Source organism: Salvelinus namaycush, chromosome 12, assembly GCF_016432855.1.
Source record: "Salvelinus namaycush isolate Seneca chromosome 12, SaNama_1.0, whole genome shotgun sequence".
Taxonomy (NCBI): domain Eukaryota; kingdom Metazoa; phylum Chordata; class Actinopteri; order Salmoniformes; family Salmonidae; genus Salvelinus; species Salvelinus namaycush.
In genome coordinates, this window is record NC_052318.1 from 4,496,395 (window position 1) to 4,640,573 (window position 144,179).

The 144,179-nt window shown below is 44.2% G+C and overlaps 5 protein-coding genes and 1 pseudogene across 6 annotated transcripts in view; 3 read left to right on the forward strand and 3 right to left on the reverse strand.

Annotated features, from left to right (window-relative positions):
- Positions 1 to 18,956: 18,956 nt before the first annotated feature.
- On the reverse strand, positions 18,957 to 67,280 carry LOC120056832 (P2X purinoceptor 1-like). 2 transcript variants are annotated; one of them, XM_039005063.1, is made up of 13 exons: positions 66,955 to 67,280; positions 53,900 to 54,044; positions 40,351 to 40,422; positions 36,200 to 36,254; positions 31,512 to 31,602; positions 31,185 to 31,265; positions 27,316 to 27,457; positions 26,851 to 26,996; positions 25,949 to 26,039; positions 25,760 to 25,825; positions 21,440 to 21,535; positions 19,883 to 19,942; positions 18,957 to 19,263 (listed from the first exon to the last, which is right to left on the reverse strand). In XM_039005063.1, the coding sequence occupies exons 1-13, from the start codon at positions 67,140 to 67,142 to the stop codon at positions 19,258 to 19,260; spliced, it is 1,239 nt and encodes a 412-aa protein (XP_038860991.1). In that variant the 5' UTR covers positions 67,143 to 67,280; the 3' UTR covers positions 18,957 to 19,257. The 2 variants fall into 2 exon arrangements, with proteins under 2 accessions (XP_038860991.1, XP_038860990.1); XM_039005062.1 differs by having other exon boundaries at positions 36,188 to 36,254; positions 66,955 to 67,279.
- On the reverse strand, positions 57,654 to 65,097 carry LOC120056397 (annotated as a pseudogene).
- A 21,304-nt stretch (positions 67,281 to 88,584) lies between the features above and the next one.
- dhx33 (DEAH (Asp-Glu-Ala-His) box polypeptide 33) lies at positions 88,585 to 104,258 on the forward strand. The gene is made up of 12 exons (XM_039005064.1): positions 88,585 to 88,918; positions 95,136 to 95,296; positions 95,559 to 95,786; positions 96,112 to 96,282; positions 99,363 to 99,548; positions 99,881 to 99,992; positions 100,512 to 100,671; positions 101,014 to 101,102; positions 101,312 to 101,439; positions 101,585 to 101,788; positions 102,543 to 102,629; positions 102,879 to 104,258. The coding sequence occupies exons 1-12, from the start codon at positions 88,711 to 88,713 to the stop codon at positions 103,185 to 103,187; spliced, it is 2,043 nt and encodes a 680-aa protein (XP_038860992.1). The 5' UTR covers positions 88,585 to 88,710; the 3' UTR covers positions 103,188 to 104,258.
- Positions 104,259 to 106,479: 2,221 nt separating this feature from the next.
- On the forward strand, positions 106,480 to 114,416 carry LOC120056835 (complement component 1 Q subcomponent-binding protein, mitochondrial-like). Its single transcript, XM_039005065.1, has 6 exons — positions 106,480 to 106,872; positions 107,436 to 107,586; positions 108,078 to 108,171; positions 113,450 to 113,545; positions 113,709 to 113,834; positions 114,078 to 114,416. The coding sequence occupies exons 1-6, from the start codon at positions 106,620 to 106,622 to the stop codon at positions 114,225 to 114,227; spliced, it is 870 nt and encodes a 289-aa protein (XP_038860993.1). The 5' UTR covers positions 106,480 to 106,619; the 3' UTR covers positions 114,228 to 114,416.
- A 32-nt stretch (positions 114,417 to 114,448) lies between these two features.
- Positions 114,449 to 116,934, reverse strand: rpain (RPA interacting protein). Its single transcript, XM_039005066.1, has 7 exons — positions 116,724 to 116,934; positions 116,297 to 116,485; positions 116,040 to 116,112; positions 115,777 to 115,891; positions 115,610 to 115,673; positions 115,329 to 115,469; positions 114,449 to 114,925 (listed from the first exon to the last, which is right to left on the reverse strand). Exons 1-7 carry the CDS (start codon positions 116,793 to 116,795, stop codon positions 114,896 to 114,898), a joined length of 684 nt encoding a protein of 227 aa, XP_038860994.1. The 5' UTR covers positions 116,796 to 116,934; the 3' UTR covers positions 114,449 to 114,895.
- A 3,880-nt stretch (positions 116,935 to 120,814) lies between these two features.
- LOC120056746 (mucin-1-like) overlaps positions 120,815 to 144,179 on the forward strand; it is a 36,245-nt gene continuing 12,880 nt past the window's right edge. Inside the window, exons 1-7 of the mRNA XM_039004953.1 lie at positions 120,815 to 121,083; positions 122,410 to 122,490; positions 130,251 to 130,405; positions 130,651 to 130,705; positions 130,772 to 130,947; positions 131,058 to 131,328; positions 131,428 to 131,861. Of these exons, the coding sequence (XP_038860881.1) occupies positions 120,882 to 121,083; positions 122,410 to 122,490; positions 130,251 to 130,405; positions 130,651 to 130,705; positions 130,772 to 130,947; positions 131,058 to 131,328; positions 131,428 to 131,861 (1,374 nt within the window). The 5' untranslated portion in view covers positions 120,815 to 120,881. The remainder of the gene's footprint in view (positions 121,084 to 122,409; positions 122,491 to 130,250; positions 130,406 to 130,650; positions 130,706 to 130,771; positions 130,948 to 131,057; positions 131,329 to 131,427; positions 131,862 to 144,179) is intronic.

The following is a 144,179-nucleotide window of genomic DNA, read 5'->3' on the forward strand; positions in this document are numbered from 1 at the left end:
AATACCTTATTATTATCTATCCTGATGTCTAGTCACATTATCCTGCCTTCATGTACATATCTACCTCAAATACCTTATTATTATCTATCCTGATGCCTAGTCACTTTACCCTGCCTTCATGTACATATCTACCTCAAATACCTTATTATTATCTATCCTGATGCCTAGTCACTTTACCCTGCCGTCATGTACATATCTACCTCAAATACCTTATTATTATCTAACCTGATGCCTAGTCACTTTACCCTGCCTTCATGTACATATCTACCTCAAATACCTTATTATTATCTATCCTGATGCCTAGTCACTTTACCCTGCCTTCATGTACATATCTACCTCAAATACCTTATTATTATCTATCCTGATGCCTAGTCACTTTACCCTGCCTTCATGTACATATCTACCTCAAATACCTTATTATTATCTATCCTGATGTCTAGTCACTTTACCCTGCCTTCATGTACATATCTACCTCAAATACCTTATTATCTATCCTGATGCCTAGTCACTTTACCCTGCCGTCATGTACATATCTACCTCAAATACCTTATTATTATCTATCCTGATGCCTAGTCACATGACCCTGCCTTCATGTACTGTACAGCTGTTAGTTACTATGTTGGGGATTTATTTTTTACTCTGCATCGTTGGGCAAGGTTTGTAAGAACGCATTTCACTGTGATGTCTACACCAGTCTACACCACCATGTGATGAATATAATTTGATTTGGCTACTTTGTAACATTTGACCAACGCGATGACATCACAGAGCGCAGTCAGCTTTGCTGTGGAACTCGGGTGCACTAATCACGGCAGAACAGATGTCATGACAACTCATTTGTGTATTAGCTAGATTATATGTGTATATGTTATATTTCTATACCTACTGATTCTATCACCACAAAACACCTTAGCTAGATTTGGAATTAGGTAGTGAATCAAATCAAATCAAATCAAGTTTATTTTATATAGCCCTTCGTACATCAGCTGATATCTCGAAGTGCTGTACAGAAACCCAGCCTAAAACCCCCAAACAGCAAGCAATGCAGGTGTAGAAGCACGGTGGCTAGGAAAAACTCCCTAGAAAGGCCAAAACCTAGGAAGAAACCTAGAGAGGAACCAGGCTACGAGGGGTGGCCAGTCCTCTTCTGGCTGTGCCGGGTGGAGATTATAACAGAAGAAGACTTGCTCATGAAAACGTCAATATTAACTCTCGGTTTATCGTTTTTTTGTTGGTCAGATTAACTCTTTTGAGGATGAAAGGGGTGTTCAGGGGACGATGTCACCTTGGTAACATTTTCGAATGTTAGGACAGCATATTGTAGCCAAACTTCTTTTTAGCTATCCCATGAGTGTTTGCGAGTTATCAGACAGATCAGTGCAGACGGACGTCTGACGTGAGACAATGGCTATTTAAGGTGAAACGTTTGAATTAAATATACAGTTGAAGTCGGAAGTTTACATACACTTAGTTTGGAGTCATTAAAACTCGTTTTTCAACCACTCCACAAATGTCTTGTTAAAACAAACTATAGTTTTGGCAAGTTGGTTAGGATATCTACATCTTCCTAGCTTCCTGCCTTCTAGGGAGTTTTTCCCAGCCACTGTGCATCTGCCTGTGCATTACGTGCTCTTTGGGGGGGGGGGGGGGGGCTCCCGAGTGGCGCACTGGTCTAAGACACATCTCAGTGCAAGAGGCAGTACTGCAGCACCTGGCTCGAATCCAGGCTGCATCACATTGACCGTGATTGGGAATCCCATAGGGCAATTGGCCCAGCGTCGTCCGGGTTTGGATGGGGTAGGCCGTCATTGTAAATAAGAATTTGTTCATAACTGACTTGCCTAGTTAAATAAAGTTTAAATACATTTTGGGGGCTTTAGGCTGGGTATCTTTAAAGCACCTTGTGACAACTGCTGATGTAAAAAGGTCTTTATAAACTACATTTAACTGATTTATTGACTGACACTGATAACAAATGGACTCTTTCAGGCACAGATCTAGGATCAGCAGCTTGCCCTTCACAATGCCTCACCGTTAGGGAAAAACAATGAAGCTGACCTGACCAGTGTCCAGGGCCAACTGACTCTGGGATGAGTGGAGTGAGGCTCAATGGCTGCTCCATCACCCTCTGACCTCCTGACTTCAGTCTCCGACCTCTGACCCTTTGTCCATTTTCTCCCCCGCTCTATCTGCTGCAGGGATGTGTGGCCGTTCCGCCACTCTTTAAAACTCCACCCCTCTCTAAGGTAAATTTGTGTGGTCACTGGTCCGGCGACGTTGTCTGTCAAAACTCGGAACCACCCCTCACCCATTGGGGTTCCTTCATTGGACAAATGTTTTTCCCCCAACTGTCACTCAATGGTCTCCAACTCTCATCTCCCTAAGTTACACATCACATGTTGTTGTCACCATTGCTGTATGTTTGTGGTGTTTCTTCGCTTCCTCATTGTGATGACATTAGGTGGCTCCCGTTTCTCTCCACTTGTATGATAAGAGACTGAATGTAGACTTTGACTAATTTCTCTCTCTCTCTCTCTCTCTCTCTCTCTCTCTCTCTCTCTCTCTCTCTCTCTCTCTCTCTCTCTCTCTCTCTCTCTCTCTCTCTCCGTCTCTCTCTCTCTCTCTCTCTCTCTCTCTCTCAGGAAGGGCAGCAGTGGCGAGGGCAGTAGGGAGGGAGAGCTAGAAGACCTGGATGAAGATGAACCCTCTTCTCCAATCAGCACAGCCCAGCTTAGCTCCACACAGGCCTCTGAGCCACCTCCTCCCCTTTAAGAACTATATTCCCTTCCCCTTTAAACCCCCATCTGTGCATTGCCTCTCTCCTTTTAAATCTATAATGCACTCCACTCTTATATTCGTGTCCCTTCCCCTTCATCCTTCCCTGATCTCACCTCACTCCGTCATCGTGTGTAATTACCCAAAGAAACACAGAGAACTCTGCCAGCACAGGAGACAATACACTGGACCACCGCCCTCATAGGTTGTTCACTGGTAAACTCAAGACTACTGGAATCTCTACTGTCTGTCTGTCTGTCGCCATGATGTCACTGTGAAGAAGAGGACTTGCGTTTTGTTTTGTTATGTTTCGATGTCACAATGCATGATGAACGTCATCACCGTTCAGAGACTCTATTGAGGCATCCTTCACAGTCATGGACAATAGGTTCCCTAACAGCTTATTGAGGCATCCTTCACAGTCATGGACAATAGGTTCCCTAACAGCTTATTGAGGCATCCTTCACAGTCATGGACAATAGGTTCCCTAACAGCCTCTTGAGGCATCCTTCACAGTCATGGACAATAGGTTCCCTAACAGCCTCCTGAGGCATCCTTCACAGTCATGGACAATAGGTTCCCTAACAGCCTCTTGAGGCATCCTTCACAGTCATGGACAATAGGTTCCCTAACAGCCTCCTGAGGCATCCTTCACAGTCATGGACAATAGGTTCCCTAACAGCTTCTTGAGGCATCCTTCACAGTCATGGACAATAGGTTCCCTAACAGCCTCTTGAGGCATCCTTCACAGTCATGGACAATAGGTTCCCTAACAGCTTCTTGAGGCATCCTTCACAGTCATGGAGCTGTCAACATAAAGCTTCCACACACAGTGCCGTCAGAAGCCTTGTTGAACTGGTTGATTGGTTGTGACACATACACATTCACGCACGCACACACACACACACACACACACACACACACACACACACACACACACACACACACACACACACACACACACACACACACACACACACACACACACACACACACCCCTGGTGCTCCCCACAGGGTGTTGAGGCTTTGATTGGTTCCACAGATCAGCTACTTTGGTAATATTTACCCTGATAATTAACAGGAAATCAGCTTCCAGGAACCATTATTAGCATAACTCAAACGCACACACACACACACAGACGCATACACACACACAGACATACGCATACACACAGACGCATACACACACATAAACAGACACATACACACACCTCCGTTTGTCCTCCAGTCGACAGGCCATGTTACAGGCTGTCATCTTGTCTTCATCTCTGTTGCTCTCGTCGTCTCCTCTAAAGCATCCTACACTCTTCTCCCATTAACACTTTCTCCTTCTTCCATCACTGCTATATCTTACTCAGAAACCGTGTGTGTGATTGATCATCTCCCGTCGGGCTGTGCCGTAATCAGAGGCAGAGCAGCTTTCAGAACTTTAGTAGCTGTCATGGTGTGTTTCATTGTTTGGTCGTGAGTCGCACCAACAGCTGAAGAGAGGAGACTGTTAGTCACTCCGTCTGTCTCTGTCTGTGTCTCTCTCTCTGTCTCTCTCTCTGTCTCTCTCTCTGTCTCTCTCTGTCTGTCTGTCTGTCTGTCTGTCTGTCTGTCTGTCTGTCTGTCTGTCTGTCTGTCTGTCTGTCTGTCTGTCTGTCTGTCTGTCTGTCTGTCTGTCTGTCTGTCTGTCTGTCTGTCTGTCTGTCTCTGTGTCTGTCTGTCTGTCTGTCTGTCTGTCTGTCTGTCTGTCTGTCTGTCTGTCTGTCTCGCTCTCGCTCTCGCTCTCGCTCTCGCTCTCGCTCGCTCTGGAAGTGTGTTGTCACTTTCCCAGCTCTGCCAGGGACCATTACAATATGGTGACTAGGAACACCACAAACAACAGCGTCTCTGTATTCACAACAACACAATCCCCACATCTCTTCAGATTTGATGCAATTCTATTGTGCAAAACACTCCGTTGAGGACTGATAGGAGATGGCGGCGTATAAATGAAGGGTCAATAGCACTTCTGAATTGAGCCTCTCAGGCCGGGATTCAATCCGATCGCCTCTTTTAGATTATGCACCCTTGATAAAGGCAATGTTCCCATGTTCGCGGTGACCACATTCATGTTAACCGCTGCATATGTCGGCTCAATCAGAAACTACCTTTAAATGTCGAGCTAACTAATAAAGCAGATCTTGCCACTGATTGGATAGAATGCCAGGGCTCAATTTTTGTCTGTGCACACAATCATAGAAAAGATGGACACAATTTATTTACCTTTTAAAACATGTTCCCTATCATTTTAGTCATGCAACTTTGATATGCAGTATGGAACAGCTGATGATTTCAGGAGATCTGTGATTAATGCGGCTTTTAAAGGTTCACGTTTGTAATGTCACATGCTCAAGTACAGTGAAATGCCTTTCTTGCAACCTCTAAACCAATCAATGTAGTAATCAATAACAAAGTGTGTGTGTGCGTGTGTGCGTGTGCGTGTGCGTGTGTGTGTGTGTGTGTGTGTGTGTGTGTGTGCAGGGCCCTGTCAGTGTGCATAGAGACAGTGAAAAAATAAAATCCAAGTGTCAACTCAGATAGTCCGTGTTATTTAGCAGTCGTATGTCTTGGGGATAGAAGCTGTTCAGGAGCCTGTTGGTGTCAGATTGCATGCACCGGTACCGTGCGGAAGCAGAGAGAACAGTCTATGGGTTGGGTGGCTGGAGTCTTTGACGATTTTCCGGGCCTTCATTTCACACCACCTGATATAGAGGTCCTGGATGGCAGGGAGCTCGGCCCCAGTGATGTGCTGGGCTAGCTGCACCACCCTCTGTAGCGCCATGCGATCAAGGGCGGTGCTATTGCCATACCCGGCGGTGATGCAGCCAGTCAAGACGACCTCAGTGGTACAGCTGTATAAATTCTTGAGGATTTGAGGGCCCATGCCAAATCTTTTCAACCTCCTGAGGGGGAAGAGGCGCTGTTGCTCCTTCTTCATGACTGTGCGTGTGTGTAGACCATGTTAATTCCTTAGTGATTTGGACAACGAGGAACTTGAAGCTCTCGATCCGCTCCACTGCAGCCCCGTCGATGTGGATGGGGCGTGCTCACCCTCCAACGCCCCCCCCCCGTTTCCTGTAGTCCACGATTAGCTCCTTGGTTTTACATGTATGGATTACAGACTAGGACAAGGAGAGGTTGAAATGATTGTGAATATGCCTGCTAGCTGTTCTGCTCATGCTCTGAGAACGCCCCCTGGAATACCGTCAGGCCCCATGGCCTTGCGGGGGTTGACCCGATTTAAAGACCTTACTCACGTTGGCCTCGGAGAGCGAGATCACCAAATCCTCAGGGTTGGTGGCAACCCTCACACCCGGCACAATGCTGTTATTGTTGAAGCGTTCATAAAATGCACTGAGTTGGTCTTGTAGAGAGGCATCGCTGGGCAGATCACGGCTGGGTCTTCCTTTGTCAACCGTAATGGACTGTAGCCCCTACAACATACGGCGTGCGTCAGAGCCTGTGTAGTATGATTCCACCTTGTTACTATATTGTCCTTTTGCTCATTTGATGACTGCAGAGGTCATAGCGGGACTTCTTCTACTTGTTCCTGTCCTCAGCCGTAGCCTCCGGGTTGTCTGAGATAAGTCATGTTCCTGTCCTCAGCCGTAGCCTCTGGGTTGTCTGGGATAAGTAATGTTCCTGTCCTCAGCCGTAGCCTCCGGGTTGTCTGGGATAAGTAATGTTCCTGTCCTCAGCCGTAGCCTCTGGGTTGTCTGGGATAAGTAATGTTCCTGTCCTCAGCCGTAGCCTCTGGGTTGTCTGGGATAAGTAATGTTCCTGTCCTCAGCCGTAGCCTCTGGGTTGTCTGGGATAAGTAATGTTCCTGTCCTCAGCCGTAGCCTCCGGGTTGTCTGGGATAAGTAATGTTCCTGTCCTCAGCCGTAGCCTCCGGGTTGTCTGGGATAAGTCATGTTCCTGTCCTCAGCCGTAGCCTCCGGGTTGTCTGGGATAAGTCATGTTCCTGTCCTCAGCCGTAGCCTCCGGGTTGTCTGGGATAAGTCATGTTCCTGTCCTCAGCGGTAGCCTCCGGGTTGTCTGGGATAAGTGATGTTCCTGTCCTCAGCCGTAGCCTCCGGGTTGTCTGGAATAAGTGATGTTCCTGTCCTCAGCCGTAGCCTCCGGGTTGTCTGGGATAAGTAATGTTCCTGTCCTCAGCCGTAGCCTCCGGGTTGTCTGGGATAAGTAATGTTCCTGTCCTCAGCCGTAGCCTCTGGGTTGTCTGGGATAAGTCATGTTCCTGTCCTCAGCCGTAGCCTCCGGGTTGTCTGGAATAAGTGATGTTCCTGTCCTCAGCCGTAGCCTCCGGGTTGTCTGGAATAAGTAATGTTCCTGTCCTCAGTTGTAGCCTCCGGGTTGTCTGGGATAAGTAATGTTCCTGTCCTCAGCGGTAGCCTCCGGGTTGTCTGGGATAAGTCATGTTCCTGTCCTCAGCCGTAGCCTCCGGGTTGTCTGGGATAAGTCATGTTCCTGTCCTCAGCCGTAGCCTCCGGGTTGTCTGGGATAAGTAATGTTCTTGTCCTCAGCCGTAGCCTCCGGGTTGTCTGGAATAAGTAATGTTCCTGTCCTCAGTTGTAGCCTCCGGGTTGTCTGGGATAAGTCATGTTCCCGCAGAGGTCATAGCGGGACTTCTTGTAATGTTCCCCCGATTGCAGAGATTGTATTCACACTACAGATATCGGCTCAATCATAAATTATCTTTAAATGCTGCATTGTCGACAGCCATCGGAAGAAATCCCAGCCCAAGGCTGCGTCCCTATGGGCCAAGGTCAAAAGTAGGGCACTAAATAGGGAATAGGGTGCTATAGTAGTGCACTATATATGGAATAGGGTGCCATTAGGGATGTACAGTACAGTATATTAACCCCCTGGTGGACGTATCAGTGCTGTTAGGTGCTACAGTGAGAGGATGGATAGAGGGATGGTAGTGGAAGAACAAGCTTTATTATACATTCCCTGTTGGCCAGGCCACATGGTGTTTTCTCTTTCACTCACACCATCTTAACACCCTCTCTTTATCCCGCTGGGTTTTTTCTTCATCGCCCTCCAGTTGCTTCAGTTTCACGTATTTACGGCAGCCATCTTTAATTATACTTCTTTCTTTGTGATTTCTATAGCATGCTATTCCAAGTGAAGGGTTTCAATCAATCTGAAGAGCTTGCTTTGTTTTCGGTAATGGCTTCTTGTTTTTCTACTTTTACTTTTCGTCCTGCTGCCTGCGGGCTGAACTCTATATTCATGTTACGCTGGAAGTGGTTGTTATTCGATGGAGCTTTTAAGGGGTTGTCTTTGTCACCTGTCAGTCTGTGGGTTAACTGTCAGTCTGTCTGTGGGTTAACTAACAGTCAGTCTGTGGGTTAACTGTCAGTCTGTGGGTTAACTAACAGTCTGTGGGTTAACTGTCAGTCTCTAGGTTAACTAACAGTCTGTAGGTTAACTAACAGTCTTTGGGTTAACTGTCAGTCTGTGGGTTAACTGTTAGTCTGTGGGTTAACTAACAGTCTGTGGGTTAACTGTCAGTCTGTGGGTTAACAGTCAGTCTGTGGGTTAACTGTCAGTCTGTGGGTTAACTAACAGTCTGTGGGTTAACTGTCAGTCTGTGGGTTAACTGTCAGTCTGTGGGTTAACTGTCAGTCTGTGGGTTAACTGTCAGTCTGTGGGTTATCTAACAGTCTGTGGGTTAACTAACAGTCTGTGGGTTAACTGTCAGTCTGTGGGTTAACTGTCAGTCTGTGGGTTAACTGTCAGTCTGTGGGTTAACTGTCAGTCTTTGGGTTAACTGTCAGTCTGTGTGGTTAACTGTCAGTCTGTGTAGTTAACTGTCAGTCTGTGTAGTTAACTAACAGTCAGTCTGTGGGTTAACTAACAGTCAGTCTGTGGGTTAACTGTCAGTCTGTGGGTTAACTGTCAGTCTTTGGGTTAAATGTCAGTCTGTGTGGTTAACTGTCAGTCTGTGGGTTAACTAACAGTCTGTGGGTTAACTAACAGTCTGTGGGTTAACTGTCAGTCTGTGGGTTAACTAACAGTCTGTGGGTTAACTGTCAGTCTTTGGGTTAACTGTCAGTCTGTGTGGTTAACTGTCAGTCTGTGGGTTAACTAACAGTCTGTGGGTTAAGTGTCAGTCTCTAGGTTAACTAACAGTCTATGGGTTAACTAACAGTCTGTGGGTTAACTGTCAGTCTGTGGGTTAACTGTCAGTCTGTGGGTTAACTAACAGTCTGTGGGTTAACTAACAGTCTTTGGGTTAACTGTCAGTCTGTGGGTTAACTGTCAGTCTGTGGGTTAACTGTCAGTCTGTGGGTTAACTAACAGTCTGTGGGTTAACTGTCAGTCTTTGGGTTAACTGTCAGTCTGTGTGGTTAACTGTCAGTCTGTGGGTTAACTAACAGTCAGTCTGTGGGTTAACTAACAGTCAGTCTGTGGGTTAACTAACAGTCAGTCTGTGGGTTAACAGTCAGTCTGTGGGTTAACTGTCAGTCTTTGGGTTAAATGTCAGTATGTGTGGTTAACTGTCAGTCTGTGGGTTAACTAACAGTCTGTGGGTTAACTAACAGTCTGTGGGTTAACTGTCAGTCTGTGGGTGAACTAACAGTCTGTGTGTTAACTGTCAGTCTGTGGGTTAACTGTCAGTCTGTGGGTTAACTGTCAGTCTGTGGGTTAACTGTCAGTCTGTGGGTTAACTGTCAGTCTGTGGGTTAAGTGTCAGTCTCTAGGTTAACTAACAGTCTATGGGTTAACTAACAGTCTGTGGGTTAACTGTCAGTCTGTGGGTTAACTGTCAGTCTGTGGGTTAACAGTCAGTCTGTGGGTTAACAGTCAGTCTGTGGGTTAACTGTCAGTCTGTGGGTTAACTAACAGTCTGTGGGTTAACTGTCAGTCTGTGGGTTAACTAACAGTCTGTGGGTTAACTGTCAGTCTGTGGGTTAACTGTCAGTCTTTGGGTTAACTGTCAGTCTGTGGGTTAACTGTCAGTCTGTGGGTTAACAGTCAGTCTGTGGGTTAACTGTCAGTCTGTGGGTTAACTAACAGTCTGTGGGTTAACTGTCAGTCTGTGGGTTAACTGTCAGTCTGTGGGTTAACTAACAGTCTGTGGGTTAACTGTCAGTCTGTGGGTTAACTAACAGTCTGTGGGTTAACTGTCAGTCTGTGTGGTTAACTGTCAGTCTGTGGGTTAACTGTCATTCTGTGGGTTAACTAACAGTATGTGGGTTAACTAACAGGCTGTGGGTTAATTAACAGTCTGTGGGTTAACTGTCAGTCTGTGGGTTAACTAACAGTCTGTGGGTTAACTGTCAGTCTGTGGGTTAACTGTCAGTCTTTGGGTTAACTGTCAGTCTTTGGGTTAACTGTCAGTCTGTGGGTTAACTAACAGTCTGTGGGTTAACTAACAGTCTGTGGGTTAACTGTCAGTCTTTGGGTTAACTGTCAGTCTGTGGGTTAACTGTCAGTCTGTGGGTTAACTGTCAGTCTTTGGGTTAACTGTCAGTCTGTGGGTTAACTGTCAGTCTGTGGGTTAACTGTCAGTCTTTGGGTTAACTGTCAGTCTGTGGGTTAACTGTCAGTCTGTGGGTTAACTGTCAGTCTGCGGGTTAACTTGTAACTGAAGGGCTGTTGGGATCAGAACAAAGACAGCACCTGGCTGTGAGTTAACTGTCAGTCTCTAGGTTAACTAACAGTCTATGGGTTGCGATCAGAACAAAGACAGCACCTGGCTGTGAGCCAGCTGTCTGCCACCAGGATGAGAAGTCACTATTTGATATTTCATCGAAAAGAACGATGACGCACACTGTACTGTATGTATGTACTGTATGTACAGGTATGTATGAATGATGCACAAGCTAAAGTGAAACATGTATGTATGTATGTACTGTATGTATGTATGTATGTATGTACCGTATGTATGTACCGTATGTATGTATGTACTGTATGTATTCACCTGTATGTATGTACTGTATGTATGTATGTATGTATGTACTGTATGTATGTACTGTATGTATGTACTGTATGTATGTATGTACTGTATGTATGTACTGTATGTATGTATTCACCTGTATGTATGTACTGTATGTATGTATGTACTGTATGTATTCACCTGTATGTATGTACTGTATGTATGTATGTACTGTATGTACTGTATGTATGTACTGTATGTATGTACAGGTATGTATGTACTGTATGTATGTACTGTATGTATGTACAGGTATGTATGTACTGTATGTATGTACAGGTATGTATGTACTGTATGTATGTACAGGTATGTATGTACAGGTATGTATGTACAGGTATGTATGTACAGGTATGTATGTACTGTATGTATGTACTGTATGTATGTACTGTATGTATGTACAGGTATGTATGTACAGGTATGTATGTACAGGTATGTATGTACAGGTATGTATGTACTGTATGTATGTACTGTATGTATGTACAGGTATGTATGTACTGTATGTATGTACAGGTATGTATGTACTGTATGTATGTACAGGTATGTGTGTCAGAAGTGCAATATTCTTGCCATTCCCTCTTTAGTGTTGTGTCCTGATTCTAAATGCACTCAGCTGTTCTTTCCTTCTGTCTATCATGTACATTGTCTTGGGAGTTGAGCTTGGTGATATTAACACGGTCTATATGCTAATTAATATGAACGTTTTGCACGTTTCCCCTTTAGCCGGCCCTCTATACTGCTGCCTGTCACTCCAGCTACACCTGTTAACATGCCCATGTCATTATGACACATTCACACCTCTATACTGCTGCCTGTCACTCCAGCTACACCTGTTAACATGCCCATGTCATTATGACACATTCACACCTCTATACTGCTGCCTGTCACTCCAGCTACACCTGTTAACATGCCCATGTCATTATGACACATTCACACCTCTATACTGCTGCCTGTCACTCCAGCTACACCTGTTAACATGCCCATGTCATTATGACACATTCCCACCACTATACTGCTGCCTGTCACTCCAGCTACACCTGTTAACATGCCCATGTCATTATGACACATTCACACCTCTATACTGCTGCCTGTCACTCCAGCTACACCTGTTAACATGCCCATGTCATTATGACACATTCCCACCACTATACTGCTGCCTGTCACTCCAGCTACACCTGTTAACATGCCCATGTCATTATGACACATTCACACCTCTATACTGCTGCCTGTCACTCCAGCTACACCTGTTAACATGCCCATGTCATTATGACACATTCACACCTCTATACTGCTGCCTGTCACTCCAGCTACACCTGTTAACATGCCCATGTCATTATGACACATTCACACCACTATACTGCTGCCTGTCACTCCAGCTACACCTGTTAACATGCCCATGTCATTATGACACATTCACACCTCTATACTGCTGCCTGTCACTCCAGCTACACCTGTTAACATGCCCATGTCATTATGACACATTCACACCTCTATACTGTTGCCTGTCACTCCAGCTACACCTGTTAACATGCCCATGTCATTATGACACATTCACACCACTATACTGCTGCCTGTCACTCCAGCTACACCTGTTAACATGCCCATGTCATTATGACAAATTCCCACCACTATACTGCTGCCTGTCACTCCAGCTACACCTGTTAACATGCCCATGTCATTATGACACATTCACACCTCTATACTGCTGCCTGTCACTCCAGCTACACCTGTTAACATGCCCATGTCATTATGACACATTCACACCTCTATACTGCTGCCTGTCACTCCAGCTACACCTGTTAACATGCCCATGTCATTATGACACATTCACACCACTATACTGCTGCCTGTCACTCCAGCTACACCTGTTAACATGCCCATGTCATTATGACACATTCCCACCACTATACTGCTGCCTGTCACTCCAGCTACACCTGTTAACATGCCCATGTCATTATGACACATTCACACCACTATACTGCTGCCTGTCACTCCAGCTACACCTGTTAACATGCCCATGTCATTATGACACATTCACACCTCTATACTGCTGCCTGTCACTCCAGCTACACCTGTTAACATGCCCATGTCATTATGACACATTCACACCTCTATACTGCTGCCTGTCACTCCAGCTACACCTGTTAACATGCCCATGTCATTATGACACATTCACACCTCTATACTGCTGCCTGTCACTCCAGCTACACCTGTTAACATGCCCATGTCATTATGACACATTCACCCCTCTATACTGCTGCCTGTCACTCCAGCTACACCTGTTAACATGCCCATGTCATTATGACACATTCACACCACTATACTGCTGCCTGTCACTCCAGCTACACCTGTTAACATGCCCATGTCATTATGACACATTCACACCTCTATACTGCTGCCTGTCACTCCAGCTACACCTGTTAACATGCCCATGTCATTATGACACATTCACACCTCTATACTGCTGCCTGTCACTCCAGCTACACCTGTTAACATGCCCATGTCATTATGACACATTCACACCTCTATACTGCTGCCTGTCACTCCAGCTACACCTGTTAACATGCCCATGTCATTATGACACATTCACACCTCTATACTGCTGCCTGTCACTCCAGCTACACCTGTTAACATGCCCATGTCATTATGACACATTCACACCTCTATACTGCTGCCTGTCACTCCAGCTACACCTGTTAACATGCCCATGTCATTATGACACATTCACACCTCTATACTGCTGCCTGTCACTCCAGCTACACCTGTTAACATGCCCATGTCATTATGACACATTCCCACCTCTATACTGCTGCCTGTCACTCCAGCTACACCTGTTAACATGCCCATGTCATTATGACACATTCACACCACTATACTGCTGCCTGTCACTCCAGCTACACCTGTTAACATGCCCATGTCATTATGACACATTCACACCTCTATACTGCTGCCTGTCACTCCAGCTACACCTGTTAACATGCCCATGTCATTATGACACATTCACACCTCTATACTGCTGCCTGTCACTCCAGCTACACCTGTTAACATGCCCATGTCATTATGACACATTCACACCACTATACTGCTGCCTGTCACTCCAGCTACACCTGTTAACATGCCCATGTCATTATGACACATTCACACCTCTATACTGCTGCCTGTCACTCCAGCTACACCTGTTAACATGCCCATGTCATTATGACACATTCACACCACTATACTGCTGCCTGTCACTCCAGCTACACCTGTTAACATGCCCATGTCATTATGACACATTCCCACCACTATACTGCTGCCTGTCACTCCAGCTACACCTGTTAACATGCCCATGTCATTATGACACATTCACACCTCTATACTGCTGCCTGTCACTCCAGCTACACCTGTTAACATGCCCATGTCATTATGACACATTCACACCTCTATACTGCTGCCTGTCACTCCAGCTACACCTGTTAACATGCCCATGTCATTATGACACATTCACACCTCTATACTGCTGCCTGTCACTCCAGCTACACCTGTTAACATGCCCATGTCATTATGACACATTCACACCTCTATACTGCTGCCTGTCACTCCAGCTACACCTGTTAACATGCCCATGTCATTATGACACATTCACACCTCTATACTGCTGCCTGTCACTCCAGCTACACCTGTTAACATGCCCATGTCATTATGACACATTCACACCTCTATACTGCTGCCTGTCACTCCAGCTACACCTGTTAACATGCCCATGTCATTATGACACATTCACACCTCTATACTGCTGCCTGTCACTCCAGCTACACCTGTTAACATGCCCATGTCATTATGACACATTCACACCTCTATACTGCTGCCTGTCACTCCAGCTACACCTGTTAACATGAGTTGAGATGAAGTGAATCTAATCGAGGGCTGTGAGTCTACATAGTGTTAAGATGAGGACAGTTTTTTGCATCGCTGTCATTTATCATATGTGATTGTCCTGGTCTCTGTGTTGAAGGTGTCATGTATCATATGTGATTGTCCTGGTCTCTGTGTTGAAGGTGTCATTTATCATATGTGATTGTCCTGGTCTCTGTGTTGAAGGTGTCATGTATCATATGTGATTGTCCTGGTCTCTGTGTTGAAGGTGTCATTTATCATATGTGATTGTCCTGGTCTCTGTGTTGAAGGTACCATGTATCATATGTGATTGTCCTGGTCTCTGTGTTGAAGGTGTCATTTATCATATGTGATTGTCCTGGTCTCTGTGTTGAAGGTGTCATGTATCATATGTGATTGTCCTGGTCTCTGTGTTGAAGGTACCATGTATCATATGTGATTGTCCTGGCCTCTGTGTTGAAGGTGTCATGTATCATATGTGATTGTCCTGGTCTCTGTGTTGAAGGTGTCATTTATCATATGTGATTGTCCTGGTCTCTGTGTTGAAGGTGTCATTTATCATATGTGATTGTCCTGGTCTCTGTGTTGAAGGTGTCATTTATCATATGTGATTGTCCTGGTCTCTGTGTTGAAGGTGTCATGTATCATATGTGATTGTCCTGGCCTCTGTTTTGAAGGTGTCATTTATCATATGTGATTGTCCTGGTCTCTGTGTTGAAGGTGTCATGTATCATATGTGATTGTCCTGGTCTCTGTGTTGAAGGTGTCATGTATCATATGTGATTGTCCTGGTCTCTGTGTTGAAGGTGTCATGTATCATATGTGATTGTCCTGGTCTCTGTGTTGAAGATGTCATTTATCATATGTGATTGTCCTGGTCTCTGTGTTGAAGGTGTCATTTATCATATGTGATTGTCCTGGTCTCTGTGTTGAAGGTGTAATTTATCATATGTGATTGTCCTGGTCTCTGTGTTGAAGGTACCATGTATCATATGTGATTGTCCTGGTCTCTGTGTTGAAGGTGTCATGTATCATATGTGATTGTCCTGGTCTCTGTGTTGAAGGTGACATTTATCATATGTGATTGTCCTGGTCTCTGTGTTGAAGGTACCATGTATCATATGTGATTGTCCTGGTCTCTGTGTTGAAGGTGTCATGTATCATATGTGATTGTCCTGGCCTCTGTTTTGAAGGTGTCATTTATCATATGTGATTGTTCTGGTCTCTGTTTTGAAGGTGTCATTTATCATATGTGATTGTCCTGGTCTCTGTGTTGAAGGTGTCTTTTGTTCAATGGGTTTATTCGATGTCTGTACTGTTCTGCATATTCCTGAAGCCTCTTTCATACCCGGTGCTAACGTGCCAGTTGTCCTGATGTTGTCCACATTCTGATTGTGCCCACATTTTTAGACGTTTGTAGAAAATATGCATTGTGATCTGATTGGGATCAGATCTTACAAGTGTAAACAGGACAAGTTTAGGATGCATGTTACAACCAGGTGTAAATGGGAAAAAGCATGGCAAACCTGTACTGAATGCAACTGTTACCATGTAAATATGTACCAATATATAAATATGCTATTTTTTTGCATGCTTTTTGTACACTAAGACATAATCAAATAATTAAAAATATCAGAATCATTTAATAATGTCTTTTTTGTAAGTAATCTGTCAAAAATATATGCAAGAGTACAACCTTCAACTCTGAAAGTTTTATTGAATTTGCGTATCAATCACAAAATTGTCAATGAGAAATATTTAAATATCAAAAGTATGTAATTATTACAGTATTTCAAAGTGGAATACCCCGCGCCATCTATTCTTCTGCTTCTTGAAGACAACCTGGTGTGTGCTGTGCTGATGGAAGAGGTTGGACACCGGCTTTCAACTCCGTCCGGCGTTCAACTTCCTCTTGAAAGTTGTTATAGTAGAATGCACAAGGTGCAACTTCTATATTGGGTAGTGCATCATCAGTTCCTCTTGTGATGTCAGTCATTACAGACCTTAGAGAGCTATTTATTACCTGTTAGAAACGGTCCAGATCAACTAGCCCATGTCAGTCATTACAGACCTTAGAGAGCTATTTATTACCTGTTAGAAACGGTCCAGATCAACTAGCCCATGTCAGTCATTACAGACCTTAGAGAGCTATGTATTACTGGTCAGTAATGTCCAGATCAACTAGCCCATGTCAGACATTACAGACCTTAGAGAGCTATGTATTACTGGTCAGTAATGTCCAGATCAACTAGCCCATGTCAGACATTACAGACCTTAGAGAGCTATGTATTACCTGTTAGAAACGGTCCAGATCAACTAGCCCATTTAAGCCCATAGATTTTGTAGTAATGTTTGAGTCACTCAAATATCACAGGAATACACATTAGACATGGCAAAATGTATACAATTCCAAGAAAATTACCTTTAAAACGGCAACATTTTCCCTGCACCCCATGACAAAATGTGTAGAAATGTGTCCCCATAGAAAATAGAGGATGTGTCACGATGATTCTGAGTGAACCACGGCTTTAAGGTAACGAATGTGTTATAAACAGATGTTATAAATGTGTTAATAAAACAGGGTACTTTAAGGTAACAAATGTGTTATAAAACGCATGACTCTTTGAGTTAATGAACGAACCCTAAACTAACACATAGTACTAATTATGACACATTGAGAGAGCAGCGCTTCAACAGTTGGTTTGGTTTTAGCAAACAGCCTGCACGACAGCAAACAGGCTACCCGACAGCAAACAGGCCACCCGACAGCAAACAGGCCACCCGACAGCAAACAGGCCACCCGACAGCAAACAGGCCACCCGACGGCAAACAGGCCACCCGACGGCAAACAGGCCACCCGACGGCAAACAGGCCACCCGACAGCAAACAGCTTACCCGACGGCAAACAGGCCACCCGACGGCAAACAGGCCACCCGACGGCAAACAGCTTACCCGACGGCAAACAGGCCACCCGACGGCAAACAGGCCACCCGACAGCAAACAGGCCACCCGACGGCAAACAGGCCACCCGACAGCAAACAGCTTACCCGACAGCAAACAGCCTACCCGACAGCAAACAGCCTACCCGACAGCAAACAGGCCACCCGACAGCAAACAGGCTACCCGACAGCAAACAGGCCACCCGACAGCAAACAGGCCACCCGACAGCAAACAGCCTACCCGACAGCAAACAGCCTACCCGACAGCAAACAGGCTACCCGACAGCAAACAGGCCACCCGACAGCAAACAGGCCACCCGACAGCAAACAGGCTACCCGACAGCAAACAGCCTACCCGACAGCAAACAGGCTACCCGACAGCAAACAGCCTACCCGACAGCAAACAGGCCACCCGACAGCAAACAGGCCACCCGACAGCAAACAGGCCACCCGACAGCAAACAGGCCACCCGACAGCAAACAGGCCACCCGACAGCAAACAGGCCACCCGACAGCAAACAGGCTACCCGGCAGCAAACAGGCCACCCGGCAGCAAACAGGCTACCCGACAGCAAACAGGCTACCCGACAGCAAACAGGCTACCCGACAGCAAACAGGCTACCCGACAGCAAACAGGCTACCCGACAGCAAACAGGCCACCCGACAGCAAACAGGCCACCCGACAGCAAACAGGCTACCCGACAGCAAACAGCCTACCCGGCGGCAAACAGGCCACCCGACAGCAAACAGGCCACCCGACAGCAAACAGCCTACCCGGCAGCAAACAGGCTACCCGACAGCAAACAGCCTACCCGACAGCAAACAGCCTACCCGACAGCAAACAGCCTACCCGACAGCAAACAGCCTACCCGACAGCAAACAGCCTACCCGACAGCAAACAGCCTACCCGACCGCTCGGAGGCGTCCGCATGGTCCTAAAGCACATCGACGCCATGTTTTGTATCACATTCCAATGATAAAACTGGGGGGGACATAAATGCAATTTCAGAATGTGGGGGGGGCCTGTCCTCCCTGTCCCCCTGATGATTATTATTAGACAAACAAAGGAGGGTGGCTGTCTGAAAGAATGTTCCGTAATTATCTATCGGCAGGTAGCCTAGTGGTTAGAGCGTTGGGCCAGTAACCGAAAGGCTGCTAGATTGAATCCCTGAGCTGACAAGGTAAAAATCTGTTCTGCCCCTGAACAAGGCAGTTAACCCACTGTTCCTAGGCCGTCATTGTAAATAAGAATTTGTTCTGACTTGCCTAGTTAAATAAAGGTAAAATAAAATTTAAAAAATCTCTTAAACTGAGAGCATTGTTTCAGGTCTGTTGACATGATTTGAAGGCAATAAATATCAGTTGAATCATAGAGCAGGAAAGTGGACACAGGCAGAAAACCATCACACTTGTTTAATATTTTAAGAATGTACATTTCTCAGTGCAGTCTGGAGTCAGTGTGTTGGAGTCGCAGACACCTGTTACTGCAGACTGGAGTCAGTGTGTTGGAGTCGCAGACACCTGTTACTGCAGTCTGGAGTCAGTGTGTTGGAGTCGCAGACACCTGTTACTGCAGACTGGAGTCAGTTTGTTGGAGTCGCAGACACCTGTTACTGCAGACTGGAGTCAGTGTGTTGGAGTCGCAGACACCGGTTACTGCAGACTGGAGCCCAGGAGTCAGGACCCCTCTGCAGAATCACTCCTGTAGGAGAGGAACACAAACCCGGCCCATGTTCAAATGGGACTCCTTAAAAAACACGCAATATTGCCCGTTTGGTTCAATAGGCCTACGGGGGGGGTTGATTACAGTGTGCACATCAGGCAATAACTGTCAGATGCAAAATGTATTGAACTCCTCTTAATCGATCCCCCACCAATAGTTCAACATGCTTATGTGGTTCACCAATGTGTTTCTTCTGGGCCATGTTTGAATACATTCATCCTTCCTTCGTCCCTTCTATTGGGCCGAACACAGTCTGATAGCTGTCCACTGATCAAGTCATGTCAGATCAGACTGTAGTTCAGGAAGGGAGGGAAAGAGGATGTTTTTTTGTAAGTATTCCAACACAAACCAGAGGACCCACACCAGTCAACACAAACCTTAAGACTGATCTGATCCCGGCAGCTGCTGTAGGACTAAGTCTCTGACAGCGGTGCCTCGTGATGCACTAGAACCTCTTCTGAATGCTTCTGTGTGGCCAAGAAGACATCAATGACATGCTACACCACAATGTGTTGGCCTGTCACCCACGGTAACCACAAACAATAACAGTTTAAAGGTGATAACTGGTGTATGACACAAACACACACTATGTGCTTACCTTGGATACTTCTTTTTCAGACTTGAACTTTTCAGACTTGACTTGAAAATCTAAAGGTTCCTGAAAGACAGACTCAGATTTATATCGATCCATTTTGTATCTGACCATCTTCTGTTTCATTTGTTTGAAACCAGTATTACACTCTCAACTAATGTATTTTAAACATATTTACTTTGTAAGATTTGAGTTTGAGTGTATTAAATAAAGATGAAGGGAAATAATATTCCAAACTATTGTTTCATCCTTTATTTAACCAGACGAAAAACATTGAGATTCACATCTCTTGTTCAAGTGATCTGAAGGGATATCTTCTTTACACTTTAACAACAGAGTGTCAGTTGGAGTTTGAATTTGCCCAAAGGCGTGCTCTCACTAAAGACTGGGATGAAAATAAACACTGCTTTGGATAACATGTTATTTGGATAGTCTCCAATAGATGGTTTATAGATGTTAAATTGTCCTACTAACTAACCCCTAACTTCAACCCCAGATTCATGTCCCATATCCCAGCTCATTCCTAACCCTCAACCCAGAACTCCACCTTCATGTCCTCATCCTGATTCAACCCTAGCCTCAGCCACAACCCTAAACCTAGCATCCATGTCCATATTCATATCCTGATTCAACCCTAGCCTCAACCACTATCCTAACCCTAGCTTCATGTCCACATCCTGATTCAATCCTAGCCTCAACTACCATCCTAACCCTAGCTTCATGTCCATATTCACATCCTGATTCAACCCTAGCCTCAACTACCATCCTAACCCTAGCTTCATGTCCACATCCTGATTCAACCCTAGCCTCAACTACCATCCTAACCCTAGCTTCATGTCCACATCCTGATTCAACCCTAGCCTCACCACCATCCTAACCCTAGCTTCATGTCCACATCCTGATTCAACCCTAGCCTCACCACCATCCTAACCCTAGCTTCATGTTAAACAGCCATCACTAGTAATGTTTGAACCATGTTTTGTGCTGCTACCATGATGTTGTCATGTTGTGTTGCTACCATGCTGTGTTGTCATGTGTTGCTGCCTTGCTATGTTGTGGTCTTAGTTCTCTCTTTATGAGGTGTTGTGTTGTCTCTCTTGTTGTGATGTGTTTTTGTCCTATATTTATATTTTATAAAACATTTTATTTTTAATCCCAGCCCCCATCCACACAGGAGGCCTTTTGGTATTCATTGTAAAATAAGAATTTGTTCTTAACTGACTTGCCTAGTTAAATAAAGGTTATATATAAAATAAATACAAATCTACGTGGCTTAAATGAGGACCAGCCAACCTTTTAATACAGGATGCAGTGATGCGTATAAAAACTGATGCGTATTAAAAATAAAGTGGGACACAGTAGCCTTCCCCAAAGGAGGAGCAAATTATTATTATTACGTATTTCTTAGAGAGACAACACATGAACTGTTGGGTAAATAATCGTGTGTACTGTTGAGGATCTGTCTTGCCAGTTATCTTCACAACTACTTTATTTAAAAAATGCCTCTTTGCTGCCACCTGGTGTTTAAACTGGATGTTACGCAACAGTTAGATGTAAACTCACCTTCTCCATCGTTTCAGTGACCTTGAATTTCATGTTGTTGTAGAATTCCCTCTTGGGTAGTAGATACAGGAGAATCAGATCACATACTACAGTCGCCTTTGGAAACAGCACAATTAGAGCAGAATTAGAGCCGTAGAAATATGATATGAATGTAATTCTGTGATCACAACTACCTCCATCACATTGTTTAATAGATAAACATATTTGTTTAGTCTATTTCTATACAAGCTGTTTAAGAGATATACAATAGGCTACTGGAGATTATGTATGTTTAGTCTATTTCTATACAAGCTGTTTAAGAGATATACAGTAGGCTACTGGAGATTCTGTATGTTTTGTCTATTTCTATACAAGCTGTTTAAGAGATATACAGTAGGCTACTGGAGATTCTGTATGTTTTGTCTATTTCTATACAAGCTGTTTAAGAGATATACAGTAGGCTACTGGAGATTCTGTATGTTTTGCAGTATCAGATAGGATATATATTATCAGATAGGATGTGTAATATTAGATGGGATGTGTAGTATCAGGTGGGATGTGTAGTATCATATATAATGTGTATTATCAGACAGTATGTGTAGTATCAGATGGGATGTGTATTATCAGACGGGATGTGTAGTATTAGATAGGATGTGTAGTATCAGATGGGATGTGTAGTATTAGACGGGATGTGTAGTATTAGATAGGATGTGTAGTATCAGATGGGATGTGTATTATCAGACGGGATGTGTAGTATTAGATAGGATGTGTAGTATCAGATGGGATGTGTATTATCAGACGGGATGTGTAGTATTAGATAGGATGTGTAGTATCATATGGGATGTGTAGTATCAGACAGGATGTGTAGTATCAGATGGGATGTGTAGTATTAGACGGGATGTGTAGTATCAGATGGGATGTGTAGTATTAGACGGGATGTGTAGTATCAGGTGGGATGTGTAGTATCAGGTGGGATGTGTAGTATCAGGTGGGATGTGTAGTATCAGACGGGATGTGTAGTATCAGGTGGGATGTGTAGTATCAGACGGGATGTGTAGTATCAGATGGGATGTGTAGTATCAGGTGGGATGTGTAGTATCAGACGGGATGTGTAGTATCAGACGGGATGTGTAGTATCAGACGGGATGTGTAGTATCAGACGGGATGTGTAGTATCAGGTGGGATGTGTAGTATCAGACGGGATGTGTAGTATCAGATGGGATGTGTAGTATCAGGTGGGATGTGTAGTATCAGACGGGATGTGTAGTATCAGATGGGATGTGTAGTATCAGATGGGATGTGTAGTATCAGACGGGATGTGTAGTATCAGACGGGATGTGTAGTATCAGACGGGATGTGTAGTATCAGACGGGATGTGTAGTATCAGACGGGATGTGTAGTATCAGACGGGATGTGTAGTATCAGACGGGATGTGTAGTATCAGACGGGATGTGTAGTATCAGGTGGGATGTGTAGTATCAGGTGGGATGTGTATTATCAGATGGGATGTGTATTATCAGACAGGGTGTGTAGTATTAGATAGGATGTGTAGTATCAGACAGGATGTGTAGTATCAGATTGGATGTGTAGTATCAGATGGGATGTGTAGTATCAGACGGGATGTGTAGTATCAGACGGGATGTGTAGTATCAGACGGGATGTGTAGTATTAGATGGGATGTGTAGTATCAGATTGGATGTGTAGTATCAGATTGGATGTGTAGTATCAGACGGGATGTGTAGTATCAGACGGGATGTGTAGTATCAGATGGGATGTGTAGTATCAGATGGGATGTGTAGTATCAGATGGGATGTGTAGTATCAGATGGGATGTGTAGTATCAGATGGGATGTGTAGTATCAGATGGGATGTGTAGTATTAGACAGGATGTGTAGTATCAGATGGGATGTGTAGTATCAGATGGGATGTGTATTATCAGACAGGATGTGTAGTATTAGACAGGATGTGTAGTATTAGACAGGATGTGTAGTATCAGACAGGATGTGTAGTATCAGACAGGATGTGTAGTATCAGATGGGATGTGTATTATCAGACAGGATGTGTAGTATTAGACAGGATGTGTAGTATCAGACGGGATGTGTAGTATTAGACAGGATGTGTAGTATCAGATGGGATGTGTAGTATCAGATGGGATGTGTAGTATCAGACGGGATGTGTAGTATCAGACGGGATGTGTAGTATCAGACGGGATGTGTAGTATTAGATAGGATGTGTAGTATCAGATGGGATGTGTAGTATCAGACGGGATGTGTAGTATTAGATAGGATGTGTAGTATCAGACGGGATGTGTAGTATCAGACGGGATGTGTAGTATTAGATGGGATGTGTAGTATCAGATGGGATGTGTAGTATTAGATGGGATGTGTAGTATCAGATGGGATGTGTAGTATTAGACAGGATGTGTAGTATCAGATGGGATGTGTAGTATCAGATGGGATGTGTAGTATCAGATGGGATGTGTATTATCAGACAGGATGTGTAGTATTAGACAGGATGTGTAGTATTAGACAGGATGTGTAGTATCAGATGGGATGTGTAGTATCAGATGGGATGTGTATTATCAGACAGGATGTGTAGTATTAGACAGGATGTGTAGTATCAGACAGGATGTGTAGTATCAGATTGGATGTGTAGTATCAGATGGGATGTGTAGTATTAGACAGGATGTGTAGTATCAGATGGGATGTGTAGTATCAGATGGGATGTGTATTATCAGACAGGATGTGTAGTATTAGACAGGATGTGTAGTATTAGACAGGATGTGTAGTATCAGATGGGATGTGTAGTATCAGATGGGATGTGTATTATCAGACAGGATGTGTAGTATCAGATGGGATGTGTATTATCAGACAGGATGTGTAGTATTAGACAGGATGTGTAGTATCAGATGGGATGTGTAGTATTAGACAGGATGTGTAGTATCAGATGGGATGTGTAGTATCAGATGGGATGTGTAGTATTAGACAGGATGTGTAGTATCAGACAGGATGTGTAGTATCAGATTGGATGTGTAGTATCAGATGGGATGTGTAGTATTAGACAGGATGTGTAGTATTAGATAGGATGTGTAGTATCAGACGGGATGTGTAGTATCAGACGGGATGTGTAGTATCAGACGGGATGTGTAGTATCAGACGGGATGTGTAGTATCAGACGGGATGTGTAGTATCAGATGGGATGTGTAGTATCAGATGGGATGTGTAGTATTAGACAGGATGTGTAGTATCAGATGGGATGTGTAGTATCAGATGGGATGTGTATTATCAGACAGGATGTGTAGTATTAGACAGGATGTGTAGTATTAGACAGGATGTGTAGTATCAGACGGGATGTGTAGTATCAGATGGGATGTGTATTATCAGACAGGATGTGTATTATCAGACAGGATGTGTAGTATTAGACAGGATGTGTAGTATTAGACAGGATGTGTAGTATCAGATGGGATGTGTAGTATTAGACAGGATGTGTAGTATCAGATGGGATGTGTAGTATCAGATGGGATGTGTAGTATTAGACAGGATGTGTAGTATCAGACAGGATGTGTAGTATCAGATTGGATGTGTAGTATCAGATGGGATGTGTAGTATTAGACAGGATGTGTAGTATCAGACAGGATGTGTATTATCAGACGGGATGTGTAGTATCAGATAGTATGCGTATTATCAGATAGTATGTGTATTATCAGACAGGATGTGTATTATCAGACAGGATGTGTAGTATCAGACGGGATGTGTAGTATCAGATGGGATGTGTAGTATTAGACAGGATGTGTAGTATCAGACAGGATGTGTGGTATCAGATTGGATGTGTAGTATCAGATGGGATGTGTAGTATCAGATGGGATGTGTAGTATCAGACAGGATGTGTAATATCAGACAGGATGTGTAATATCAGACAGGATGTGTAATATCAGACAGGATGTGTATTATCAGACAGGATGTGTATTATCAGACAGGATGTGTATTATCAGACAGGATGTGTAGTATCAGACAGGATGTGTATTATCAGACAGGATGTGTAATATCAGACAGGATGTGTAGTATCAGATGGGATGTGTAGTATCAGATGGGATGTGTAGTATTAGACAGGATGTGTAGTATCAGATGGGATGTGTAGTATCAGATGGGATGTGTAATATCAGACGGGATGTGTAGTATCAGATAGTATGTGTAGTATCAGACAGGATGTGTAGTATCAGACAGGATGTGTAGTATCAGACAGGATGTGTAGTATTAGACAGGATGTGTATTATCAGACAGAATGTGTATTATCAGACAGGATGTGTAGTATCAGACGGGATGTGTAGTATTGAAAGACTCACCACTCCAAAAATGCCAACACCAGATCCTATAGCTGTTAGTGTTGGAATGATATCAAATTTTCTGGCCTGGAAAATAACAATAACATCAACAATCTTTTAGACTTTTTAAATCTACAGTCGTAAGGGAGGAATTCAAAAACACTGTCTGGAACATTACAAGGATCGCAACCGTGAACTTCATGAACTTACCACTGAACGAACAATGATGTCAAATCGAATCCCAAACACTTTCAGAAGCGTTCTTTTCTCCTGCTTGTCCTCCATATAATGCTTTGCATACCTAAAGCACAAAATTTAGATACACTTTTCATCCTCTAGGCTAGTGTTCAGATCTGTATCTCATCTGCCTTTCACATGACCCTAGCCATGCAACTAAGAAGAGTAAGCTGTATAGTGAATGAATAGTGTAATTTCCTTAGTCGCATGGCTAACACGACCCCCATGGCTAACACGACCCCCATGGCTAACACGACCCCCATGGCTAACACGACCCCCATGGCTAACACGACCCCCATGGCTAACACGACCCCCATGGCTAACACGACCCCCATGGCTTACACGACCCCCATGGCTTACACGACCCCCATGGCTAACACGACCCCCATGGCTAACACGACCCCCATGGCTAACACGACCCCCATGGCTTACACGACCCCCATGGCTTACACGACCCCCATGGCTTACACGACCCCCATGGCTAACACGACCCCCATGGCTAACACGACCCCCATGGCTAACACGACCCCCATGGCTTACACGACCCCCATGGCTTACACGACCCCCATGGCTAACACGACCCCCATGGCTAACACGACCCCCATGGCTAACACGACCCCCATGGCTTACACGACCCCCATGGCTAACACGACCCCCATGGCTAACACGACCCCCATGGCTAACACGACCCCCATGGCTAACACGACCCTCATGGCTAACACGACCCCTTTCTAAGTGTTTTTCTTTGATTTATTTAAAATCTTAACTCGAGATAGGACAGGAAATGTAGAAGAGATTGTGAGTCAGAAGGGCAGTAAGTTGGATTTCAAACCCATGCTGACTCTGGTACACATTTGTGCCAGGGTCTGCAGCACCTGAAGTTGTATCCCACAGATGCTCTGGCCTTGTCTGTCTCGTTGGGGTTTCCATAGAGACCGTGGAAGGAGTAGATCGGTTTACAGTCTGACTGGGCATGGTCCAGGTTACAGGTCCAATCAATGATGATACCAATCGCCCCACCCTGTCAGATCAATCAATACATCCAGTCAATGATGATTACCAATAACATAATCATTATACCTCATTACCAATAACACCATCAGTATGCCTCGTTACCAATAACACCATCATTATACCTCGTTACCAATTACACCGCCACCATACCTCGTTACCAATAACACCATCATTATACCTCGTTACCAATTACACCACCATCATACCTCGTTACCAATAACACAACCATCATACCTCGTTACACCAAAAGAAAACCACAGCCATACACGGACTGACAGGTACTTGCAAACCCCCTTTACTCATAAATATAATAGCATATTGCTCACCACTTTGGCTATGGTGGAGAAGTTGAAGCCAGACAGCTGTACCAAGTCGCCCAGTCTGAAAATTGGACACAGTGGGGACGTCTTTGGGTCATACAGGCAACTTGTGACGTATTGATTGTCGATACCTTCTACGAGGTTACACCTGGAGTGAGAACAGGAAGAGATCATTGGTAAAAAGATGGCAAGTTTATATCATACTGTACTGGTTATGTAGCAAATAGATATTTGAATCAACATCACATTTGGGACATCCTCTATATTCAGTGCATAGCTACATACACAATATGTGTGTGATGTAATGCATGTAACAAACATAGCAACCATTGCCTGAGGCTCCTTAATGGTTACTAGGCTGAAGAGGCAAAACAGGTGGTCTCTGGTCGCTTCACTCATAGAAAGAAAAGTGCCATCTAGAACCCTGTTCCTGGAGTGTGCAGGTACTGTAGGATGTTGTTCCAACGAGGCATCACACCTGACCAACTGATAGAATTGATCACTTCAGTAATTAGCCTACATTCACCACACCTGACCAACTGATATAATTGATCAGTTCAGTAATTAGCCTACATTCAACACACCTGGTCTTCCAGGTCGGTTTAATCAAAATCATGAAGTGCCTGCGGCACTCCAGGACCACGGTTGTCTATCCCTGATCTAGAACCTTAAAGCGTTCTTCGGCTGTCCCCATGGTAGAACCCTTAGAAGAACCCTTTTTGGTTCCAGGTAAAACCCTTTGGAACCCCCTTTTCTAAGAGCACAGGCTGGTGGATGTTATTTATTCTCCTGTCGACCTACTCTATACAAAAAAATATATATTTCACCTTTATTTAACTTGTAAAGTCAGTTAAGAATAAATTCTTATTTACAATGACGGCCTACCCCAGATGACACTGGGCCAATTGTGCGCCGCCCTATGGAACCCAATCACAACGGATGTGATACGGCCTGGATTTGAACCAGGGACTGCAGTGAACCCTCTTGCACTAAGATACAGTGCCTTAGACCGCTGCACCACTCGGGAGCCTAATATATGGTCTGAGGCCTCAAGGTTCTGCTCCCCCACAGAAGAGCAGAGAGGGGGTAGTATTATTAACAATGATGTATATAAACCCTGGATTGCTGATGCTATGCATCGGCCATTGAGAGGCTTTGAAGCCAACGGTCGGCCATATTGGTACTACCCGGTAGAAGAAGTCCTCCATAGGAATGAATGGAATTCTACACTATTTAAATTAAATGTTTCAAGGACAAAATTACATATATTTAAGTATTTTTGGTTCTTGTAGTGGGGACAGTAACATCAGTAATCTAAAACATTATACTTGAAGGAAAATGTTTTTATATACAGTACCAGTCAAAAGTTTGGACACACCTACTCATTCAAGGGTTTTTCTTAATTTGTACTATTTTCTACATTGTAGAATAATAGTGAAGACATCGGAACTATGAAATAACACATATGGAATCATGTAGTAACCAAAAAAGTGTTAAACAAATCTAAATATATTTTATATTTGAGATTCTTAAAAGTAGCCACCCTTTGCCTTGATGACAGCTTTGCACACTCTTGGCATTCTCTCAACCAACTTCATGAAGAATCTCAAATATAAAATTGGAATGGCCATCACAAAGCCCTGTCCCCAATCCTATAGAAAATTTGTGGGCAGAACTGAAAAAGTGTGTGCGAGCAAGGAGCCCTACAAACCTGACTCAGTTACACCAGCTCTGTCAGGAGGAATGGGCCAAAATTCACCCAGCTTATTGTAGGAAGCTTGTGGAAGGCTACCCAAAACGTTTGACCCAAGTTAAACAATTTAAAGGCAATGCTACCAAATACTAATTGAGGGTATGTAAACTTCTGACCCACTGGGAATGTGATGAAAGAAATAAAAGCTGAAATAAATAATTCTCTCTATTATTCTGACATTTCACATTCTTAAAATAAAGTGGTGATCCTAACTGACCTAAGACAGGGAATTTCTACTAGGAATAAATGTCAGGAATTGTGATAAACTGAGTTTAAATGTATTTGGCTAAGGTGTATGTAAACTTCCGACTGCAACTGTATATATACTGTCTATATATATATATATATATATATAGATGAGTTCCACGACCTACAAGACAGATCGGTTGAGGGGTGAGTGTCGGGTAGGAGTGACGCCATCTGACATGAGGCAATACTTAAATGGAAAAATAATCTATATCACGATTTACTTTATTTATTTATATTTATATTATTATAATCATTTATGTTTAGCTCACATAATATAATTTCAAAGTATTCAATAAGGTGTCTGTAATAGAATAAATGTGGCAAAAAATGTATGTAGACATTAATACATGCATTTCTGTCTCTTCCTAAATGCTGTAATTTACAATTTACAACACCATTTACAATGGTGAGGGAGTGCCAAGATGGAGGCACGATGGCTTCAAAACAGCGCCCCCTGTCAGTCATCTAGTGTATATATACATAATGAATTATGAATCTGTGGTTGTGTTAAATGTGTATTCACCAAGCCGTTACTGTCATGCCACTGGACACAGACGGCAGTTCAACGTCTATTTTTTGATTTACATTTGGTTGAGTTGTCAACTAAAGTGAACAAAAAATATCACCATTGGATTTAGGTTAAAAGTTGGGTGAAAATCAGACAATTCTCTTACGTTGATGCCTTTTGCAAATCCAATCAGTTTCCACGGTGATTCAAAGTAATCTGGTACTGCCCTTTGTTCCTGTTTTGATCAAATTGAATCTTTTTGTTGAAATGATGTGGAAACAACATTGATTCAACAATTTTTCCCCCATTGGGTAGTGTATATCTCTACATGATTTTATCCTATAGAATCTGTCTCTTCTCATGTTTACCTATAGGATCTGACTCTTCTCATTTTAACCTATAGGATCTGACTCTTCTCATTTTAACCTATAGGATCTGACTCTTCTCATTTTAACCTATAGGATCTGACTCTTCTCATTTTAACCTATAGGATCTGACTCTTCTCATTTTAACCTATAGGATCTGACTCTTCTCATTTTAACCTATAGGATCTGACTCTTCTCATTTTAACCTATAGGATCTGACTCTTCTCATTTTAACCTATAGGATCTGACTCTTCTCATTTTAACCTATAGGATCTGACTCTTCTCATTTTAACCTATAGAATCTGGCCCTTCTCACGATGACTTATGTTGCCTCTCATGATCCTAGGAGAGTTACTGGATGCCCTGCCTTACCTGACCTGACCTCAGCTCACTATCAGGGAGTTACTGGATGACCTGACCTGACCTCAGCTCACTATCAGGGAGTTACTGGATGACCTGCCACTGACCTCAGCTCACTACCAGGGAGTTACTGGATGACCTGCCACTGACCTCAGCTCACTATCAGGGAGTTACTGGATGACCTGCCACTGACCTCAGCTCACTATCAGGGAGTTACTGGATGACCTGCCACTGACCTCAGCTCACTATCAGGGAGTTACTGGATGACCTGCCACTGACCTGACCTCAGCTCACTATCAGGGAGTTACTGGATGACCTGCCACTGACCTCAGCTCACTATCAGGGAAGCCGGAGGGGAGAGATGTCCTCATGTTGTTGCTTTGCTAATTGGCAATGGTGTGGTAACGGTATGGTGGTTATGCTGTATAATGTTTGGCAGGATCGTGTAGGTTCAGAGAGACAGACACCACCTGCGTCCAGCACAGGTTATCGCATGTGCAAATACTAACGATATTAGGAAGAAGAAGCAACTTTATTTGATGTTTTTATGAGTATTATAGACTGGATCCATGGTTACTCTCCTCATTTTCAATAGGCGTTGATGAAAGGATGCACGTTGTGTATCAAACAGGGGTCTTACCTCGTAACACCATATTCTGGAAAGTTGATTGTGTTTTTGATGAACAGTGTGAAGTTCTCTGCCGACATCAACAGCGCAGGACTGCACAGAAAACAGTAGAACATATGAAAACAAAGACTAACAAAGCATAAACACATCATACACACACAGACACACACAGAAAGGTCATAACAAGAAACTGGTAGAGACCGTTTTCATTTCATCAGTCTACAAATCACTCGGTAGAGTCAAAAGTTGTTCAGTACCATTCAGTACATAACACTTCTGATGAGTAATAAAACATTATACCTGTAAAGTGTTAACATCATTTTCAGTGATCTTACATACTCTGGGATATAGCTGTCATCTTCCACAGGACACCAGGCTAGCACCTCACACATCTTGGTTGTGTTCACCAAACACTTCCCCGTTATATGACCTTGGGGTGGGGGTGGGGGGGGGGGGGGGGCAGTGGGACAGAGACACGGAGAAAAGACACCAGGGATATAGCTTTTCAACATGGAGTAGCAACTATGAGCCCACAGATTAGGGTTGTCACCATATCGGTATCGCGATACTCAAGAGGTATCGTGGCAGGGAAACAAAACATGAAGCTGACTGAATTTCCTGAGGAAAACAAACAGCCTGATGTTGTCTCCCAGAATCACATGTTTCTTTTAACAAGTTATATCACACTATGTTCCATACAGCAGGGTTTTTAACGAATCAAAGAGTTTAGTCTGCTTTGCGTTTACCTTGTTGCCAGGCGGAAATCAGGTATCGTAGTATCGTGATACGATTGTCGTGACAACCCTACCACAGATGAGGTTGTCTTTTAACTCGAGGAAATGACTTCCGCTTTAAATAGAATTGCTGTTTCAATCATCCACTCAACTTCTTAAAATCTCGACTAAAATGTGTCTCGTTACAGAACACCAAAGGAAATGTGTCTCTTTACAGAACGCCAAAGGAAATGTGTCTCGTTACAGAACACCAAAGGAAATGTGTCTCTTTACAGAACGCCAAAGGAAATGTGTCTCGTTACAGAACGCCAAAGGAAATGGGTCTCGTTACAGAACGCCAAAGGAAATGTGTCTCGTTACAGAACACCAAAGGAAATGTGTCTCGTTACAGAACACCAAAGGAAATGTGTCTCGTTACAGAACGCCAAAGGAAATGTGTCTCGTTACAGAACGCCAAAGGAAATGTGTCTCGTTACAGAACACCAAAGGAAATGTGTCTCGTTACAGAACGCCAAAGGAAATGTGTCTCGTTACAGAACGCCAAAGGAAATGTGTCTCGTTACAGAACACCAAAGGAAATGTGTCTCGTTACAGAACGCCAAAGGAAATGTGTCTCGTTACAGAACGCCAAAGGAAATGTGTCTCGTTACAGAACGCCAAAGGAAATGGGTCTCGTTACAGAACGCCAAAGGAAATGTGTCTCGTTACAGAACGCCAAAGGAAATGGGTCTCGTTACAGAACGCCAAAGGAAATGTGTCTCGTTACAGAACGCCAAAGGAAATGTGTCTCGTTACAGAACGCCAAAGGAAATGTGTCTCTCGTTACAGAACGCCAAAGGAAATGTGTCTCGTTACAGAACACCAAAGGAAATGTGTCTCGTTACAGAACGCCAAAGAAAATGTGTCTCGTTACAGAACACCAAAGGAAATGTGTCTCGTTACAGAACACCAAAGGAAATGGGTCTCGTTACAGAACGCCAAAGGAAATGGGTCTCGTTACAGAACACCAAAGTAAATGTGTCTCGTTACAGAACGCCAAAGGAAATGTGTCTCGTTACAGAACGCCAAAGGAAATGTGTCTCGTTACAGAACACCAAAGGAAATGTGTCTCGTTACAGAACGCCAAAGGAAATGTGTCTCGTTACAGAACGCCAAAGGAAATGTGTCTCGTTACAGAACACCAAAGGAAATGTGTCTCGTTACAGAACACCAAAGGAAATGCGTCTCTTTCATCTCTCACTGATTTTATACTGTAAGGATCATTTCTTTCTGCATGATAAGCATGGCTATTATCTGTGTGTGGTCCTGTCTCCCTGGTCCTGCCTCCCTGGTCCTGCCTCCCTGGTCCTGTCTCCCTGGTCCTGTCTCCCTGGTCCTGCCTCCCTGGTCCTGCCTCCCGTCTCCCTGGCCCAGTCTCCTGGGCCCTGTCTCTCCCTGTCCTGTCTCTCCCTGTCCCTTCTCTCCCTATCCTGTCTCTCCCTATCCTGTCTCTCCCTATCCCGTCTCTCCCTGTCCCTTCTCTCCCTATCCCGTCTCTCCCTGTCCTGTCTCTCCCTATCCCGTCTCTCCCTGTCCCGTCTCTCCCTATCCCGTCTCTCCCTATCCCGTCTCTCCCTATCCCGTCTCTCCCTATCCCGTCTCTCCCTATCCCGTCTCTCCCTGTCCTGTCTCTCCCTATCCCGTATCTCCCTATCCTGTCTCTCCCTATCCCGTCTCTCCCTGTCCTGTCTCTCCCTATCCTGTCTCTCCCTGTCCTTTCTCTCCCTATCCTGTGTCTCCCTATCCTGTCTCTCCCTATCCTGTCTCTCCCTATCCTGTCTCTCCCTATCTTGTCTGTCCTGCCTCCCTGGTCCCATCTCCCGGGTCCCAGTCTCCCTGGCCCAGTCTCCCTGGCCCTGTCTCTCCCTATCCTGTCTCTCCCTATCCCGTCTCTCCCTATCCCGTCTCTCCCTGTCCTTTCTCTCCCTATCCTGTGTCTCCCTATCCTGTCTCTCCCTATCCTGTCTCTCCCTGTCCTTTCTCTCCCTATCCTGTGTCTCCCTATCCTGTCTCTCCCTATCCTGTCTCTCCCTATCCTGTCTCTCCCTGTCCTTTCTCTCCCTATCCTGTCTCTCCCTATCCTGTCTCTCCCTATCCTGTCTCTCCCTATCCTGTCTCTCCCTATCCTGTCTCTCCCTATCCTGTCTCTCCCTATCTTGTCTGTCCTGCCTCCCTGGTCCCATCTCCCGGGTCCCAGTCTCCCTGGCCCTGTCTCTCCCTGTCCCGTCTCTCCCTGTCCCGTCTCTCCCTGTCCCGTCTCTCCCTGTCCCGTCTCTCCCTGTCCTGTCTCTCCCTGTCCCGTCTCTCCCTGTCCCGTCTCTCCCTATCTCGTCTCTCCCTGTCCTGTCTCTCCCTATCCTGTCTCCCCCTATCTTGTCTGTCCTGTCTCTCTGGTCCTGTCTCTCTGGTCCTGTCTCTCTGGTCCTGTCTCTCTGGCCCTAGCTGGATTGGCAGAGAAGTATGAAAAAGATTTACAGACACGGTAAAGTGAGCCACCCCACAGGACATGATCATAAGACCGGTTCACCCTGAAGGCTTTAACAACAGCTTCTGTTCTGTTTGCTTGCCTCTAGTCTCAACCACAGTCTAACCATTAACCAGCACATCCTTCTCAAGGACACAAGGATATATAGATGCCCCCAAGTCAACATGGCAGTGGTGGCGTCAACAGATCTAAATCATCTGCCAACAGCTTTCTGATTGAAAGTGAAAGGGCTGATGTGGTTCTGATAGGTTAAAGAGGCTTGGGTGTAACCCAGGGTCACATGAGGACTGTTACAAAATACACAACCAACCCTTTCAATGTTATATAGGCTTAGAATTATTATTGGATCCGCTGCTACTACTCTACTATTTATCTGCCTGTCTCTGACTGTCTCTGACTGTTTGCCTGTCTCTGACTGTTTGCCTGTCTCCGACTGTCTGCCTGTCTCCGACTGTCTGCCTGTCTCCGACTGTCTGCCTGTCTCCGACTGTCTGCCTGTCTCCGACTGTGTGCCTGTCTCCGACTGTGTGCCTGTCTCCGACTGTGTGCCTGTCTCCGACTGTCTGCCCGTCTCTGACTGTCTGCCCGTCTCTGACTGTCTGCCCGTCTCTGACTGTCTGCCCGTCTCTGACTGTCTGCCCGTCTCTGACTGTTTGCCCGTCTCTGACTGTCTGCCTGTCTCTGACTGTCTGCCCGTCTCTGCCTGTCTACCCGTCTCTGACTGTGTGCTTGTGTCTCTGACTGTGTATGTTTGCATGCTTTAATAGAATGATAATCCAAGTCACTCAACCATCCTGGATCCTGGCTGCTAAGAACATGGAAAGTTGTTGATCTAAATCAAGCATACTTTTTCTTCTTGAATGTATGACTTCGGGCAGGGAAATTCCTGACTAGTCAAAATGTTTATCTTGGTGGCTTTGTTTTGTGTGACTAATGTATTGTAGATTTAGCTCATAGAAGCCCCAAAGTACAGAATACACCCAGTACACTGCTCTGACTTTCCTACAGTCCACCATTACTCTCCTGCAACAACAAAAAACTAATGGAATCAACTGTCTCTTCCTCCCATCCTCTTTTGTCACAGGATTGTGAACTGAAACTGACCAAAGAACCGCTGAGAAAGTTTACCAACGATAAACAAACTTAATCCTAAAACAATGATGAGACAACTGAACACTTAAAACACCTGAAGGTTGCCCTCTGACAAGTGAAATCATGTGCCGTTTTCATTTCTGATGAATAACCTTTCATCACAGTTATCAGTACAGAGACACTGGTGGCAAGAAATATGTATAATGAGAATCCTCTATATAGTAATAATTTAAGAAAGTAAGGGATAGACAACGAAGGGCTCATTATTTCCACAGAACTCCCAGCCCCTCATTGTTTATCCCTCATAGCGTAGTCACAGAGACGATGGCTAGTGTGAGTAGTCAGGTAGGGAGGGGGTAGTGGTAGTAATGGATGGCTGGATTTGTCAATGCGGAGGGTAGTGAGGAGGGTTAGTTAGTCGCAGTGTTTCTCAACCTTTTTCATACCAGGGGCCAACAAGCAATGTTTTTTCCTCCTTTGGGGGCAACTTACATTCAAACTAGCACTGTAGAACTGACGACATTAGTGTCCGTTAACTATCTCAGAGGACTGGCCGGCGATTTGCCATAGACTGGCGCTGGTCCACGGACCAGAGGTTGAGAAACACTGAGTTAGTAAAGGGGACTGTGCCACACTGTCACACTGCCATGCCGTCCGGACTTTACCATCTCCCGTACGTTCTGATTTTCCTTCACAGTCTGCGTCGGAGCTGCATCGACTCGAGTTTGAGAGCTGAAACACAGGAGTTGGAGTGAGTGTACAGTGTATTCGGAAAGTATTCAGACCCCTTCCCTTTTTCCACATTTTGTTACATTACAGCCTTATTCTAAAATGTATTAAATATCTACACACAATACCTTTTTTTTGTGTGCAAATGTATTAAACATTTTTTTAAACTTATTTACATAAGTATTCAGACCCTTTGCTATGAGACTCGAAATTGAGCTCAGGTGCATCCTGTTTCCATTGATCATCCTTGAGATGTTTCTACAACTTGATGGGTCCACCTGTGGTAAATTCAATCAATTGGACATGATTTGGAAAGGCATGATTTGAATGCCAAATCAAATCAAATTTTATTGATCACATACACATATTTAGCAGATGTGTAACGGGTATAGCAAAATGCTTGTGTTTCTAGCTCCAACAGTGCAGTAATATCTAACAATTCACAACATTACACAAATCTAAAAGTGAAATAATGGAATTAAGAAATATATACATTTTAAGACGAGCAATGTCGGAGTGGCATTAACTAAGAATAGAATATAGTATATATATATATGAGACCGTACCACCCTCTGGAGAGCCCTGCGGTTGTGGGCGGTATAGTTGCCGTACCAGGCGGTGATACAGCCCAACAGGATGCTCTCAATTGTGTATCTGTAAACATTTCTGAGGGTCTTAGGGGTCAAGCCAAATTTCTTCAGCCTCCTGAGGTTGAAGAGGCACTGTTGCGCCTTCTTCACCACTGTCTGCGTCGGTGGACCATTTCAGATTGTCAGTGATGTGTACGCCGAGGAACTTGAAGCTTTCCACCTTCTCCCTTGCAGTCCCATCGATATAGGGGCGTGCTCCCTCTGCTGTTTCCTGATGTCCAAAATCAGCTCCTTAGTTTTGTTGACGTTGAGGGAGAGGTTAATTTCCTGGCACCATTCCGCCATTCCGGTGTTGTTTCCTACCTTCACTACGTGGGGACGCCCTTCAGGAAGTCCAGGACCCAGTTGCACAGGACGGTGTTTAGACCCAGGGCCCCAAGCTTAATGATGAGCTTGGAGGGTACTATAGTGTTAAATGCTGAGCTGTAATCAATGAACAGCATTCTTACATAGGTATTCCTCTTGTTCAGATGGGATAGAGCAGTGTGCAGTGCGATGGCGATTGCATCATCCGTGCATCTATTGGGGCGGTAAGCAAATTGAAGTGTGTCTAGGGTGTCAGGTAAGGTAGAGGTGATATAATCCTTAACTAGCCTCTCAAAGCACTTCATGATGACAGAAGTGAGTGCTACGGGGTGATAGTTATTTAGTTCAGTTACTTTTGCTTTCTTGGGTACAGGAACAATGGTGGACGTCTTGAAGCAAGTGGGGACAGCAGACTGGGATAGGGAGAGATTGAATATGTCCGTAAACACTGCATCCAGCTGGTCTGTGTATGCTTTGAGGACGCGGCTATGGATGCCGTCAGCGAGAGTTAACACGCTTAAATGTCTTACTCACGTCGGCCACGGAGAACGAGAGCCCACAGCCACAGTCCTTGGGAGTGGGCCGCATTGGTGGCACTGTGTTATCCTCAAAGCGGGCGAAGATGGTGTTTAGCTTGTCTGGGAGCAAGAAGTTGGTGTCCGCGACGTGACTGGTTTTCCCTTTGTAAATCATGATTGTCTGTAGACCCTGCCACATAAGTCTTGTGTCTGAGCCGTTGAATTGTGCCTCCACTTTGTCTCTGTACTGACGTTTTGTCTGTTTGATTGCCTTATGGAGGTAATAACTACACTCTTTGTATTCAACCATATTCCCAGTCATCTTCGCATGGTTAAATGCAATGGATCGCGCTTTCATTTTTGCGCGAATGCCGCCATCTATCCACGGTTTCTGGTTTGGGTAGGTTTTAATAGTCAACGTGGGAACAACATCCCCTATACACTTCCTGAACTCAGTCACTGTGTCCGTGTAAGCGGCAATGTTATTCTCAACATATCCCGCATGATCAAAACAATCCTGAAGCATGGATTCCGATTGGTCAGACCAGTGTTGAATAGATCTTAGCACAGGTACTTCTTTTTTGAGTTTCTGCCTATAGGAAGGAAGGAGAAAAATTGAGTCGTGATCTAATTTGCCAAAGGGAGGGCGGGGGAGGGCCTTGTAGGCATCTTGAAAAGGCGAGTAGCAGTGATCCAGTGTTTTTCCTAAGCAAGTAGCACAGTCAATGTGTTGATAGAATTTCGGTAGCGTTTTCCTCAAATTAGCTTTGTTTACATCTTTATTCCTGTCTGCGTGATGAACTGAGAACCCAGCTGGCTGTATGGACGGGGACAGTATATCCCGAGAGAACCATGATTCAGTGAAACAGAGTATGTTACAGTCACTGATGTCTCTCTGGAAAGAGATCCTCGCCCTGAGCTCGTCTACTTTAATGTCCAGAGACAAAACATTAGTGAGTAATATACTCAGAAGCGGTGGAGGGTGTGCCCGCCTCCTGAGCTGGACTAGAAGTCCACTCCGAATACCTCGTCTCCGCCGTCGGCGACTTGGAGCAGCCTCTGGGATAAGTTAAATTGCCCTGGGGGGGTACGAACAAAGGATCCAATTCAGGAAAGTTGTATTCCTGGCCGTAATGCTGGTGAGTTACCGCCGCTCTGATAACCAAAAGTTATTTCCGGCTGTATGCAATATCACAAAAAACATTCTGGGCTGATAATGTAAGAAATAACACACAAAAAAACTAAATACTGCAAAATTGCTTAGGATCTAGAAGGAGAGCTGCCATGTCTGTTGACGCCATCTTGTGCATCACGGTGGCAGCATCATTATATGGGGATGTTTTTCAGCAGCAGGGACTGGGAGACTAGTCAGGATTGAGGGAAAGATGAACGGAGCAAAGTACAGAGAGATCCTTGATATAAACCTGCTCCAGAGCACTAAGGACCTCAGACTGGGGTGAAGGGTCAGCTTCCAACAAGACAACGACTCTAAGCACACGGCCAAGAGTGGCTTCGGAACAAGTCTCGTAATGTCCTTGAGTGGCCCAGCCAGAGCCCGGACTTGAACCCGATCGAACATCTCTGGAGAGACTTGAAAATAGCTGTGCAGCGACGCTCCCCATCCAACCTGACAGAGCTTGAGAGGATCTGCAGAGAAGAATGGGAGAAACTCCCCAAATACAGGTGTGCCAAGCTTGTAGCGTCATACCCAAGAAGACTCGAGGTTGTAATCGCTGCCAAAGGTGCTTCAACAAAGTACTGAGTAAAGGGTCTGAATACTTATGTAAATGTGAATACTTACGTTTTTTTTTTTATACATTTGCAAAAATTTCAATTTTTATTTTTTGCTTCGTCATTATGGGGTATCTTGTTTAGATTGATGAGGGGGAAAAAATATTTATTCAATTCTAGAATAAAGCTGTAACGTTACAAAATGTGGAAAAAGTCAATACTTTCCAAATGCACTGTACATGTATAGTTTCTCCCATTCCTCTCACAGGAGGTTGTGGCACCTTAATTGGGAGGAACGGGCTTGTTGTAATGACAGGAGCGAAATCAGTGGAATGGTATTAAATACATCAAACACATGGTTTCCAGGTATTTGATGCCATTCCATTTTCTCCGTTCCGGACATTATTATAAGACGCTCTCACCTCAGCAGCCTCCACTGATATAGTTATATACACACACAGACTAAGTGTACAAAACATTAGGAACACCTTCCTAATATTGAATTACAGACGCTTTTGCCTTCAGAACAGACTCAATTCGTCGGGCATAAACTACAAGGCATTGAAAGCGTTCCACAGGGATGCTGGTCCATGTTGACTCCATGTCGTCCCAGAGTTGTGTCAAGCTGGCTGGATGTCCTTTGGGTGATTGACCATTCTTGATACACACGGGAAACTGTTGAGCGTGAAAAACCCAGCAGCATTGCAGTTCATGACACACTCGAACAGGTGACATCAATAAGGGACCATAGCTTTCACCTGGATTCGCCTGGTCAGTCTATGTCACGGAAAGAGCAAGTGTTCCTAATTTTTTGTACACTCCTGAATCATGATCTCTGGGCAAATTTAGGAAAAGCAAAGAATGAAGAAAGACTTTTGATAGTAGTTGACTTACCTCAGAACATTTTTCAATTTTCTGACCTTTGGTCATAATGTAGTTGGTCATCACCACAAAAGAAGAGTCTCCCTGAGGTGTGTGAGAGTGAGAGTGAGAGAGTGAGAGAGTGAGAGAGTGAGAGAGAGAGAGAGAGAGAGAGAGAGAGAGACTTTGACTTTTTGTCTTTCTTTACTGAAACATTCTCATTTCATTTCAAACTCGCCACCCTCCCCCCCCTAAAATAAAAAAAAACAAAATATAGCCTGTACTGCATACATGTACCATACTCACCTTACCATCTACCACATGATACAAATCACCATACACAAAAAACATACCCTCTCCTACAACCGTATATCCAAAACATCTTCCCCAGCTGTACATACAGCCCCCCCAACACACCATATCTCCTCAAACATCTCCACACATTTTATCATTTTATAGAACTCAAACTCAACCCTAAGGCGCGCAGAGACCATCCCATTAAACAGTAGTAAAGGGTCTGTTATCCCCCCACCTTTGACCCTGTTTCTCCTTGTTAGCCAAATAGCTAACTTCGCCTGAGCAAACAGAAAATTCAACAAAACACATTTTTCTTTCTCCTTACTCGAATACCTGTATCCCATTATAAACATCCCAACAGCAAAAACCACCCCCAACCTCTCACACAGACATTCCAACAGAGACATTAATGGCATTAACCTGGTGCACACAGAAAACACATGAATCACAGTTTCTTTCATTTGACAGAAAGGACACCCCTGCCCAATTCCCGGATCAACCCGCGCCAACCAGCTGTTAGTGGCCAGGGCTCCATGAAGAACCCTCCACTGGAGGTCCCCTGACCTCTTTGGTACTGGGGGTTTATAGAGCGCCCTCCATCTAAAACCCACCATACTCTCCACCCCACATACCCCCTGCCACTGATGTGCCTTCACTCCTGTTAGGCTCCGAATGTTCCTAACCTTAACGCAGAGGTTGTAGAGGGCTTTACCTCCCACCCCCTCAAACTCCCCCAGGCTCGGAGTGTTAAAATCTAACAAGTCCTCCAGACCCCCTTGCCAGTCTCCAGTCTCTGCCGTCACCTGCAGTGGCGGAAACATTGGTGGCCCCTCTCCCTTCGGCCTATCAAACACCCCCCTTACCTGCTCAGACAGTGCCTCCTGGACCTCCTCCAGGAATCTCTCCAGCAGCCTAAGAGACGTTATTCCTGTTTGTTGAGCCAAGACCTCCGGGGTTTTCCACCCCTCCTCTTCCAGCATTCTCAGGTCACCTAGCCTTTGTACACCCCCTGCCATCAGTTGCCTCTGCAGGGTGGCAGACTGAACCGATCTCAAAGGGATGGCTGGGTTGTGGAAAATAGGCTCCTCCCACACCCACTGCCCAGGCTCCACACCCCCTTCTCGTGTGGGTCTTAATAGCTGCCAGGTCCTCAGCACCGCAGAGTAAAACTCTGAGAGACCTGCTGTACTCATCCTCTCCAGCTTCATGAGGAACAGCTGCCGGTCCAACCCTAATCCACCAGCTCTTCTCAGCAGTGCGCATGCTGGTTCCCTCCAGCCAACATCAGTATGGTACAGCAGTCTCTGCACCGCCTTTAGCCGGAAAGCAGCCATCCTGCTCTCCAGTTCCACCAGGCCCTGTCCTCCTTCGTGGACGGTCATGTACAACACTGCTGCCTTCAGCCAGTGATGTCCCGACCAAAAGAAGTCCACCAGCTTGCGTTGCAGGTCTGCAAGCAGACCGGCGGGGGGGTTGAGGACAGCCAGTTTATGCCACAAGGAAGATGCCACCAGGTTGTTAATTATCAGCACCCTCCCTCTATATGACACTTGCGATAGGAGCCACCTCCACCTGGCCAGTCTTGACACCACTGCCTGTGACAGCCCCTCCCAGTTCTTCCTGACCCACCTCTCCGAGCCCAGGTACACCCCCAACACTTTAAGCCCTTCACAACCCCACTGCAAACCCCCTGGAAGCAGAGGAGGAGCCCTATCCCCCCATGCCCCACATAACAGAGCTTTGCTCTTTCCCCAGTTTACCTTAGCTGATGAAGCTCCCTCGTACACCTTCAGACTGGTCTCTAGTTCCTGCATATCTTGCCCATCCCTGACCATCACAGAAACATCATCTGCATATGCTGAGACTGCTATTCCTGTCACCACCTCCATGCCTGTCCAGCACACTCCCTGCAATCTCCTGAGTAGCAGTCCTAAAAAAGGCTCAATGGCTAGTGTGTATAGCTGCCCAGATAGAGGGCATCCTTGTCTAATGCCCCGTCTCACCCAGACTGGCCTACTGAGCCCCCCTCCCACCTTAACCATACATGACGCCCCAGCATACAACAGCTTCACACAGGTCACAAAACTCTTCCCAAACCCAAACACAGACATCACATTAAACAGATACTCATGATCCACTCTATCAAAGGCCTTCTCTTGATCTAAAGAGACCAGTCCAAAGTTCACATTAGAACCTCTCGACAAGTCCAACATGTCCCTAATCAAGAACAAGTTGTCCGTGATTGAGCGTCCCGGTACACAATATGTCTGGTCCTTGTGTATTATAGAGTCCAGATGGGACTTCAGTCTGTTAGAGAGGACCTTGGCAAAAATCTTGTAGTCCGCACAGAGTAATGCCACAGGCCTCCAGTTCTTAAGTTCACACAAGTCCCCTTTTTTGGGCAGGAGAGTCAGTGCCGCCCGACGGCAGCTCATCGGCAACTCTCCTACCCCGATGCACTCACGCAAGACGCAAAAGAAGTCCTGTCCAATTATTCCCCAGAATTTTTTGTAAAACTCCACTGGAAGTCCATCGACCCCCGGTGCACGACCGGGGGACATCTGGGTTACGGCCTCTGCCAGTTCATGTGACAACAGAGGAATGTCCATTTCATCCCTCTGTGCCCGAGAGAGCTTAGGGAGTCCTGCGAACAAGACCTGAGCACACATAGGATCACACATTTCTGCCCTATACAATTCAGTATAAAACTCCACAGTCCGCTCCCGCATCTCCCCCACCACAGAGGTCACCCGCCCATCAGAGAGCCGTAAACAATGCATACCCTTGGCTTCACTGCTCTGTCTTTCCAAACCAAAGAAGAAGGAGCTGGGAGCATCCATCTCCTTGAGCATGGAGAACCTAGCTCTTACAAGTGCTCCCTTTGCTTTAACCTGGAAAAAACTGCCCAGGTCCCTACGTAATTCGGCTAAATTAGCCTGGAGGCCTACATTGCCTTGCCCCACCATCTCTACCTCCATCTCACTAATACACCGCTCTAGTTCCCCCAATACTCTCCTAGCCTCTGAGGATGAGAGAGCTGTGTACTGTTGACAGAAAAGCCGAATTTGCACTTTCCCCACATCCCACCATTGACTCAGAGACTCATACTCCTCTCTTCGCTGCCCCCACCTTTCCCAAAAAGTCTGGAAACCTGAGCAAAAAGTGGCATCTTGTAAGAGCTTTACATTGAACTTCCAATAAGATGCCTGCCGGGGCCCTGGTGAAATAGACAGCCGAGCCATGGTTATGTGGTGATCCGAAAACCCCACTGGGAGAATGGTAGCGCCCAGCAGCCTATTGCTCTGATTCCTGGACATGTAAAAACGATCAAGTCGGGCTGCACTCACCCTAGCCCCAAAGACCTTCACCCATGTATACTGTCTTGTGTTTGGGTGTTTAGTTCTCCAAACATCCACTAGGTCGAACTGGTTAATGATGTCCCCTAACACTCCCACTGACACTGAATGAGGCTCTTCCCCATTTCTGTCTTTTGTAAAATCCATTGTACAGTTCCAGTCACCTCCGATCACCAGCGTCTCCTCAGGCGCTACTTGTGAGAGTTCCTGTCTAAGACTCCCAAATAGAACCCCTCTTTCTCTCCCTGTGTTAGGCGCATACACATTTATAAAAACAAAGCCCATGCTGTTAATTTCTGCTTTAACAACAAGCAACCTGCCCTTACACACCTCCTTTGAGGAGCAAATTTTTACAGACATACCCGGTGCAAAAAGGACTGCCACCCCTGCACTAAGATTTGTCCCATGGCTCAACACACTTGCCCCTTTCCACCAGAGCCCCAATCAACTTCATTCACCACATCACTATGAGTCTCTTGCAGAAACAAGACCTGTACTTTTTTTTGTTTTACATATTCACCCAACACACTCCTCTTTCCCGCATCTCTGGCGCCATTTATATTAAGCGAGCCTACCCGAAGAGTCTCCATAAGAAGTGGGAGAAAAGCCAGCAGAGAAATAGACCAATAGAAAAGCTCAAAAAGCCCCAGTGTCAGAAAGAAATTAAACATTTAAACAGTGTCTGAAGGTAAACCTTTACGCACTGTTGTGACCCACTTCCTCAACCTAAACCGTTTCCTGGGTGAGAGGACACCATGCCCCTCATTTCTCATTGCATGTTTTACTGATCTTACAAACTTTCTAGGATCAGGAAAAAAAGCCTCAAGATTAACTTTTTTCCCCTTAGTCTCATTCAGGAACCTTGTCAGTTCTCTCAACGTGTACTTAGACCCCTCTGGTTGACTGGCTGTCAGCTCCGGGCCAATTGAAGAGGAGTCTGAAAAAAATAACTCCTCATCCTCTTCCTCAGACTCACTTTCCTCCTCTTCTCTATCTCCCACCCTGACCACCTGCTCTTTCTCTCTGGTTAGGGCCTCACCTACAGCAACAGGCAACATTTCCATTGTGCCTTTGCCCACACCCTTTTTCCTTTTCCGCTTGACACCCTCCTCCTCCCCCCCTAATCTCTTACACTTCCCCACTATACTCTCCTCATCCACTAGAATAACCTGACTAGACCCAGTATCATCTACACCACCCTCCATAGCATGACTAGGCCCAGCATCATCTACACCACCCTCCATAGCATGACTAGGGCCAGCCTCAGCTACCCCACCATCCATAGCCTGACTAGACTCAGCCTCTTCTATACCACCATCCATATCCTGCCTAGACCCAGCACCCTTTACACCACCCTCCATAGCATAACTAGGCCCAGCCTCAGCTACCCCACCATCTCTAGCCTGACTAGACTCGGCCTCTGCTTCCCCACCATCTCTAGCCTGACTAGACCCAGCCTCCACTACCCCACCATCTCTAGCCTGACTATACTCAGCTACAGCTACCCCACCATCTCTAGCCTGACTAGGCCCAACCTCATCTACACCACCATCTCTAGCCTGACTAGGCCCAGCCTCTGCTGTCTGCATCTCCTTACCCCCTGCACTTTGACCTCGATTTCCCCCACTGGCGCCTGTACCCTCACCTTGTCTACGGCCTTTGTGTGGGCACGCAAAACTCTTGTGCCCCAAATCCCCACATTCAAAACACCGTAGACTATCTGTGCTGGCAAAACCTGCATAGAGCCCCTCCCCATGTCTCACTTTAAAGTGCACATTTAGCTGTTGCTCATTGTTGTTCAGAAACATAAACACTTGCCTCCGGAACGAAACAACGTGCTTAACGGCATCTGCCTGAAAACCTGCTGATAGTACACGGAAACCGCTAGCAAACTTACCAAAACGACTCAGCTCTTTCCTAATTTGATCATCCGTAATAAACGGAGGCAAATTGGCCACTACAACTCTTGTTGAAGGGGTAGAGAGAGGTGAAATTGACACCAACACATCCCTTACAAATATTCCGCTAGCAATTAGCCTACCAACCAAATTAGCCCTTTTCATGAACACAACCACAGCTTTGTTCATTCTAGAAGCAGAATGTATAAACTCAGCTCCTACCTGTTCACCGACCGTGAGCAGAACCTCCTCCACCTTAACTCCGTTCTCAGGAACACACCTGAATCCATGCTGTATCGACAGCGTCTCCTCCGCGCTAGGCTGAGAAGCCATCGCGCACACCGCACCTTCCAAACCCCAGGAAAATTACTCTGTCCTCTTCCACCCTAACTTTGAAAAAAAAACTTTGGATACCGCTAAAACAAATACTGCATTAACCCTCCACCATAGAAAATAACATGTAAAGAAAAGAATCAAGAAAGTTAGTTAGGATAGAGCTTTCCACACCAAACACTCAAACTCCAAAAACACCCAGCATGCACTGCGAGAGAGAGAGAGAGAGAGAGAGAGAGAGAGAGAGAGAGAGAGAGGGAGAGAGAGAGGGAGAGAGAGAGAGAGAGACAGAGAGAGAGAGAGAGAAAGAGAGAGAGAGACAGAGAGAGAGAGAAAGAGAAAGAGAGAGAGAAAGAGAGAGAGAAAGAGAGAGAGAGAGGGAGAGAGAAAGAGAGCGAGAGAGGGAGAGAGAGAGAGAGAGAGCGAGAGAGGGAGAGAGAGAGAGAGCGAGAGAGAGAGAGAGAGAGAGAGAGAGAGAGAGAGAGAGAGAGAGAGAGAGAGAGAGAGAGGGAAGTATGAGACAGAATAATCTGTGAATGGACAATGTTGCAACTGTGATGGGGATCATACTCTGGACTTCCTTGAGTGCCCTGTTAGGGTGAAGGAGTTTGAGGTGTGAAGGATCAGGGCTGTACAGCGGATCTCCTATGTGGAGGCGGTGAAGAGAGTCGAAGAGGAAAGAGGCAGCAGTGTTGAAGATATGGAGGTGGACACATTGCAACCAGTTGATAGTGTTTTAAGTCAATCGGGTGATCTGGATACACTCAATGTGAAGAAGGTGTATTTTTGGGCATTTACAGTGCTTTCGGAAAGTATTCAGACCCCTTGACTTTTTTCACAATCTGTTACGTTACAGCCTTATTCGAAAATGGATTAAATCAATAAAAATCCTCAGTAATCTACACACAATACCCCATAATGACAAAGCGGAAACAGGTTTTTAGACATTTTTTAAATTCTTTAAAATAAATACAATATTTACATAAGTATTCAAACCCTTTGCTATGAGACTCAAAATTGAGCTCAGGTGCATCCTGTTTCCATTGATCATCCTTGAGATGTTTCTACAACTTGATTGGAGTCCACCTGCGGTAAATTCAATTGATTGGACATGATTTGGGAAGGCACACACACCTGTCTATATAAGGTCCCACAGTTGACAGTGCATATCAGAGCAAAAACCAAGCTATGAGGTCAAAGGAATTGTCCGTAGAGCTCCGAGACAGGATTGTGTCGAGGCACAGATCTGGGGAAGGGTACCAAAACATTTCTGCTGCATTGAAGGTCCCCAAGAACACAGTGATCTCCATCATTCTTAAATGGAAGAAGTTTGGAACCATCAAGACTCTTCCTAGCAATCGGGGGAGAAGGGCCTTGGTCAGGGAGGTGACCAAGAACCCGATGGTCACTCTGACAGAGCTCTAGAGATCCACTGTGGGGATGGGAGAACCTTCCAGAAGGACAACCATCTCTGCAGCACTCCATCAATCAGGCCTTTATGGTAGAGTGGCCAGACGGAAGCCATTCCTCAGGAAAAGGCACATGACAGCCCAATTGGAGTTTGCCAAAAGGCACCTAAAGACTCTCAGACAATGAGAAACAACATTCTCTGGTCTGATAAAACCAAGATTGAACTCTTTGGCCTGAATGCCAAGCGTCAAGTCTGGAGGAAACCTTGCACCATCCCTACGGTGAAGCATGGCGGTGGCAGCATCATGCTGTGGGGGTGTTTTTCAGTGGCAGGGACTGGGAGACTAGTCAGGATCGAGGGAAAGATGAACGGGCAAAGTACAGAGAGATCATTGATGAAAACCTGCTCCAGAGCGCTCAGGACCTCAGACTGGGACGAAGGTTCACCTTCCAACAGGACAACAACTCTAAGCATACAGCCAAGACAACGCAGGAGTGGCTTCGGGACAAGTCTCTGAATGTCCTTGAGTGGCCCAGCCAGAGCCCGGACTTGAACCCGATCGAACATCTTTGGAGAGAGATGTTCACCATACAACCTGACAGAGCTTGAGAGGATCTGCAGAGAAGAACGGGAGAAACTCCCCAAATACAGGTGTGCCAAGCTTGTAACGTCATACCCAAGAAAACTTGAGGCTGTAATTGCTGGCAAAGGTGCTTCAACAAAGTACTGAGTAAAGGGTCTGAATACTTAAGTAAATGTGATCCGTTTTTTAAATTTTTATAGATTAGCAAACATTTCTTAAAACCTGTTTTTGCTTTGACATTATGGGGTATTGTGTGTAGATTGACGAGTAAAAAAAAACATTTAATACATTTAGAATAAAGCTGTAACCTAACAAAACGTGGGAAAAAGTCAAAGGGGTCTGAATACTTTCTGAAGGCACTGTATAGCCACAGTGATTAACTGTACAGCACAATTGTCTAAGAAGTCTAAGAAGCAGAATATAATTATATCTGCAGCTGAGAAGTTTATGGGGCTCCAAGACATCCCGGCAGAAGCACAGCAAGGACTATTGTCGCTAGGAAATGTCCCGTCCTCACAGGAGGCTTCTACGCCTGTGTTGAGACCTGATTAGAATTAGTTTTTTTTAAAGAAAAGCAAGTTGATTTTGTTTAGGCAATATATTTTTTGATAGTTTGTATGATATTTTATTTATTTTAACCCAAATATTTTCCTTTTTGGGATCGTTATTATCCACCCGCCACAGTAGGTGGCGAAATGCACATCCAATTGTTGCGAACGACAAGTAGAATAAGAACTTCACCAGCCTTAAAAAGGACAGAAATATCGGCGTCGCAAAAAATAAAAACTGATCCCCTGTCACAATCGTTCGTAGAAACGGACCAAAGCGCAGCGTATGTTGAGTTCCACATAATTTAATAAAGAAGTGAAACTATAGCAAAGACAAAACAATAAACTAACAAACAACGAACCGTGACTACAACACTACCTCAAAACATAAACAATATCCCATAACCCACAGGTGGAAAAAATGCTACTTAAATATGATCCCCAATTAGAGACAACGATAGCCAGCTGCCTCTAATTGGGAATCATACCAAAAACCCCAACATAGAAAAAACAACCTAGAACCCCACATAGAAAATATAAACTAGACTAACCCCCCCAGTCACGCCCTGACCTACTCCAACATAGAAAATAAAGGCTCTCTATGGTCAGGACGTGACATCCCCCTTAAAACCGGTTTCTTTCAATTGTTCAGCAACTCCGTTTGGAAGCCTATAATCAATCAATCAATCAATCCACTGTTTGGAGAGACGCACCGGAACGGGAATGCTTTGCGCTTATTCCAGATGCCTAACAGAGATCTAAAAAAAAAAACACTTTACAGATTAAATTCTCTCGAACCTTGCGATTCTAGGTCACAAACAGATGCCGCGTTCAAAACAACTGGGAACTCGAAAAATACGACGTCAGGTCAGATATTTGACACCTCTTTTCTCCCATCAGCCCCCCGGTACTTAAAGATACAGCATTTGACAGTGCATTCAATGAAAAATAATAAACATAAGATCATAGACCAGACATACCCTTCTTGGTCAGTTGGAAAAAATACATAATCTTACCTCTCTATCTACTGGGCTGTTCCCAACTAACTTGATAGTTCACTGGCCTAAATGTGTAACATTTGTTACAACATGACAAACCTTTTGTCACTGTTGTTATGGTAACAGACCTATAGCCCTCCCCATAGAAATATAATGACTGAATTAACATGAGGGTGCAGTAAAATAGCCCTGGTCTAGGCACTTCCTCGTTCTAGTAACAATATATCTATGACCCTCGCTATCCGCTTTCCTTCTATTGGCCCTCTCCCTAGTCTTGACCATGATGTCATTCATGTCAATGTAAACTAACTCATATGTAGAGGCCATATCTAGCACAGTACATGTGGCCCTGCATTAATAAGGACTGGTACAGGACGCCTTCCTGCCTGGGTAACTGCATTAGATGTCATCAGACCTGGGTTCAGATACTATTTCAAATCATTTAGCCGAGCTTGATTAAACTTGCTTGTGAGCTTGGCCCAAGCTTTCCAAAATGCAAACCTCGGCCGTCTGACACTCAAGGCAGGCTAATGTATTTGAAAGATATGAAACAGTACATAAACCCAAGTCTGGATGACATGCTTGAGTCATTTCGGTCACTGGATCCTAAGTCACTGATTGTGACCACATCGGGAAGAAGTGGTTATTATCATGCAAAGAGACAGATGGGATAGCATAAATTCCTGTCAATGTTATAGAATGGCAGCTAATGGACAATGCAGTTGGTCAGTATAATTGAATTGTGGATGAATCTAATTAAGACATGTCTGTGTAGTTACAATAGTACAATACCATTTGAACTACTAATACTCTAAATGCTCAATGTACGACCTATTTTCATACCACTGTAAATGCTCAATGTACGACCTATTTTCATACTACTGTAAATGCTCAATGTACGACCTATTTTCACACTACTGTAAATGCTCAATGTACGACCTATTTTTATACTACTGTAAATGTTCAATGTACGACCTATTTTCATACTACTGTAAATGCTCAATGTACGACCTATTTCCATACTACTGTAAATGCTCAATGTACGACCTATTTTCATACTACTGTAAATGCTCAATGTACGACCTATTTTCACACTACTGTAAATGCTCAATGTACGACCTATTTTTATACTACTGTAAATGTTCAATGTACGACCTATTTTCACACTACTGTAAATGCTCAATGTACGACCTATTTTCATACTACTGTAAATGCTCAATGTACGACCTATTTCCATACTACTGTAAATGCTCAATGTACGACCTATTTTCATACTACTGTAAATGCTCAATGTACGACCTATTTTCATACTACTGTAAATGCTCAATGTACGACCTATTTTCATACTACTGTAAATGCTCAATGTACGACCTATTTTCATACTACTGTAAATGCTCAATGTACGACCTATTTTCATACTACTGTAAATGTTCAATGTACGACCTATTTCCATACTACTGTAAATGCTCAATGTACGACCTATTTTCATACTACTGTAAATGCTCAATGTACGACCTATTTCCATACTACTGTAAATGCTCAATGTACGACCTATTTTCATACTACTGTAAATGCTCAATGTACGACCTATTTTCATACTACTGTAAATGCTCAATGTACGACCTATTTTCATACTACTGTAAATGCTCAATGTACGACCTATTTTCATACTACTGTAAATGCTCAATGTACGACCTATTTTCATACTACTGTAAATGCTCAATGTACGACCTATTTTCATACTACTGTAAATGCTCAATGTACGACCTATTTCCATACTACTGTAAATGCTCAATGTACGACCTATTTTCATACTACTGTAAATGCTCAATGTACGACCTATTTTCATACTACTGTAAATGCTCAATGTACGACCTATTTTCATACTACTGTAAATGCTCAATGTACGACCTATTTCCATACTACTGTAAATGCTCAATGTACGACCTATTTTCATACTACTGTAAATGTTCAATGTACGACCTATTTTCATACTACTGTAAATGCTCAATGTACGACCTATTTTCATACTACTGTAAATGTTCAATGTACGACCTATTTTCATACTACTGTAAATGCTCAATGTACGACCTATTTTCATACTACTGTAAATGCTCAATGTACGACCTATTTTCATAGTCTAGAAAAGAAATGCCTTTGGGTGTAACACAACGTTGAATCACTGAATCAAATACTATAAAACCAGTATCAATGTAATTGTTTTGGAAATCACCGGGATACTCAGGTAGATACCGCGAATAGATAAACAAATACCATATATCATTATAACAGACAAGGTCATCTTCAGGTAGATACCTTGAATATTATAGGTAAATAGATACGGACATAAACTGTATAATCTTGATATGTGTTTTATCATCTTCTTACGGTTTGGCATTGATCTCCCTCCTCCTCCTCAGTCAACCAGTTCAGAATGAAATAGACCAACCGTGGCCACCCCTCTCAGAGCACACAGTAGTGTTTTCTTTATGGCTTAGACATGGGCAAACAACGGACTGTCACTTTGTTTACAGAGAGTCTCATGTTTGTCTCTGTATTTGCCTAACGTGTGAGCAGGATCAGGGTGCGTACAAAAGGAACCACTGGTGAAAGTTAGGTTAAGTTACAGTTTCTCTCTCTCACGCCTGTTTGTTGAATCAGGAGGTGAGTGTTTTAAACTCCTGTCTCAGTAATCTTTATCTTCGTCAGTCTGTCAGACGTCTTCTGACTTCCGTAGATGAATCTCTCTGTAGTACTTTATACTACACTACTATTACAATACTACACTACTACTATTACACTACTACACTACTACTATTACACTACTACTACACAACTATTACAATACGTCTACACTACTACACTACTACTAAAATAATACTACACTACTACTAAACTACTACTACACAATACTATTACTATTACAATACTATTGCCTTACTACAATACTATTCCAATACTACTACACCACTTTTGCCTTACTACACTACTACTATTACACAACTACACTACTACTATTACACTACTACTAAACTACTTCTACACTACTATTACAATACGTTTACACTACTACTACAATACCACTAAACAACTACAACACTACTACCACACTACTATCACAATACTATTACCTTGCTACATTACTATTACAATACTACTACACTATGTTCACCTTACTACAGCACATACTGTTACTACACTACTACACTACTATTACCTTACTACACTACTACACTACTATTACCTTACTACACTACCACACTACTATTACCTTACTACACTACTACACTACTATTACCTTACTACACTACCACACTACTATTACCTTACTACACTACCACACTACTATTACCTTACTACACTACCACACTACTATTACCTTACTACACTACTACACTACGTTTACCGTACTACACTACTACACTAATATTACCTTACTACACTACTACACTACTATTACACTACTATTACACCACTATTACCTTATTACACTACTACTACACTACTACACTAATATTACACTACTATTACACTACTACACTACTATTACACTACTACACTAATATTACACTACTACACTACTATTACACTACTATTACAGTATTACACTACTACACTAATATTACACTACTACTACACTACTACACTAACATTACACCAGTACTACACTACTATTACACTACTATTACAGTATTACACTACTACACTAATATTACACTACTATTACAGAACTACTACACTACCACACTAATATTACACTACTATTACAGTATTACACTACTACACTACTATTACAGAACTACTACACTACTACACTAATATTACACTACTATTACAGAACTACTACACTACTACACTAATATTACACTACTATTACAGTATTACACTACTACACTACTATTACACAACTACTACACTAATATTACACTACTATTACAGAACTATTACAGAACTATTACACTACCACACTACTACACTACTATTACACAACTACTACACTACTACACTACTATTACAGAACACTGGTAGATGTACTGTGAGGCTCAGTTCCTAAAGGTTCTAGAGATCGGTGACCTTTCATGTCATTCATTCATTCAGTAAAATGCCCTTCTTATAACAATACTACCTTAGTAGATCCACACTCAGCCAATGACCCACCTGTACAGGGAAGACATAGTCGGCCACGTCCCAGATCCTCTCCTCTCCGGTCTCATTGGTGTAACTCACCCCCTTCATCTTAGTCAAGACAGAACCCACGGCCGTGTCTGACGACTGGTAGCCTTTCTCATAGATGAACACCCACCTGGACAGGACAGAGGATACCACCAGTCAATCAAACATTTTCAGAAAGCCCCAACAGTCGTTGTTTACAGTAAGACCCTAAAAAGCAGAAGAACAGTGGTAAGGAAAAAATCCCTGGAAGGCAGAAACTTTGAGAGGAACCAGACTCATGCTAGTCGTTTCAGCGTTTGGACACCTGCTTGTTGAACATCTCATTCAAAAATCATGGACATTAATATGGAGTTGGTCCCCCCTTTGCTGCAATAACAGCCTCCACTCTTCTGGGAAGGCTTTCCACTAGATGTTGGAACATTGCTCCTGGGACTTGCTTCCATTCAGCCACAAGAGTATTAGTGAGGGGGGCACTGATGTTGGGCGATTAGGCCTGGCACGCAGTCGGCGTTCCAATTCATCCCAAAGTTGTTCGATGGGGTTGAGGTCAGGGCTCTGTGAAGACCAGTCAAGTTCTTACACACCAATCTCGATAAACCATTTCTGTAAGGACCTCGCTTTGTGCACGGGGCATTGTCATGCTGAAACAGGAAAGGGCCTTCCCCAAACTGTTTCCACAAAGCTGGAAGCACAGAATCATCTAGAATGTCGTTGTATCCTGTAGCGTTAAGATTTCCCTTCACTGGAACTAAGGGGATTAGCCCGAATCATGAAAAACAGCCCCAGACCATTATTCCTCCTCCACCAAACTTTACAGTTGGCACAATGCATTCGGGCAGGTAGCATTCTCCTGGCATCCACCAAACCCAGATTAGTCCGTCGGAATGCCAGATGGTGAAGCGTGATTCATCACTCCAGAGAACGCATTTCCACTGCTCCAGAGTCCAATGGCGTCGAGCTTAACCCTACTCCAGCCGACGCTTGGCATTGAGCATGGTGATCTTAGGCTTGTGTGCATCTGCTTGGTCATGGAAACCCATTTCATGAAACTCCCAATTCTTGTGCTGAAAGCTTCCAGAGGCAGTTTGGAACTCGGTAGTGAGTGTTGCAACTGATGACAGGCGATTCGAACCAGGGTCTGGAATCGAAACAGGGTCTGTAGTGATGCCTCTAGCACTGAGATGCACTGCCTTAGACCGCTGCACCATTTGGGAGCCCAGAATTATTAAATTAGATGATTTAAATTGCAGACAAATCCTAATTGAACTACATGTTGATCTTGAAAACCAATATGAGAATAATACTGGTAGGGAAGTTATGGCACTTCTGTTTCCTCAGTATCATGAAGTGAATTCATATCATTACAGGTCTAATACCACAGCTCACTGTCCTAGTACTGATTATTAAAACACTGAACTTCAATTAGGTGGTCATTGGGTCACTAAAACCTGACAAAACAAATGTACTCCATATTGTTCAATGCCATATCCACATGTCAATTTCACAAACTGATCCTCAATGCCAATACAAGAATGATAAAATCGAAATAATGATTGTCAAATCTTTCATACCATATCAGAGAAATGATTATGAAGGTTGGTGAAATAACAACATAAATATTCACAATCCATTGTTTAAATGTAATTACTATTCCTGCTTTACGTCACCTACTGTAGGTGAGGTCACAGCCGGTAAGCTACTACATAACCCCAATATTTAAATTGAAACACAAAGTACAAACAAAACAGGGCAAATGATAACATTTCAATTGTCTATGCTAGTCAAAGTGCATTAGAAAATGCTTATAACAAAGACATCGTTACAGACTTGAAATACGTCTGTGTTGATAACACAGTTTCCAACAGATCAAGTAACTGTGGACTCGGGAGGGCTACAAAACTGTGCCTCTATTACCTTATTACACTACTACTACACTACTATTACACCACTATTACCTTATTACACTACTACTACACTACTATTACACCACTATTACCTTATTACACTACTACTACACTACTATTACACCACTATTACCTTATTACACTACTACTACACTACTATTACACCACTATTACCTTATTACACTACTACTACACTACTATTACACCACTATTACCTTATTACACTACTACCACACTACTATTACACCACTATTACCTTATTACACTACTACTACAGTACTATTACACTACTACTACACTACTATTACACCACTATTACCTTATTACAGTACTACTACAGTACTATTACACTACTACCACACTACTATTACACCACTATTACCTTATTACACTACTACTACACTGGACTCGGGAGGGCTACTAAAACTTGGAATATCAACATCGGCATGAGCAGACAACCCTCAGATGCTAGGCAAAACACATTCCTCCTTAATAAAAGGTTCATTTACAGAAGAACAAATCTTAACATTTGAATTCTTCATATACACAATTGTCACTTCAATGTTATTAACGTTAAAGTTAAACATAGTAAACAAGAGTAGATGTTGTTGTAAACAAACAACAGGGAAGTACAACAGTCATTTTCTCTAAATGAAGAGATGGTTGTGACATTGTGTGGCAGATTGTTAAATTAGATTGCACTTCTTCAGAAAGAGGAAATAGACAATGCAATATCTTCAAAGTGTGACTAATCTGAATGTGAAAATTACAAAGCAATATTGCTAGTAATCAGTTGAGATAAACATAACCTAGATCCAGATGAACTGAACATGTCTCCTAAGTGTTAACTTAAAGAAGGGGGGGGGGGGGGACTTCACAATCATACACCATCTAAAAACACAAGGTCCCTATTCTCATCTTATTCACATTGAGGCATTGGGATTCAATATGGCACCACTACAGATAATCCCTGAAATAAAGCACCTTTTCCTGGTCTACAGAGTGGCTATTAGTAGCAGCTGTGGCTCCTCCTGTACCATTTCTTCAGTAGATATTCAGACTGGCCATTTAGTGGACTCACTATAGCCATGCAGAGAACAAGTGAGGACAAAGTGGTCAAATATGAGGACTAGTTTTTACCACTCAACTCTGTTAGATAAAAACGATAAACAAAATAACTCAAATATATTATCTCTAACAGCCCCCACTCTTCTGGGAAGGCTTTCCACTAGATGTTGGAACATTGGCCCGGGGACTTGCTTCCATTCAGCCACAAGAGTACAACAGTCATTATCTCTATATGAAGAGATGGTTGTGACATTGTGTGGCAGATTGTCGATTTAGATTGCACTGGATTCTTTGTATATTTCTTCAGAAAGAGGAAATAGACAATGCATAATCTTCAAAGTGTGACTAATCTGAATGTGAACATTAAGCCTGAGAATTGCAAAGCAATATACAGTTGAAGTCGGAAGTTTACACACACTTAGGTTGGAGTCATTAAAACTTGTTTTTCAACCACTCCACAAATTTCTTGTTAAGAAACCATAGTTTTGGCAAGTCGGTTAGGACATCTACTTTGTGCATGACACAAGTAATTTGTCCAACAATTGTTTACAGACAGATTATTTCACTTATAATTCATTGTATCACAATTCCAGTGGGTCAGAAGTTTACATACATTAAGTTGACTGTGCCTTTAAACAGCTTGGAAAATTCCAGAAAATGATGTCATGGCTTTAGAAGCTTCTGATAGGCTAATTGACATAATTTGAGTCAATTGAAGGTGTACCTGTGGATGTATTTCAAGACCTACCTTCAAACTCAGTGCCTCTTTGATTGACATCATGTGTGTATGTCCTCATCGATTCTGCTGACCAATTCTTCCAAAGCTTTCACATTGTTCTGAATCCCTGGCTGAGCAGAAAGTGTAGTTGTCCTGTATACCGTCCAGCAGCTTAGTCATGCACCAGAATCCTCAATGTTCCTCTGGGTGTCAGATCATCAAAAAATCTCCACATCGTCCTCAGCAATTTCGGAGAGGAAGACCACAATGAATGGAGTGACCAAGTTGTTGATTCTCTGGACATAGCCACTGGCTGGATGGCGGATAGCCCAGATGAAGAGGACCTGCTCAAGCACCTCTTGCACCGCAGGCTGCTGGAAAAGTGGAATTAGCCGGGTTTGTACTCTGAATATAGATGTGGATCTGTCTATATGTGTCTTAGTAAGTCTCGTCTGTCCTGGAGTGGTAAGGAAGCCGAAGTACTCATCTCTCTTCCTCTTCAGCACCAGGTCTCTGCGCTCCATGTTGGCTGGGAGGTAACCAGAGAGGAGCCTCCATGTGATGGGCCTCACTTCTCGTGGAATGCCTGACCAGTTGTGCTTCCGGAGCTCCTCGGTGTTAGGACAGGACAGAAGGTATTTGAATTTGTTCAATCGGCTCTTGTCTCGCACTGTCATGATTGGGGCCCCTGAGGAATTTCGGTCAGAGATTCTGGCGACCAATAGAATGATAGGACGAACTGGGAGAGACTGTTGCTTCTGCAGGGTGGAGCGCCCTGTATTGGTGTTAAGCAGGGCCTCACTGCTGGACTTCACCACCACTCTGCCATTGATCTGTCCACAGTCTGTGTCCTCCTGCTGAAGACAGACCTCTGCTGTTGGGGGAGCCGGCTGGTCTGCAGGCCCTGGCCCCGTGTCTGGCTCCCTGGTGGTGTCACTTTGTCGTTGTGGAGGAAGAGGAGGCACCTGGTGTGAGGAGTGCCGCCTTTTTAGATTTGAGATTGTATAACAGCACTTACAGTTGACCAGGGCAGCTCTAGCAAACTGTTAGGGACTGTTAGGGGTACTGGAGGACTGGAGTTGAACTGTTGGGGGTACTGGAGGACTGGAGTTGGGCTGTTGGGGGTATGCCAGCTGCCCATCAAAGAGCTTCTGCTATCCCGGCATCTGGCTCCAGGTGTCATCTGTCGGAGACCAGGCCATCCCTCCAATACTGTTTTAATACACCTTCATAATTGCATTCTGTCTATGTTCTTCATTCAGTTAAATGTATTCACTCGTTCTGACCCTAACAGTCCAATATGCATCAAAACAGCTAGACCCTAACAGAACTGTATATTATACATAAAGACAGCTAGACCCTAACAGAACTGTCTATTATACATAAAGACAGCTAGACCCTAACAGAACTGTATATTATACATAAAGACAGCTAGACCCTAACAGAACTGTATATTATACATAAAGACAGCTAGACCCTAACAGAACTGTCTATTATACATAAAGACAGCTAGACCCTAACAGAACTGTCTATTACACATAAAGACAGCTAGACCCTAACAGAACTGTATATTATACATAAAGACAGCTAGACCCTAACAGAACTGTATATTATACATAAAGACAGCTAGACCCTAACAGAACTGTCTATTACACATAAAGACAGCTAGACCCTAACAGAACTGTCTATTATACATAAAGACAGCTAGACCCTAACAGAACTGTCTATTACACATAAAGACAGCTAGACCCTAACAGAACTGTATATTATACATAAAGACAGCTAGACCCTAACAGAACTGTATATTATACATAAAGACAGCTAGACCCTAACAGAACTGTATATTATACATAAAGACAGCTAGACCCTAACAGAACTGTCTATTATACATAAAGACAGCTAGACCCTAACATAACTGTATATTATACATAAAGACAGCTAGACCCTAACAGAACTATCCATCATACATAAAGACAGCTAGACCCTAACAGAACTGTCCATCATACATAAAGACAGCTAGACCCTAACATAACTATCTATTATACATAAAGACAGCTAGACCCTAACAGAACTGTCTATTATACATAAAGACAGCTAGACCCTAACAGAACTGTATATTATACATAAAGACAGCTAGACCCTAACAGAACTGTATATTATACATAAAGACAGCTAGACCCTAACAGAACTGTCTATTATACATAAAGACAGCTAGACCCTAACATAACTGTATATTATACATAAAGACAGCTAGACCCTAACAGAACTATCCATCATACATAAAGACAGCTAGACCCTAACAGAACTGTCCATCATACATAAAGACAGCTAGACCCTAACATAACTATCTATTATACATAAAGACAGCTAGACCCTAACAGAACTGTCTATTATACATAAAGACAGCTAGACCCTAACATAACTATCTATTATACATAAAGACAGCTAGACCCTAACATAACTATCTATTATACATAAAGACAGCTAGACCCTAACAGAACTGTCTATTATACATAAAGACAGCTAGACCCTAACAGAACTGTCTATTATACATAAAGACAGCTAGACCCTAACAGAACTGTCTATTATACACAAAGACAGCTAGACCCTAACAGAACTGTCTATTATACATAAAGACAGCTAGACCCTAACAGAACTGTCTATTATACATAAAGACAGCTAGACCCTAACATAACTGTCCATCATACATAAAGACAGCTAGACCCTAACAGAACTGTCCATCATACATAAAGACAGCTAGACCCTAACAGAACTGTCCATCATACATAAAGACAGCTAGACCCTAACAGAACTGTCTATTATACATAAAGACAGCTAGACCCTAACAGAACTGTCCATCATACATAAAGATAGCTAGACCCTAACAGAACTGTCTATTATACATAAAGACAGCTAGACCCTAACAGAACTGTCCATCATACATAAAGACAGCTAGACCCTAACAGAACTGTCTATTATACATAAAGATAGCTAGACCCTAACAGAACTGTATATTATACATAAAGACAGCTAGACCCTAACAGAACTGTCTATTATACATAAAGACAGCTAGACCCTAACAGAACTGTCTATTATACATAAAGACAGCTAGACCCTAACATAACTGTATATTATACATAAAGACAGCTAGACCCTAACAGAACTGTATATTATACATAAAGACAGCTAGACCCTAACAGAACTGTCTATTATACATAAAGACAGCTAGACCCTAACAGAACTGTCTATTATACATAAAGACAGCTAGACCCTAACAGAACTGTCTATTATACACAAAGACAGCTAGACCCTAACAGAACTGTCTATTATACATAAAGATAGCTAGACCCTAACAGAACTGTCTATTATACATAAAGACAGCTAGACCCTAACATAACTATCTATTATACATAAAGACAGCTAGACCCTAACAGAACTGTCTATTATACATAAAGACAGCTAGACCCTAACATAACTATCTATTATACATAAAGACAGCTAGACCCTAACAGAACTGTCCATCATACATAAAGACAGCTAGACCCTAACAGAACTGTCTATTATACATAAAGACAGCTAGACCCTAACAGAACTGTCTATTATACATAAAGACAGCTAGACCCTAACAGAACTGTCTATTATACATAAAGACAGCTAGACCCTAACATAACTGTCCATCATACATAAAGACAGCTAGACCCTAACAGAACTGTCCATCATACATAAAGACAGCTAGGCCTTTGATATTGGATACTGGCAATGAAAGGTAAAGGAATGTCATCACAGACTATCCTAAGTCACAATTACCTGTTTTAACCTTTGAGAATGCTAGGACTTCAACTTATCTCTAACATCTTTAACAAACACAGGTGTTGCAAGTTCCATCAAACATTGTCGATATGTCAACCTTTCCATTTGAACAGTGATTACTGATGAGGTCTTCTGTCAACACCCACTGCTCAAGACATTTTCACATCTACCTCTGACCATCCTAGCTGTCTGTTTGTATAATGACGGAAGGGGTCAGATGACGCGGATGAATTGCAATTAATTGCAAAGTCCCTCTTTGCCATGCAAATGAACTGAATCCCCCAAAAACATTTCCACTGCATTTTAGCCCTGCCACAAAAGGACCAGATGACATCATGTCAGTGATTCTCTCGTTAACACATGTGTGAGTGTTGACGAGGACAAGGCTGGAGATCACTGTCATGCTGATTGAGTTCGAATAACAGACTGGAAGCTTCAAAAGGAGGGTGGTGCTTGGAATCATTGTTCTTCCTCTGTCAACCATGGTTACCTGCAAGGAAACACGTGCCGTCATCATTGCTTTGCACAAAAAGGGCTTCACAGACGAGGATATTTCTGCCAGTAAGATTGCACCTAAATCAACCATTTATCGGATCATAGGAAGTATATGATTCCCTTTGGGAATCTAGTGCAGAGCTAGAGTATATGATTCCCTTTGGGAATCTAGTGCAGAGCTAGAGTATATGATTCCCTTTGGGAATCTAGTGCAGAGCTAGAGTATATGATTCCCTTTGAGAATCTAGTGCAGAGCTAGAGTATATGATTCCCTTTGGGAATCTAGTGCAGAGCTAGAGTATATGATTCCCTTTGGGAATCTAGTGCAGAGCTAGAGTATATGATTCCCTTTGGGAATCTAGTGCAGAGCTAGAGTATATGATTCCCTTTGGGAATCTAGTGCAGAGCTAGAGTATATGATTCCCTTTGGGAATCTAGTGCAGAGCTAGAGTATATGATTCCCTTTGGGAATCTAGTGCAGAGCTAGAGTATATGATTCCCTTTGGGAATCTGGTGCAGAGCTAGAGTATATGAGTGAGCGGAGCGAGGAGTGCAGAGCTAGATTCCCAAAGGCAGGAGTGTAGGCCCACTACAACTTCACTCCAGTAGCTCTCCAGTAGGCTCACTTCGTGAGCTCAGGGCACTTTGTGAGCCCAGCATGTATTTGTAGTCTACTTGCGCACTGCTATAGCCCCTTGCTTTAGTTACTGTCATGGAGTTCACTAAATATTTTCATAAAGAAACTGATAAAACACACAGGTACTAAATCAAGGTGACTTACAAAGACGAGGACCAAGATCAAGAGAGGGAGTGTGGTGATGTAATGTCCACAACTAAAGAAGAGAGGGAGTGTGGTGATGTAATGTCCACAACTAAAGAATCATTTTGGAATCTGAAAAAAGCATGATGGTGTACTTACTATGTGCACATGCTAAAAGCTAGGAATGAGGTACGTAGATAACTAAGATAATTGTGTCATTGCAGCAAAGTTTTTATAAACAAAACATCTGATATCTTAAAACCTCTTAAATATAATGGCAAAATTTAGACATACCCAAAAGTAAATCCAAATCCCAAATCAAGCCTCTTGGACCTAGACTTGGAGCTCCGGTACTGCTTACCGTGCGGTAGCAGAGAGAACAGTCTATGACTGGGGTGGCTGGAGTCTTTGGCAATTTTTAGGGCCTTCCTCTGACACCGCCTGGTATAGAGGTCCTGGATGGCAGGTAGCTTGGCCCCGGTGATGTATTGGGCCGTACGAACTACCCTCTGTAGTGCCTTGCGGTCGAAGACCGAGCAGTTGCCATACAAGGCAGTGAAGCAACCCGTCAGGACGCTCTCGATGGTGCAGCTGTAAAAGGACCTGCCTAGAAGGCCAGCATCCCGGAGTCGCCTCTTCACTGTTGACGTTGAGACTGGTGTTTTGCGGGTACGATTTAATGAAGCTGCCAGTTGAGGACTTGTGAGGCGTCTGTTTCTCAAACTAGACACTCTAATGTACTTGTCCTCTTGCTCAGTTGTGCACTGGCGCCTCCCAATTGTCTTCCTATTCTGGTTAGAGCCAGTTTGCTCTGTTCTGTGAAGGGAGTAGTACACAGCGTTGTATAAGATCTTCAGTTTCTTGGCAATTTCTCGCATGGAATAGCCTTCATTTCTTATAACAAGAATATACTGATGAGTTTCAGAAGAAAGTTATTTGTTTCTGGCCATTTTGAGGCTGTAATCGAACCCACAAATGCTGATACTCCAGTTACTCAACTAGTCTAAAGAAGGCCAGTTTAATTGCTTCTTTAATCAGCACACAGTTTTCAGCTGTGCTAACATAATTGCAAACGGGTTTTCTAATGATCAAATAGCCTTTTAAAGTAATAAACTTGGATTAGCTAACACAATGTGCCATTGGAACACAGGAGTGATGGTTGCTGATAATTGGCCTCTGTACACCTATGTAGATATTCCATTTTTTTTTAAATCCGCCGTTTCCAGCTACAATAGTCATTTATAACATTAATAGTGTCTACACTGTATTTCTGATCAATTTGATGTTATTTTAATGGACAGAAAGTGTGCTTTTCTTTCAAAAACAAGGACATTTCTAAGTGACCCCAAACTTTGAACGGTAGTGTATGTTAAAGGATGAGGCTGTATATAACATTATATAACATCTCTGGTGTTATATAAAGGAGGTATAAAGCAATAAACTATTAGCATCAAGCATCAAGATGGAGGGAGGAAGGGAGAGAGGATGGAGGGGAGGGAGGAAGGGAGAGAGGATGGAGGGGAGGGAGGAAGGGAGAGAGGATGGAGGGGAGGGAGGAAGGGAGAGAGGATGGAGGGGAGGGGGGAAGGGAGAGAGGATGGAGGGGAGGGAGGAAGGAGAGAGGATAGAGGGGAGGGAGGAAGGGAGAGAGGATGGAGGGGAGGGAGGAAGGGAGAGAGGATGGAGGGGAGGGAGGAAGGGAGAGAGGATGGAGGGGAGGGAGGAAGGGAGAGAGGATGGAGGGGAGGGAGGAAGGGAGAGAGGATGGAGGGGAGGGAGGAAGGGAGAGAGGATGGAGGGGAGGGAGGAAGGGAGAGAGGATGGAGGGGAGGGAGGAAGGGAGAGAGGATGGAGGGGAGGTGGGAAGGGAGAGAGGATGGAGGGGAGGGAGGAAGGGAGAGAGGATGGAGGGGAGGGAGGAAGGGAGAGAGGATGGAGGGGAGGGAGGAAGGGAGAGAGGATGGAGGGGAGGTGGGAAACGGTTTCACGCTGACAGAATAACTGTTGTGTTCAGGGGTCACTCACTAATATCAACAGACACTGGAGATAACCACCTAACTTTCAGGGACAAACCCATTAAACTTTTACTTTATAGTCAAAGAAAACTTTTCAGCATTTTTTTGGTGGTGAAAACGTTCAACCTTGAATGTGGTTTGGAATTTCGCCCCTGATAAAAGAGGATTTAGGACCAATGATAAAGAGAAAGATGAACCCTGATTAGCATCATAACAACAATGTCCTGTCACCTTATAAAAGGTAAAGCTTGTTGTTCTAGAAACCGTTGTGTGGACTCTCTCTGAGAAACCTGTCCTGAAAATGTCCCAAGAAATGTACATCTCTGAGGTCACTTTGATGTGACACTGTAGGAAGAACAAACATCTGAGGGGCTATAATTCTGGTATGACTTAATCTGCAGAGCTGAGTGCATGTCCTGTACGTTTCTCTGATGTGTATTGTCACTTGACTTTCCGGCCTTCTCCAAAGAAGGAAAATCACGCAGCTTTGTGTGTACCCAAGTTTGATTGTTATCTGTGTGAGCCAAAGCCTGTTCACATCCTGTAGGTCCTAAAGTCTGGCTACCTGAAGATGTATACAGACAGAATACACATGCAGGCATGCACACACAGAAAGTGTTAACAAGTGTTAAGTAATTTGTTTTGTTGAGACATAACACAGTCTGTCTCCATTAAGATAGAACGTACAACAATAAATATACAAAGTACAAAATGAAAAAGCACTGTTCTTTTCCAAAGAATGAATTCGTCCTCCATGAATCATCATACTATTTGCAAACCTACATGTGGTAGCAAGTTTGCAAGCTAAGAGGTTTGGTCCAATGTGACTATCTATCTGAGCAAGTTGCCCAAAATGCAGTTATGTTGTCTTGACACGAATCTCTATGAGCTGGAAAGGGCATTACCACAGATAGAACAATGAGACAGATATTTCACCGGATGTATAAATGTGAAACATCTGCTTAATTAATGTCTCCATTCACTACCAAATATGGTAGTGAGAGGAAGCCCAGTGGCAGGCAGTGGGAGATGGATTTTGGCCAACATACTCATCAAAGAAACATATGATCTCAAAGCTGTTGTTACATCATCTATTTCTCCAGATAAATATACTTAACAACTAAAAATATAAACGCAACATGCAACAATTTCAAAGATTTTACTTAGTTACAGTTCAATATAAGGAAATCAGTCAATTGAAATAAATAAATGAGGCCCTAATCTATGGATTTTACATGAATGGACAGGAGTGCAGCCAATCAGAATGAGTTTTTCCGAACAAAAGGGCTTTATTACAGACAGAAATCCCCCCCCCCCCCCGCAGGTGAAGAAGCCAGATATGGAGGTCTTGGGTTGGCGTGGTTACACATGGTCTGTGGTTGTGAGGCCGGTTGGACGTAATGCCAAATTCTCCAAAATAGACGTTGGAGGCAGCTTATGGTAGAGAAAAATATTAAATTATCTGGCAACAGCTCTGGTGGACATTCCTGCAGTCAGCATGCCAATTGAACGCTCCCTCAAAACTTGAGACATCTGTGGCATTGTGTTTTGTGACAAAACTGCACATTTTAAAGTGGCCGTTTATTGTCCCCAGCACAAGGTGCACCTGTGTAACGATTATGCTGTTTAATCAGCTTCTCGATATGCCACACCTGTTAGGTCGATGGATTATCTTGGCAAAGGAGAAACACTCACTAATAGGAATGTAAACAAATTTGTGCAAACATTTTTGAATGAAACATGAAACAGTTGACATGTTGCGTTTACATTTTTTTCAGTGTAAGATAGTAAGATAAGATAGTTCCTGTTTACATCCATTCATCCTGTACGCAAAAAAATATATTGTTTCTGTTTGCGTTTAGAGTAAGTCATTAGACTCATCACACATAATTATCAAACCTGAATTCGTCCTGATGTCATTCATCCACAAGAGAGTTCCATACCATACATACATCCCTCCTGTATGCAATTTTTTTTGTTGCCAAATTGCAATATAAAGTCATCACCCTTAAATATCACACCTTGATTTTGTTAGAGGTCTCTTGATTAATTAACAGTAGTGTTGTACTTCGTGAAGATTGCCATTTACCCCAAGTCATGTAACAAGCCATGAAAACAAGCCAGAAAAGCTGGGTCATGGATTTTGCAGTTGAGGAATTTCTTAGCCATAGACATGCTGAAACATGATGTCAACAGACAAGCTCTAACACTACCTCTACATGCAGTCCACTCTAAGTTTGTAGAATTCTTTAAAGGGGAGGAGGGCTTACCCGATGATGTAAGCCAGGACCCCCAGCTGGATCAATCGGCACACGACCCCCACCCTTCTGCTCCGTACCAGCACCTGACGGGGGGTCTCGTACTCGAAGAAGAAGTCAGAGAGGGTGTTTGTGATGAAACTCTTCATCTTGCTGCTCCGCTGGTGAGAGGAAGGTCTCTCAACCCCGCTGGTATACATACTCTCTCTCTCTCTCTCTACCTCCCTTCTTCAGCCTCCCTTAACCAACAGCTGACACGTTTCAGTAGCAGTGTTGGACTTTCTCCCTCCCTCTCTCCCTCTCTTTGTCTCTGACTGTCTCTCTCTCTCTCTCTCTCTCTTTCTCTCTCCTCACAGGCGGTCCCTGGCACCCTTCCCTCTCTCACACTTCCTCATTCACTAACCTAGCATATCTCTTTCTCTTTCTCTCTTCTTCCCTCTCCCTCCCTCTCTCTCTCTCTCTTCTTCCCTCACTCCAAAACAAACAAATACTATTGAATCTTGCCGTAAACCAAGGTGTCATTGGTCCCCAGTCCTTTAAAGCAAATAATGACTACAGTGAGCCACTGATCAGATCATTCACCATCTGTCACAGACATCCTTCTCACACCATCCCCCTGTGACACTGTCTTCCTGGTGTACAGAGATAGCAGGGACACGCTTGACCTAAACTTAGGCTAAAACAACAGCTCCCCAAATGTATATTGGATGGTTTTGTTGTTGTTGTTCAACACACAATTAAATTGTCAATGACATTCCACTAATGTGAATGAATTAAATGAACTTGGACTATGTTTCCTGCGTCTTTAGCTATTCATTACAGATGTTATATACAGTAATGCCATTTATTTTTTGGTAAAAGGGGGGGGGTAGCCAACACAAAGTATGAGCAAGAGACAGAAACTAATACATTAATAAAAGATGAAACAATAATACAATTACATTAATAATAGGCTGATCAAAGGAAACCTTCCGTTCTGAATGTAATTAAACCACATCTGTTAGATCAACACAGAACCGTTGAACGAACGCAATTCATTTACTTGTGCTGTGTGTTGCTTAGGAACGAGTTCAACACAACACCGCACAACAAATGTTGCCATGTTGATTTAAAATAGAATCTATAAACTCATATCTCTGGCCAGCAATGGAAAGTACAATTTAAATGTGTTATTTATCCCAACTTTTCGAATAGCAAATGCTAGCTAGCATTTAAAACTTCAAAATTACCACACAATTAGCCCTATTTATACGGGGTAAGTTACAGCTGTATCGCCTACATAAACAGTAGCATTTTTAACTACTGTTCTATGCTCTGATGCTCTGAAGGTTTTCAAAGGTTACTTCTAGTCCAGGGCTCTGTCAAATGCATATTAAATACTTCAGGTGTACTGATTGACTTACTGTAGTTTGCAGTGTCCAAGATAAATCAAGCGTGTCTCAAATACTTAGCCCGAGGCCTATTTATTTGTTGTATTTTTTTTATTTAACTTTTATTTAGCTTGTCAGTTAAGGCAAGTCAGTAACGAACAAATTCTTACTTACTGTAGTTTGCAGTGTTCAAGCTAAATCAAGCGTGTCTCAAAAACGTGGCTCTAGGCCTATTTAAAGTAGGTCTGTTTACTCCCAGAGAATTTATTCACCCCAGTGTGTGTGCGTATTTGCGTGACAGAACTCGAAACAGTTCAATAGGGATTTGTGTCGTTCCAATAACGATACTGTAGATACTGATGTTCTGAGTCTTATCCTGGACAACCATGTCTGTGTACTGACAACTGAACTGTAAGCTACTGGAGAAAATAGTTAAATATATCAATGTGTTATAGTTTATTATAAACTGGGTGGTTCAAGCCCTCAATATTGATTGGCTGACGGCTGTCGTATATCAGACCGTATACCACGGGTATGACAAAACATAACTTTTTACTGCTCTAATTACGTTGGTAACCAGTTTATAATAGCAATAATATACCACGGCTAAGGGTTGTGTCCAGGCACTCCGCGATGCGTCGTGCCTAAGAACAGCCCTTAGCCGTGGTATATTGGTCATATACCACACACCCCCGAGGTGCCTTATTGCTTCAATATATCACAGGATATGACTGGGATAGACTAGTTGAAGTAGGCTAAGCTGGAATCATTCAAAGAACATTTGTAAACCGTGTACAGTGTCTGCTTTTAATCAGGAAAAACATGTATTGTAATTGGATAAACTATGTCTGGATCACTGGATCACTGCCTCACAAGTTTGTTAAAAGGGCAGACCAGTCAAAAACGTGATTTCTGTTATTTTAAAATGATATTTCCACACCATGAGGTCAAAATAACACTCTGAAATTGTTTTTTGAAAAAAATGCCAGAGCTTTTGACCCAGCACATGACATCACAATCTGATGTGATTATTCTGACCAATGACCAGTCATCTTTTATTTAAGCAGTAAGGTCTGAGGGGGTGTTGTATATGGCCAATATACCACGTCTAAGGGCTGTTCTTACGCACGATGCAACACGGAGTGTCTGGATACAGCTCTTAGCCGTGGTATATTGGCCATATACCACAAACCCCTGAGGTGCCTCATTGCTATTATAAACTGTTTACCAATGTAATTAGAGCAGTAAAAATAAATGTTTTGTCATACCCGTGGTATACGGTCTGATATACCACGGCTGTCAGCCAATCAACATTCAGGGCTCGAACCACCCAGTTTATAATTTCATTTATACAACGGGTGGGTCTAATCCTGGATGCGGATAGGTTAAACCGCATTCCAGCAGGTGTCAATTACACAACTTCCCATCGGCTAAATATATGACGTTGAAATGCCTGTTTACTCTGTTCCATCTGACTGTCTCATCAGCCCGGCCAGGAAATGTATCATTTGAAGGCTCCCGAGTGACGCAGGTGTCTAAGGCATCACTACAGACCCTAGTTCGATCCCAGGATGTATCACAACCGGCCGTGATCGGGAGTCCATTAGGGTGGCGCACAATTGGCCCTGCGTCTTCTGGGTGAGAGGAGGGTTTGGCTGGGGTAGGTGGTCATTGTAAATAAGAATTTATTCTTGACTGACTTGCCTAGTTAAATAAAGGTTCATGGAAATATAGCCGACTAGATATACACCATAAAAAGTATCAAAACATTATCTCCCATTTCTTTTACACTAGCATTTGGTTTTCAACAGCTGAGATTTGTATTAAACTTATTGTCTGTTTCTCCGACATTTGCAACATTGTTTCAATACTGAAATTCGATCTCCAGCTGTCCCATAGTAATGAAAGTGTCACGAGTCGGGACGAGACAGACAAGCTGGCAGCTTTTCTCAGCCTGTGTAAATCATAAATCGGCATCATTTTAATGCATATATACAAAGAAATGTCAATAGAAAACCACAAAATGCAGCTAGTTTGCTGTCATTCCAGCTTCAGTTTAAAGTGATTGTGTTAGCTGTGTAGTTGGCTATCTCTTCTGAACAGTGGCCTGGCGAGAGAGAAAATGTTCTATGCCAGGCGAAATTTCACATCATTAGCTCGTTTTTTTTGATGCACCTCCCCCAAAAAAACACTAGAAAACAGCCTAAACCAACAGAAATGCAGCTACTTTGCTGTTATTCTGGCTGCACTGTTTGACGTGACTATATTAGCCAAAGTTGGCTAGCTACCAAGCACAGGATAAGAACGTTGACAGCCATCATGGCAATGGAACATTTAGAACGAACATCCATAGATTTAGAACAAAAACACTTAGACTGGGTCGCGTCTCTTGCAACCGTACCGATAGAATGAACGACCAGCCTGCTTGGATAGCAGCAACCCTCGTTTTCAGGACTATATCTCGTGGAAGGATGTGTTGGGTGGTTCTTTGCATGGGGTGATGTAAGTTACCTTTAACAATCAGTGTTCCAGATAGATGACACAGTAACCTTGGTGTAAAACTCTTTAGTAATAAAATGCAATTGCAGACAGAGATTCACATACAGAGTACCTCAGCAGTCTATAGTAAATATCTGTGTGGCGAAACAAGAGACCACACTCTTTAAAATCCACCTTTCCAGAAACAAGTCTCTCACCGTTGCTGCTTGCTATAGACCACCCTCTGCCCCCAGGTATACCCTGGACACCATATGTGAATTGATTGCCCCCCATCTATCTTCAGAGCTCGTGCTGCTAGGTGACCTAAACTGGGACATGCTTAACACCCCGGCCATTCTACAATCTAAGCTTGATGCCCTCTGTCACGACTTCCACCGAAGTCGGTTCCTCTCCTTGTTCGGGCAGTGTTCGGCGGTCGGTGTCACCGGTCTTCTAGCCATTGTCGATCCACTTTTCCTTTTCCATTTGTTTTGTCTTGTTTTCCTACACACCTGGTTTCCATTTCCCTCATGATTTGTTGTGTATTTAACCCTCTGTTCCCCCCATGTCTTTGTGTGGGATTGTTTGTTGTAAGTGCTTGTGCACTTGCTTACTGGTGCGCGTCGGGTTTTTGTACACATATTCTGTTGTATTTTTATGCTGTTGGTTTTTGGATTAAACTGCTCCGGCTACTATCTAGTTCGCCTACCCTGCGTCTGACTTCCCTGACACCAGTTACACAGCCCCTTACACCCTCAATCTCACACAAATTATCAATGAACCTACCAGGTACAACCCCAAATCCGTAAACACAGGCACCCTCATAGATATCATCCTAACCAACTTGCCCTCCAAATACACCTCTGCTGTCTTCAACCAAGATCTCAGCAATCACTGCCTCATTGCCTGCATCCGTAATGGGTCTGCGGTCAAACGACCACACCTCATCACTGTCAAACGCTCCCTAAAACACTTCAGCGAGCAGGCCTTTCTAAAGAACCTTGCCCGGGTATCCTGGAAGGATATTGACCTCATCCCGTCAGTAGAGGATGCCTGGTTATTCTTTAAAAGTGCCTTCCTCACCATCTTAAATAAGCATGCCCCATTAAAAAAAAATTGCACCAGGAACAGATATAGCCCTTGGTTCACTCCAGACCTGACTGCCCTTGACCAGAACAAAAACATCCTGTGGCGTACTGCATTAGCATCAAATAGCCTCCGTGATATGCAACTTTTCAGGGAAGTTAGGAACCAATATACACAAGCAGTTAGGAAAGCTAAGGCTAGCTTTTTCAAACAGAAATGTGCATCCTGCAGTACAAACTCAAAAAAGTTCTGGGACACTGTAAAGTCCATTATTCAGAGCACCTCCTCCCAGCTGCCCACTGCGGCTAGGAAACCGATAAATTTCCGATAATTGAGAATTTCAATAAGCATTTTTCTACGGCTGGCCATGCTTTCCACCTGGCTACCCCTACCCTGGTCAACTGCCCTGCACCCCCCACAGCAACTTGCCCAAGCCTCCCCCATTTCTCCTTCACCCAAATCCAGATAGCTGATGTTCTGAAAGAGCTGCAAAATCTGGACACCTACAAATCAGCCGGGCTAGACAATCTGGACCCTCTCTTTCTAAAATGATCTGCCGAAATTGTTGCAACCCCTATTACTAGCCTGTTCAACCTCTCTTTCGTATTGTCTGAGACCCCCAAAGATTGGAAAGCTGCCTCAGTCATCCCCCTCTTCAAAGGGGGAGACACTCCAGACCCAAACTGCTACAGACCTATATCTATCCTACCCTGCCTTTCTACAGTCTTCAAAAGCCAAGTTAACAAACAGATCACCGACCATTTCGAATCCCACCATACCTTCACCGCTATGCAATCTGGTTTCAGAGCTGGTCATGGGTGCACCTCAGCCACGCTCAAGGTCCTAAACGATATCATAACTGCCATTGATAAGAGACAATACTGTGCAGCCGTATTCATCGACCTGAACAAGGCTTTCGACTCTGTCAATCACCACATTCTTATTGGCAGACTCAACAGCCTTGGTTTCTCAAATGATTACCTTGCCTGGTTCACCAAATCGGAGGGCCTGTTGTCCGGACCTCTGGCAGTCTCTATGGGGGTGCCACAGGGTTAAATTCTCGGGCCGACTCTCTTCTCTGTATACATCAATGATGTCGCTCTTGCTGCTGGTGATTCTCTGATCCACCTCTAAGCAGACGACACCATTCTCTATACCTCTGGCCCTTCTTTGGACACTGTGTTAACTAACCGCCAGACGAGCTTCAATGCCATACAACTCTCCTTCCATGGCCTCCAACTGCTCTTAAATGCAAGTAAAACTAAATGCATGCTCTTCAACCGATCGCTGCCCGCACCTGCCCGCCCGTCCAGCATCACTACTCTGGACGGTTCTGACTTAGAATATGTGGACAACTACAAATACCTAGGTGTCTGGTTAGACTGTAAACTCTCCTTCCAGACTCACATTAAGCATCTCCAATCTAAAATTAAATCTAGAATCGGCTTCCTATTTCGCAACAAAGCATCCTTCACTCATGCTGCCAAACATACCCTCGTAAAACTGACCATCCTACCGATCATCGACTTCGGCGATGTCATTTACAAAATAGCCTCCAACACTCTCCTCAAAAAATTGGATGCAGTCTATCACAGTGCCATCCATATTGTCACCAAAGCCCTATTTACTACCCACCATTGCGACCTGTATGCAGTCGTTGGCTGGCCCTCGCTTCATACTTGTCGCCAAACCCACTGGCTCCAGGTCATCTACAAGTCTCTGCTAGGTAAAGCCTTGCCTTATATCAGCTCACTGGTCACCATAGCAGCATCCACACGTAGCATGCGCTCCAGCAGGTATATCTCATTGGTCACCCCCAAAGCCAATTCCTCCTTTGGCCGCCTTTCCTTCCAGTTCTCTGCTGCCAATGACTAATCTGTACATAGTTGGATAGGCTATCTCATCCCCATACTGTATATATTTATTTATCTTGCTCCTTTGCACCCCAGTATCTCTACTTGCACATTCATCTTCTGCACATCTACCATTCCAGTGTTAAATTGCTATATTGTAATTACTTCGCCACCATGGCCTATTTATTGCCTTACCTCCCTTATCCTACCTCATTTGCACACACTGTATATAGACTTTTTTCTACAGTATTATTGACTGTATGTTTTGTTTATTCCATGTGTAACTCTGTGTTGTTGTATGTGTCGAACTGCTTAGCTTTATCTTGGCCGGGTCGCAGTTGTAAATGAGAACTTGTTCTCAATTATACTACCTGGTTAAATAAAGGTGAAATAAATAAAGAATTACAACCTACTGTCAATCATATCTTAACATTGTTGCATTGGATTAGATACAAAGTATCTAAGATGAGGAAAACATGTCTAGACTGTGGTTTCTCACTCTGCTATCTCGGCCATGAGGCTGTGTGACTATCAGCAGGAGCAGTTATCAGCCTGAGAACGGAAGCAGTACATCTCCATTTACCCAGTACTTTTCCATTCTTCCGCATTGCAAGCGTACAAAAGTTATCACATATATATACAGTAATCATGGCATTGGTATAGCCCCACACCTGACCCCCAGGGTAACATGTGACGAATAAAACAAGTGTAGACCTTACTGTGAAATGCTTACTTACAAGCCCTTAATAACCAACAGTGCAATTCAAGAAGAATTAAGATCATATTTACCAAAAACTAAAACTTAAAAAAGTATAAAAAGTAACAATAATAAAATAACAATAACGATGCTATATACAGGGGGTACCAGTACCGAGTCAGTATGCAGGGGTACAGGTTAGTTGAGGTTACTTTTACATGTAGGTAGGGCTGAAGTGACTATGCATGACAATAAACAGTGAGTAGCAGCAGTGTACAAAACAAATGGGGGGGGGTCTATGTAAATAGTCCTGTGGCCATTTGATTAATTGTTCAGCAGTCTTATGGCTTGGGGGTAGAAGCTGTTGAGGAGCTTTTTGGTCCTAGACTTGGCGCTCCGGTACCGCTTGCCGTGCAGTAGCAGAGAAAACAGTCTGTGACTTGGGTGACTGGACTCTCTGACAATTGTATGGGCTTTCCTCTGACACCGCCTATTATATAGGTCCTGGATGGCAGGAAGCTTGGCACCAGTGATGTACTGGGCCGTACGCACTACCCTCTATAGCACCTTACGGTCAGATGCCGAGCAGTTGCCATACCAGGCGGTGATACAACCCGTTAGGGTGCTCTCAACGGTGCAGCTGTATAACTTTTTGAGAATCTGGGGAACCATGCCAAATCTTTTCAGTCTCCTGAGGGGGAATAGGATTTGTCGTGTCCTCGTCATGACTGTCTTGGTGTGTTTGGACAATGATAGTTCGTTGGTGATGTGGACACCAAGGAACTTGAAACTCTCGACCTGCTCCACTACAGCCCTGTCGATGTGAATGGGGGCCTGTTTGGCCCGCCTTTTCCTGTAGTCCATGATCAGCTCCTTTGTCTTGCCTCACATTGAGGGAGAGGTTGTTGTCCTGACACCACACTGCCAGTTCTCTGACCTCCTCCCTATAGGCCGTCTCATCGTTATCGGTGATCAGGTCTACCACTGTTGTGTCATCAGCAAACTGAATGATGGTGTTGGAGTCGTGTTTGGTCACGTAGTCATGGATGAACAGGGAGTACAGGAGGGGACTAAGTACACACCCCTGAGGGGCCCAGTGTTGAGGATCAGCGTGGCAGACGTGTTGTTGCCTACTCTTACCACCTGGGGGCGGCCCGTCAGGAAGTCCAGGATCCAGTTGCAGAGGGAGGTATTTAGTCCCAGGGTCCTTCGCTTAGTGATGAGCTTTGTGGGCACTATGGTGTTGAATGCTGAGCTGTGGTCAATGAACAGCATTCTCACATAAGTGTTAATTTTGTCCAGGTGGGAAAAGGGCAGTGTAGAGTGCGATTGAGATTGCGTCATCTGTGGATCTGTTGACTTGGTATGCGAATTGGAGTGGGTCTAGGATATCCGGGAGAATGCTGTTAATGTGAGCCATGACCAGCCTTTCAAAGCAATTCATGGCTACCTACGTCAGTGCTACGGGACGGCAATCATTTAGGCAGGTTACCTTCACTTCCTTGGTCACAGGGACTATGGGGGTCTGCTTGAAACATGTAGATATTACAGACTCGGTCAGGGAGAGGTTGAAAATGTCAGTGAAGACACTTGCCAGTTGGTCCGCGCATGCTTTGAGTACACGTCCTGGGAATCCGTCTGGCCCCCCGGCTTTGTGAATGTTGACCTGTTTAAAGGTCTTGCTCACATCGACTACCGAGGGCGTTATCACACAGCCATCCAGAACAGATGGTGCTCTCATGCTTGCTTCAGGGTTATTTGCCTCAAAGCGAGCATAAAAGGCATTTAGCTCATCTGTAGGCTCACGTCACTGGGCAGCTCGCGTCTGGGTTTCCCTTTGTAGTCCGTAATAGTTTTCAAGCCTTGCCACATCCGACGAGCGTCAGAGCCGGTGTAGTAGGATTCAATCTTAATCCTGTATTGACGCTTTGCTTGTTTGATGGTTCGTCTGAGGGCATAGCGGGATTTCTTATAAGCGTCCGGATTAGTGACCCTGCGAGTGTAGCGAAATGCTTGTGCTTCTAGGTCAGACAATGCAGTAATAACCAACAAGTAATCTAACCTAACAATTCCACAACTACTACCTTATACACACAGGTGTAAAGGGATAAAGAATATGTACATAAAGATATATGAATGAGTGATGGTACAGAACGGCATAGGCAAGATCAGTAGATGGTATAGAGTACAGTATATACATATGAGATGGGTAATGTAGGGTATGTAAACATAAAGTGGCATAGTTTAAAAATACTGCATATTTTCCTAGGAACGCGAAGCGAGGCGGCCATCTCGGTCGGCGCCGGAAGTCGAAGATGTACAAATTAAGTTACAAACAACGCAAAAAAAACTAACAAAATTGCACAGTTGGTTAGGACCATGTAAAACATCAGCCATCTTAGCATATACTCTGTCAATTAGGGTGGGGTGGATTTTAGGAACCTTTTAGGTATCAAAAATATATTTAAAATGTATTTGATCAAATATTGAATGTTGAATAAATAACTTTTTTATTTATTTTTATCCTGTAGGATAAACAATCCAAACAGCCTACCCGACCGCTCGGAGGCGTCCGCATGGTCCTAAAGCACATCATTGCCTTGTTTTGTATCACATTCCAATGATAAAACTGGGGGGAACAAAAGTGCAATTTCATATTGTCCCCGTCCCCAGTGAAAGTTGCACCCCAGGATACACCATCATGCGCAAAGGAATATTCAATGTTTGCTTTTTTTTTAACCCATCTACCAATAGGTGGCCTTCTTTACATTGGAGGCATTGGAAAACCTCCCTGGCCTTTGTGAATCTGTGTTTGAAATTCAGTGCTCAACTGAGGTACTTTACAGATAATTGTATATGTGGGGGTACAGAGATGAGGTAGTAATTCAAAAAATCATGTTAAACACTATTATTGCACACAGAGTGAATCCATGCCACTTATTATGTGACTTGTTAAGCACATTTCTACTCCTGAACTTATTTAAGTTTGTCATAACAACGGGGTTGAATGCTTATTGACTCAAGATATTTTGGATTTTCATTTCTCAAAGTATAATTCCACTTTGACATTATGGGGTATTGTGTGCGCCAGCCAGTGACACACAATCTCAATTTAATCCATTTTAAATTCAGGCTGTAACACAACAAAATATAACATTTTTAAAAAAGGTAAAGACTTGTCAATGCTTTGTAAAGGCACTGTAAAACAGATTACTGTGAAAGCACAACTTTGAAACTGTTGAAGAAAAAAGGAGCTTTACATATAAAACAAATAAAAATATCAACAATGTACCGTTTGATTAATTTATTAAATTATGATAAACAACTTGTGCTAACAAACTCATTAAGAGATTCCGTTTCACAAGAAAATACTGCAGATTTAACAGACCAATGTAATTGTATGGGTTCACAATAAGAGGTCACAACGGATAAATAGCCACACAATACCTACTTCGCCCCTGTCCCCTTTCCTTTTCCAAACAACATATGACATATGAAGGACGCTCTGGAGCAGGGCTGTTCAATGTCAGTCCTGGAGGGCCAAAACACTTCTGGTTGTCATCCTCTCATTCTAATCAGGGACTGATTCAGACCTGGGACACCAGGTTCCTCTCTAATCAGGGACTGATTCAGACCTGGGACACCAGGTTCCTCTCTAATCAGGGACTGATTCAGACCTGGGACACCAGGTTCCTCTCTAATCAGGGACTGATTCAGACCTGGGACACCAGGTTCCTCTCTAATCAGGGACTGATTCAGACCTGGGACACCAGGTTCCTCTCTAATCAGGGACTGATTCAGACCTGGGAAACCAGGTTCCTCTCTAATCAGGGACTGATTCAGACCTGGGACACCAGGTTCCTCTCTAATCAGGGACTGATTCAGACCTGGGACACCAGGTTCCTCTCTAATCAGGGACTGATTCAGACCTGGGACACGAGGTTCCTCTCTAATCAGGGACTGATTCAGACCTGGGACACCAGGTTCCTCTCTAATCAGGGACTGATTCAGACCTGGGACACCAGGTTCCTCTCTAATCAGGGACTGATTCAGACCTGGGACACCAGGTTCCTCTCTAATCAGGGACTGATTCAGACCTGGAACACCAGGTTCCTCTCTAATCAGGGACTGATTCAGACCTGGGACACCAGGTTCCTCTCTAATCAGGGACTGATTCAGACCTGGGACACCAGGTTCCTCTCTAATCAGGGACTGATTCAGACCTGGGACACCAGGTTCCTCTCTAATCAGTGGCTGATTCAGACCTGGGACACCAGGTTCCTCTCTAATCAGGGACTGATTCAGACCTGGGAAACCAGGTTCCTCTCTAATCAGGGACTGATTCAGACCTGGGACACCAGGTTCCTCTCTAATCAGGGACTGATTCAGACCTGGGACACCAGGTTCCTCTCTAATCAGGGACTGATTCAGACCTGGGACACCAGGTTCCTCTCTAATCAGGGACTGATTCAGACCTGGGAAACCAGGTTCCTCTCTAATCAGGGACTGATTCAGACCTGGGACACCAGGTTCCTCTCTAATCAGGGACTGATTCAGACCTGGGACACCAGGTTCCTCTCTAATCAGGGACTGATTCAGACCTGGGACACGAGGTTCCTCTCTAATCAGGGACTGATTCAGACCTGGGACACCAGGTTCCTCTCTAATCAGGGACTGATTCAGACCTGGGACACCAGGTTCCTCTCTAATCAGGGACTGATTCAGACCTGGGACACCAGGTTCCTCTCTAATCAGGGACTGATTCAGACCTGGAACACCAGGTTCCTCTCTAATCAGGGACTGATTCAGACCTGGGACACCAGGTTCCTCTCTAATCAGGGACTGATTCAGACCTGGGACACCAGGTTCCTCTCTAATCAGGGACTGATTCAGACCTGGGACACCAGGTTCCTCTCTAATCAGTGGCTGATTCAGACCTGGGACACCAGGTTCCTCTCTAATCAGGGACTGATTCAGACCTGGGAAACCAGGTTCCTCTCTAATCAGGGACTGATTCAGACCTGGGACACCAGGTTCCTCTCTAATCAGGGACTGATTCAGACCTGGGACACCAGGTTCCTCTCTAATCAGGGACTGATTCAGACCTGGGACACCAGGTTCCTCTCTAATCAGGGACTGATTCAGACCTGGGACACCAGGTTCCTCTCTAATCAGGGACTGATTCAGACCTGGGACACCTCCCTTATCCTACCTCATTTGCACGCACTGTATATAGACTTTTTTCTACAGTATTATTGACTGTATGTTTTGTTTATTCCATGTGTAACTCTGTGTTGTTGTATGTGTCGAACTGCTTAGCTTTATCTTGGCCGGGTCGCAGTTGTAAATGAGAACTTGTTCTCAATTATACTACCTGGTTAAATAAAGGTGAAAAAAATAATAAAATACAACCTACCGTCAATCATATCTTAACATTGTTGCATTGGATTAGATACAAAGTATCTAAGATGAGGAAAACATGTCTAGACGGTGGTGTCTCACTCTGCTATCTCGGCCATGAGGCTGTGTGACTATCAGCAGGAGCAGACAGTTATCAGCCTGAGAACGGAAGCAGTACATCTCCATTTACCCAGTACTTTTACATCCTTCCGCATTGCAAGCATACAAAAGTTATCACATATATACAGTAATCATGGCATTGGTATAGCCCCACACCTGACCCCCCAGGGTAACCACCAACAGATGAAATAGTATTAGAAAAAATGGAAACATGATAAATATTATTTGAATAGGTTTTTGTGGCCCCCAACCCCCATCAAAGTTGTCCATCCCTGCTCTAGAGTATACACTGCTCACCCCTTCAGTGTTTGGAGGATATATATAAATCAAATTAAACTTTATTCGTCACATGTGCCGAATAAAACAAGTGTAGACCTTACTGTGAAATGCTTACTTACAAGCCCTTAATAACCAACAGTGCAATTCAAGAAGAATTAAGATCATATTTACCAAAAACTAAAACTTAAAAAAGTATAAAAAGTAACAATAATAAAATAACAATAACGATGCTATATACAGGGGGTACCAGTACCGAGTCAGTATGCAGGGGTACAGGTTAGTTGAGGTTACTTTTACATGTAGGTAGGGCTGAAGTGACTATGCATGACAATAAACAGTGAGTAGCAGCAGTGTACAAAACAAATGGGGGGGGGGGGGTCTATGTAAATAGTCCTGTGGCCATTTGATTAATTGTTCAGCAGTCTTATGGCTTGGGGGTAGAAGCTGTTGAGGAGCTTTTTGGTCCTAGACTTGGCGCTCCGGTACCGCTTGCCGTGCAGTAGCAGAGAAAACAGTCTGTGACTTGGGTGACTGGACTCTCTGACAATTGTATGGGCTTTCCTCTGACACCGCCTATTATATAGGTCCTGGATGACAGGAAGCTTGGCACCAGTGATGTACTGGGCCGTACGCACTACCCTCTATAGCACCTTACGGTCAGATGCCGAGCAGTTGCCATACCAGGCGGTGATGCAACCCGTTAGGGTGCTCTCAACGGTGCAGCTGTATAACTTTTTGAGAATCTGGGGAAAAATGCCAAATCTTTTCAGTCTCCTGAGGGGGAATAGGATTTGTCGTGCCCTCGTCATGACTGTCTTGGTGTGTTTGGACAATGATAGTTCGTTGGTGATGTGGACACCAAGGAACTTGAAACTCTCGACCTGCTCCACTACAGCCCTGTCGATGTGAATGGCCCGCCTTTTCCTGTAGTCCATGATCAGCTCTTTTGTCTTGCTCACATTGAGGGAGAGGTTGTTGTCCTGGCACCACACTGACAGTTCTCTGACCTCCTCCCTGTAGGCCGTCTCATCGTTATCGGTGATCAGGTCTACCACTGTTGTGTCATCAGCAAACTGAATGATGGTGTTGGAGTCGTGTTTGGTCACGTAGTCATGGATGAACAGGGAGAACAGGAGGGGACTAAGTACACACCCCTGAGGGGCCCAGTGTTGAGGATCAGCGTGGCAGACGTGTTGTTGTCTACTCTTACCACCTGGGGGCGGCCCGTCAGTAATTCCAGGATCCAGTTGCAGAGGGAGGTATTTAGTCCCAGGGTCCTTCGCTTAGTGATGAGCTTTGTGGGCACTATGGTGTTGAATGCTGAGCTGTGGTCAATGAACAGCATTCTCACATATGTGTTAATTTTGTCCAGGTGGGAAAAGGGCAGAGTAGATGGAGATTGCGTCATCTGTGGATCTGTTGACTTGGTATGCGAATTGGAGTGGGTCTAGGATATCCGGGAGAATGCTGTTAATGTGAGCCATGACCAGACTTTCAAAGCAATTCATGGCTACCTACGTCAGTGCTATGGGACGGCAATCATTTAGGCAGGTTACCTTCACTTCCTTGGTCACAGGGACTATGGTGGTCTTCTTGAAACATGTAGGTATTACAGACTCGGTCAGGGAGAGGTTGAAAATGTCAGTGAAGACACTTGCCAGTTGGTCCGCACATGCTTTGAGTACACGCCCTGGGAATCCGTCTGGCACCCCGGCTTTGTGAATGTTGACCTGTTTAAAGGTCTTGCTCACATCGACTACCGAGGGCGTTATCACACAGCCATCCAGAAGAGATGGTGCTCTCATGCTTGTTTCAGTGTTATTTGCCTCGAAGCGAGCATAAAAGGCATTTAGCTCATCTGTAGGCTCACGTCACTGGGCAGCTCGCGTCTGGGTTTCCCTTTGTAGTCCGTAATAGTTTTCAAGCCTTGCCACATCCGACGAGCGTCAGAGCCGGAGTAGTAGGATTCAATCTTAATCCTGTATTGACGCTTTGCTTGTTTGATGGTTCGTCTGAGGGCATAGCGGGATTTCTTATAAGCGTCCGGATTAGTGACCCGCTCCTTGAAAGCGGCAACTCTAGCCTTTAGCTAGGTGCGGATGTTGCCTGTATTCCATGGATTCTGGTTGGGATATGTACGTACAGTCACTGTGGGGACTACGTCGTCGATGCACTTATTGATGAAGCCGGTGACTGAGGTGGTATACTCCTCAATGCCATTGGATGAATCTCGGAACATATTCCAGTCTGTGCTAGCAAAACAGTCCTGTAGCGTAGCATCCGTGTCATCTGACCACTTCCGTATTGAGCGAGTCACTGGTACTTCCTGCTTTAGTTTTTGCTTGTAAGCAGGAATCAGGAGGATTGAATTATGGTCAGATTTGCCAAATGGAGTGCGGGGGAGAGCTTTGTATGCATCTCTGTGTGTGGAGTAAAGGTGGTCTAGAGTTTTTTTTCCTCTGGTTGCACATGTGACATGCTGGTAAAAATTTGGTGAAAATGATTTAAGTTTGCCTGCATTAAAGTCCCCGGCCACTAGGAGCGCCGCTTCTGGATGAGCATTTTCTTGTTTGCTCATGGACTTGTTGAGTGCGGTCTTAGTGCCAGCGTTGGTCTGTGGTGATAAATAGACGACTACGAATAATACAGGTGAGAACTCTCTTGGTAGATAGTGAGGTCTACATCTTATCATAAGGTACTCTACTCAGGCGAGCAATACCTTGAGACTTCTGTAATATTAGACATTGCTTATCAGCTGTCATTGACAAATAGACCCCCCCCCCCCCGCCCCTCATTTTACCAGATGTAGCTTCTCTGTTCTGACGGTGCATGGAAAATCCCACCAGCTTTATATTATCTGTGTCGTCGTTCAGCCACAACTCGGTGAAACATAAGATATTACAGTTTTTAATGTACCGTTGGTTGGATAATCTTAATAGTAGGTCATCAATTAGCCAATAAAACGGATGGTAGTGGGAGTTTACTCACTCGCCTACGAATTCTCAGAAGGCAGCCCGACCTTTGCCCCCTTCTTCTCTGTCTTTTCTTCAAGCAAATGACGGGGATTTGGGCCTGTTCCCGGGAAAGTAGTATATCCTTCTCGTCGGAGCTCGTTAAAGGAAAAAGCTTCTTCCAGTTTGAGGTGAGTAATCACTGATCTAATGTCCAGAAGTTATTTTCGGTCATAAGAGACGGCAGCAGCAACATTATGTACAAATTAAGTTACAAACAACGCAAAAAAACCTAACAAAATTGCACAGTTGGTTAGGACCATGTAAAACATCAGCCATCTTAGCATATACTCTGTCAATTAGGGTGGGGTGGATTTTAGGAACCTTTTAGGTATCAAAAATATATTTAAAATGTATTTGATCAAATATTGAATGTTGAATATTGAGCACAATCGTTTTCACGAGTCTCCTCTTTCTATAGAGTCATATTAGTTTTGTAGGTCAAACCGTTGTGATGCCAGAGACCGATTTTCCGGGATGTTCTCCTGGTCTGACAAACAGCGCTGTAGTTCTGCCACTTTCCACAGCAGTTGCGGAAGTGCGACATCGGAGGATGTGGTGGATTGAGATGCAGCCCATGTAAAAATAATGTTTTTATCTCTAGCTTAAACTCTGTAACTGTTTTAAAGTCACCATTGGCCTCATGGTTAAATCGCTGAGCGGTTTCCTTCCTCTCCGGTAACTGAGTTAGGAAGGACTCCTGTATATTTGTAGTAACTGGATGTATTGATACACCCAGGGGCGCAACTTTGGTTTTAGAAGACTGGGGGGACATAACTTTTTTATTTATTTTTATCCAGTAGGATAAACAATCCAAACAGCCTACCCGACCTCTCGGAGGTGTCCGCATGGTCCTACAGCACATCATTGCCTCGTTTTGTATCACATTCCAATGATAAAACGGGGGGGAACAAAAGTGCAATTACATATTGTCCCCGTCCCCAGTGAAAGTTGCAGCCCAGGATACACCATGATGCGCAAAGGAATATTCAATGTTTGCTTTTTTTTTACCCATCTACCAATAGGTGCTCTTCTTTACATTGGAGGCATTGGAAAACCTCCCTGGCCTTTGTGAATCTGTGTTTGAAATTCAGTGCTCAACTGAGGTACTTTACAGATAATTGTATATGTGGGGGTACAGAGATGAGGTAGTAATTCAAAAAATCATGTTAAACACTATTATTGCACACATAGTGAATCCATGCCACTTATTATGTGTTAAGCACATTTCTACTCCTGAACTTATTTAAGTTTGCCATGACAAAGGGGTTGAATACTTATTGACTCAAGATATTTCAGATTTTCATTTCTCAAAGTATAATTCCACTTTGACATTATGGGGTATTGTGTGCGCCAGCCAGTGACACACAATCTCAATTTAATCCATTTTAAATTCAGGCTGTAACACAACAAAATATAACATTTTTAAAAAAGGTAAAGACTTGTCAATGCTTTGTAAAGGCACTGTAAAACAGATTACTGTGAAAGCACAACTTTGAAACTGTTGAAGAAAAAAGGAGCTTTACATATAAAACAAATAAAAATATCAACAATGTACCGTTTGATTAATTTATTAAATTATGATAAACAACTTGTGCTAACAAACTCATTAAGAGATTCCGTTTCACAAGAAAATACTGCAGATTTAACAGACCAATGTAATTGTATGGGTTCACAATAAGAGGTCACAACAGATAAATAGCCACACAATACCTACTTCGCCCCTGTCCCCTTTCCTTTTCCAAAGCCTGTGAATTCAAGCTTAATTCGTGACAACATATGACATATGAAGGACGCTCTGGAGCAGGGCTGTTCAATGTCAGTCCTGGAGGGCCAAAACACTTCTGGTTGTCATCCTCTCATTCTAATCAGGGACTGATTCAGACCTGGGAAACCAGGTTCCTCTCTAATCAGGGACTGATTCAGACCTGGGAAACCAGGTTCCTCTCTAATCAGGGACTGATTCAGACCTGGGACACCAGGTTCCTCTCTAATCAGGGACTGATTCAGACCTGGGAAACCAGGTTCCTCTCTAATCAGGGACTGATTCAGACCTGGGACACCAGGTTCCTCTCTAATCAGGGACTGATTCAGACCTGGGAAACCAGGTTCCTCTCTAATCAGGGACTGATTCAGACCTGGGACACCAGGTTCCTCTCTAATCAGGGACTGATTCAGACCTGGGACACCAGGTTCCTCTCTAATCAGGGACTGATTCAGACCTGGGAAACCAGGTTCCTCTCTAATCAGGGACTGATTCAGACCTGGGACACCAGGTTCCTCTCTAATCAGGGACTGATTCAGACCTGGGAAACCAGGTTCCTCTCTAATCAGGGACTGATTCAGACCTGGGACACCAGGTTCCTCTCTAATCAGGGACTGATTCAGACCTGGGAAACCAGGTTCCTCTCTAATCAGGGACTGATTCAGACCTGGGACACCAGGTTCCTCTCTAATCAGGGACTGATTCAGACCTGGGAAACCAGGTTCCTCTCTAATCAGGGACTGATTCAGACCTGGGAAACCAGGTTCCTCTCTAATCAGGGACTGATTCAGACCTGGGAAACCAGGTTCCTCTCTAATCAGGGACTGATTCAGACCTGGGACACCAGGTTCCTCTCTAATCAGGGACTGATTCAGACCTGGGACACCAGGTTCCTCTCTAATCAGGGACTGATTCAGACCTGGGACACCAGGTTCCTCTCTAATCAGGGACTGATTCAGACCTGGGAAACCAGGTTCCTCTCTAATCAGGGACTGATTCAGACCTGGGACACCAGGTTCCTCTCTAATCAGGGACTGATTCAGACCTGGGACACCAGGTTCCTCTCTAATCAGGGACTGATTCAGACCTGGGAAACCAGGTTCCTCTCTAATCAGGGACTGATTCAGACCTGGGACACCAGGTTCCTCTCTAATCAGGGACTGATTCAGACCTGGGACACCAGGTTCCTCTCTAATCAGGGACTGATTCAGACCTGGGACACCAGGTTCCTCTCTAATCAGGGACTGATTCAGACCTGGGACACCAGGTTCCTCTCTAATCAGGGACTGATTCAGACCTGGGACACCAGGTTTGTGTAATTAACTACCAGGTAGAAAAAAAGAACAGAAGCGTTTCGGCTGTAGAGGACCGGAACTGAAAAGCCCTGCTCTTGAGGGTTTACTGCATTGTTTGCCAACTCCAGTCTTCCAGTACCCCCAACAGCCCAACTCCAGTCCTCCAGTACCCCCAACAGCCCAACTCCAGTCCTCCAGTGCCCCCAACAGCCCAACTCCAGTCCTCCAGTACCCCCAACAGCCCAACTCCAGTCCTCCAGTGCCCCCAACAGCCCAACTCCAGTCCTCCTGTACCCCCAACAGCCCAACTCCAGTCCTCCAGTACCCCCAACAGCCCAACTCCAGTCCTCCAGTACCCCCAACAGGCCAACTCCAGTCCTCCAGCACCTCCAACAGCCAAACTCCAGTCCTCCTGTACCCCCAACAGCCCAACTCCAGTCCTCCTGTACCCTCAACAGCCCAACTCCAGTCCTCCAGTACCCCCAACAGCCCAACTCCAGTCCTCCAGCACCTCCAACAGCCAAACTCCAGTCCTCCTGTACCACCAACAGCCAAACTCCAGTCCTCCTGTACCCCCAACAGCCCAACTCCAGTCCTCCTGTAACCCCAACAGCCCAACTCCAGTCCTCCAGTACCCCCAACAGCCCAACTCCAGTCCTCCAGCACCTCCAACAGCCAAACTCCAGTCCTCCTGTACCACCAACAGCCCAACTCCAGTCCTCCTGTACCCCCAACAGCCCAACTCCAGTCCTCCAGTACCCCCAACAGCCCAACTCCAGTCCTCCAGTACCCCCAACAGGCCAACTCCAGTCCTCCAGTACCCCCAACAGCCCAACTCCAGTCTTCCAGTACCCCCAACAGCCCTCCAGTACCCCCCAACAGCCCAACTCCAGTACCCCCAACAGCCCAACTCCAGTCCTCCAGTACCCCCAACAGCCCAACTCCAGTCCTCCAGTACCCCCAACAGCCCAACTCCAGTCCCCCAGTACCCTCAACACCCCAACGCTAGTTCTCCAGTACACCCAACAGTTCACATTTTACGTTGTATCCCTGGACAAACACACCTCATTCAAGGATTGATGATTAATTCACAAGTTGAATCAGGTGTGCATGTCCAGGGTTACAATAAAAATGTGTACTGTTGAGGGTATTTGAGGACCAGGGTTGGGAAACACTGGTTTACTGCGTGGCGTCATAAAAGGTCAGGTTATGATCCAGGCGCTGTCCCAAATGGAACCCTATTGTCATTATAATGTACTTCTTTTGACCAGGGCCTATAAGGTGACATTTGGCACGGAAACAGAGTCTCTTTTGACCTTTTTTGAGTCTCTATAATTGACCTTTTTGGTCCGATCATGAGACCAATAGATCAACATGTACCTAGTTATATGTATTCATAATCAAACAAAACGATATGTTTAAGTATTTAGTCCAGCTCTACCTGTGGACATTCTGTACAGTACACAATCTCTTGAGTTATATGACCTTGCACGAGGTGTTTGTGCTGTTTCGCTCTGCAGTTTGGTTGTGCTTGATATATATTTTTATAACTAACCCAAGGTAGACCAGAGTCTGTCGTAGTGGGCAGAGTCAAGCACGAGCTAGTGCGATCCTATTGGCGCATTTACTTGGATATTTCCATTAGGGAACACCTACTCTGTGAGATCCTTGGGGCGGCAGGTAGCCTAGTGGTTAGAGCGTTGGGTCGGTTGCTGGATTGAATCCCTGGGCTGATGAGGTAAAAATCTGTCATTCTGCCCCTGAACAAGGCAGTTAACCCACTGTTCCCCGGTAGGCCATCATTGTAAATAAGAAGTTGTTCTTAACTGACTTGCCTAGTTAAATAAAGATTACATTTTAAAACAACTCAATTTGCCCTTGCACTCCTAAACAACACCATTTTTTACATATTTGGCAAAGGGTAAAGTCTTTTTGAATGCAGTCCACTCTGTGTTACAGGTTCTAGTTTTGGAAACAGAAAACTGTATGGAGAAAATTCGCAGAATATCGGCCAAAATCCATCTATCTCCATGTTCTCCCACTGCCGTCCACTTCCTCTTATCACCATATTTGATAGCGAGTGGAAATGCCAACCAGGTGCTTCACATTTATACATCCGGTGAAATATCTGGCTCATTATTCTATCTGTGATACTTCTTTGGATTTTTGGCTCCAATGTTGAATGTGAGGTGACGCGTGTAGGCCTATATTGCCATAGCACAGTCTCACCGTTAGGGGGGGCTATATGACGTCATACTCCTGCGACGGAACTTACCACGTGGGAAGGATTTAGCTGTGTCGATGAGGTAAACAACCGCAGTGTAGCTTGGCTGTATTTGTCCATAAAATATATATTTCCATTTCATTTTGAACAAGCCTTAAGTTTTGCTTTGTAAAGCGGTTCTCTCTAGACCATGCCCCACAACCCCGATCATCCTCCGGCGAAGAAATTTAAGCCGGGGTCTCCTTTTTTCCGTCTTGACAAGAAGCCTGGGATGCTGCTACCTAGAAAGGAAAATGCATCGGTACCAATAGACGTGCAAAGGAAAAATCTTCCCATTTACCAGGCGAAGTCTCAACTCATTAACCAGCTTAGACAGCTTCATAGTGCTGTATTGATAGGTAAGTTGGCTTAACCTAGTCACAAGGTAATGCAATAGCCACTGTAGCACAGCACAGGTGGGATTGCAAATGTTCATCAACGCTTGCCAAACAACAGGTTTCCTGACGCAGATCTTCGGTTGGATATTTAGCCAATTTATTACAGCAAGAATTCCATACAGGCAGATGTAATAGTTCCAAACCGTATGCTTTCCATACCTCTACCGACATAGGCTATTTCCCGGTCACATGTGCCGATATAGCTACACGTTTAGTGTATATACAAAGACCGACAAACTACAAAACAACAACCACTTAAGTAGGCCAAAATGGCTCATACACAAAGAATCTGACTTTGTCTCGTGGAGGGGATTCGATTAATCTGGCCCGGCGACTAGGTAGGCGTGTTTTGCATCAGTTGAAAGTTAATTGTAGTAATGCATCGACATTTTTGGCCGATACCAATGTCCGAAATTTTACTTGCCCCCCAAAAAACAATACCGATAACCGATTATTTTAAATTTTAGCAGCCTTTTAATCATTCTAGTACAATTTAAATAGTTAACCCACACACATGGACACAGTGGTCTAACATGCTGACCAGACCAGACACGTCGCGTGCGCGAGCTCGCAAAATAAATTTAGAAATCCATGTTATTCAATTATTGCACCCACACTGCTCATGCGACGCCAAGGGCTAAAATAGAAGTCATTCCTATTTCTGACTCAGATCGTGCTGAAAGTCCTGCCTGTCCCATCTTCTCATTGGTTTATAGAAGCAGGTACCCACGTGCCATCTCCTCATTGGTTATACCCACGTGGGTGATTGAAAGACAAACTTTGTTGCCTGTTGTCGTGGTAAAACAATGAAAGTTTAGATGCGATCACCATATAAGTTCAAAGATGAAAAGCCTGGAAGGAGGAGAAATGACTAGAAACGATTCGGTTGGCCGTTTTATGTGTGGATTAATTGTCGGAGTAGAGGTCCTTGTGCATTTCAGGTAAAATAAAAACTCAATGTTTATGTAACAGTATAACTTTAAACCGTCCCCTCGCCCCGACACGGGCGCGAACCAGGGACCCTCTGCACACATCAACAACGGTCGCCCACGAAGCATCGTTACCCATCGCTCCACAAAGGCCACGGCTCTTGCAGAGCAAGGTGCAACCCTACTTCTAGGTTTCAGAGCAAGTGACGTAACTGATTGAAACGCTACTAGCGCGTACCCGCTAACTAGCTAGCCATTTCACATCCGTTACATTTATATCCCAGGACAAATTAGCTAGCAACAGCAAGCTAGCTAAATAGGACAAATTAACGTTAGCTAGCAAGTGCAAGCTAACTAGCTAAATTGCCGTACATGTTTAATGCTTTTCGACCTGTCTCCAAATGAATGTCATTGGTTCAGAGTTTGTTTTGATATTTTAACCTGCGTGTCGTGATCGCGTTTGGTGTGGGCGGTAAAATAAATTTATGCACGAGGGCGCACGTGTGCAGCCGGTTTGGGTTCCGTGTAAGGCATTGCATCTCAGTGCAAGAGGCGTCACTACAGTCCCTGGTTTCGAAACCAGACTGTATCACATCAGGCCGTGATTTGGTGATAGGGCGGCGCACAATTGGCCCAGCGTCGTCTGGGTTTGGCCGGGGTAGGCCGTCATTGTAAATAAGAATTTGTTCTTAACTGACTGGCCTAGTTAAATACATGTTACACACACCACACTGACCAAAAGGTTATTTTGTTGCCATTTACGTATGTCCCCATTACCAGTAAAACATAATCAAAACCTATTTCTTTCACTTACTTGCTGTGCTGTTTCGATGTTCAGTCGTTTCATTCTCAACCAGGATTTCATCATGCATGTCAAGCAGTGAAGTTTCAGCTCTGTCTGTCTGTGGCCTCTCTTCCTCTGTGCTCACTGTCACTCTGTCCATTTCCATCTTGTCCAGCTGTGTCTGTAACATTTCACGTAAACCCTGTTTCTTGTCTGCATCGCAGTAATGGTACATGTACATAGCCTTGAGTATGGTGGCGACACAGTAAAGAGAGAATGACACCGAATCGCTTGTTCACAGCCTGTTGGCAGTTTTGTTGAGCAGGTGTTTCAATGCCATGACAGAGGTTATCACGTCTGCTGCAGATGCAGTTGATGAGCTTATTTCTCCAGTCAGTTGTTTGAATGGAGTCAGGTAGTGTGTCCATGTTTCAAACATGTTCTCACATGCCATTAAAATGGCAGCAGCGGTATGACAAAAAGCACAACCATGAGCAGGCAATACGACTTTCCTCAGTATGAAATCCTCGACGACCCACTGTGCTGTCAGACTCGGCATGCTCATGGGGCTGATATCGCTGGTCCAAATGTCAGTCGTGAAGCTGATAGCAGTGACGTTATTACTGTTTTAAGTCCGGTAGGTGCAACATCTGAAAAATAGTGCACTTGGTAGTGTGTAACTGTGCTCGATCAGTCGGTGAAAGCCAACATCACCCACGACAGAGAACGGTTGATTGTCAAGGGCAATGAATTCCGTTATCTTGCCGTTAATGGATTTCGCCTTTGAGTTGTCTCGCTGAAATGTTCTTACTCTTTCAAATGACTGCTCGACTTGTTGACTGCTCGAACCACACAGCAGACATTGTGGGCTAGGTTAGGAATGCTGTGTTGCACGTGTAGCGCTACATTTTACGTGGCGTCATTACGTCATGTACCTACGTTATATAGGTTTGTACGTCAGCTTTGACATCGGTTTTGAACATCGGGGTTAAACAAAAAATCGGGCCGATATAGATGTTGGCATTTTTGGCTAATATCGTCCGCTTCCGATATGTTCACCGATATATCGTGCATCCCTAGTAAATTGCATTATTTGTGTAATCGCTCGTGAGCCAGGTGCCGCAGTCAAAACAGTCATCCAACTCGGAATTCCAAGTCTGAAACTCGGGCGTCTTTCTAGACCCGAGATCATTGCCGTTATGATTTGACCTCCGTTTTTTTCCCGAAGTTCCCATGGTGCATTCATGACATCTGGGTACTTGGAAAAATGTGAGGTCAAATCATGATTGATAAATAGCTAGTGATCTTAATGGCCAGCTGTCAGTGGTTTATCAGGTGTGTATTCATTAGTCGCATATCGTAGCAAAACGTTTTGCAATAAAAGTTTACCCCAAATGTGTTCCGGGGCTCTAGTGGAGCGGGTTGAGAGTTTCAAGTTCCTCCGTGTCCATATCACTAAGGAATTATCATGGTCCACACACTAACATAGTCATGAAGGCACGACAACGCTTCTTCCCTCTCATGAGGATGAAAAGATTCAGCAAAGGCCCTGAGATCCTCAGAAAAGTTCTACAGCTGCACCATTGAGAGAATCTTGACTGGCTGCATTACCATTTGGTATGGCAACTGCTTGGCACCCGACCGCAAGGTGCTACAGAGGGTAGTGTGTACGGCCCAGTACATCACTAGGGCCGAGCACCCTGCCATCCAGGTCCTCTATACCAGGCGGTGTCAGAGGAAGGCCCTAAAACTTGTCAGACTCCAGCCACCCAATTCATAGACTGTTTTCTCTGCTACTCCACAGCAAGCGGTACCGATGCACCAAGTCTGGAACCTGAGCTAGAGGTTGACTGATTAATCAGAAGGGCCGATTTTCAAGTTTTCATAACAATCGGTAATCGCCATTTTTGGACGCCGATTATATTGCAATCCACGAGGATACTGGCAAGGAGCCATGGTAAGTTGCTAGCTAGCATTTAAACTTATCTTATAAAAAAACAATCAATCTTAACCTAATCACTAGTTAACTACACATGGTTGATGATATTACTAGTTTAACTAGCTTGTCCTGCGTTGCATATAATCAATGCGATGCCTGAAATTGTGTCACCTCTCTTGCGTTCTGTGCAAGCAGAGTCAGGGTATATGCAGCAGTTTGGGCCGCCTGGCTCGTTGCGAACCGTGTGAAGACCATTTCTTCCTAAAAAAGACCATAATTAATTTGCCAGAATTTTACATAATTATGACATAACATTGAAGGTTGTGCAATGTAACAGCAATATTTAGACTTATGATGCCACCCGTCCTACAAAATACGGAACGGTTCCGTATTTCACTGAAAGAATAAACGTTCCGTTTTCGAAATTATTGTTTCCGGATTTGACCATATTAATGACCTAAGGCTCGTATTTCTGTGTGTTTATTATAATTAAGTCTATGATTTGATATTTGGTAGAGCAGTCTGACTGAGCGATGGTAGGCAGCAGCAGGCTCGTAAGCATTCATTCAAACCGCACTTTCGTCCGTTTGCCAGCAGCTCTTCGCAATGCTTGAAGCACAGCGCTGTTTATGACTTCAAGCCTATCAACTCCTGAGATTAGGCTAGCAATACTATAGTGCCTATAAGAACATCCAATAGTCAAAGGTCTTTGAAATACAAATGGTATAGAGAGAAATAGTCCTATAATAACTACAACCTAAAACTTCTTACCTGGGAATATTGAAGACTCATGTTAAAAAGGAACCACCAGCTTTCATATGTTCTCATGTTCTGTGCAAGGAACTTAAACGTTAGCTTTTTTACATGGCACATATTGCACTTTTACTTCTCCAACACTTTGTTTTTGCATTATTTTAACCAAATTGAACATGTTTCATTATTTTTTTGTGACTAAATTGATTTGATGTATTTTAAGTTAAAATAAGTGTTCATTCAGTATTGTTGTCATTATTAGATATATATCTATGTATCTATCTATATATCGCCCAATTAATCGGCATCGGCTTTTTTGGGTCCTCCAATTAATCGGTATCGGCGTTGAAAAATCATAATCGGTCGACATCTACCCTGAACAGTTTCCACCCCAATGATATACATCGCCTTCAGAAAGTATTCAGACCCCTTGACTTTATCCACGTTATGTTATAGCCTATTCTAAAATTGATTAAATTGTTTGCTACACACAATACCACCATAATGACAAAACAAAAAAACAGGTTTTTAGAATGTTTTGCTAATTTATTACAAAGAAAAAAACTGATATTACATTTACATAAGTATTCAGACTCGGTACTAAGGTGAAGAACCTGTTGTCAGGCTGAAGCTGAAGTGCAGCTGGGTCATGCAGCAAGACAATGATCCAAAACACACAATCAAGTCGACATAAAAAAAATGTCTAAAAAGCAACAATTTTGAAGTTTTGTAATTATCTAGTCGAAAGTCCTAATTCCAATTGAGATGTTTTGGCATTTGGTTGGAGTCATTGCAGCTAAAAGCGGAACAACCTGTTATTGAGTTTAAAGGAGGCAATTACTTTTTGGGTGTTACATAACTTTGTTTATGAAATTAAACGAGTACGTAATTGTTATTTGTTCACTCAGGTTCCCTTTATCTAATATTAGGTTTTGGTTGAAGCTCTGATTTAACATTCAGTATCAAAAATATGCTAAATTAGAAAGGGGGCAAACACACCTTTTCACAGCATTTTACATATTTACCTCGTACGCCGACTCGGTACTTACCCTGTGTTATTATTATATATATTTTTTTAACCTTTTATTTTACTAGGCAAGTCAGTTAAGAACAAATTCTTATTTACGATGATGGCCTACCGGGGAACAGTGGGTTAACTGCCTTGTTCAGGGGCAGAACGACAGATTTTTAATCTAGCAACCTTTCAGTTACTGGCCCAACGCTCTAACCACTAGGCTACCTGCCGTAAGTTAATGTTACTCACTGTGTATTTATTCCTCCGTTTTTAAAAAATTATTTTCTAAATTTCTCTGCCGTGTTGGGAAGGGCCCGTAAACTTTTGACTTTGGCTCTGGAACTTTGTTTTTGTGTCCCCGAACAGCCGAAAAACCCCTCACCGAAATACAAAACAAACAAAAAAACGTTGTCGGAATATATGCACACACAGAAGTGTTTCAGCTGGGAAGCATGCGGACGCCCTCAGTCTACACCTGTTGTTTACAAAGCATGTGAGAAATACAATTTGATTTGGTTATTTGTTGGCTTCTGTATGGCTCCGAGTGAACATACCCCAGGACTCAGCTGGGGTGTAAACATTAGTCGGGGGGAAAACGGTTGCAACGGAAACAAGTTTTTATTTTTTATTGAACAAATTCAGAGGTCCCGTGTTGATTGTTCATGTGGTTGCAATCGTCATAACCTGTAGATTTTGCCTTCAACTATTATAACATTGGCTGACCAAACCATTGTGTCTTCCGATGCCCTGTCCCTCAGGTGAGACGGGTTCTGGGAAGACCACCCAGATTCCTCAGTACCTGTATGAAGCTGGCATCGCGCGACAGGGCATCGTCGCTGTGACACAGCCACGCCGAGTGGCAGCTATCTCCCTGGCAACGCGGGTAGCAGAGGAGAAGAGAACTCAGCTGGGGAAGCTGGTGCGTGAACACCTTTTTTTACAGTCTGGTGGTCAAACTCTTGTAGAAAACATGTGTTTTTGTACTTCATTCAATAGCAATGTGGTGGTTGTTACCTTTGTATCATCAGTGGCTGCATGTACCCAACGACAATCCATGTCTTGTAGTTTTATAAGTCTTGTACAAAACTTCAATCTTGTAAACTCTCTAAAGCTAGGCTGTATGTGGACTGTTACCAAACAATCAAATCGAGGGGGGGGGGAATCCAATCCTCCTTTTTCAGGTTGGCTACACGGTGCGATTTGAGGATGTCACCTCCTCGGAGACGAAGCTGAAGTTCATGACAGATGGTATGCTCCTGCGTGAGGCCATAGGAGACCCCTTACTACTACGCTACACCGTGGTGGTGCTGGATGAGGCCCACGAGCGCACTGTGCACACTGACGTGCTTTTCGGAGTGGTAAAGGCTGCCCAGCGCAAACGCAGAGAACAGAACAAGATCCCCCTCAAGGTAGGTCATTGCTAGCCCTCAGTAGCCTGGAATCCAACGTGATACGATCTGAAACAATGGTGAAACGGAACATTTAATTTTGAATTCCAGGCTAGGTCACTGACTGTAGACTACATAGAATAGTGTGTGTGTGTGCGTGTGTGCGTGTGTGCGCGTGTGTGTGTGCGCGCACCCCTGATCTGGTGTTCCATTGTCAAAGCACCCAATATAGAATGTCAACAATACTCTCCCAAGACCACTTCAAGACTAGTGTGTGTAAAAAAAAAAATATAAAAAGGCTTTATAAATAAATCTGATATATTGCCTCTTCAATGTACCGTTCTAGGTGATTGTAATGTCAGCCACCATGGACGTGGACCTGTTCTCTCAGTACTTCAACAAGTCTCCTGTGCTGTACCTGGAGGGCAGGCAGCACCCCATCCAGATGTACTACACCAAGCAGCCCCAGTCAGACTACCTGCAGGCTGCACTGGTGTCAGTCTTCCAGATCCATCAGGTATGGACATGTGACTTAACGGAGCAGACCTAAAAGTGTATCCATCTCTGTTCGAGCCGGAAAAGAAACAGGCCAGTGGCCAATTATGGGCGTTGCAGTTAATTACCACGTTTGTGAGGTGAACTAGGTTGAATTTTTGCTTAATAAAAACTACTGCAGTAGGCGGTGTATGGGGTCTGTGTGTATCTAACCTAACGTAGCAGGCTGTGTATGGGGTCTGTGTGTATCTAATCTAACGTAGCAGGCTGTGTATGGGGTCTGTGTGTATCTAACCTAACGTAGCAGGCTGTGTATGGGGTCTGTGTGTATCTAACCTAACGTAGTAGGCGGTGTATGGGGTCTGTGTGTATCTAATCTAACGTAGCAGGCTGTGTATGGGGTCTGTGTGTATCTAATCTAACGTAGCAGGCTGTGTATGGGGTCTGTGTGTATCTAACCTAACGTAGCAGGCTGTGTATGGGGTCTGTGTGTATCTAATCTAACGTAGCAGGCTGTGTATCGGGTCTGTGTGTATCTAACCTAACGTAGCAGGCTGTGTATGGGGTCTGTGTGTATCTAACCTAACGTAGCAGGCGGTGTATGGGGTCTGTGTGTATCTAACCTAACGTAGCAGGCTGTGTATGGGGTCTGTGTGTATCTAACCTAACGTAGCAGGCTGTGTATGGGGTCTGTGTGTATCTAACGTAGCAGGCTGTGTATGGGGTCTGTGTGTATCTAATCTAACGTAGCAGGCGGTGTATGGGGTCTGTGTGTATCTAACCTAACGTAGCAGGCTGTGTATGGGGTCTGTGTGTATCTAACCTAACGTAGCAGACTGTGTATGGGGTCTGTGTGTATCTAACCTAACGTAGCAGGCTGTGTATGGGGTCTGTGTGTATCTAATCTAACGTAGCAGGCTGTGTATGGGGTCTGTGTGTATCTAATCTAACGTAGCAGACTGTGTATGGGGTCTGTGTGTATCTAACCTAACGTAGCAGGCTGTGTATGGGGTCTGTGTGTATCTAACCTAACGTAGCAGACTGTGTATGGGGTCTGTGTGTATCTAACCTAACGTAGCAGGCGGTGTATGGGGTCTGTGTGTATCTAACCTAACGTAGCAGGCTGTGTATGGGGTCTGTGTGTATCTAACCTAACGTAGCAGGCTGTGTATGGGTCTGTGTGTATCTAACCTAACGTAGCAGGCTGTGTATCGGGTCTGTGTGTATCTAACCTAACGTAGCAGACTGTGTATGGGGTCTGTGTGTATCTAACCTAACGTAGCAGACTGTGTATGGGGTCTGTGTGTATCTAATCTAACGTAGCAGGCTGTGTATCGGGTCTGTGTGTATCTAACCTAACGTAGCAGGCTGTGTATGGGGTCTGTGTGTATCTAACCTAACGTAGCAGGCTGTGTATGGGGTCTGTGTGTATCTAACCTAACGTAGTAGGCGGTGTATGGGGTCTGTGTGTATCTAATCTAACGTAGCAGGCTGTGTATGGGGTCTGTGTGTATCTAACCTAACGTAGCAGACTGTGTATGGGGTCTGTGTGTATCTAACCTAACGTAGCAGACTGTGTATGGGGTCTGTGTGTATCTAATCTAACGTAGCAGGCTGTGTATGGGGTCTGTGTGTATCTAACCTAACGTAGCAGGCTGTGTATGGGGTCTGTGTGTATCTAACCTAACGTAGCAGACTGTGTATGGGGTCTGTGTGTATCTAACCTAACGTAGCAGACTGTGTATGGGGTCTGTGTGTATCTAATCTAACGTAGCAGGCTGTGTATGGGGTCTGTGTGTATCTAACCTAACGTAGCAGGCTGTGTATGGGGTCTGTGTGTATCTAACCTAACGTAGCAGACTGTGTATGGGGTCTGTGTGTATCTAACCTAACGTAGCAGACTGTGTATGGGGTCTGTGTGTATCTAACCTAACGTAGCAGGCTGTGTATGGGGTCTGTGTGTATCTAACCTAACGTAGCAGACTGTGTATGGGGTCTGTGTGTATCTAACCTAACGTAGCAGGCTGTGTATGGGGTCTGTGTGTATCTAACCTAACGTAGCAGGCTGTGTATCGGGTCTGTGTGTATCTAACCTAACGTAGCAGACTGTGTATGAGGTCTGTGTGTATCTAACCTAACGTAGCAGACTGTGTATGAGGTCTGTGTGTATCTAACCTAACGTAGCAGGCTGTGTATGGGGTCTGTGTGTATCTAACCTAACGTAGCAGGCTGTGTATGGGGTCTGTGTGTATCTAACCTAACGTAGCAGGCTGTGTATGGGGTCTGTGTGTATCTAACCTAACGTAGCAGGCTGTGTATCGGGTCTGTGTGTATCTAACCTAACGTAGCAGACTGTGTATGAGGTCTGTGTGTATCTAACGTAGCAGGCGGTGTATGGGGCCTGTGTGTATCTCCCTTCAGCCCAGCATCCCATATAGTTTTTCACTTACAGTACCAGTCAACAGTTTGGACACCTACTCATTCAAGGGTTATTCTTTCGTTTTTACTGTTTTCTACATTGTAGAATAATAGTGAAGACCTCAAAACTATGAAATAACACATATGGAATCATGTAGTAACCGAAAAAGTGTTAAATGAAACTATATGTATATTTGAGATTCTTCAAAGTAGCCAACCCTTGCCTTGATAACAGCTTTGCACACTCTCTTGGCATTCTCTCAACCAGCTTCACCTGGAATGCTTTTCCAACTGTCTTGAAGGAGTTCCCACATGTTGAGCACTTGCTGGCTGCTTTTCCTTCATTCTGCAATCCAACCAAACCATCTCAATTGGTTGAGAGAATGTCAAGTGTGCAAACCTGTCATCAAGGCAAGGGGTGGCTACTTTGAAGAATCTCAAATATACATATAGTTTGATTTAACACTTTTTTGGGTTACTATATGATTCCAAATGTGTTATATCATAGTTTTCCTTCACTAGTTCAGTCTTCTTTAACAAGGCTACCAGACACCCTCCTATCACGACTCAACCTCACAGCGTAACATGAATCATACCTTTCTGAAAAACACAAGTTAGACGTGATTCCAAATCAACATATGATGACAGACAAGATTGTGGTTGTGATGCGTCCATCCTGAACAGGAAGCCCCTGCGTCACATGACATCCTGGTGTTCATGACAGGACAGGAGGAGATAGAGGCGCTGGCTCGTACCTGCCGTGACATCGCCAAGCACCTCCCTGACAGCTGTGGTCCCATGACTGTCATCCCCCTGTACGCCTCCCTACCCCCTTTACAGCAGCTCAGAGTCTTCCAGCCTGCACCGAAGGTAGGATACGTCCCCCTTAGAGGGCCGTGTACAATATCCTGCAATCATTTATTTGTGATGCTCAAGCAACTAAGGCTTCATATTAAAGTAAGTGTCCAGTGACAATCAGTTTTAAAAGTGAATATTCTGTTAACTCCAACCTGAATAAGGCTGTTGACTCATCCTGTACTTGTGGCCTAAATTGGAGGGAAACATTTTCTTTTTAACCATTTTCTGTAAGGGAAACTATTTCACTCGTAATTCATTATAGGTCATTATTTCATAGTAGTCTGGAAATACTGGACAGTTGGAACTTAATATATCTATTGTCCTCTGTTTTTTTGTCTTGCCAGGGTTGTAGGAAGGTAATCCTGTCAACCAACATTGCAGAGACGTCGATCACCATCTCGGGGATCAAATACGTCATTGATACAGGCATGGTGAAAGCAAAGCGTTTCAACCCAGGTGAGACTTGTCATTGTGACAGGACACAAAGCTCTTTAACCTCATTTCCTATCTCTTTCTCTACTTGTCAGTCACTCAGTTCTGTGGCCCTGGTGTGAATTAATGAATTAATTTGATCTCATAATTGTTTTCCAACTTTTTGAAGAAGAAAAAACAACAATACACACACATATATATATTTTTAAGGATTGAAGATTTTTTAACAGCTGATTTATTTCCATTGTAATGTACCTTGTATCCGCCCCTCAGAGAGCGGTCTGGAGGTGTTTAAAGCTGATTTATTTCCATTGTAATGTACCTTGTATCCGCCCCTCAGAGAGCGGTCTGGAGGTGTTTTAAATCTGATTTATTTCCATTGTAATGTACCTTGTATCCGCCCCTCAGAGAGCGGTCTGGAGGTGTTTAAAGCTGATTTATTTCCATTGTAATGTACCTTGTATCCGCCCCTCAGAGAGCGGTCTGGAGGTGTTTTAAATCTGATTTATTTCCATTGTAATGTACCTTGTATCCGCCCCTCAGAGAGCGGTCTGGAGGTGTTGGCAGTGCAGCGGGTATCTAAAGCCCAGGCGTGGCAGAGGGCGGGCAGGGCTGGCAGAGAGGACTCCGGCTCCGTCTACCGTCTCTACACCGAGGACGAGTTTGACAACCTCATCCCCATGACCGTGCCTGAGATACAAAGGTAGGACATGCACACACAGATCCCCATTCCTGTGATGGAGGTTGGACCATCATGGCTGGAGTTGGATCAGGTGGACAGATGTGTATATGAGCAACCAAAGCAAGTGTAGTCACTGTTGACCTGTTGGAAGAGAACAGAACTATTTTCAGTAGACGCCAACCAGAGAAGTACTATCTCAACATGTCCAATAAGAAATGCTCGTTTTTTTATTTTTTTATGCTCCGCTGCGAAAGGTTTTTGCTACAGTGTGCTCTAATGAACACGACCCAGTTGTTGCTTCAGTATAAGAAACAGGTCTCTGTGGTTGTGATTGACTGTTCTGCTCTTGTGTTCTCTCTGCAGGTGTAACCTGGCCAGTGTCATGCTACAGCTTCTGGCTCTGGGGATCCCTGACGTGATGAACTTTGACTTCATGTCTAAGCCTTCTCCTGGTAAGCAGTGTGTCTTCGCTGTGATGATAAAGTCATCAGACATGGTAGAATCCATTAAAACGGGTATTAATCCACTGCGTTGTCGGCTCAGATAAGAGTTGTACTGCTGGAGTGTTGCAGTTTTGTTTTGTGTTGTTGATGCGTTTGGTCAGAATGTGTCGTAATGTTGTAATAGCGTAATGTTGTGATAACGTAATGTGACTGTTCAGAGGCGATGCGTTCGGCGGTGGAGCAGCTGGATCTGCTAGGGGCTGTAGGGAGGAAAGGTGAGCAGGTCACCCTCACTCCTCTGGGCAAGAAGATGGCCAGCTTCCCCCTGGAGCCACGCTATGCCAAGGTAAGATAGACACACAGGAAATGGTCCTTCAGTTGTGCAACTGACTAGGCATCCCCCCCTTTTTTGTTTATAAGGAGCCACACTAAATACTGTATTAAAACATTCTTTCTGACTGTCTCTCTCTCGCGTGTATGTGTGTCTACAGACCATCTTGCTGTCACCAGACTTCCAGTGTTCTGAGGAGGTGCTGACCATCGTGTCTCTGCTGTCTGTGGACACGGTGCTCTATAACCCGCCCGCACGCCGAGAGGAGAGTCTCGCCGCACGCAAGAAGTTCACCACCAGCGAGGGAGATCACTTGACACTGCTCAACATCTACAGAGCCTTCAAGAAAGTAAACGCCAACAAGGTCAGGGGTCAGAACGAAGAGGCCTTTTAGGAGCCTTCATACAGTCTGTATAATATCTCTAGACATATAGGGTCAGGGGTCAGAACGAAGGGGCCTTTAGGAGCCTTCACACAGTATGTACAATATCTCTGGACATATGGGGTCTGGTCCCCAGACTAAAATGCTTCTCCAGGTCTCCCGAAGTGGTGTAGTGGTCTAAGGCACTGCATCACAGTGTGCCACTAGGAGATTCTGGGTTCGAGTCCAGGCTCTGTCGCAGCCGGGAGACCCATTTTTCCCAGCGTCGTCCGGTTTAGGAGAGGGTTTGAACGGCAGGGATGTCCTTGTCTCATCGCGCTCTAGTGACTCCTGTGGCGGGCCGGGCGCAGTGCACGCTGACCAGGTCACCAGGTGTACGGTGTTTCCTCCGACACATTGGTGCAGCTGGCTTCCGGGTTAAGCGGGCATTGTGTCAAGAAGCAGTGCGGCTTGGTTGGGTTATGTGTCGGAGGACGCACGGCTCTCGACCTTCGCCTCTCCCGAGTCCGTACGGGAGTTGCAGCGATGAGACAAGAATATAACTACCAATTGGATACCGTGAAATTGTGGAGAAAAAGGGCTAAAAAATAAATAAATAGGTAAATAAATCAAATGTTTCTCCATCGAGCATTGTTTTTTAGTCCAGATGTTCATCACCAGCCCCGAGTGTTTATTGATGAAGTGTTATGGTTTCTAGATGATGTAGTCAGTACAGGCTCTGATGTGTGTGTTGTAGGAGTGGTGTCGGGAGAACTTTGTCAACAGCAGGAACATGAGCATGGTTGGAGAGGTCCGTGCACAGCTCCGAGAGATTTGCCTGAAGGTAGGAGAACAAGTCCCTAACATCACAAGTAACCAGGTCTCTCAACGTGGCTGTTCCTCAGCAAGAGGGGAATCTGCACACTGCAATTTTTCCAAATGTGTTGGCGGCAACATTTTAAACTCTTAGGTCTTCTAATCGGCTGATGAATTCAAACATGGATATCTTTCACCTGAACAAGTTCATGATATTTCCATATGATTTATCTCTTTTCACACACAATGACCTCTCCTTCTCCCCTCTGTGTACCAGCTGAGCATGAAGCTGGAGTCGTGTGGGTCGGACACGGGGAGCGTGCGTCGCTGCCTGGCCCACGGTCTGTTTATGAACGCTGCAGAGCTGCAGCCAGATGGCAGCTACACGGCCCTGGATACCCACCAGCCTGTTGCCATCCACCCCTCCTCTGTCCTCTTCCAGGCCAAGCCTGCTTACGTGGTCTTCAATGAGCTCCTGCACACCTCCAAGTGCTACATGAGGGACCTGTGTCTGGTGGATGCTGATTGGCTGGTCGAGGCCGCGCCTGAGTACTTCCGCCGGAAGCTACGCCCCACCAAGAGCTAGCCACTGATTGGACAGGACTCTGGGGTGACGAGAGACTACAGCAGAACCAAACCTCCCTGAGCAGTGACACACCTGACCCACGTCTCCCTCGGTGTCAATAGGAACTGGATGGAGGCATGATGGGAAGAACATCTTTCTACTCTTTCCTGTTTGCTGAATCGCTCGTGTCTGTTTACACAAAGCGTAGAAAGACTCTTCAGCACTGCTCGTGTCGAAGACAGAACATTTAGCATTTGGTCTGACAGTTTGGCAGCGTTCAGACAAGCAGCCCAATTCTAAACTTTTTTTCACTAATTGGTCTTTTTGAATAATCAGATCAGCTCGGAAACATATTTGATGTGATTGGTTAACAGACCAATTAGTGGGGGGGGGGACTCAGAATTGGGCTGCCTGTCTAAATTCAGCCAAATAGAGGGGGGTCTGGGTGAGGGTTCTTCTCTGGGTTCTTCTACCTATTCATGGGAAAGTGGCCATGTTTTATTACAGCAGACGTCTGCTGAACCATAGAGCTAGATTCCCCTGACCTAGATCTGAGGTTACAAACTAATGTTCCTGTAACTGTGGTTACGAACTGACCTTTTCCTTGTTCATTCTACTCTCCTCTAGCTGTTGGCTGATCATTGCTTGTTGCCACATATTTGCTTCACAATCAGAAATGAGGTTTCATCATGATTGAGTTCAAACACTGATTCTAAATATCTGCATGTTTCTTAGCAACATAGATTGACTCACAGAAGTGGGATGGCATGGTTATTCCTTCAAACAAATATATTCAACAACTGACTTGAATTGGCTGTTCATATTTAAATTCTGGCCCCTTGGTCTAACTTATTGGCTGTTTGTCACTTGCTTAAAAAACGGGGGACATATATAACATAACTGCCATTCCATGTACATAATATTTTCTGTTGACATATTGAAATATATAGATGTATCACAGGATTGAATTAGATGTTTTAAAGCAGCAGTTTACATAAACACTTGGGCATAGGTTGATTTTTTTTGTCTTGAGTTTAGTCACACACATCTACATCAACTACCAGGGAAATGAGTGATATTGCTGACTAAGATGAAGGAAAAAGGAAACCGCACACTGCTTCTTGATAGTATCACCGATATTTAATAAGCTTTACGTATCGGCCACACGGCCTTCGTCAAAGCTCTGACGATACGTAAAGCTTATTAAATATCGGTGATACTATCAAGAAGCAGTGTGCGGTTTCCTTTTTCCTTCATCTTGTTCAATTGTTGCCATGCACCTGCAAATAAGATTGCTCAGATGTGCGAGTGCCTTTTTGAATTGATATTGCTGACTAAAAATGACTCGTCTGTCATTTGTCCTGAAAGGATACCGAGACATCTGTCCACATCATTTGAGGTGGGCGGTCATAGTGTGGAGGTTGTGTGTGTGTGTGGCTGGGTTAATACGTTATGGCGTCTGTCAGTTGAGGTGGTGTAGGAGGAGCGTAATTGAATGTCTTTCATTAACAAACACCTGCTTTTTCAAACTGTTCACTCACTATTACCTGATGCATGCTCCTGCTGCAGTAACTGGCAGCTCCAAAGACTGATGCATTGACCCTCTGGGTAAATGGACTTCAAAGCTTATTGTGAAGTTGGTCACATCAGTTCAAATTCCTGCTAAACCATGTCAAGTAGGTGTACTCGTACATTGATAATGCAATGCATGGAGATTATATAGTAGGAATTGATTTGATTACTCAGGTCTTTGATACACTTGTAAAATGTCTTGAATGAAATGGATTGTATCTATTCGCTGTTCTCTTTTTGTATTATTCAGAGCAACCGGAGGATTGAAGCTGTGGCGGCGGGATTTGAACAGGGTGTCTGTTGTGCGGACATGGCATTCTTCACCCATCTTTCTATTGTAAAAAAAAAAAAAGATAATACGTAAATAATATTGTCTTTAAACTAAATGAATGCCACATTTAGATCTTGAAGAGCATCTTAACATGTGATTCCTAAAATATTTCTTTACGGAGAATATAATAATCAGATAATGTCCCAAAACAAGAATGATTGTTTAAATGGGTTTACACGATAACCAATGGTCATATGTTTGATTGAAACGTCATTGATGACAGAATATTTGCAGTGTTTTATTGGATGATAAACAACCTGACCCGAGTGTGTTGAAAGTCAAAAGATTATAGTGACGGATGTGACACGGTGACTTTATATTATATATGCTGGTTATTATATCCACTTGTTTTTTCTAATGAATTAAACAACTTTTCCTCATCAATTGTTTTGTTTGATTTGCAATCATGTTTATGGTTTTCAACTGTATAGTGAAGCATCAACGTGAACGTACAGTATGACCAATGATCATGCGTTGTCTTGTGCTCGTCATTAATTTGAACGCGGGGTGGCGCTCCACACCGTAGACCAATAACATGCTCGTCATTAATTTGAACGCGGGGTGGCGCTCCACACCGTAGACCAATAACATGCTCGTCATTAATTTGAACGCGGGGTGGCGCTCCACACCGTAGACCAATAACATGCTCGTCATTAATTTGAACGCGGGGTGGCGCTCCACACCGTAGACCAATAACATGCTCGTCATTAATTTGAACGCGGGGTGGCGCTCCACACCGTAGACCAATAACATGCTCGTCATTAATTTGAACGCGGGGTGGCGCTCCACACCGTAGACCAATAACATGCTCGTCATTAATTTGAACGCGGGGTGGCGCTCCACACCGTAGACCAATAACATGCTCGTCATTAATTTGAACGCGGGGGGGCGCTCCACACCGTAGACCAATAACATGCTCGTCATTAATTTGAACGCGGGGGGGCGCTCCACACCGTAGACCAATAACATGCTCGTCATTAATTTGAACGCGGGGGGGCGCTCCACACCGTAGACCAATAACATGCTCGTCATTAATTTGAACGCGGGGGGGCGCTCCACACCGTAGACCAATAACATGCTCGTCATTAATTTGAACGCGGGGGGGCGCTCCACACCGTAGACCAATAACATGCTCGTCATTAATTTGAACGCGGGGGGGCGCTCCACACCGTAGACCAATAACATGCTCGTCATTAATTTGAACGCGGGGGGGGGGGCGCTCCACACCGTAGACCAATAACAACAGCTCTGTTTGCATTCTGCAGCGAGTTATCATAACACACGGCTGTTGGATTTATTAGAAATATTTCATTACGTGTATGTATTGACTATTAATACGTATTTTACCGCAAAACGTGTCTGGTCTAGTCATTGGTTTAGACCTTGTGATCACTTCCGGTTCAAAGTTTGAGGAGGTCACGGTGTCCTTCCACACGTGTGTTTCCAGGCATACCTTGTATTCGCAGTACAGTAGCTGGTAACTGGAACTTGGGGCTTATCAAACCATTGTATTTTTTTTATTTACTACTCAAATTGACCAACCTATAATCATGCTAAAGACGCTTTTCCGAGCGGTGACTACCGCAGTTCGAATTTCTACATCCACAATGTCCTCGACTCGTGCTCTCCATCCTCTTACGAGATCGGCGTTATGCTCTCCAAACTCGGGAACAATCCAGCCTTTCACCCGGTCTCTCTGGATGATGAGCAACAATGGTGCAGCATCGGGGTACAGACCAAAACTCTTAAGTTCAAAGGGACAGAGTCCTGTATCCTGTGAATGTGTGTCGCTACATACGGAAGGTAATAATCGCTAAATTGGGTAGCTAGTTAGTTACTGTAGTGTGAGTACTAGTTATGTTAACGTTAGCTAGCTAAATGACCCCCCTCCACTTGCTTGATCTTGTTGAACTAGCTAGCTAGTTAGTTGTGTGTAAAACAATGGAGGAATAGCTGCGACCAGCTTGTAAAACATGGACAACGTTTGTAACATATGTTCTCATGTAACTATCTGACTGGAGGGGCAAGATATGTCACAAATGCGTGTCCCCCAATGTATGGAACCATCATGTCTATAGTATCTAGTCAAAAGTTAACTCATGGTTTATCAAGCAAGACCGCATGTTTTAGAGCAGTGCCTAATGCGAAGCTGATGATGAAACCAACTAATGGGTGTGATGTTAGCTGGCTAGCTATCCTTAATGGCATCTCCATCTGGACCTGTGTGTCGAGTAATGCGCATGTGACCTTGGAAATGGAACATGGGTGGGTGCAAAAATCTTTTGGACAGTATAGGACTAGCGTGTAGTTAATAACGACTTCTCCGTTTTTTAAAAAATATTATATTTTTAACTGCTCTGTTTCAGGAGACAAAGCCTTTGGAGATTTCCTGTCTGATGAAATGAAAGAAGAGAAGAAGGTTCAGAAAAGCAAGACTCTTCCCAAGATGTCTGGAGGGTGGGAGCTAGAGCAGAACGGCACCGAAGCCAAACTCATCAGGACGCTCTCTGGAGAAAAGTAAAGAGCATGGCGAGAAAATAACGCTACTTCAATATTACAATACATACCCATACCCATACATTTACCCTTCCTGAGTAAATGTCACATTTTTACCTTCGTTTAACTAGGCACGTCAGTTAATAAGAACACATTCTTATTTTCAATGACGGCCTAGGAACAGTGGGTTAACTGCTTTGTTCAGGGGGCAGAACGACAGTTTTTTACCTTGTCAGCTCGAGGATTCGATCTGGCAACCTTTCGGTTACTAGTCCAACGCTCTAACCACTAGGCTACCTGCCGCCTCTACACTCTAACCGCTAGGCTACCTACTGCCTCTACACTCTAACCACTAGGCTACCTGCCGCCTCGGCAGACATTTTATTTTGACTATGAATACAGTTGGGATGTCCTATCAATAAATGCACACCTGCACGAAATTAACCCAGTCATGATTCACATAATTTGAAATGTATTCTTTATAGAATCATTGTCTGATCCCTTCCTTGCAGAGTGACTGTCACATTCAACATCAACAACAGTGTTCCCCCTAACTTTGAAGAGGAGGCTGAACAAGTGCAGGGACAGAAGTCGGCAGAAAGTGAGGTAAGTCTAGAGCTGGAATGATAAACCGAAATGTAGACACAGACATCGGCTTCCTCTTACATTTTGATTATGTAAGTAATTTTCTGTGATTTTGCGACACAACATTCCTGTAGATTGTTCTAAATGTAAAATCATTATTTGGTCAACAGTAATAGCCTGCCTATGCATTATGTTGATTCTTGCTATGAGTCTCTTTTTCGCTTTTGGTTGTTATGTGAGCGAGCCACTCACTCCCTCTGCCCACTGTGACACGGAGGGAGGAGAGATCCATTCTGAGAGGCACAAGCATATGACCGTTGCGCAGAATGCTATTGTGGGCGAAAGACAGTTTTCAAGGCAACTACTGCTGGACTATTCTAATCAAGTGAGAGAGACTTTGTCATTTCCTCAAACAATCATCTTTATTCAATATCAATTAATTATTGCAATAGTGAGGCTGGTCGACTGTTGGGCTGAGAGTCTAACCTTTACAGACAATTCTCTTTCTTAACCTGTCTAGGACTCTCGCCAACAGCCAATGAAATTGCAGGGCGCCAAATTCAATCAACAGAAATCTCATAATTCAATTTTCTCAAACATACAAGTATTAGACACCATTTTAAAGATAAAATTCTCGTTATTCGACCCACCGAGTCCGATTTCAAAAAAAGCTTTTCGGTGAAAGGAAAAACAAAAAGTGACGGTGCTACCAAACCAACTGCAGCTGTTGATGGTTGTGTTGGAGGTTGTGGTTGGATAACAGTTACAGCTAGTTAGGTCAGCAACTAATCACAGAAAGCATACAGCGATTTTTCCAACCAAAGAGAGAAGTCACAAAAAGCAGAAATATTGATAAAATTATTCAATAACCTTTGATATTCTTCATCAGATGACACTCCCGGGACAACATGTTACACAATACATGTATGTTTTGTTCGATCAAGTTCATATTTATATCCAGAAACCTCAGTTTACATTTGGCTTTGCCTCCAAAACTTCCCGTGAATTTGCACAGAGCCACATCAAATCACAGAAATACTCATAATAAACATTGATAAAAGATACAAGTGTTATTCACAGATTTAAAGATATACTTCTCCTTAATGCAACCGATGTGTCAGATTTCAAAAAAACTTTACGGAAAAAGTCAACCATGCAATAATCTGAGTACCGGCGCTCAGAGACCAACACAACCCAAGAAGATATCCGCCATGTTGGAGTCAACAGAAGTCAGAAACGGCATTATAAATATTCACTTTGATGATCATCAGAATGCACTCCCAGGAATCCCAGTTCCACAATAAATGTTTGATTTGTTCCATAAAGTCCATAATTTATGTCCAAATTACTCCTTTTGGTTCGCGCGTTCAGTACACAATCTAAACTCACGACGCGCGGGCAGGTCCAGGCAAAAGTTCAGACGAAAAGTAATATTACAGTCCGTAGAAACATGTCAAACGAGGTATAGAGTCAATCTTTAGGATGTTTTTAACATAAATCTTCAATAATGTTCCAACTGGAGAATTCCTTTGTCTTCAGAAATGCGATAGAACAGAGCTAACTCTCACGTGAACGCGCATGTTCAGCTCATGGCAGACCTTACTCAATCCCCTCTCATTCGGCCCCACTTCACAGTAGAAGCATCAAACAAGGTTCTAAAGACTGTTGACATCTAGTGGAAGCCTTAGGAAGTGCAAAATGACCCCATAGACACTTTGTATTCGATAGGCCAAGAGTTGAAAACCTACAAACCTCAGATTTCCCACTTCCTGGTTGGATTTTTCTCAGGTTTTCGCCTGCCATATGAGTTCTGTTATACTCACAGACATCATTCAAACAGTTTTAGAAACTTCAGAGTGTTTTCTATCCAAATCGACTAATACTATGCATATATTAGCAACTGGGACTGAGTAGCGGGCAGTTTACTCTGGGCACGCTTTTCATTTGCGGTGAATAGGCCAAGTGGCCTAGCGCTGGATAGTTTCTGGACGACATTACATTTACTGATAGCCATGTAGGCTAATAGATTGCCAACTCTAAATATTATCTTATTATCTTGTTGCTAGATCGATCAATCTAAGTGCTCCGACTTTCTCGGGTGGCGAGTAATATGAATGAACAAAGATGACAAATTCATCCCCGACGAGCCAAAAATAAATCTGATAATTCTGGATCCTGTTTTTGACAGGTGGCACATCAAAATATCAGTCCTGCATTCCCTGGATATGTAAATTAAATAACTTATTTTTTGAATCACTAGGCAGGTTTCCATTGACCCAGTTTTATTTTACAAAAGCAATGATGCAAAATAAAATCTTTGACGTGTTTAATGGAAACTGCAGATATGAGACATTTTCTAAAGACCTGGGTTGATTTGTCTTTTGTCCAAATGTATTTATTGCAACAAGTTATGATGGAAAATGTTGTTTTAAAAAAAATAAATGATGATCGCTGAATACTTTTGAAGGTACGTGGGGAACGTGATGTAATCACTTAACTATAAGCTCCAATCCACATTTAATTCTAAATGCCTACTGCAAAATGGATTCTTTCAACAACAAAAAATCGGTTTTCTTTTGAAGGACAGGGATTGTCCTGACTTTAAAGTATGCCTGAATTGCTTCGCCTTGCTTTTCTGTTTGGCTGGCAAGTATCACCATCCAATTATTACACATCTACAGGAGTGTACGTTTCACAGTGGCACTGAACATGGCGATACGTTGGCACATGAGAACTATTACAATATGGCAAATATTAGTCAATTATTGCATTCTATCCATGCCTGGCATTCATGGCGTACCTGAGACATGATAGTTGGGAAGGCATACTGGCTGTCGCCAATTTAATAAAGGTGCAATATGCAGAAATCGCGCCGCCATTTCCTGGTTGCTAAAATTCATAAAGTTTGTCTAATTTCAGTTTGTGACAAAACATGCAATGCATAGTGTAGAGAATCATTGTACCACCTACACCGCTGTGAAATATCTTTTCAATCACCCAAAATATATTTTATTTTCAGCTCTTTGAAGTTGATGTACAAAACTGAAAGTAAAAGACTTAAAACTAAACTTTAGAACGGGAAGCATAGAATAGCTCACATAGAACAGATCTACTGCTTCTTAGACTTGTATTCAATGAGAGTGACAGATCTATAACTCACGTTTCTCTGGGAATTTGATCAGGCCGCCCAAAATGTTACATATTGCAGCTTTAATGCGCAATTTGCCCAAATGGGTAATGGAAACACTTCAACCACATGGTTATTAAACACTGTAGGTTTTTGCCCAAATGAAGTAGATTTTTTAAAATTTATACATCCAGCAGTTTATATCGACACGATCATTAAATGTAACTGCACTCTAGTAGATAATTGTCACATCTATTTTCTATACAAACGTTCTAAATGTCGACAAAAACAAATCACTGGACTAGTTAATGGAAGCATAGCTACTGGCTACCATCTCAGTTAATACTTGGCACTGTGAAAAAAAATTGTCTCGCACCCTCCTGCTTATATAAAGTAACTGTCCATGAACTTTTTATTATATAAACTCAGCAAAAAAAATAAACGTCCTTCTTTCAGGACACTGTCTTTCAAAGATAATTGGTAAAAATCCAAATAAGTTCACAGATCTTCATTGTAAAGGGTTTTAAACACTGTTTCCCATGCTTGTTCAATGAACCATAAACAATTAATGAACATGCACCTGTGGAACGGTCGTTAAGACACTAACAGCTTGCAGGTAGCCTAGTGGTTAAAGCGTTGGACTAGTAACCGAAAGATCGAATCCCCGAGCGGACAAGGCAAAAATCTGTCGTGCTGCCCCTGAACAAGGTTGTTCCTAGGCCGTCATTGAAAATAAGAATTTGTTCTTAACTGACTTGCCTAGTTAAATAAAGGTAAAAACAAAAAGACAGTAGGCAATTTAGGTCACAACTATGAAAACTTAGGACACTAAAGAGGCTTTCTACCGACTCTGGAAAAACACCAAAAGAAAAATGCCCGGGGTCCCTGCTCAAATTCGTGAACGTGGCTTAGGCATGCTGCAAGGAGGCATGAGGACTGCAGATGTGGCCAGGGCAATAAATTGCAATGTCCGTACTGTGAGACGCCTAAGACAGGACGGACAGCTGATTGTCCTCGCAGTGGCAGACCAAGTGTAACAACACCTGCACAGGATCGGTACATCCGGACATCACACCTGCGGGACAGGTGCAGGATGGCAACAACTGCCCGAGTTACACCAGGAATGCACAATCCCTCCATCAGTGCTCAGACTGTCCACAATAGGCTGAGAGAGGCTGGACTGAGGTCTTGTAAGCCTGTTGTAAGGCAGGTCCTCACCAGACATCACCAGCAACAACGTCGCCTATGGGCACAGATCCACCGCCGCTGGGCCAGACAGGACTGGCAGAAAGTGCTCTTCACTGACAAGTCGCGGTTTTGTCTCACCAGGGGTGATGGTCTGATTCGTGTTAATCGTCGAAGGAATGAGCGTTACACCGAGGCCTGTACTCTGGAGCGGGATCGATTTGGAGGGTCCGGGGTCATGGTCTGGGGCGGTGTGTCACAGCATCATCGGACTGAGCTTGGTGTCATTGCAGGCAATCTCAACGCTGTGCGTTACAGGGAAGACATCCTCCTCCCTCATGTGGATCCCTTCCTGCAGGCTGATCCTGACATGACCCTCCAGCATGACAATGTCACCAGCCATACTGCTCGTTCTGTGCGTGATTTCCTGCAAGACAGGAATGTCAGTGTTCTGCCATGGCCAGCGAAGAGCCCGGATCTCAATCCCATTGAGCAGGACTGGGACCTGTTGGATTGGAGGGTGAGGGCTAGGGCCATTCCCCCCAGAAATGTCTGGGAACTTGCAGGTGCCTTGGTGGAAGAGTGGGGTAACATCTCACAACAAGAACTGGCAAATCTGGTGCAGTCCATGAGGAGGAGATGCACTGCAGTACTTAATGCAGCTGGTGGCCACATCAGATACTGACTGTTACTTTTGATTTTGACCCCCTCTTTGTTCAGGGACACATTATTCAATTTCTGTTAGTCACATGTCTGTGGAACTTGTTTAGTTTGTCTCAGTTGTTGAATCTTACGTTCATACACATGTTAAGTGTGCTGAAAATAAACGGCGTTGACAGCGAGGACGTTTTCTTTTTTGCTATTTTAGTTGTGTGTGTGTATATATAGTTATTGGGCAACATAGTTACATTTATCTCTATATGAATTTGTCCATACCAGCCAGCTGTTACAACACTAAGGCTTTGAACCTTGTGTGTTTCCTAACAGCCAGATATTGTGTCAACACCCAACTTTGTTGTCGAGGTGACGAAACCAGCAGCAAAACATTCCTTGGTGTTTGACTGCCATTATCCTGAAGATGAGGTAAGATATCCTACAAGTGAATCATCATTGGCTATAGAAACATTTTATTAATAGAAGACATCTTTATCAACATAGTTATTGGGAGCAGGCTTTGATTTGTTCCTTACCACATTTTGTTAATAAGCAATAAATCTAACAATGTTGGGTTAAATTGATTTCTCAGGTAAGCCATGGTGAAGGGGAAGAGGAGAGCGACATCTTTTCCATACGCGAGGTCAGTTTCCAGCCGGAGGGAGATGAAGATTGGAAGGAGACGTCCTACACACTCAACACAGAGTCTCTGGACTGGGTAAGAGCTGATGCTCATGGTCTTTCTCTCGGCATGTCTAAATATCATTGCTTCAGTATTCTAGCCTGATCTGTTTGTGGTGTTGCCAAGAGGGCAGAAAGACTGGCACCCAGGCTATTATTCATCTACGATGACTTTACTGCCTACAATAGGACATTTTCAGGAAGGCTGCTCTACTTGAATTTGGCCTGGCTTATAGGTTTTCCTGATTCCGATGCTTCAAACTGGCCCGTCTCTCTCTAGGCTCTGTATGACCACCTGATGGACTTCCTGGCTGACCGGGGGGTTGACAACACGTTTGCTGATGAACTGATTGAGCTGAGCACTGCCATGGAGCATCAGGAGTACCTCAAGTTCCTGGAGGACCTTAGTGGCTTTATCAAATGCAATTAATGTGTAGATGGAACAAAATTCATTTTTGGACACCCAAAATTAGATTGGGATGGTGAGGGGGTAATAGGTACAAGAATTGTGACTTGATGTTTCTGCAGCTTTTAATTTCATATTGAATCACTTTGCTGCATCTGTTTTACTGTAACTGAGGCTAATATAAAGGCAGTTAGTGTCGTCAACATCATGGAGCAAGATGTGTGGTGAGACATTAATGACACGGGTAGGTTAAGCATGGTTTTATTGCTGACATACGTCAGTTATGTACATTTCCCCTCATGAGGACAACAGTGCAGAAGAGAAATTAAGCAGGTGATCATATCAAAAGGACTTGTTTCAGGCATTGAGCTAGTTGTCGCAGTATATGCATACCTGTTTAGGGAGGAAGGTCTCCAGAAAGATCACAGGAAAACACCTGAGACACTGGTAACAGAGGACTCATCAGCTGTCATGATCAGAGCTATGGCGTCCCATTAGCCAGCTGGAACTACTTTTGGCAGTCGATTGTGCCGTCGTAACGTAAGTCTTTAAGACATGCTCTGAATACCAGTCAAACTAAAACGGCCCAATCTTACTGTACAAATACAAAGTCTTTATTTCAGAGTACAAAAATCCTCCCACGGACACGGGATGGTTAAAAATCTGACTTTTCCCCCGGTAGGACAGGTGACTCACAGCACTATGGACAGGTAATCACAAGCCTGAAATCAGAAACAAGATCCAGTCAGTGATCGGTCACTGCATTCAACGACATATTACTATTCATGGGTAATTGCTTTGACACCTAAAATTAAACAAAATTAAACAATATAAACCTGTGCAAATTGTGCAGGACCCCCTTTAATCAAAATATGACTTATCAGAAGAATACATAAGGAACTACGTGTAGGGGGCGCAGTAGTGATACTAGTTAAGTGTCACATTATGGCCTGAACAGAAGAGGATTGTAAGTATGATAAAAGACAATTTGTGTCCCAAGTGGTACTGTTCCCTTTAGTACACTACTTTTAACCAGGGCCCATAGAGTTCAGGTCAAAAGAGGTGCACTATGTAGGGAACAGATTGCCATTTTGGGACACGCATGTATTCAAGCCAGTCCGTCACCTTGCAGCTCATCATGAGGTTTGGAGAGCTATCGGCATTGGAGGCCATGGAGAAGACTGGGTTCTGAAGACAATCCTCCATGTGTTCAGTTACACTCCTCTCCAACAAACACTGCAGAGACTCGATGGTCACGTTGCTTTGCTGGAGACGAGATGAACAGACGTCAATCAGCCAAAAGTGTAGTACATTAACTAGAAAGTGCCTCGTCGTGATCACGAGGAACAGAGTGGTCAGCACAACAGGGGTTGGTCAATTTGAATTGTATATGAGATCATACAAACCCTTGTGTTGATGTAAAGCCCACAGGGACAGGAGGTAAAATGGCTGTTCACAGTTAGGTTGTGTCTGAAATGTAGATAGTCACACAGTCCATGGTTTTAGAGTCTTAACTATGACGCATCAGAGCAAGTGCAATAGCGTATCAAGTCACATCTTGGGAGAGACTTACACGTGACATACGGGACAGATGATTTGCCTTTCTCCTTCCAGCCCTTCCACAACTGAATTCAAGTACTGCTCCTCGAACCGCATGCTTTTCTCATATTCCTCAATGATGGAGAGCTCTGGAGAGAGAACAAGTTGCATGTCATTCAGAGAGAAGCATCTATGCCCAGGGGTTTCAACCGGTTTTCCTGTCTGTGTAGCAGTGTGTGTGTGTAGCGGTGTGTGTACTAATACAGTCAGGCAAGATTCATTTGGGAATTAAACTACCTTGAGCCATAAGTTCCTGTTGGATTTCTTCAAACACTGCCAATTCATCATACTCCTTCATGACACTGTACATCTGTAGAGAAGACACGAGGTAAGCTCTAAGTAGCCATCTGCCTTATTTATAAAAAATAAAAATAAATGTATTTCACCTTTATGTCATGTTACATAACTCATGTAAAATTAGTTGTATGCATGTGTCATGTTAGCTACACGATTACCTCTGATGCACAGTCATTATGCAACGGACAAACCCTCACCTCTTCCATTCCGTCTTTACGCCACGGGGTGGGCAGCCCTCTGTTGGCCGACTGGAGCGCAGTCCACTCCTCCTCCATCACCTCCTTGACGAAAACAGAGCCGTTGGCGCTGCAGTGTTGACCATCTCCCATCTGACGGTACTTCTCCAGTAACCTAGCTCGGCTGTTCTTCAACCTGTCCACGCAACGCTGAGGAACAAAAACAAACGTTAACAACCATCAAAACATGATACACTTCATGAGCTAAAGTCTTGGCATTAACTCGGCGAGCCACGCAAGTCTTCAAATGTTGAGCGTTATTCCAATTCTGGTTTCAGCTAGATTCAGATTACGCCTAATGTTTGGCCTTCCAGTCTATCAACTAGCCGTGGTTAACTTGTTAGCAAGCCACCGTCCAGATAATGATAGATCCCATAACTAACGTTACCTTCCTGTAGGTTTCCTTCCATGGTGGAGTCGTCCCCTTGTGAAGAGAACGATGTCTGTGTAACGCATCCATGATATCAGTAGCTTTGATGACGTACCGTTAGTGTATATAAAACAAAAAAATCTAACTAGTTACAAGTTCACAACAACAAACCAAACAGTTCTGCTTTTGCGCATTTTGGTCGAGTTTTAAGCTTTTCGACAACCCTCGTGTCCCGGAAGTTGTTACTAAGCCTGGGATATGTAGTCAATTGAGTGCGTCACTGCCTACACGCAACTCTTCCTCTGATATGAATTAACAACCTGTGTTTGGCAAAAATATGAGCAACTCTTTTAATACATTGAAACTATGTTTTATTTTTATAATTCCTAATCGTTGATCATTCAAAAAATGTCAATTCTAGGCAGAGATAAATATATGTGTTGTCCATTTGCACGTTATTGCTGTCACAGTGTATGTAGACATGATATGCATCTACTTTTTTTCCCACCAAAAGACAAAATGTCCATAGGTACTTCACATGGACACTGTAGGAGAAGTGGTGGAATACGTACTTTTCTAGTATCGATAGCAGTCTTTATTCAGTCTGCTATCACTTCTAGGTATTGGCAACGCGTCCATAGGGCTAGGGGAAGCTATGAGCTTTCCCTAAAGTAAATTGAATTACCAAAATTATACTTCTATAAATAAAATAATTAAAACAGGCAAATACACCAGAAAGCATGATTTAGCCAAAGAGGATCATTAGCGTTTAAAAATAATAATTTTGACTTGTTTTAAATCGCATAGCCTACAGTCAGAAGAGCTCACAATTTGAGCAGCTCGCACGGAGAAATACCAAATAGATGACTGTCAGTGAAAAGCACAGAGACCCAGACAGGCATATCACAATATTTAAAAATACAATCACGGAAAAAACTATTTGGAAAGCAAATGTCTATTGCTGTAAAGAGAAGACAATGAAAATTCTCCAATATGTCTTTTAGATATCAAAAATGCTCAACTTAAATGAGCGAACTGTAGCCTATCTTATTGGCACCAGAGGAGGACATCGGCCATATACCCGGTAAGTGTACATATTCAGTCTTTATCATTGGGTCAGTGACACTTCTGTTTTGTTTAAGGACAATAATTTCCTCCAGGTTGTATTTGTCCCTCCTTTTTGTAGACCTATTATATGGCTCAGTGTCAGCAGATTAGCGCTATTCTGTAATTGTTGTCATATTAAAAAATATTCGGCTAATGTTTCCAACCATATAAAGTGTAGTAGAATTGCATAAAATTTGATTATAAAAAGGGCAACATTTTCCTGTGCAAAGAAAGGAGAAGAAATGTATCTGATAGCCTATAGCCTAGGCCTACTCTACCCCACGCTGCGCTGCATTGAACAGTATTTTATGCGATCAGTGCTTGAGTTATATTATTTTGACCGTCCATTTTAATGATCAGATTAAGAATAGTAGTCTTACATAAGTCTGCATGGAATGCTTTATTATAAAGGTGAATTTTTATGGTGAAAATTTGCTTCTCCAAACTTGAAACCTGTGTGCTGCCTATGCTTCCAGGCAAAGGCCTAGTCCCATTGGCTGGTCTGGGACATTGGGTCTCCTCTTATGTCATAACATAGCCTAGTGAATTTATCATCCACTGTTTGAGATAAGGTATTGTAAGAAAGAGTGGCCACCTTTCAGCTGTTCCTGAGTTAGCTGTTCCCAGCTGAACCTTAAAGGGGCCATAACAGGGCATTCCAATGACATGGGACAACACATCTGACTGTGCCACACACTCCACTAGGCTAGGAGTGCTTTTGGATTGGACATAGCCCACGCGTTCCAGATTCCATCTGTCAACTTCAGCACGTGTTGCGCATACTCAAATGCCACAGTGACTGGTCAAATAAGAATTGCGACCTAAATTGGGGGGGAAGTTAATTGCAGCGCGGATCAAGTGGAGTTCTATAATGAAATGGCAATGGCAGAAACAATATCCCTAGAATTGTCTCAGGGACAAGGCAAGCAGCAGAACCAGCTCAACGACTTGGAATAAGATTCGAACCAAGAAGAAAATCATGCCACGACCATCTGGATCGGACCGGCTGTTGCTGGTTCTTCTTTCCACGCGCAGGTCATCCATAGCGGACACCTCATGGTGCCCCCCCCCCCCCCCCCCCCCCCCTTTCACATCAACAGCGCCCAGCGGAGGCGGAAAAGCTGAGCCACGTTGGGATATTATTTCCATATACGGTGAACAGGACTTGGTGTCAGACATACAGATTCAGTCCGCTTAGTTCTGGGAGCCTCAGCATCGACCCAACGCTGACCCGGTTATTTGAGTGTATGTCACTGGCCTACAGGTAAATCATTATGTCACTGTTCGTCAAGTTTGTCAAAGGGGTTTTTACCTACTGTAGACCTACTGTAGACCTACTATAGACCTACTGTAGACCTATAGACCTACTGTAGACCTACTATAGACCTACTGTAGAAAGATTCTATTTTTGTCAATGCTACAGAAGGTAAGTTAAAGACTTTAAATAGTCAACTCTACTTTTAATTTATTTTTGGAACAGGCCTTGACAGTCTGGGTACTCTTTAGTCAAACACTGAAAACAGGCCTTGACAGTCTGGGTACTCTTTAGTCAAACACTGAAAACTTGATGGGATTTTTCCACATCTCAATAATTAAATGTTTGGTCCAGAATGAGAATTTGATCATCCTCTGATAGCTGATTGTTTGTGCTTTTAAGTTTAGTCAAACATGTGCGTGTGTGTGTGTGTGTGCGTGCGTGTGTGTGTGTGTGTATGCGTGTGTGTGTGATAATGACAGAGGGGATCAGTGACCCAGTGATATTGTGTTTAACTTAGTAGGTTGGGAGCTCACCGTATGTTTGGGAGCTCACCGTACGTTTGGGAGCTCACCGTACGTTTGGGAGCTCACCGTACGTTTGGGAGCTCACCGTACGTTTGGGAGCTCACCGTACGTTCGGGAGCTCACCTTACATTTGGGAGCTCACCGTACGTTTGGGAGCTCACCATACGGTTGTCACTCAGATTCTGTTGGTCAGTCTGAGAATAAGAAACAGAGGGAGGCAGAAGAAAGAAAAAATAGAAGACGCAAAATGACATTGGTGATTAGATGACTCTTTTGATTGCCTTAATCTGTAATCTCCCTCTCCCCTCTCTCAGTAAACTCCATTTATACAACCTATGGTCATGTGAGACAATAATGCAGGAAAGAAACCCTCAACCCACACGATCCTCAACCCACCTTGTGTGCAATACATGCAGTAACATGGTCAGGTGAAGTCACCGAACCCTCTATACAATATGCGGTAACATGGTCAGGTGAAGTCACCGAACCCTCTATACAATATGCGGTAACATGGTTAGGGCTTCCTGAGGGTGGATCACAGCATCTTAAACACAGAGAAAAGATAGAGACTGAATCTGGATCTACATAAGCTGTGTGAGTGATCGTGAATATGAAGATTATTGGATGAGCTTGGGTGACTTGATGAAGGAAAACCTTTGCGCTTCCAAATATTGTGTCTGATTAGCTGAATTGGGCATTATTGAACATGATGAGGGAGGGTAAGTGAAGTTCTGTTAGTGTTCAGTTGTGTTTATCTGAGTTGAGTACATTTAGTGGCCAGATGAGGACTGTGGAACGTCCCTTTGCTGTTTTCACATTCACATTTTGGACAATTAAATTGGACAATTAAATATTGTTTCATATTTCTATAGCAGGTACAATCACATGGCAAGCTGCCAGTGACTTTCTATTGGACTTACTATATATTCTAAAGTGACGTTCTTCTTCTTCTTTTGGTCTCCTCGGCACATCCTGTTGTCTTGTTGTTAGTGCCCTCTAGTGGGAGGATCTGTTTTTTTCAGCTGTGAGTTGTGTCTTGTCTCAACTAATCTCTCCTCAATTCCTTGCATCTTCTCTCCCCGCCTCCTTATCAACTCTATTGGAGGGGAAGGTCCAAGGTCCCTCCCCTCGGACCTTCTTCAAAGGGTTTTGAGAAGAAGGGAGGGACAACAGTATGGGAGGAATTGCAGAAAGATGAATGAAGATGGAGATTGTTTTTAGATCAGTGATTTCTTCAAGGAAGAGAGGAACTAACGATTCATTTTTGAGTATTAGAACATAGCCTTCATGTCGTCCCCTCCCGTCTGTCCCCAGGGTCAGATCTGTAGAGCGGAGGTGGAGAAATGGTCCAGTCTGAAGTGCCAGGAGCCTGAGGTCATGCCAGAGGAGGCCCACATGTTTGACCTGGACTACTTCCTGTCCGACATCTCCGACACCCTGTTCACCATGACCCAGAGGCCCTGCCCTGGAGCCAATGACCGACACAACAGTGAGTACCACACCACATGGTCCACTCTACTTACCTGTGGACAGGTAAACAACCTATCTACCTACCTAGTCTAGTATACTTAAAGGAAGTAACTGTCTACAGATGCCTTGGCCCTGGGCCAACGACGGCCACAACAGTGGGTGATGTAGGTTATGCATAGTCCCTCTCAATACACTGTCTATGATACTTCAGTAAATCCTTTAGTGACAAAAATAACAGAAAACTCCACTTGCTATTTATCGGTTTTATCTATGGTCATGTGAGACAATAATGCAGGAAAGAAACCGCCCTACAAATAAGGAACTTCAAATGAATAAATGAGGCTGAAAATGTAGACAGAGGCACACACCCATCTCTCTCTCTCTTTCCCCCCCCCCTCCCCCCCCTCTCTCTCTCTCTCTCTCTCTCCCCTCTCTCTCTCTCTCTTTTCTCCTTCTCTCTCTCCCCCATCTCTCTCTCCCCCCCCCCTCTCTCTCTCTCTCTTCTCTCTCCCCCCTCTCTCTCTCTCTCTCCCCCCTCTCTCTCTCTTTCTCTTTTCTCCTTCTCTCTCTCCCCCCTCTCTCTCTCTCTCTCCCCCCCTCTCTCTCTCTTTCTCTCTCTTCTCTCTCCCCCCCCTCTCTTCTCTCTCCCCCCCTCTCTCTCTCTCTCTCTCTCTCTCCTCTCTCGCCCTCTCTTCTCCCTCCCGCTCTCTCTTCTCTCTCCCCCCTCTCTCTCTCTCTCTCTCTTTCTCCCCCCCCTCTCTCTCTCTCTCTCCCTCTCTCGCTCTCTCTTCTCCCCCCTCTCTCCCCTCTCTCTTTTCTCTCTCTCTTCTCTTTCTCTCTCTGTATGTAATATTTGTGTTTTCCCTCCTAGACAGAGGCACACACCCATCTCTCTCCCCCCCCCCCCTCTCTCTTCTCTCTCTCTCTCTCTCTCCCCCCCCCCCTCTCTCTCTCTCTTTCTCTCTCTCTCTCTTTCTCTCCCCCCTCTCTCTCTCCCCTCTCTCGCTCTCTCTTCCCCCCCCCCCTCTCCCCTCTCTCACTCTCTTTTCTCTCTCTCTTCTCTTTCTCTCTGTAACGGATGTGAAATGGCTAGCTAGTTAGCGGGTACGCGCTAGTAGCGTTTCAATCAGTTACGTCACTTGCTCTGAAACCTAGATGTAGTGTTGCCCCTTGCTCTGCAAGGGCCGTGGCCTTTGTGGAGCGATGGGTAACGATGCTTCGTGGGCGACCGTTGTTGATGTGTGCAGAGGGTCCCTGGTTCGCGCCCGAGGTCGGGGCGAGGGGACGGTTTAAAGTTATACTGTTACATCTCTCTGTATGTAATATTTGTGTTTTCCCTCCTCAGCGTATACCAGCAACGCTGACATGATCCAGCCAGGTCTCACCCCACTGCAGCCCAATCTGGACGACTTTGTGGATATCCCAGGTACATTCACCTCACATCTTGTGAATCTATAATAATCTCGACTATCATGCAACGTTAAGAGTAAAATCCAAATGCAACACGGAGCTGCGCACATATCGCAGCACAGGTGTCAAGGAAAACACACTTATCAACGCCGTACATAGAGGACGATGTTGATGATTCCTGCTAAAGACATAGAATGCTTGACACAGGGGACAGATACAGTTAATATAATGTGTTGGGGGTTGATGGGGTGCTGGTCCACGGATGTTTTGCTGGTCCACGGATGTTTTGCTGGTCCACGGATGTTTTGCTGGTCCACGGATGTGTTGCTGGTCCACGGATGTGTTGCTGGTCCACGGATGTTTTGCTGGTCCACGGATGTGTTGCTGGTCCACGGATGTTTTGCTGGTCCACGGATGTGTTGCTGGTCCACAGATGTTTTGCTGGTCCACGGATGTTTTGCTGGTCCACGGATGTTTTGCTGGTCCACGGATGTTTTGCTGGTCCAAGGATGTTTTGCTGGTCCAAGGATGTTTTGCTGGTCCACGGATGTTTTGCTGGTCCACGGATGTTTTGCTGGTTCCACGGATGTTTTGCTGGTTCCACGGATGTTAAGTTCTAAGGGAGAGAAACGATAAATTATTCTTTATCAGTGTATTTACTGTTGATTAGGCTTATGTTCTCAGTTGAAGAGCGTTAAAGTTACTAGAATAGATGAATACCATGTACTGTATCACAGTGTGTATCCAACCACACCACCAGGTAAAGAAGTAGTTACTAGAATAGATGAATACCATGTACTGTATCACAGCGTGTATCCAACCACACCACCAGGTAAACAAGTAGTTACTAGAATAGATGAATACCATGTACTGTATCACAGTGTGTATCCAACCACACCACCAGGTAAAGAAGTAGTTACTAGAATAGATGAATACCATGTACTGTATCACAGTGTGTATCCAACCACACCACCAGGTAAACAAGTAGTTACTAGAATAGATGAATACCATGTACTGTATCACAGTGTGTATCCAACCACACCACCGGGTAAAGAAGTAGTTACTAGAATAGATGAATACCATGTACTGTATCACAGCGTGTATCCAACCACACCACCAGGTAAACAAGTAGTTACTAGAATAGATGAATACCATGTACTGTATCACAGCGTGTATCCAACCACACCACCAGGTAAACAAGTAGTTACTAGAATAGATGAATACCATGTACTGTATCACAGCGTGTATCCAACCACACCACCAGGTAAACAAGTCGTTACTAGAATAGATGAATACCATGTACTGTATCACAGCGTGTATCCAACCACACCACCAGGTAAACAAGTAGTTACTAGAATAGATGAATACCATGTACTGTATCACAGTGTGTATCCAACCACACCACCAGGTAAAGAAGTAGTTACTAGAATAGATGAATACCATGTACTGTATCACAGTGTGTATCCAACCACACCACCAGGTAAACAAGTAGTTACTAGAATAGATGAATACCATGTACTGTATCACAGCGTGTATCCAACCACACCACCGGGTAAACAAGTAGTTACTAGAATAGATGAATACCATGTACTGTATCACAGCGTGTATCCAACCACACCACCAGGTAAACAAGTAGTTACTAGAATAGATGAATACCATGTACTGTATCACAGCGTGTATCCAACCACACCACCAGGTAAACAAGTCGTTACTAGAATAGATGAATACCATGTACTGTATCACAGCGTGTATCCAACCACACCACCAGGTAAACAAGTAGTTACTAGAATAGATGAATACCATGTACTGTATCACAGCGTGTATCCAACCACACCACCAGGTAAACAAGTAGTTACTAGAATAGATGAATACCATGTACTGTATCACAGTGTGTATCCAACCACACCACCAGGTAAAGAAGTAGTTACTAGAATAGATGAATACCATGTACTGTATCACAGTGTGTATCCAACCACACCACCAGGTAAACAAGTAGTTACTAGAATAGATGAATACCATGTACTGTATCACAGTGTGTATCCAACCACACCACCGGGTAAAGAAGTAGTTACTAGAATAGATGAATACCATGTACTGTATCACAGCGTGTATCCAACCACACCACCAGGTAAACAAGTAGTTACTAGAATAGATGAATACCATGTACTGTATCACAGCGTGTATCCAACCACACCACCAGGTAAACAAGTAGTTACTAGAATAGATGAATACCATGTACTGTATCACAGCGTGTATCCAACCACACCACCAGGTAAACAAGTCGTTACTAGAATAGATGAATACCATGTACTGTATCACAGCGTGTATCCAACCACACCACCAGGTAAACAAGTCGTTACTAGAATAGATGAACACCATGTACTGTATCACAGCGTGTATCCAACCACACCACCAGGTAAACAAGTCGTTACTAGAATAGATGAACACCATGTACTGTATCACAGTGTGTATCCAACCACACCACCAGGTAAACAAGTAGCCAGGTAAGCATTACATGCATCTTCAATCTGTGGTTTGTTCATCTATTATATATTTGGAGGTTTTCTTCTGAATATGCTGAGTCTGTGTTGTTGAGTCAGGTATTCCCCTCGGCCTGTATGTTGAGTCAGGTATTCTGTCTGTGTTGTTGAGTCAGGTATTCCCCTGAGTCTGTGTTGTTGAGTCAGATATTCCCCTGTCTGTGTTGTTGAGTCTAATATTCCCCTGAGTCTGTGTTGTTAAGTCAGATATTCCCCTGAGTCTGTGTTGTTGAGTCAGATATTCCCCAGGGCATGTGTTGTTGAGTCAGGTATTCCCCAGGGCCTGTGTTGTTGAGTCAGGTATTCCCCAGGGCCTGTGTTGTTGAGTCAGATATTCCCCAGGGCCTGTGTTGTTGAGTCAGGTATTCCCCTGAGTCTATGTTGTTGAGTCAGGTATTCCCCTGAGTCTGTGTTGTTGAGTCAGGTATTCCCCTGTGTCTGTGTTGTTGAGTCAGGTATTCCCCAGGGCCTGTGTTGTTGAGTCAGGTATTCCCCAGGGCCTGTGTTGCTGAGTCAGGTATTCCCCAGGGCATGTGTTGTTGAGTCAGGTATTCCCCTGAGCCTGTGTTGTTGAGTCAGGTATTCCCCTGAGCCTGTGTTGTTGAGTCAGGTATTCCCCTCAGTCTGTGTTGTTGAGTCAGTTATTCCCCTCAGTCTGTGTTGTTGAGTCAGGTATTCCCCAGGGCCTGTGTTGTTGAGTCAGGTATTCCCCATGGCCTGTGTTGTTGAGTCAGGTATTCCCCAGGGCCTGTGTTGTTGAGTCAGGTATTCCCCTGAGCCTGTGTTGTTGAGTCAGGTATTCCCCTGAGCCTGTGTTGTTGAGTCAGGTATTCCCCTGAGTCTGTGTTGTTGAGTCAGGTATTCCCCAGGGCCTGTGTTGTTGAGTCAGGTATTCCCCTGAGTCTGTGTTGTTGAGTCAGGTATTCCCCAGGGCCTGTGTTGTTGAGTCAGGTATTCCCCTGAGTCTGTGTTGTTGAGTCAGGTATTCCCCAGGGCCAGGCTCTTTGTGTCCTCTTCATGTGTGCCATGTCAGGGGTGAGCTGGAGGTCAGTGGCTGGGTTGAGGCGCAATAGAATAGGGAAGTGGAAGCGGATGTGGTTAACCATGACTCGTGGCAAAAGGGCCCAGGATGGAGGGATGTAGATGGAGGGATAGACAAAAGAGTGATGGAAGGATGGAGAAATGGAGATGAGGAGATGCCGGAAAGGAGAAGTTTTTTGTTTCCTTCTCCGGTGGTTTAAGTAGAGGGCAACTTTATTTATTACAGTCTTTCAATGTATCACGTCCTAGCCTTTCAAGGCCCCTGTACTGTACTGTAGGCCCCTATACTGTAGTGTAGGCCCCTGTACTGTAGGCCCCTGTACTGTACTGTAGGCCCCTGTACTGTAGGCCCCTGCACTGTAGTGTAGGCCCCTGTACTGTACTGTAGGCCTCTGTACTGTAGGCCCCTGTACTGTACTGTAGGCCCCTGTACTGTAGGCCCCTGCACTGTAGGCCCCTGTACTGTAGTGTAGGCCCCTGTACTGTAGGCCCCTGTACTGCACTGTAGGCCCCTGTTCTGTACTGTAGGCCTCTGTACTGTAGGCCCCTGTACTGTACTGTAGGCCCCTGTACTGTACTGTAGGCCCCTGTACTGTAGGCCCCTGCACTGTAGGCCCCTGTACTGTAGTGTAGGCCCCTGTACTGTAGGCCCCTGTACTGCACTGTAGGCCCCTGTACTGTACTGTAGGCCCCTGCACTGTACTGTAGGCCCCTGTTCTGTACTGTAGGCCCCTGTACTGTAGGCCCCTGTACTGTAGGCCCATGTACTGCACTGTAGGCCCCTGTACTGTACTGTAGCCCCTGTTCTGTACTGTAGGCCCCTGTTCTGTACTGTAGGCCCCTGTACTGTACTGTAGGCCCCTGTACTGTAGGCCCCTGTACTGTAGGCCCCTGTACTGTAGGCCCCTGTACTGCACTGTAGGCCCCTGTACTGTACTGTAGCCCCTGTTCTGTACTGTAGGCCCCTGTACTGTACTGTAGGCCCTGTACTGTAGCCCCTGTTCTGTACTGTAGGCCCCTGTACTGTACTGTAGGCCCCTGTTCTGTACTGTAGGCCCCTGTACTGTACTGTAGGCCCCTGTTCTGTACTGTAGGCCTCTGTACTCTAGGCCCCTGTACTGTACTGTAGGCCTCTGTACTGTAGGCCCCTGTACTGTACTGTAGCCCTCTGTACTCTAGGCCCCTGTACTGTACTATAGGCCTCTGTACTGTAGGCCTCTGTACTCTAGGCCCCTGTACTGTACTGTAGGCCTCTGTTCTGTACTGTAGGCCCCTGTACTGTAGTGTAGGCCCCTGTACTGTAGTGTAGGCCCCTGTACTGTAGGCCCCTGTACTGTACTGTAGGCCTCTGTACTGTAGACCCCTGTACTGTAGTGTAGGCCCCTGTTCTGTACTGTAGGCCCCTGTACTGTAGTGTAGGCCCCTGTACTGTAGTGTAGGCCCCTGTACTGTAGGCCCCTGTACTGTACTGTAGGCCCTGTACTGTAGTGTAGGCCCCTGTACTGTAGGCCCCTGTACTGTACTGTAGGCCTCTGTACTGTAGGCCCTGTACTGTAGTGTAGGCCCCTGTACTGTACTGTAGCACCTGTACCTGTATATGTAACTGTTATGAAAGTTGTATTGTCAATTTTGTTTTGTATTTAAATGCCACTTTAAACGTGCCACTTTAAACGTGTACATGACACTGCAACAAAATTTCCCCATGGGGACAATAAAGTCAGTAAGTAAGTAAGTAGGCCCCTGTACTGTACTGTAGACCCCTGTTCTGTACTGTAGGCCCCTGTACTGTACTGTAGGCCCCTGTTCTGTACTGTAGGCCCCTGTTCTGTACTGTAGGCCCCTGTACTGTACTGTAGGCCCCTGTTCTGTACTGTAGGCCCCTGTTCTGTACTGTAGGCCCCTGTACTGTACTGTAGGCCCCTGTTCTGTACTGTAGGCCCTGTACTGTACTGTAGGCCCCTGTACTGTACTGTCGGCCCCTGTACTGTACTGTAGGCCCTGTACTGTACTGTAGGCCCCTGTTCTGTACTGTAGGCCCTGTACTGTACTGTAGGCCCCTGTTCTGTACTGTAGGCCCTGTACTGTACTGTAGGCCCCTGTACTGTACTGTAGGCCCCTGTACTGTAGGCCCTGTACTGTACTGTAGGCCCCTGTACTGTACTGTAGGCCCCTGTACTGTAGGCCCCTGTTCTGTACTGTAGGCCCCTGTACTGTACTGTAGGCCCCTGTACTGTACTGTAGGCCCTGTACTGTAGGCCCCTGTTCTGTACTGTAGGCCCCTGTACTGTACTGTAGGCCCCTGTACTGTAGGCCCCTGTACTGTACTGTAGGCCCCTGTTCTGTACTGTAGGCCCCTGTACTGTACTGTAGGCCCCTGTACTGTACTGTAGGCCCCTGTACTGTAGGCCCCTGTACTGTACTGTAGGCCCCTGTACTGTAGGCCCCTGTTCTGTACTGTAGGCCCCTGTACTGTACTGTAGGCCCCTGTACTGTACTGTAGGCCCTGTACTGTAGGCCCCTGTTCTGTACTGTAGGCCCCTGTACTGTACTGTAGGCCCCTGTACTGTAGGCCCCTGTACTGTACTGTAGGCCCCTGTTCTGTACTGTAGGCCCCTGTACTGTACTGTAGGCCCCTGTACTGTACTGTAGGCCCCTGTACTGTAGGCCCCTGTACTGTACTGTAGGCCCCTGTACTGTAGGCCCCTGTACTGTACTGTAGGCCCCTGTACTGTAGGCCCCTGTTCTGTACTGTAGGCCCCTGTACTGTACTGTAGGCCCTGTACTGTACTGTAGCCCCTGTACTGTACTGTAGGCCCCTGTACTGTAGGCCCCTGTTCTGTACTGTAGGCCCCTGTGCTGTACTGTAGGCCCCTGTACTGTACTGTAGGCCCCTGTACTGTACTGTAGGCCCCTGTACTGTACTGTAGGCCCCTGTACTGTACTGTAGGCCCTGTACTGTACTGTAGGCCCTGTACTGTACTGTAGCCCCTGTACTGTACTGTAGGCCCCTGTACTGTACTGTAGGCCCCTGTACTGTAAGCCCCTGTACTGTACTGTAGGCCCCTGTACTGTAAGCCCCTGTACTGTACTGTAGGCCCCTGTACTGTAGCCCCTGTACTGTAGGCCCCTGTACTGTAGCTCCTGTATTGTACTGTAGCCCCTGTACTGTACTGTAGGCCCCTGTTCTGTACTGTAGGCCCCTGTACTGTACTGTAGGCCCCTGTACTATAGCCCCTGTATTGTACTGTAGGCCCCTGAACTGTACTGTAGGCCCCTGAACTATAGCCCCTGTACTGTAGCCCCTGTACTGTGGTATTGTACTGTATGCCCCTGAACTGTACTGTAGGCCCTTGTAATGTACTGTAGGCCCCTGTAATGTACTGTAGGCCCCTATAATGTACTGTAGGCCCCTGTAATGTACTGTAGGCCCCTGTACTGTAGTGTAGGTCCTTATAGTGTACTGTAGGCCTCTGAACTGTAGGCCCTTGAACTGTAGGCCCCTGTACTGTACTGTAGGCCCACTGTGTGTGTGTGAGTGCGCTGCAGTCAAATTTTTTTTTTTTCTCCACATTTTTTATGTTGGAGGACATCCTCCGGAAGTTGTCATAATTACTATGTAAGTCTATGGAAGGGGGTGAGAACCTTGAGCCTCCTAGGTTTTGTATTGAAGTCAATGTACCCAGAGGAGGATGGAAGCTAGCTGTCCTCCGGCTACACCTACTGTAGACCTTCATTGCAAAATATTGTGTTTTAATCAATTATTTGGTGCCATGTGAATATATTTGGTATAGTTTAATCTAAAAAATCTAACTTTTTTTCATGTTTTACAATAATAAAACAATGAAATTCACCTGAGGAGGATGGTCCTCCCCTTTCTCCTCTGAGGAGCCTCCTCTGAGTGAGTTGGTATTATCCTCAGTTGTTGGGTTGTCCACATTTTGTCTTAACTGAAGTCAGGTTTTGTATTACTAAGTATTCTTGTAGTAAACTCTCTCTGAATGTTTGCTGTATTTAAGAGCTTTTGATTTGATTTGATTTGTTGGGAGAGTTGTCTGTTTGAAGAGGACCCTCCCCGGAACATATTTGATTCCCTTTTTTGAAGTTACTAAGATATTCTGTCATGATTCCACTCCCAGACCTAGGGCATACAGGTTGTGTAGTGCGATGATTGTCTTTTTTCCCTGTCCTATCTTAGATATCTTTATGAGCTATCGGGGACAGTCGTTGGAGCGGCTGGACCAGCAGGCTGGTTATGCTGACTTTGAGAGCTCCTCAAGTTGGCCTATCTCCTCTGTGTCGACCCGTGTGGTGACCGCTCCTCAGTTAAACGTCTACACACAACTAGCTCAGGTACAGTAGCTAAGCACTTCTGCTTGTCGCTTTGTAAACGTTGTTCTTCCACTGCTAGGGGAGGAAAGGGAAACTATTCACATCCAATCACATATCGCCTGGACTATGTATTCCTCGTTTTGTGTTCCTGTGTTTTCATTGCATAGTTTGTAACGTTAAAGGCTTTTTTTCCTGTGAAAGTGATAATATGACCCCAAATTGCTTTCTTCATGATTAATCAAATTTACAATGAATGTCTCTTACAGCCCAACCTCTCATCTGACCGCCTGTCTCAGCCCTCCTCGTCCAACTCAGGCCCTGGTTACCACAGACAACCCCTGACCTCTGACATGACTTTCAACGCCATCAACAACCCTAAGTTCAAAGGTCACCAACAACAGGATTACTACATCGAGTATCATCCTCCCAGCATGGTATCAGGGACCATCCCCTCTTATGGACACCAGCCTTACCCCGGCGCCACCATCTCCGTGGCAACCACTAACATACAACAGCAAGGAGACGGAACCAAAGGTCGCAGGTCAAGCTCTCCCAACTCCCCAGTAAGGCCAATGTCATTTGTTTCGTTAACACTTTGAGTTTCAAAAACAGAAATCGAACCTTAACTCCAGATAACAGTTGTACTTTTAATCAGAGAATGTGTTTGGTTCAGCATTCTAGCAGCAGCGTGCATATTGGAAGGTGTGGATCTCAGCTGCAGCCTGGGTCTCCCTGGTCTTCAGGGATCCCACTGCTGACACCAATACACTGCCAGACGTCCACCTTGGGCCACACTGGGTTCCACACTGGCACCTCCCACGATTCTGCTGTCTCTGCCTTCCTCACCCAGGACTCAACCCACACTAACACACCCCTCCTCATCCCCAAGACAGAGAAACTCTCCCCTGTACAGATCTACGGCTCTGAGATAACTAGTTTAACAGGTAATTAAGGACAAATATAATTGAAATGTTAAAATGTTTACATGGCATGTGTGGTTGTAAAGAAAAGTTAGCATTCCTCTTTTGTTGGTTTGTTTCTAGTGAGCTTTTCAGGACACTCAGGCCAGACGTCCCCAACCAACCTTCACTCAGGCCAGATGTCCCCAACCAACCTTCACTCAGGCCAGACGTCCCCAACCAACCTTCACTCAGGCCAGACGTCCCCAACCAACCTTCACTCAGGCCAGACGTCCCCAACCAACCTTCACTCAGGCCAGACGTCCCCAACCAACCTTCACTCAGGCCAGACGTCCCCAACCAACCTTCACTCAGGCCAGACGTCCCCAACCAACCTTCACTCAGGCCAGACGTCCCCAACCAACCTTCACTCAGGCCAGACGTCCCCAACCAACCTTCACTCAAGCCAGACGTCCCCAACCAACCTTCACTCAAGCCAGACGTCCCCAACCTACCTTCTAGAGAGGGAATCCAACCCTGAGTCTCCACCTGGACATTCCAAAATGGAGTCAAACAAGGTAGATAAAAACGACTCCATTACTCTACTTATAATCTCGGTTAACCTAGAACTAAAATCTAGTGTAATTTGGTCAGATGCTCGAGTAATTTAACAATTTACGTTAAGTCGTCTGTCCAAGAGAGATTACTCAACATACATCCTATGGAATACCTAAAAGTACTGTCCGGTTGAAAGAAAATGATGACTCAACAAAAGACTGAATGGTAAGTTCCTATTATGTCTTTCCTGGATGAGTGGCGGTCGGTGCCGTTTACGATGAGGGAGCTTGACCTTATTTCTATTACAGCGTATTGGATGACCGTCACCCAGTTCAATGTAACAGCGGTAGGTTTAGGCCACTGCATGATACTCCAATTTTCCCCATACCCATCATGAGGTTGCTACAACCTTGCCTACGTTTGAAAGTTTACAACGTCGGTGCACAGGTCGAGAGAAATTTGAGTAGTGACAGACAGTGACACATTCAATACCGCCTATACTACACTCTTGCTTGCATCTAGCTGATCTAGGGTGTAATCATTAGTCATTAACAGTTGCAAACTAGAATTTCTATTGGACAAATTCAGTTATGTTTATACCCATTTTGTTCCGTTTGCTTCCGTTAAAAAAAACTTTTTCAACAGAATCGGCGGAATGAATACGCCCCTGATCATACACAAACACAGTTCACTTTCATAGCAGCCACATACAAACAGCATGATCACGTTGATCGTTAATTCCTTCTTGTATCTACGCGCTCTCCTCCCCTCACCTTTTCCCTTCGCTTGTGGACTTCAGTGCAAAACCCATCAGCTGTTTGTGACTAGGCGAAAAAACCTTTCCCAGCCAAACTTTCATATCATAACCGTTAACCACTACACACAGCCTACGTCGTTGTCACCATATTAGCTAACGTCATAGTCAACATAGCTACTGTTAATTGGACACTGCAGTTAGATTAACAAGAATTTAAGCTTTCTGCCCATATAAGACATGTCTATGTCCCGGGAAGTTGGCTGTTTTATGCAACGTCATTCTAGTCACATTAGCATGTTAGCAACAACCGTCCCAGTTTAGGGACACCCATCCCGTACAGGATATAAGCTACAATAAGGCCGTGACAGCAAAAAGACAAGTCACACAGTGGCGGAATAAATTAAACTACACATACATTTGTTTCATCACAAAACCGGAGAGAAACATCTGTCCGGTGAAGGCCACAATGTACATAATGCACGTAACAAACAGTTATATGACCTACAGCATGGTCAAGCAAGTTAATGTTTTCGACAGTTCACTAAAACTACTGATTTAGAACCACAGAGTTACCGCAAGTCAACACAAAGACAACAGGAGCACTGCCTCCGCTATTCCAGCTCCATTTCACCTTAAACATTTAAACATCATCAAATCAACAAGACTATATATGCTTAGTTTAATACACTGAAAACAAACTTAAACATTTACATTTAAGTCATTTAGCAGACGCTCTTATCCAGAGCGACTTACAAGTTGGTGCATTCACCTTATGATATCCAGTGGAACAACCACTTTACAATAGTGCATCTAACTCAAGACACCAAAAACGATTTAGTCCAATCAATATTGTTAAATATTTGATTTTCTACCTCTCTGTGTGTTAGTGCGTGAGCATGAAACAAAATAATTGACTCACTCTACTTGTAGACTAGTTGAACACCAATGCCATCCTCCTCTCTTTCATGTTGGCAAAATGATCGATGACTCTGTCATGCAGTACACTTTACATTTTTTGTTTTCATTGGCTACTGAGCTAAAATGCTTGCTCGCCTAACTTCCTCGCATGGGCAACAATGAACCAGCTGAGTTAGCTAGCTAGTTAACGCGAGCCTACTAGGCTACATATTGAACTTCAATAATCTCAGGCCAGTGGCACAACATATGCATTTATGGTTAGATCAGAATCTTCGTCATAATCAAGGTCCTGTACAGAGAATTGAGTCAAAACCACAAGTCCAAATCCACATTACCATCCATGACTTAGGAAAAGGGCCGATTTTAGCAAGCTAGCTTCTGTAGGACATCAACACAAGCAGACCAGGAACAGACACGTTTGTCTGACAATGATGACATTTTGCATCAGGATGTGATTTGATTGGTGTGAAGCCAATTCCAAACTGCTGCACCAGGACAACAAAGCTCAGCTCAACTCTAATTGGCTAATTCTTTTCGATTTTTGTTTTTTTTAGCAAGGGAGGCCAAATGAAAATGAAATGCTACAGCAGCAATATGTCATACTCTTTTGTTCCAGACAGCATCAGATACATGCGCTACACGTACTGAGGCTGTTTCCCTCGCTCTGATTATTTATACTAAGCTAACATATGGAATTGTTTTAAGATGGTCATACCATGGATCATTTAGTTATTTGATATTGAATATTACACAATTATTTAATAAAATATTGAATACTATAGCCCATAGAAACGCATCGAATAAGAGATTCATCAATTACAAGAAAAAATAAGGATCTGTCCAATATCTGAGAGATATAAGAAAGCTCAGGAAATATATATATATATATTTTGGACACATATTTAACCCTTCCATAGTTCCATTTGTTATGTATGGGTTATGTATGGGTTATGTATGGGTTACCTTCAGACGAGTCCCCTGACACTTGTGGGGGTCGTAGAGCAAAAATGAAGAACAGCCGTTTCCATAGAAGGGCCATGATGGTTTGTAGGCCAAACCGTTCGGACGCGACAGTTGTTTTTTTTGTGAGAAGACCGGTTTTCAGGATGTCTCATGGTCTGACAGACACCGCTGTAGCTCGGCCACCTTCCACAGCAGATGTCTGACAGACACCGCTGTAGCTCGGTCACCTTCCACAGCAGATGTCTGACAGACACCGCTGTAGCTCGGTCACCTTCCACAGCAGATGTCTGACAGACACCGCTGTAGCTCGGCCACCTTCCACAGCAGATGTCTGACAGACACCGCTGTAGCTCGGTCACCTTCCACAGCAGATGTCTGACAGACACCGCTGTAGCTCGGTCACCTTCCACAGCAGATGCGGAGGGCCGACATCGGAGGATACGGTGGATTTGAGTCCATGCAAAAAAAACAAATAGATATCTCTAGCTTAAAATGACGGATTTTGATGGGAATTATTTTAATATGTTACTTAGATTGATGCACTGATGCGTCAATAGACTCTTAAGGTTAATCAATTATTTGATGACGTGAATATATTTAGTATTGTTTTATCTTAAAAAGATAAAAACGTTTTAAATGTTTCACTATTTCTATTTTCATGATATTCACTGAGGAGGATGGTCCTCCCCTTCCTCCTCCTCGGAGCCTCCACTGTACTACAGAGGACCATGTTCTACTAACTGAACTACTGAGAACCCTGTTCTACTAACTGAGCTACAGAGAACCATGTTCTACTAACTGAGCTACAGAGGACCATGTTCTACTAACTGAACTACAGAGGACCATGTTCTACTAACTGAACTACAGAGAACCATGTTCTACTAACTGAGCTACAGAGGACCATGTTCTACTAACTGAGCTACAGAGGACCATGTTCTACTAACTGAACTACAGAGAACCATGTTCTACTAACTGAACTACAGAGGACCATGTTCTACTAACTGAACTACAGAGGACCATGTTCTACTAACTGAACTACAGAGGACCATGTTCTACTAACTGAACTACAGAGAACCATGTTCTACCAACTGAACTACAGAGGACCATGTTCTACTAACTGAGCTACAGAGGACCATGTTCTACTAACTGAACTACAGAGGACCATGTTCTACTAACTGAACTACAGAGGACCATGTTCTACTAACTGAACTACAGAGAACCATGTTCTACTAACTGAACTACAGAGAACCATGTTCTACTAACTGAACTACAGAGGACCATGTTCTACTAACTGAACTACAGAGGACCATGTTCTACTAACTGAACTACAGAGGACCATGTTCTACTAACTGAACTACAGCGGACCATGTTCTACAGAGGACCATGTTCTACTAACTGAACTACAGAGGACCATGTTCTACTAACTGAACTACAGAGAACCATGTTCTACTAACTGAGCTACAGAGGACCATGTTCTACTAACTGAACTACAGAGGACCATGTTCTACAGAGGACCATGTTCTACTAACTGAACTACAGAGGACCATGTTCTTCTAACTGAACTACAGAGAACCATGTTCTACTAACTGAGCTACAGAGGACCATGTTCTACTAACTGAACTACAGAGGACCATGTTCTACTAACTGAGCTACAGAGGACCATGTTCTACTAACTGAACTACAGAGGACCATGTTCTACTAACTGAACTACAGAGGACCATGTTCTACTAACTGAACTACAGAGGACCATGTTCTACAGAGGACCATGTTCTACTAACTGAACTACAGAGGACCATGTTCTTCTAACTGAACTACAGAGAACCATGTTCTACTAACTGAGCTACAGAGGACCATGTTCTACTAACTGAACTACAGAGGACCATGTTCTACTAACTGAACTACAGAGGACCATGTTCTACTAACTGAACTACAGAGGACCATGTTCTACTAACTGAACTACAGAGGACCATGTTCTACTAACTGAGCTACAGAGGACCATGTTCTACTAACTGAACTACAGAGGACCATGTTCTACAGAGGACCATGTTCTACTAACTGAACTACAGAGGACCATGTTCTACTAACTGAACTACAGAGGACCATGTTCTACTAACTGAACTACAGAGGACCATGTTCTACTAACTGAACTACAGAGGACCATGTTCTACTAACTGAGCTACAGAGGACCATGTTCTACTAACTGAGCTACAGAGGACCATGTTCTACTAACTGAACTACAGAGGACCATGTTCTACTAACTGAGCTACAGAGGACCATGTTCTACTAACTGAACTACAGAGGACCATGTTCTACTAACTGAACTACAGAGGACCATGCTATACTAACTGAACTACAGAGAACCATGTTCTACCAACTGAACTACAGAGGACCATGTTCTACTAACTGAGCTACAGAGGACCATGTTCTACTAACTGAACTACAGAGAACCATGTTCTACTAACTGAACTACAGAGGACCATGTTCTACTAACTGAACTACAGAGGACCATGTTCTACTAACTTAACTACAGAGGACCATGTTCTACAGAGGACCATGTTCTACTAACTGAACTACAGAGAACCATGTTCTACTAACTGAGCTACAGAGGACCATGTTCTACTAACTGAACTACAGAGGACCATGTTCTACTAACTGAGCTACAGAGGGCCATGTTCTAACAACTGAACTACAGAGGACCATGTTCTACTAACTGAACTACAGAGGAACATGTTCTACTAACTGAACTACAGAGGACCATGTTCTACTAACTGAACTACAGAGGACCATGTTCTACTAACTGAACTACAGAGGACCATGTTCTACTACCTGAGCTACAGAGGACCATGTTCTACTAACTGAACTACAGAGGACCATGTTCTACTAACTGAACTACAGAGGACCATGCTCTACTAATTGAACTACAGAGGACCATGCTCTACTAACTGAACTACAGAGGACCATGTTCTACTAACTGAACTACAGAGAACCATGTTCTACTAACTGAACTACAGAGAACCATGTTCTACTAACTGAACTACAGAGGACCATGTTCTACTAACTGAACTACAGAGGACCATGTTCTACTAACTGAACTACAGAGGACCATGTTCTACTAACTGAACTACAGAGGACCATGTTCTACAGAGGACCATGTTCTACTAACTGAACTACAGAGGACCATGTTCTACTAACTGAACTACAGAGAACCATGTTCTACTAACTGAGCTACAGAGGACCATGTTCTAACAACTGAACTACAGAGGACCATGTTCTACAGAGGACCATGTTCTACTAACTGAACTACAGAGAACCATGTTCTACTAACTGAGCTACAGAGGACCATGTTCTACTAACTGAACTACAGAGGACCATGTTCTACTAACTGAGCTACAGAGGACCATGTTCTACTAACTGAACTACAGAGGACCATGTTCTACTAACTGAACTACAGAGGACCATGTTCTACTAACTGAACTACAGAGGACCATGTTCTACAGAGGACCATGTTCTAATAACTGAACTACAGAGGACCATGTTCTACTAACTGAACTACAGAGAACCATGTTCTACTAACTGAGCTACAGAGGACCATGTTCTACTAACTGAACTACAGAGGACCATGTTCTACTAACTGAACTACAGAGGACCATGTTCTACTAACTGAACTACAGAGAACCATGTTCTACTAACTGAACTACAGAGAACCATGTTCTACTAACTGAACTACAGAGGACCATGTTCTAATAACTGAACTACAGAGGACCATGTTCTACTAACTGAACTACAGAGGACCATGTTCTACAGAGGACCATGGTCTACTAACTGAACTACAGAGGACCATGTTCTACTAACTGAACTACAGAGGAACATGTTCTACTAACTGAACTACAGAGGACCATGTTCTACTAACTGAACTACAGAGGACCATGTTCTACTAACTGAACTACAGAGGACCATGTTCTACTACCTGAGCTACAGAGGACCATGTTCTACTAACTGAACTACAGAGGACCATGTTCTACTAACTGAACTACAGAGGACCATGTTATACTAACTGAACTACAGAGGACCATGTTCTACTAACTGAACTACAGAGAACCATGTTCTACTAACTGAACTACAGAGAACCATGTTCTACTAACTGAACTACAGAGGACCATGTTCTACTAACTGAACTACAGAGGACCATGTTCTACTAACTGAACTACAGAGGACCATGTTCTACAGAGGACCATGTTCTACTAACTGAACTACAGAGGACCATGTTCTACTAACTGAACTACAGAGAACCATGTTCTACTAACTGAGCTACAGAGGACCATGTTCTAACAACTGAACTACAGAGGACCATGTTCTACAGAGGACCATGTTCTACTAACTGAACTACAGAGGACCATGTTCTTCTAACTGAACTACAGAGAACCATGTTCTACTAACTGAGCTACAGAGGACCATGTTCTACTAACTGAACTACAGAGGACCATGTTCTACTAACTGAGCTACAGAGGACCATGTTCTACTAACTGAACTACAGAGGACCATGTTCTACTAACTGAACTACAGAGGACCATGTTCTACTAACTGAACTACAGAGGACCATGTTCTACAGAGGACCATGTTCTACTAACTGAACTACAGAGGACCATGTTCTTCTAACTGAACTACAGAGAACCATGTTCTACTAACTGAGCTACAGAGGACCATGTTCTACTAACTGAACTACAGAGGACCATGTTCTACTAACTGAACTACAGAGGACCGTGTTCTACTAACTGAACTACAGAGGACCATGTTCTACTAACTGAACTACAGAGGACCATGTTCTACTAACTGAGCTACAGAGGACCATGTTCTACTAACTGAACTACAGAGGACCATGTTCTACTAACTGAGCTACAGAGGACCATATTCTACTAACTGAACTACAGAGGACCATGTTCTACTAACTGAACTACAGAGGACCATGCTATACTAACTGAACTACAGAGAACCATGTTCTACCAACTGAACTACAGAGGACCATGTTCTACTAACTGAGCTACAGAGGACCATGTTCTACTAACTGAACTACAGAGAACCATGTTCTACTAACTGAACTACAGAGGACCATGTTCTACTAACTGAACTACAGAGGACCATGTTCTACTAACTGAACTACAGAGGACCATGTTCTACAGAGGACCATGTTCTACTAACTGAACTACAGAGGACCATGTTCTACTAACTGAACTACAGAGAACCATGTTCTACTAACTGAGCTACAGAGGACCATGTTCTACTAACTGAACTACAGAGGACCATGTTCTACTAACTGAACTACAGAGGACCATGTTCTACTAACTGAACTACAGAGAACCATGTTCTACTAACTGAACTACAGAGAACCATGTTCTACTAACTGAACTACAGAGGACCATGTTCTACTAACTGAACTACAGAGGACCATGTTCTACTAACTGAACTACAGAGGACCATGTTCTACTAACTGAACTACAGAGAACCATGTTCTACTAACTGAGCTACAGAGGACCATGTTCTACTAACTGAACTACAGAGGACCATGTTCTATAGAGGACCATGTTCTACTAACTGAACTACAGAGGACCATGTTCTACTAACTGAACTACAGAGGACCATGTTCTACTAACTGAACTACAGAGGACCATGTTCTACTAACTGAACTACAGAGGACCATGTTCTACTAACTGAGCTACAGAGGACCATGTTCTACTAACTGAACTACAGAGGACCATGTTCTACTAACTGAACTACAGAGGACCATGCTATACTAACTGAACTACAGAGAACCGTGTTCTACCAACTGAACTACAGAGGACCATGTTCTACTAACTGAACTACAGAGGACCATGTTCTACTAACTGAACTACAGAGAACCATGTTCTACTAACTGAACTACAGAGAACCATGTTCTACTAACTGAACTATAGAGGACCATGTTCTACTAACTGAACTACAGAGGACCATGTTCTACTAACTGAACTACAGAGGACCATGTTCTACAGAGGACCATGTTCTACTAACTGAACTACAGAGGACCATGTTCTACTAACTGAACTACAGAGAACCATGTTCTACTAACTGAGCTACATAGGACCATGTTCTACTAACTGAACTACAGAGGACCATGTTCTACAGAGGACCATGTTCTACTAACTGAACTACAGAGAACCATGTTCTTCTAACTGAACTACAGAGGACCATGTTCTACTAACTGAACTACAGAGAACCATGTTCTACTAACTGAGCTACAGAGGACCATGTTCTACTAACTGAACTACAGAGGACCATGTTCTACTAACTGAGCTACAGAGGGCCATGTTCTACTAACTGAACTACAGAGGACCATGTTCTACTAACTGAACTACAGAGGAACATGTTTTACTAACTGAACTACAGAGGACCATGTTCTACTAACTGAACTACAGAGGACCATGTTCTACTAACTGAACTACAGAGGACCATGTTCTACAGAGGACCATGTTCTACTAACTGAACTACAGAGGACCATGTTCTACTAACTGAACTACAGAGAACCAGTTCTACTAACTGAGCTACAGAGGACCATGTTCTAACAAACTGAACTACAGAGGACCATGTTCTACAGAGGACCATGTCTACTAACTGAACTACAGAGGACCATGTCTTTCTAACTGAACTACAGAGAACCATGTTCTACTAACTGAGCTACAGAGGACCATGTTCTACTAACTGAACTACAGAGGACCATGTTCTACTACTGAGCTACAGAGGACCATGTTCTACTAACTGAACTACAGAGGACCATGTTCTACTAACTGAACTACAGAGGACCATGTTCTACTAACTGAACTACAGAGGACCAGGTCTACAGAGGACCATGTTCTACTAACTGAACTACAGAGGACCATGTTCTTCTAACTGAACTACAGAGAACCATGTTCTACTAACTGAGCTACAGAGGACCATGTTCTACTAACTGAACTACAGAGGACCATATAGGACCAGGCTACTACTACCCCTACGTACGGGACCAGGCTACTAGTACCACTCCTAGTACAGGGACCAGGCTACTATACTACTAGTTAGGGACCAGGCTTACTACTACTACTATTATAGGACCAGGCTACTACCACTCCTAGTACAGGGACCAGGCTACTACTACTACTAGTATAGGGCCAGGCTACTCACTACTAGTATAGGGACCAGCTACTACTATACTAGTATAGGACCCGGGCTACTACTACTACTAGTATAGGGACCAGGCTACTACCACACTAGTACAGGGACCAGGCTACTACCATACTGTATAGGGACAGGCTACTACCACTACTAGTATAGGGACCAGGCTACTACTACTACTAGTATAGGGACCAGGCTACTACTACCACTCCTAGTACAGGGACCAGGCTACTACTACTACTAGTATAGGGACCAGGCTACTACTACTAGTAGTATAGGGACCAGGCTACTACTACTCCTAGTACAGGGACCAGGCTACTAGTACCACTCCTAGTACAGGGACCAGGCTACTACTACTACTAGTATAGGGCCCAGGCTACTACTACTACTATTATAGGGACCAGGCTACTACCACTCCTAGTACAGGGACCAGGCTACTACTACTACTAGTATAGGGACCAGGCTACTACTACTACTACTAGTATAGGGACCAGGCTACTACTACTACTACTACTAGTATAGGGACCAGGCTACTACCACTCCTAGTATAGGGACCAGGCTACTACTACCACTACTACTAGTATAGGGACAAGGCTACTACCACTCCTAGTATAGGGACCAGGCTACTACCACTACTACTACTAGTATAGGGACCAGGCTACTACTACTACTAGTACATGGACCAGGCTACTACCACTCCTAGTACAGGGACCAGGCTACAACTACTCCTAGAATAGTGACCAGGCTACTACCACTCCTAGTATAGGGACCAGACTACTGCCACTACTACTACTAGTATAGGGACCTGGCTACTACCAATACTACTACTAGTATAGGGACCAGGCTACTACCACTACTAGTATAGGGACCAGGCTACTACTACTACTACTAGTATAGGGACAAGGCTACTACCACGACTAGTATAGGGACCAGGCTACTACTACTACTACTAGTATAGGGACCAGGCTACTACTACTAGTATAGGGACCAGGCTACTACCACTACTACTACTAGTATAAGGACCAGGCTACTAGCACTACTAGTATAGGGACCAGGCTACTACAACTCCTAGTACAGGGACCAGTCTATTACAACTCCTAGTACAGGGACCAGGCTACTACCACTACTACTACTAGTATAGGGACCAGGCTACTACCACTCCTAGTATAGGGACCAGGCTACTACCCTTAGCTATAGGGAACAGGTACTACAACCCTAGTATAGGGACCAGGCTATACCAATACTAGTACAGGGACCAGGCACTAACAACTCTAGTATAAGGACCAGGCTACTACAACTCCAGTATAGGGACCAGGCTACTACAATACTATATAACAGGCTACTACATCCTAGTATAAGGACCAGGATACTACAACTCCAGTGCAGGTACCAGGCTACTACCAGTATAGTATAAGGACCAGGCTACTACCACTACTAGGATAGGGACCAGGCTACCACCATAGTATAGGAACAGGCTACTACACTAGTTAGTTTAGGGACCAGACTACTACTACTCCTAGTACAGGGACCAGGCTACTAGTACCACTCCTAGTACAGGGACCAGGCTACTACTACTACTAGTATAGGGACCAGGCTGCTACTACTACTATTATAGGGACCAGGCTACTACCACTCCTAGTACAGGGACCAGGCTACTACTACTACTAGTATAGGGACCAGGCTACTACTACTATACTAGTATAGGGACCAGCTACTACTACTACTAGTATAGGGACCAGGCTACTACTGCTACTAGTATAGGGACCAGGCTACTACCACTACTGGTACAGGGACCAGGCTACTACCACTACTAGTATAGGGACCAGGCTACTACCACTACCTATATAGGGACCAGGCTACTACTACTACTAGTATAGGGACCAGGTTACTACTACCACTCCTAGTACAGGGACCAGGCTACTACTAGTATAGGGACCAGGCTACTACTACTAGTAGTATAGGGACCAGGCTACTACTACTCCTAGTACAGGGACCAAGCTACTAGTACCACTCCTAGTACAGGGACCAGGCTACTACTACTACTAGTATAGGGACCAGGCTACTACTACTACTATTATAGGGACCAGGCTACTACCACTCCTAGTACAGGGACCAGGCTACTACTACTACTACTAGTATAGGGACCAGGCTACTACCACTCCTAGTATAGGGACCCGACTACTACCACTACTACTACTAGTATAGGGACCTGGCTACTACCAATACTACTACTAGTATAGGGACCAGGCTACTACCACTACTAGTATAGGGACCAGGCTACTACTACTACTACTAGTATAGGGACAAGGCTACTACCACGACTAGTATAGGGACCAGGCTACTACTACTACTACTAGTATAGGGACCAGGCTACTACTACTACTACTAGTATAGGGACCAGGCTACTACCACTACTACTACTAGTATAAGGACCAGGCTACTACCACTACTAGTATAGGGACCAGGCTACTACAACTCCTAGTACAGGGACCAGTCTATTACAACTCCTAGTACAGGGACC

What these genes read in the sequence shown, in the direction of transcription:
- LOC120056835 (XM_039005065.1), top strand. Translation starts at nt 106,620, where the DNA reads ATGCTAAAGACGCTTTTCCGAGCGGTGACTACCGCAGTTCGAATTTCT. An exon ending in TGTGTCGCTACATACGGAAG is followed by an intron (nt 106,873 to 107,435) that starts GTAATAATCGCT and finishes GCTCTGTTTCAG; the next exon opens with GAGACAAAGCCTTTGGAGAT. An exon ending in ACACAGAGTCTCTGGACTGG is followed by an intron (nt 113,835 to 114,077) that starts GTAAGAGCTGAT and finishes GTCTCTCTCTAG; the next exon opens with GCTCTGTATGACCACCTGAT.
- dhx33 (XM_039005064.1), top strand. Translation starts at nt 88,711, where the DNA reads ATGCCCCACAACCCCGATCATCCTCCGGCGAAGAAATTTAAGCCGGGG. An exon ending in CAGTCTTCCAGATCCATCAG is followed by an intron (nt 96,283 to 99,362) that starts GTATGGACATGT and finishes CATCCTGAACAG; the next exon opens with GAAGCCCCTGCGTCACATGA. An exon ending in AGCAAAGCGTTTCAACCCAG is followed by an intron (nt 99,993 to 100,511) that starts GTGAGACTTGTC and finishes TCCGCCCCTCAG; the next exon opens with AGAGCGGTCTGGAGGTGTTG.
- LOC120056832 (XM_039005062.1), bottom strand. Translation starts at nt 67,142, where the DNA reads ATGTATACCAGCGGGGTTGAGAGACCTTCCTCTCACCAGCGGAGCAGC. An exon ending in GATGACAGCTATATCCCAGA is followed by an intron (nt 31,266 to 31,511) that starts GTATGTAAGATC and finishes TTTTCTGTGCAG; the next exon opens with TCCTGCGCTGTTGATGTCGG. An exon ending in TCTCCACCATAGCCAAAGTG is followed by an intron (nt 26,997 to 27,315) that starts GTGAGCAATATG and finishes TTGATCTGACAG; the next exon opens with GGTGGGGCGATTGGTATCAT.
- rpain (XM_039005066.1), bottom strand. Translation starts at nt 116,795, where the DNA reads ATGGATGCGTTACACAGACATCGTTCTCTTCACAAGGGGACGACTCCA. An exon ending in ACAGGAACTTATGGCTCAAG is followed by an intron (nt 115,892 to 116,039) that starts GTAGTTTAATTC and finishes TTCTCTCTCCAG; the next exon opens with AGCTCTCCATCATTGAGGAA. An exon ending in GGCTTTACATCAACACAAGG is followed by an intron (nt 115,470 to 115,609) that starts GTTTGTATGATC and finishes TCTCGTCTCCAG; the next exon opens with CAAAGCAACGTGACCATCGA.